The sequence below is a fragment of the Crassostrea angulata genome, chromosome 8 (genome assembly GCF_025612915.1).
Source record: "Crassostrea angulata isolate pt1a10 chromosome 8, ASM2561291v2, whole genome shotgun sequence".
NCBI lineage: Eukaryota > Metazoa > Mollusca > Bivalvia > Ostreida > Ostreidae > Magallana > Magallana angulata.
In genome coordinates, this window is record NC_069118.1 from 3143975 (window position 1) to 3274698 (window position 130724).

Below are 130724 nucleotides of genomic sequence, written 5' to 3' on the forward strand. Positions count from 1 at the left end.
TGTAATTATTAGGTCACATACCACTATTTTAACCCCGTGCTCATTGACCATGCAAGTAGTTCCATTCTAAAAATGTATGTATTATTTCAAAAATTCCTAGGGGTACTAAATGGTCGAATTTGGTTCCTTTAATGGCATGGATGGAAAGAAGAAGGTTTGAAAAAAAATACAGACTGGAACAATTTTAGAAAAATTATCTTTACAGGCGCAATAGAAAGGGTGTAAAGAGGCCAATGTTTACACAAATTCCAAAGTGAAAGTGAATTTTTCATGGTAGGGGTTATTTTAGGGGCCATATCTCAGTCCCCTCTCGATTGATTTTCCTGTAGTTTGGATATGCTGTTGGACTAGTGTCATTCTATAAGTATGCTGTATTTGAACTCATTGAGCCGGTGGAATTTTTTATATGATTTATTTTTGTATAAAGGAATAAGAGGGGAAAATAATTGTGGTCTGTGTCCTTTTGCGCAGGCCAAGTCTTGCCTACCCATTTTACCGGATGCTGAACCCGAAGCTATTAAACTGATTGAAACACGCCTTTCCTTTATTATTATTTTCGTAATAACTCAGATTTGAAACAGAATTAGCACTAAATTTTTGCAATTTCAATTTTCCTTCCCATAAGGATGATTTATGCTAAACTACGTTGAATTGGAATCAGTAGTCCTTGAGAAGAAGATTTTTAAAAATGCACCCCCCTTTTTCTACAGTTTCAAGGTTTTCTCTGCTTTGAATACAGATCGGACTTTTATTTCTGCAATTTATATTCGACTTCCCAAAAGGATGCTTTATGCCAAATTTAATTGAAATTGGATAAGCAGTTTTAGAGAAGAAGTTCAAAATGTAAAAAGTTTACAGACAGACAGACAGACGGACGGACAGACAAACGGACGACGGACAAAATGTGATCATGCAGAATAGCTCACTTGAGCTTTCAGCTTAGGTGAGCTAAAAACCGCTTACTTAGTTTTCAAAATTCTCTCTCTCTCTCTCTCTCTCTCTCTCTCTCTCTCTCTCTCTCTCTCTCTCTCTCTCTGTGGAATACTTACCTTTCGGGGGCGTATTTAGTATGATAAATTGAGTGTCGTCTCTCTATATATACTCCTGTTATCCGCACCGCGCAGGGGCGTAGCTTCCATTGTGGCAATGAGGCAACTGCCTCACTAGAATTTATTTGACCATCAATGGGATATTCCCTCCCACATAGTAGAGATTCTTTCTTTTGTAAATTTAAGAATTAAACAAATCCCAATTTGGATGTCATATTCCGCATTTTACTCACCATGCCAGTTGGTTCAGTCCCTTGCGAGAGATCTTTCTCCGCAATGAGACGCTTGAAACATTGGGGAAGGTCAAGAATGACCGAGGACCGTTGGTTGGCCTTGCCTTACTTTTTGTTCACAGGAGTTGACAATATTCTCACAAAATTTGCAAACTCCAAAAAACGCCGAATCGGCCATTAAAATTTTGAAGTAAAACAACGATTAAATTTTTTTTTAATGAAAATGTTCATTCATCTTAGATATGTTAGAAGTTTTATTTTATTAAATACTGTCGTATTCACATTTTTGAATTATAAATAATTAAAAATTGAGTATACGACAATTGTGTTCTCAATTTTTGAATTGCTTATTATTCAAAAATTTGTATACGACAATACTGTGAATAGATGCTGGTCTGAAATGTAAAATAACAAAACTTCGTTGCGGACAATGTTTTTTTTTAAACATTTTAAAACTCCTAAATTCATTTTTCGTAGGGGGCTTTGCCCCCTGAACCTCCAACCAGAGGGGAGCCCTGGGGGGACCAGCTGGGGGCCTCAGGCGGCCCCCAGACCCCCTGCCGCAATAAATTTGCCTCACTAGAATATTGACTCAAACTACGCCCCTGCCGCGGTGCAGATTATATAGTATAGATATTTTTACAAGACTATAACAGTGGCATTATTTCTTATTTTTTCATAGTTGTTTTTAATAATACATCTATTATAATAATGTCTAAAATTTGTTGATGTAAATATATCCGAAAATTAATATCTCACAAAGTGTTTAGATCCGTCCCAGGAATTCATTTTATTTTCCCATGATGCCTTTAAAAGAATAAAAGCAACAGGAAGTCGATAAAAAGAGGCAAATACCTCAGATATACTTTATTCAAATTCTTTATCGGTGGTTGACATTGCGTCAAATAACGTCAAAAATATCTACACCGCAGTGCCGATAACGGTAAGAGTTATGTATCATTAGGATCTGAAGAAAAAAATTGAAATTGTTTTGAAATTGTCGTGGCATGCATATAACAAGTAGGCCTATAACAAACCGAAAGTACATTGATACTTCAAGTTTTAAATAGTCAGCACAATTTTTAAAAAAAACCCACATAATTAGTTATTAAGGATAGAAGCTGGAAGCAAATTTCAATTTGTATATCATAATGTATCTTTCAGGTGAAGAGGGAGTCCCCTTTACTGAATGTGAATTTTTTTTTAGATCAAGTTACTTATATCATGAGTCCAGTCTATTCGTTCATCGTGTGATTGAGAACCTCTAAACATTAGCTTCTCCCTCATATTTTAGCAGTAAGTTTTTCAATTACTAGATCTACTTCCATACAATTCATAGAAATGCGCTAAATTATAAAGGAAAGATACAATAAATCTGAACAATGGTTTGCTTTTTTTTTTAGTATAATACAGATCTTAAATCATGGGTGACAAAGCTGGGCCGTCTGATACTCCATATTTTAACCTCGATAAGTCATCGGAAAATTACATTCGTCTTTGCCGTTTAATTACAACGATTTGTAGTTCGTTACTGAGGCACATACTAAGTAGTCACATTAAACCGGTCAACCTAAGAAATGAGCTCGATATAAACAGAACATCACTTGAACAAAAAATGAATACTCAACAAAAAAACCAAATATATCTGAAAGCTGGATGCAAATCAATAGAAGCACAAGACTTGGATATATCCGTTCTTTACATTCTCTTACGGAACATTTGCACCAAACTTCCTCCTCCTAAGACTGGTTGGGGAAAACCTCTACAAAAAGGCGATAACAGCGAATCAGCTTTTATTGAGAGAGTACGACAAATAAGGAATAGCATATCAGCCCACAATACACACGGTAAAGTGAGTGACACGGATTTTCAACAGTATTGGGAGGAACTTGAGCATTCTATTATTGAAATGGAGAAGCAGTTGACTGGTGATGTTGTATATCGAGGTGCCATAAGTGCGATAAAAGATATGAAATTCACTAAGGATGACGCTGAGAGGTACAAACTTGAAATTCAACAATCGGAAGGTGAGAGCATTGTAAATATATGAATGGCAATATAAATTATTATACTTACATAGTATATTCATGCATCGCTTTTTATAATCATATTATCTGTTTTTGTTTTGGGACCCCAAAGCATTGTAGCTTGTATTACAAGGTTTAATAATAATGCAGTAAAATTATATTTCTACTTTCGTATTCCAAGTATTGTGTGGTTCAAAAGATATATTGAACACTTACAAATCGATAATCAAAGCTAGTTATTTATCAAGGAATTTTGACCAATTCATATCAGATATTACAAAACTTCACTTATTTGTACAATTTACATATGCTTTTAATTAGCAAAACTATACAACAAATAGATTGTAAACTCGTTCATTAAACGAACCCTTTTAATATTTCGATTTAAGGTTCGATAGATCGATAATTAATCTTTTTTGAAATATTTTTTATTCTCAAAACAGAGACAAATATCGGCTTTGAATTATTTTATTTGAAGTTTTGTAAAAAGGAAAAATTATTTTGACTGCAAAAAAGGTATTTTAGAGCTTAAGATTTGATAGATTGATCGTTCATGTAATAATTCCTAACGATGGAGTAAGCTTTTCATAATATTCTAGGTGCTGCACTTGCATGCTCAGTAGTTAGTAGTAGGGGGAAATTATGAACGTCAATGCGAGTATAATTCATGAACAATATATAGTCTACTCTTTATCGCCAATAAACTAAATTTCGTTTTATAGTGATTGTATCTCAAAAACATTAAAATGTGTTTTAACTCGTAATAATGAAGTACATATAACTCGTTGTGATGAGAACTATAAAGCGCGGTAAAATATGTCAGTGTCTTGTTATAACGAACTGATTTTTATTTTCTTAAATATACCCTGTTCTTTAAGTTAATTTAACTATTATTTATAATTTCTATTACTTTCTGTTTACTGAAATTAAAATAGCAATATCATATATACCATTTCACATTACACGTATAATAAGAAATCATTATGATAACGGAAAACTTTCGCATTTTACCTCTGATTCTCATGTACCTAACATATGGGGCCTATATATTGCATATTATGTTCAACAAAAGACATCCCTCTAACTAATGATAATCATTAAAATAATTTCATGAATTTTAGCAGCACTCATAAGCAATTAAGTACAGCAATTAGGGTACTTTATGCAAAACTGTCCCTTGCTACCTTATAATCTAAGGATCGATAATTCCGCTTATATGCATTACGCTTATAAAATGTAGGAAAACTAGACAACAAAAGGTTAACTGTTGTCATTAAATAATAATAGAGGAAATAATTTACAAATATTACTTAGCCGACGAATTTCTACCGACTCTGAAAGTCACTTTCTCACACTGAAGAACTCACTACGGGTTTACAATAATTACGCGGCAAATTCAAATTTTATGAAAGTCGCATTTAACTGTGCATTAAAGTTTAATAACAAAAACAACAATTTTAAACGAAATCAAAATCATGTAAGTATTATGGCATAATAAACAATGACGCAAAATATTCAATATAGAAAATTAAAACCTAAATTCTGGATTATAAATGTTAAATTCATAGTTCCGCATAATAAAAAGAGAAATATATAGTTAATCAATGCTCTTAAGTATTTTTTAACAATACAAACTAAAATTTATGAACATTAGCAAACGAAATAAGATAATAGGTAATGTAATGACACTTTAAATACTTAAAGTATATAAAATCTTGTTCAAGCTTACCTAATGGAAAAGAGAAACACTTCTGTGAAATTAAAACAAGTCCTTCATTCTTTAAGCATCGGATGAAAAGTGAATTCAGTAAATTTACCAACCATCTGCCATCATTCGGAATCATCAGGATGCGTGATTTGAATGCTCGAGCTAATTTCACAGAATTTCTTCTACGGTCTGACACTTTTTTACTAAAGGCCGAAAAAAGTGATAAGGTAAATTAGATGCATTTTGATGTACATATGTTAACAAAGAGAATATTAAGTAAAGCCAAAACGAGTAAATAAGTTTTCTGACGTTATAAAAATAGAATAATCTTCGCGAGTCGAGAATGAGCCAATCTGATAGCACAAAGAAATTATCCTCAAAGGTTTGCCCGAACGGGGAATTTGTCAGTTTATTTAACAAATAAACTTAAAGTCCGACAATCTATCGATACTAAAAAATTTCCAGAAACGTGTCAAATTGTTTAGATGCCATGGTTATTCAATTAAAACGTAAAAGGCTACATATAAATTTTCTCTGTTAAGAAATAAAGTATCACTTTTAACAGTGCAAAAAAAAAAAATCAATTGAAATAAGGAAAATTTATTATTTTGATTATAAATTTATTAAATTTATGATTTTGAAATAAAAAAAATATGAAATGGTAAAAATAGAAAAATTGACACATGCTGAATTCACATTCAGAAGTTATAACCTGTTACATTTAAGTTTTAAATTTCAGAGAATTTTAAACTATTTATTTACATTTTCAACTGTCTTTGTCTGTGATAACATTACGAATCAATTTTGAACCCTAAAACCCAGTAACTTCATAAAACATGAGTGACACAAAATGGGCGTGCCCTATAACATAATCGAAAAACGGTATTGGCTGCGCCGCGTAGTAATACAAAGCATTTGCAACATAAAAAATAGTGGTTTAAAATAATGTTGTTTTGGAGCGTACAAAATGAAAATAAGATAGAAACTTCTGATCGTGCGCCAATTGTGAAAGGGGCTTAAGTCGTTTAAATATCATAGTCGCGGGGGATTCGACGGGCATTTTACGCTCCTTTTCTTAAAGAAAATTTTTAAAGCATGCGTTTTACTTAACCTATTAACATGCAATGGGTGATACACAATCGAGTAAAGAAAACATAATCGTCTTTGGTGACTCAAATAACACATTAGACATCTTTGAAAATGTAATTGCTGAATATTCAAGTATGTTTATTATATACATTCACAATATACACAAAATAAAACGGGGCGAATAGTGCCTCTATACAGCGTACGAATACAAGCCGCAATTGACCTTGATTTTGGCTGTTGCTTTTGTCATCGTCTTGGGCGGTATCTTCTTTTGCGTTCAACTATGTCTACTAAAGAGCATCGAAAACGGGCGGTATATCAACCCTCTGATTCGTACGATGAAACACATGATTGGACTAGCGCCAGTCGTTTTATGGCATTGGCGCACGTTCAATCGTCCGATCATCTGGTCCATTGCATTATCTTAAAACACTTGCTTTATTGTACAAAAGTCGGATATAGACGCAAGATATATCGCCAGATTTAATGCGTTTACATCGTAAAACAGTCGGTTTGAGTAATTTTTCACGTGCAATTATTTTGGCAGCAGTTTATTAACCATAACTAATTTTTTCGGTCGCTCGAATATCTTGTCGCTTCTGACCGTGCGCAAATTGTGAAAGGGGCATCAAGATTGATCTTAGAATACTTTCATGATCATGGCCAAGAACTGTATTGAAAACCTACTAGCTGCGTTTTTTGAGAACGCGTCTAGTGTTTTGAATATTACTGGTCTATTACACATATGCAAACAAATCATCATATGTCGAGTTATTTGAGGGTTTTATGTATATTATCTACATAGTTTTCATTGTTTTATTGATATATTTATTATTTGTCGTTTTGAATTCAAAATCAGCACTCTTTTTCAAGGATAAGAATGTTTGATGGGGAAGCTATAAACAAACTGTATTTGCGTACTGTTACTAATGATATGTATCTACTATACGCAAAATAAAAAGTTTTTTTTCTACCTCATTCACGGTGTTCCGGCGGGACACTATAAATCACGAAACAGTATTTTAAATTTCACACTAAATGCAACCACTTTCCTCTAATCCTCGTTAACACTGGAAAACATCACCTGTGTTTGACAAGTGACCTGTCGATACAGTCGAGTGTGAAGGTATGAACGGCTATTAATACATGTATAGGATAATTATTTTGCTATCAATCCGTATCAAGCTTAAGATACCCCTTTTATCTAGCTTTGTTTTAAAAGGGGTACTTAATTATTACTGTTAAATGTTAGTTTGATCGAAAGAATTCAGCCAACTTGAGAAATATACAATGTACATGAAGCTGACCCAACTCTCCGTACGTAATATATACGATGAATAAACAGTACTACCGTTAACGATAACTCTAATTTTTTCCGAAGGGACTAATACATGTAGTATCTAATGTTTAGTCTTAAATAAATGATAAGAATGTTTTAGTTTTAAAAATTTACAACTTTAAGGAATGAGTATTGATTTTTTTAAACAATACAGTAAATCAGACCTTATCATTAATTGCGCGTTGTATGAAGAACTTTGGTCAAATGTATTTGCAAAATTGTATTACGAAAAACTATCGCAATATATTAGTTGAGTTAATGAAATTGATAAGCTAGATTTAAATTGATTTTTTTTTAGGTTCTCATGGTACAAAACAAAATGTTTTACCTAGGTTTTTTTTCCAGATGAAAAAGAAAGTGAACCTCAGGATCTACCAAAAGATAAAGCATGTGTTGGAAGCAACGCGAAAAAACCCCGATGTTCTCCAAATTCCAAGCTGGTAGCAGCTATTGACTTTGGAACGGCTTACTCGGGGCACGCTTTTTCATCCCGAGTAGATTTCGAAAATGACCCACTCCAAATCAAAGCTCACAAATGGAGTAAAAGTCTGTTAGCACACAAAACTCCAACAAGTGCTTTGTTTGATGAAAATAAAACACTTATTGCGTTTGGATATGAAGCAGAAAAAAAATTCAGAGAGCTATCAGACGATGGCAAACATCACGATCATTATTTTTTTGAGAGATTCAAAATGCAACTTTATAATAAAAGTGGTGATACGAAACAAACGGTACTGAACAATTTAAAAGAAAAACTTTCTAATAAATGTTATGATAAGTAGAGTCCAGGCATACAATTTTCTCTTTTTACATGTACGTATTTTCTTTCAGATGTTGACAAATAAATCCATGATACGTGACATCAGTAGAAAAGAGTTGCCCGCCATGTATGTGTTTTCTAAAGCAATAGAGTACATGCATAACCATCTTTTGAATGGACTCAAAGAACAAGACGATGATAAAATAGCCGAGGAAAATATAAATTGGGTATTGACAGTTCCAGCAATTTGGAATGACAGCGCAAAACAGTTCATGAGAGATGCTGCAAAACAGGTACACATGGATATTGTTAATAAGCACACTCACGTTATAAGTATTTGAATTGCCAAAAGGTATTTCATAGTTATGGGTTATTGATTTCATTAATATCGTATTGATTAGTTTCAACATTCAATATACATGTATTTAGACATGCTAAGTACGTTGCATTTCATTAACTAGTTATTGATTAGTTTCAACATTCAATATATTTAGAAATGCTTAGTACTTACTTCTTAAGAAAAAATATATCAGGGAATAATGCTTGAATGTGAAAAAACGTAGCTTGACATAAGTAGCAATGAATAAAAGATGGTGAACCATTATGCAAATAATATTTATGTTAATTAAATTTCATGGAATATTCGCTGCCATGGAAAGTAACCTATCAAATAAAATTCCTTTTTGAACTTATTTAAAATGATTAATTAATGATTAAGTTAGAATATCACACCTTGTTGTGTTTTGAATACATATTTTTGTTGATCATGCATGTTTAACTAATTTGGCTAATGATGGTGCCTTTATGCTTCATCTAATACAGGCAGGAATAAACAATGATAATTTGACCATAGCATTGGAACCGGAAGCAGCATCCATGTATTGCAAGAAAATACAATTGGTAAAACTTAAGGAACCGAAAGCTGAATTTCAAATCTTCAGTCCTGGTAATCAATACCTGATTTTGGATGCAGGAGGTATGGATTTCATAGAAACCAAATAAAACGTTAATTTCCTTTTTTAACTCACCTGAGCTGAAAGCTCAGTGACTTGTTCTGATAACATTTTGTCTGTCGTCCGTCTGTCTGTCTGTCTGTCCATCTGTAAACTTTTCACATTTTCAACATCTTCTCAAGAACCCTTAAGATGATTTCAAGCAAACTTGGCACAAGGCCTCCTTAGGCTAAACAAATTCAAAGTTGTGAAAATTAGAGACCAGGCCCTTTTACAAGGGGATATAATTAAGAATTATTAAAAATTTTCAAAATTTTTTCAGAAGTCTTCTTCTCAAAAACCATTAGAACAGAAAAGCTGAAACTTGCTTGACAGCATCCTCAAGTAGTGTAGATTTAAAGTTGTGAAAATCGTGACCCCCGGGAGTAGCGTAGGGCCACAATGGGGGTTGAATTTTTACATAGGAATATAGGAATACACATGTATATAAAGAAAATCGTTAAAAATCTTATCAGAAACCATCAGGACAGGAAAGCTGTCATTTGCGTGGAAGCATCCTCATGTAGTGTAGATTTAAAATTGTGAAAATCATGACCTTCAGGGATAGGGTAGGGTCACAATTGGAGATCGAAGTTTTACATAGGAATATAAAAGTAAATTTTTAAAAATCTTTTCAGAAACCATTTGGACAGGAAAGCTGAAACTTGTGTAGAAGCATCCTCATGTAGTGTAGATTCAAAGTTGTGAAAATCATGACCCTCAGGGGCCCTAATGGGTGATCTTAGTTTTACAAAGGAATATATAGAGAAAATCTTTAAAAATCTTCTTCTCAAGAACCATTTAGCCAGGAAAGCTGTAACTTATGTGGAAACATTCTCAGGTAGTGAAAACTTAAGTTTATTCAAATTATGATTGATTCCCGGGGATAAGATGGGGTCACAAATGGGGGGGGGGGGGCAAATTTTAAGATAGGAATATAGAGAGAAATATCTTTAAAAATTTTCCTGAAAAACATTTGTTAGAAAAGCTGTGACTTTAGTGAAAACAACTTCAGATAGTGTAGATTCAAATTTGTTCAAATCAAAATCTTTAGGAGTAGAGTGGGGCCACATTTGGGATCCAGTTGTACAAAGGCAAACATTTATTCACAAATGCTAAAATGTTATTATGCTTTTAGTTTAATGCAAGCATTTTTAAATATTGCTGATTCTTTAAAATTGTTTAAACTTTTGCCCCTGGAAGATTATTAAGCCTCACAAGGGGTTCAGAGTTTGATGTAGGTTTATATCCTGTATATAAACAATTGTTAATGGTCTTTTTGAGAACTGGAATGCTGAATGTGATATGACGATACAATCATCTTGTTAGAAAAGGGTTTGATTATAAATATAAGAATATCCAGGGGACACAGATTTTTTTAGCACAGGATCTACAAGTATTATACCACATTGTCCAGATATTTTGTATTATACTTTATGAAGCTGATTTTATCATATCTTTTGTGGCTTGTGGGCCTTTTGATTTTTTTTTATCAAATCAATTTTTTACTATATATAAATATTCATTTATAAAATACTTTAGTATACAAAAGGAACTGTGAATTGATTAAGATAGAGGAAGATTTAATATAGTGAAAAGATAAACAATATTGACAACATATCATATTAAGATAGGAAATTATCTCGAAATAACGATAAAATTAACTTGTTTTAACAAGATATTGATTTGGGTTAACTACTTCGTTATATCGAGAAAATAAACCTGCAATAACGAGACTATTAACTCATTTAAACAAGAGAACTACATGTATCCCGTATAACAAGATACTAACTTGTTATGAAGCGACCTTTATTGGATAACAAGAAACTATCTCGTTATAAAGAGAAAACAAGCTCGTTTTGATGGGATAATTAACTCACCATAAGGAGATAATCATATGGTTAGTACGAGATACCAATTAATTATTTCTTAATTTCTTATAGCAAGGTATTAAATCATTATAATGCGTTTCTACATTGTTAAAACAATTTAGATATTTTTTTAACATTTTTAAAAATGAGCCTATTGGGATTTCGTATTTAAGCATATACGCCAATTGCTAACTTACTCGATATAATGAGGTAACTAACTGATCATAGGGAGATAATTATATTGTTATTACGAGATAATTACTCCTTATAACGAGGGATTAACTCATTGTAACGCGGTACTGCATTTTAGCCAATCGCTAAAAGAGACATTTAAGTATTTGATTTTTATTTCTTTAAAGGTGGAACAGTCGATATTACTATTCATGAAGTGTTACCCGATGATCGTATTAAAGAATTACACAAAGCCACTGGAGGAGCTTGGGGTGGAACGTATCTTGATGATGAGTTCTTCAAAATCTTTGAAGAATGTTTTGGGAAAGATGAGTTTGAAGAATTCAAGAGGGAAGATCTTGCTGGTTACATTGAGTTGGTTAAAGATTTAGAAATGCAAAAACGTGACATAAGGACTACAACTCCCAAAATGGCCTTAACAATACCCCCTTATTTAAAAAATAAATGCGACATATCAAGGTCAAAATTTGCTGAAAGGTTAGTATGTAAGGGAGGAAAATTAGAGTTTAATGGGTGGTTGATTAACACGTGGTATTCTGAAGTGTGTGACAAAATTAAAGAGCATGTGAGAAATCTAGTAGAAGAACACAAAATTGATATCATCTTAATGGTTGGGGGTTTTTCTGAATCTCTGTTTCTGCAAGAAACAATGACAAAAGCTTTTCCGAATAAACACATTGTTGTTCCGAATGATGCATCTTTGGCTGTTTTGAAAGGTGCAGTTTTGTTTGGTCACAACCCTTCATCAATTGTTTCCCGAGTCGCACAATTTACCTATGGTGTAAACACATCCTTACCAGTAGAGGGTGAAGAAAATGTGTTAGATGAAAAACGTATTAAAATCATAGGTGGGGTAAAGTATAAGACGGATGTTTTCAGGATACATGTTAAAAAGGGTGAATCCCTAGAATTTGGTAAAGCACAACATGAAATGGTCTACCATCCTCTGCTTAAAAATCAAAAAACTATTCGATTCCGTCTGTATACATCTTCCATCGAAAACCCCAAGTATGTAGATGACCCGGAATGCAGGCCTTTAGGATATATAAATGTGGATATTCCAGACACAAGTGAAGGGCTTGATCGTAAGGTGCGTGTCCGTTTCATTTTTGGAGGAACTGAAATCAAAGTTGAGGGTGTTAACGAAAGAACGGGTGATGTTACTAGTGTCGAGTTCGATTATTATGATTGCATAGAAGAGGGGGAACGCTATTTATGTAAGCCAGGTGTGTAAGCAGAAATTTTATATAACCAATTATTTGCCAGATAGTTTACTTTATCTGTAGGCCGATTCCCAAAATATCATGTATATACAAAAAATAAGATATATAAAAAAAATAAAAATAAAAATCATAGTTTAAGTTTTTCTATGTTGCGTAAAATTAATCTTGTCTTGTTAGCAGATGAACTTTAAATTATTTGATTCTTGACTTTTTAATCTTTGTATTTACATTTAAATAAAATTGTTTGTAATGTTCTGTCAAACTAATATGTGCTTTCCTTAAAGATTCTTTAATCTTATAGACATACATGTAGATTTATCTCATTAGCAATCTTTCAAAAGTACGTTTTATTTTGTTTATGTATTTGAGCAGTTGTCTAGAGTATTCTCATGTTATTCGACATGTACTTACATAACTATATATCTTATCTTACAATGTAAACATTTCAATATGCTGGGCTTATTCTTCCTTATGTGTACTTATATCGGCTTTGTCAAATACATTCTGATTTATTCTCACAAAAAGAGGACCAAGTTTTAATACATTAAGTATATTTAGGGGAGACTGTGAATTATATGACTTTCGTTGATCACATGCAAATTTAAATAGTTTTTTAAAGGGGCATGGTCACGATTTTGGACATAAATTATTCTTCCAATTTTAATATTTACAATGCTTCAGTAAGGCATTCTTGATAAGAAACCAAAATTTGAGCATAGTTCGTTGAATTATAAGCAAGTTACAAAGCTTGAAATTCTTTGCTATGTAAACAAAGCGTTTGCTTACATTTTTAATGTTAAAGTTAAAATTCTAATATTACACCTAAAATAAATGTGTTAAACGTTAGGAACTGTTTAATTATGCTTAAAATAAGTAAAAGGATAGACAAATCAGGTTTTAAAAGATTTTTACTGGTATATTAAACCTATGTAAACAAAAAACAGGAAACGAGCCTTGTTTACATGACCAAGAATTGTCAGCCCAACTCCACGAATGACTCACAAATTTCATTTGATCATCAGAAATGCAATTTTAAATCATTGTAAGTAATAAAAATAGAAAAACAGAATTTGACTAAAATCGTGACCATGCCCCTTTAAGAATAGATAGCCAAAGAAAACATGTATATCAAAATATTTCATTGATATCGTGGATACCTATGTAGCAAATAAAACATGTTTATGTTTATTTGCACCCCTCCCTGTCCACACACACACACACACACACACACACACACACACACACACACACACACACACACACACCAATAAAAACAATCTTTTTTGAAGTTTTTAATAAGCTGTCATATTTTTATCAATTGTTTGAAATTATATTTTTTTATTTAGATTTATACGTTGCAAATTTTTAACACTTTAAGTTAAGTCATGTACATGTAGATACACGATATCAATGTTAATACTTTAAAAATTATAGATATTATTTAAGAATGCTTAAAAAAACCCAGCTACTGTACATGTAACTTATTAATATGCACATACTAACGTTGATGTATAAATAATACAGAAATTATACCGAGTGATATCTCAGTGCTGTCACAATATCTCGAAAACTTGGAGAGTTGTCTTTATCATTTTTTTTCCACAAGATTATTATGCCATTGTTATATTCATATTGATGAGTTGAACATATTTTATTGACTAATAATGCCAAAAGGATCGGACACAAGTTCTAAAAACTTAGATAGTCCTCTCCTTGTTGTACATAATATATTACAATGCCAGTTAACATTTATAACATTTACAGCAATAGTACATTTAATGAATTATAAATAAATTACTAGTTTTAAATCCTGTAACACTGTGTAAATCAAGAATTACAATTAGGCTGAAAAGAAAAATTATGCAGATACATTAAGATAATTTAGTTAAATCTTCTACACGTCTTTAAATATTTTTTTTACATTTTCATCTTAAGACAAAGTTTGTCACCCCAAAGTATCAAATGTACATCAGTTATATTCAAAAGGTTATTATTGATCTATCAATCTACATGTATAATAATCATTATTCTTTCAATTTTTAAATAAAATTTGTAAATAAATGAAGTCTTCTTTTTTAGCTCATCAAGTTATTTATCGCAAAACTATGGATGCAGAATGAGGTGATTTTAATGATGACAGGTGTAATGGGCCGTTTTGGTTGAACTGATTATACGGTGTATAATTATTAATAAGCTTAATGTTAAACTCATGACCCTGAAAATAGAATGAGTCCATAATGGGGGGGGGGGTTTAAAGTAATATGGAGAGTAAATCTTTGAAAAATATTTTTTCTCAGAAACTAAGTAGCAAGAAAATTTGAAACTTATGTAAAAACATCCTCAGCTAGTGTAGAACTAAAGTTGTGAAAATCGTGACCCCTGGGAGTAGGGTGGGGCCACAATGGGGGTCGAATTTTTACATAGGAATATATAGAGTGAATCTGTAAACCTACGTAACCAGGAAAAATGAAACTTGTGTGGAAGCATCCTCAGTTAAGGACTGTGTAGATTCAAGTTTGTTCAAATCATGATCCCGGGGGTAGGATGAGGTCACAACGGGAGGGGAAAGGGGGCAAATTTTTACATACAAATATGTGGAGAAAAATCATTAAAAATCTTCTACAAAACCGTTTGCCTAGAATTCTGTAACTTTAGTTAAAGCAACCTTAGGTAGTTTAGATACAAATTCGATAAAAGAAAAATCTTGAATAGGATGGGGCTACATTCGGGATCCAACTTTACAATGGAAAAAAAAATTCATTCACAAAAACTTAGATGTTATAATATATAGTTAAACATTTTGCCAATTTGTGATTCTTTAAAATTGTTAATTTTTTTAGCCCCTGAACGACTCTTGGGTCTCACAAGGGGTTCAGAGTTTGATGTAGCTTTATATCCCTCTATCTATAAACAATTGCCTAGCCTAAGTATCTTGATGAGAACAGCGATGCTTGACATGTGGCATGAATATAAAATCATCCTGTTAGAAAAGGGACTTGATTATAAACTTAAGAATATCTACATGAATTATGCTACATTGTCCAGATATTTTGTATTATGCCTCCATTATAAACAGATGGCCATAGAGAGGAGGATCCAGCAATTTGGAAAAGGGTGGGGATGTCCAATTGATGAAAATCAATAAGTGCAAAATTCATTATTTGTCAATAAACAAGGCCTTGTATGTAAACTATATAATCATTTATCTCATCGATATCTTTTTCATATGTATTTTAATATCAGAGTGCACTGCATTATTGACCGTTTTTTTTTTTAGATATTAAGGAATATTTGCATTATTTCTGGTCTTAAAAATATCCAAGTCTCAAGCAATGAGAACGTGCGTCAATGCTCAACAGTAAGAAACGCTAAGAAACAAAAAATAATTCAGACTAATTACGACAAGCTATTATGAATTTTTGGGTAGTTTTTTTATGTCTTTGATGTTCAAATTCAGAACTATCTGTCGATTTTGATTTATATCGATTGCTTTCTTAAATAAAGGTCTAAATGATAGGATATGACAAAAATAGGGATAGTTTATCTGCTGAATAGATGGAACATATGTAATGCAATTGTAAAAGCAATATAGTAGTCTCTAGGAACTTAATGTGACCCATAAAGGGCGCGCCACATCATCCAGCACTAGTACAGATCAATGCAATCATATTCAGGAAAGTTTTGAAAAGTTGTGCATTTTCATAATGGTTTACATATTAACCCCTTACACAGTATTTTTGTAACATAATTTCCGACTCTTGGAAACAAAACAAAAAAAAGGCTTTCTTTTGTGTTTCATGTATGTATGAAGATAGATAGCATTCCAGAAAATAGCACAACCTGCATAAGCGGGTCATATAATTTTCTTTGAATATTTCGTATGAAACGAAGTAAAACTTTTCTAATATAATTACTTAAGTTAATTAACTAAACAATACATTTGAAAGTAGCTTTTAAAAGTAAATCGAATGCGTGTACTCGTACTTGATCGTCGTTTTACTCGATGGCTGTTCATGATTCACCGTCTTTTCGTCGTTTCCTTTATTTATTTTTACATCCCAGTGGACACGCAACGTTGAATCAACGTTGAGGTATGGTTTAGGTTTCAAAGTAAAGGAATGGTTGAATTCAAGTTGCAATGTTGATCAACTATAATTCAACGTTGACTCGAAGTTGAGGTTTCAACATTAAAACCTTAACCATACCTCAACGTTGATTCTACGTTAAAGACCTTTGTAGGAGTAAAAAAATCAACGCTTACTGTGTATTCGGATATACAAGGGGCAAGAATTACAGTCAGTAGGATGGTCAGATAAATGACGAATCTTTTTCACATTTTAGTGCGAACAGTTGACCTCAAAAAAAATTTCCAAGTAAACCCAAAGTTAACCCCGAGTGGACCCAAATTCTCAAAAGGTTAACCCAGAGTAAACCCCAAGTAAACCCCAAAAGAAAACCTGGGGTTAAGTTGGGGTTTACTCTGGTGTTAAGTGGGGTCTGATCGGTACTGTATATAATGGTAAAACTTTCAATATTTGAAACTACGCCATTTTTCATGGTTTGTGGGTTGAGGAGCACCATGTTCCTTTTCAATAAATACACATAGCAAAACTTTTAAGTTTTATCCCAGTTTAATGTCTTTTTATTTGTCTTGCCGTAAAAGTAAATGATTTCGACTTGATTTTCAAATTATTAAGAACATGCATTGACATTGACCTCAGGTTGCTATCCGATATGTTGACCATCGCTAGATGTCACGAAGACTTCCAGTTTGGTTGAATTTTGCTCAGAGCTTTTGGATTGTTTAAAGTTGCCGATGAAAATGATATTGCGCTTACAAAATAGAAAAATTGTATTAAAATTACGTTTCCTTCGGATTGTTTAAAGGGGCATGGTCACGATTTTGGTCAAATTCTATTTTCATGTTCTGATTATTTACAGTGCTTTAGAAATGCATTTCTAATGATCAAATAAAATTTGAGAGTCATTCGTAAAGTTATAAGCAAGATACCGGACTCGCAATTCCTTGTCATGTAAACAAGGCTCGTGCCCTGTTTTTGTTTACATAGGTTTAATATACCGGTAAAAAAATCTTTTTTCAGCCTATTTGTCTATCTTTTCATTTATTTTAAGCATAGATACACAGTTCCTAGCATTTAACACATTCGTTTTAGGTTTAAAACGGGAATTTTTACTTCAACGTTCAAAATGTAAACAAACGCTTTGTTTACATAGTAAGAAATTTCAAGCTCTGTTACTTGCTTATAACTCAACAAATGACACTCAAATTTCGGTTGCCTATTAACAATGCCTTTTTGAAGCATTGTAAATATTAAAAACGGAAAAATAGTTTTTGACCAAAATCGTGACCATGCCCCTTTAATACTTAAAACGATGTCGAGGTCAAAACAAACAGCAAACTAAAGTGAATACAATATGTTGTGGAAACGATGCAGACACCAATATTCCAACGCATCTGGCTGTGTATGCAGGGATCATTTTGGCCATGTTAAGTGGAGTTGTTTAATTCTATCTGTGCTATCGATGATAAGACATATGAGTTACGAAATATTGAAAATTTCACATCATTTTATTTCGAAATTTCAAAATTATTCTATTTATTAGGCTGATCACTTAGATGCTTTGTTGTGTTTATATGTATAATTTAGAAATGTGATTGGAATTATTTTTATTTCTGGGAATCGTAAACAAAAAAAATTTGCAAAGAAAAGTTTTTCAGAGGTATTTCAATCTAAATATATTCAAATTGGCTCCACTCTTTTTTCTGAAACTTGGATATATTGCTGAATTGTTGTTATATTTTTTGAAAATACCATGTTTTCCAGTACTCTGTATGTTAAAAAAGTATATATATGATATGGATTAACATTTCTCATATTTCATTGTGGGCCAATGGACAATAGAGATTGGATTGTAAGGACATTGTGAAACATTAACCCTATTTTTTTTTCAATGTTACATATGATATTTGTTCAGATGATACATAGTTTATAAAATATGGTATCTTGTTTATTTTCAATGTTCTTATTGAATGGTTTTTAGAGCAGTTGTAGAGAAACTTATTCAGAGGAAATGCGGGCTGAATGTTTTCAGACGGGCTCCATTCTTTTTTCTGAAATTTAGACGCATTGGTGAATTGTTGATATAGCTTATAAAAATAACATGCTTTTTTAAAATTTCCATTACTCTGTATGTTGAAAAATATGTGATAATGATGCACATTTCTTATATTTCGTTGTAAGTCAACGGACGATGTACATGTAAATGGCATTGTGAGGACATTATGAAACACTAAATATGTTGACTTTTTATGTTACAAGTCTCATTTGTTCATGTAAAACATCGTTAATGAAATGTGGTATCTTGTTCATTTTCCATTTTTAAAAAAAATGTAATTGAATACTTTAGAGCAGTTATAGAGAATGATGAACATTTTGTATAGAAAAGCTGTTTAGAAAAAAATTAGGGCAGAATATTTACAAAATTGCTCCACTCTTTTTTCTGAATTTGGACACATTTACATGTGTTGCTTTTTGGAAGTTGATTTTAATCAACTCTCCTATGCAGTTACTATGGCAAACCGAAACTGAAACAGTGTTTAGACTTAATCACAAATCATCACCGCTGACAAGAGTTAGTTCTTGAGAATAATCGATAAATTCGATGTAATGTACGCCGAAGCATTTTTTTAAAAGGAAACTTAATTATAATTACATAAGAAATAGTCAGATTTTAAATAGTGCGAACAATATAGAAGTTTTTTGCAGTGGTATGTATTCCTACGCCAGAGTTCAATATAGTCTCGGTCAACCATTGGCTGTCTCCGACAAGCAGAGAGTCAGTCTATATTTAGAAGTCGCATCATCAAGCCATCACGTGACCTGGTAATTCTTACTTTTCGGGGATTAAGGTGGCTTTATACACCACTTTTTGATGACGCAGTACGCAAAAAAGTAAATCTGGAAGCATGCATTTCCGGTACTGGCTGATTTAAACTGAGGCGAATTGTATGGGGCCGCTCTATTAAAAAAATCGTTAAATGAATAGTCTTAGATTTAATTTGTTAATTGGAAAAATCATTACTTATAAGTAATGTGACACCTTCACGTTGTGTCGTATTATTTATCATAAAAACAATAAAATCAGGCATACTTTTTTTAAATAGTTTCTTTCCGATTTTCGATATCTTACAGCGTAGCTCAGTGGGTTAGTGGGTTCACTATAAACCTGTAGGTCATGAGTTCGAATCCCGTTGAGGACAATACAATTTTTAACTTTCCCAAATTTTCTAAAACGTATTTTTTGGTTGAATATTGTGAAAGAAAATTCTAAACCGGTGAAAGTATATTAATTACATGTATTATATACTTTAATCCACATTAATTATTGACAGATGTTCCTAACCATCATACGGGGATGGGAGGGTGGCTTTGAATTCCTCTCAGGTTGGGATACATAAATCCTATTAGTTAATTTTCCCCTTTATTTATTTGACTTAGTTTTGCATTAAAGCGAATAGATTCACTTATATAGGCCTATAGTGAAATATGTATTTATTTATCATTCCATCGTGATATTTAGGAAATTTTCTTTAACTCAGATATGAAAAGTCCCCGAGATGTTTGAACCCTGGGACTTAGGAACGATAACTCTTACCTGAGAAACTTTCATACAAAATAAAATTTAAAATATCTTTTGTGTTTATTTGCAATGATTTTTATTCAAATTTTTTATGTCACGGTTATTAAAATACATTTTTTATAACATCAAGCAGCTTTTTCAGTTGATTTGTCAACAGAGTAAGAAAATATGAAAAATTATGTTGTAGGGAAATACTAAAAAAAAATTGCAATGATAAAATGTTTGATTGTTAAGAAGTATTATATTTATTTTTAGGTGTCCGAAGGAAATATCCATCATATGACAAAAAAATTTCTCTCAATTTCTCAATAGTTGACTTTTTAAAAATTATTTCACAAAAAAAACGAAAAAACATTTGAAAATTCTTTAAAAATACCTATAGTATCCCTATCATCATTTTAATATTTGATAAGTATATGTTTTGTGGTCTTCTATTGAAAATTGGAATAAACTGTGGGTGTATAGAGCCACCTTAAGGGAGACAGACGAGCATCTGGTTTAACGAGACTAGAGTTCATTATTGGTTGGATCCATACACTTTTTGAAATATTTCGAATACCGATACATAGTTGGGTAAAATAAATGTTAGTTTTAAATATAACACAACTTGATTCATAAGAAGTTTTCTCGAAATTCTTGTCGAAAAGTCCGATGATCCATATGATAAAAATGTGCGTAATTCAAATAGATATTATAAACTACTTGCCAAGCAAAATAACATATCGTTGATTTTAAAATAAATAATAATCGATAAAATCAACTCCCGTCAGTACTTCAGTACTTTGATTTCAGTTTCCATGACTCTGTTTGTGCTTTACAAATTGATTAATATTTACAATGTACGGTCAATGTACAGATGTAAATTTGCAATTATAAAAAAATCGTTCTTTATCAATTTTATTTAATGTTTGAAATACAATGTTTTTAAAATCAGAGTAAGGAAAAGAATAAATACCCGATGAAGTAAGAACAACAGACTGTCAACGAACTCTGCATATCAATAGTAGGTGAGTACATTGCAATAATAGTTCACACTTTAAGATATTAATATTTACACAATACATGTCAATATTCATACGATCATATCCTACAAACTAATGATAATCATAACCCAAATTAAAACGCTTTCATGTGAAATTGATTTTTTAAGATTTCCTCATAAATCAAATAAGGCTATTGTAACATTGTCATGAACCACTAAATAATTCAAACTTTATAGAAAAAGTTTGTCGACAAAGAATAAAAAAACATGAATAAACTTGATATATATCAAAAGAAATAAAAGTACACTCAACGAATGAAAAAGCAAATTACCTAAAATATTTACAGAGATCTTCTGTGAGCAAACTTTTATTGTAAGTATATTTCATATAGGCCTATTCCGTTTGTTAGAAAGCTAATAAATGTATGTTAGTAGCTGATAACTGTTTCTTTAAATTACATGAATATCCTATACGTTGTAAGATAAAACTTGTTGTCTGCTCGAAAACGTTGGCGGCGACATCTGATGGCCATGGATACCGTTATCATGCAACTGAAATTATATGGCACTGAACAATGTAGATAAAGAAAACCAAAGTAAATATCAAAGCAAGACAAGCACATATTAGCGTCAGACCATTATTTCAACTTTCATATTTAACAAACACAATGACTTACTTGTACTGATAATGGCATTTGCTGCATGCACCGTAGAATCTCCACTTTTGCAGCATTTGGAACACAGACAAATAAGAATGATCAGCGCTACGATACCCCCAATCACCCCGCCAGCTATCGCCCCACCCGAAGGCGAACTAAATATAAATATGTATACAAATTATTAAACAGATAGTACATTAAACAGTCTCTGACAAAGAAATCGAATAATACTAGAGACAAGCCTGTTGCAAGGCAACGATTATTTCTTCGGTCGCAACTACGTCATACTCGTGACGTAAAACAAAATTGATAATTTGGACATGATACAATGTTAGATATATAGACCCTTAAAATGCTTTCACAATGCATAGGGGGTTGTTTTATGAAGATTTAGTTCTGATTTACAAGTGACCCAAGTTGTGATATTTACACATTAAATTGTGTTTTTTTAATTATTTCTAATAGTTTATAAAGGCTAATACGAGAGTTGTCTGGAAATTACTGAGACATTAAATACCCTTACTCTCTTAAATAAATATAAAAATCATTAAAATTTCACCAGAAAGTAACCAAGGCTACCCTTTATAAACGTGAGATCATTTGTTTATTCCTGGTAAGCTAACAAATTTGCTTACATCGATTGACCCGGAGCAACCACAAACTTTTCGAAACGTCATTTTAAATTTTATCTTTCTTTGTATGTTTTAATATAAGCAGCTTACATACGAACGGAAAACATGACTTATTCTTTATTTTTTTTATATCTTAGTGTTATTTCAAAGTTGCAACAGTTACAAATTTTTTCTATTCTTTTTTTTTTATGAAAAAATCGAGTTAAATCTTCCTGTTAAACGTCTATACATTCATTCTTTATATATAAATTATATTAGACCTGTTGAAATCGGTTTCGGTGTAAAATAACACCTGATATTTAGCTCCTTTGTTTTAATATTAGTTAAGCAATCAGTTAATAAATCTTGATTAACTGAAGCTTTTGACCCCTTTCCACCGAATATATTTTGTTTAAGCAAGTTTTTGGCCCAAAAATTTCTTTTTCCGAGATTCCAACCAATCTGATGTATATTCATTGCGCCGCAATGACGACAAAATTCAACAAAATGTCGCAGTCGGATTTCTATTACTCGGTACATATTTTTTCATTATCTCCCTATTTCAAATTCAACACAAGTGAAACTTGCACAAATGTCACCATAAAAAGCAAAATGAACATTATATAAATAATGCCTGTTTGGAAGGGTAACAGTTGAAATTGACACCCTGAGGAAACCATTGTCAACCGACGCGAAGCGGAGGTTGACAATGGTTTTCGAGGGATGTCAATTTCAACTGTTGTCCTCCCAAACAGGCACTATTTATTTTATTATACTAAATGTCTTAATTTTAGATGCGCGTAAATTATGCGCGTACGGTTCGCCATTAGAAATGACGTGAATTCTACGGCGAACCGTACGCGCATAATTTACACGCATGAAACTCCAAGATTGGGCCTGCGCCGAGTACTCCGACACAAACTTTTTTTTGTGTGCCGTCGTAAACAAATTATTAATTGTTTTGTAATATTACTTTGTTCGGTGATTTGTTCAAGAGTCTTGAATGTTTATGCACATTTTCACGAAGATTCGTCGCTTATAATGGGAAGTATATGTGTTATCTCAATAATTTCAGAACAATCCTCGTACATGTATTTTTAGTCTTAGATTGGAAGAAAATAAATTCTTTGACCTGGCGCTCTTATCGCTTAGGGATTAGTTTGTATATATATATATATATATATATATATATATATATATATATATATATATATATATATATATATATATACACACACACACACACACACACACACACACACACACACACACACACACAGGTTTGTAAACACCGTCAATTGACTACACCTGAAAATTTACATGCAACTGACTACACTGCTTTCTCGTATACTTACAGCGAAGAAAATTCAGAATTCTATTTAAAATAGTATCCTAATGATCGCTATATACTGCGATTTTTATTTTCATTTAAAATAAGAATCTGTAAAATGCCGTGCATCTCACTACATTTTTACACTTTATGAAAACACACATGCAACTCAATACTGACAGAATGGCATGCATTTCACTACACTATTGACAACACACATGAAAATCACTACATTTTGATGTATATACTATATATCGCATTATAATCTCATAAATAATCTTATCTGCGTTTTAATTCTAAGCGATTTTCTTATACTTGCGCATCTGAATGTGGGTTTGAATTTTCTATTCATTGCAGTGCTTTACAAGCAAAATCAAAATACGGTTACATAAAAAAATCATAGCTGGTCAGCAAGAAAACATAATCACCACAAGTGATCGTTTGTACATCAACTGAAAAAAATACATATTAAGCTATTTTTTATAAAACATTATTGACTAAACTGTTGAATTTTACACTGTGAATCATGATAGTTAACGCAGCTATATATACTTGACAATTGCAACGTATTCTAAACACTGAAAACAAACAAATACAGTTTACAAGGTTGGTCAAGATATTTTTGATGAGAACAAAATCCCCCAGTCATTCTCCCACTTTGAAAAACTTTACGCTTCTAATATATTAAACAAAAAACGATTATTATTTTACATAGAAAAAAATTCCCATTTTGCCCGTAAAAAATGTGTTATTACATAAACTCAGCAGAATTTTTCTACGTTAAGAAAACTGAACGCAGAAGGAACGCAAAGAGAGCGCAATAATCGCAACTACAGCGACCTCTAAGAGCGCGCGAAAATAAAAATAACACGTTCAAACGCTGTGTATGCGCACTGAGAGCGCGACAGAGACGCAGTGACATCCCAAATTTTTTGGACTCCGAGAGGTCTTTGTGCATGCGCAATCAACTTATCGTTACTGCAAATATGTGCGTTGCTTGAGCGCGCCGACGGAGATCTATAGTAGTGGTGCTGTTGCAGACCTTAAGGCGCTGTCATGATGACAACACATTTCATTATTTACTGTGTGCTTATCAGAATGCAGAAACACGGTGCGTACTTTGTGTATGCTCAAATTGGGCGCCGTCTCATGCCGTTCTAGGCGATCCCACCGCGACAAATGAAGATGTTGCTGCATTGTTGCGGCGCTGTGTGAGCTGTATGAGCTTTTACTGCTTGCAGTTTGATGCTTTACATTTTTAAAAGAACGCAGCAGGACTGCATTGAGAACGCGCCCGGTGTAACTTGAGTTCTTAAATTCCATGTCGCACGGTCACCATTTTGTTTAATTTTTTTTTACTACCTTTGAATCATTCACGCTTTAACTTTTGACAAGCAAGTCACTCATTAATGGCAAACAATGAACTGTTTATGTATTTTTCCATTTTGGAATTAAACAACAAGTGCGATCGGTCATCAGGGAATCAGTTGTACTTGATCCACCATCTGATGTTCTATATGTCAGCGTTAGCTCTTTATATACCCGGTATTTTGCTGGATTTTTTATCATGATTAGTGTACATTTTTGCCATATTTCATACATCTTTGTCTCACAGATAATATGGGCATACATGTACAAGTACAATGTACAAAATTAAAACTTACGTGTGCTGATATAGACAGAACACCCTGGAAATTGGTAAATAATATCAGATTGAACATGGGTAATATTAGATTCTGAAAAATCCATAAGTCTTTAGTTAGTAAATAAATTAAAGTGAACATATAAAATGGAGAAAGCCTACTCCATATTCCAACGGCTGTGTTTTTGCAGGAATGACATGCATATTGTATTGATTTGATTTGTTAGTCGTTTTTGTTTTTGTTTGTTTTGTTTTGTTTTTTGGTGCTTTTTTTTTATTTTTTGGTGCCGATTTAGACAACGCCTCTTGGAGACAAAATTCCACATTCATATTAAACATTTTGCTTACTACAACATTAGAAGAACACACCACAGGGGTCCCACTGGACCAAAAATCCTTTTCGCCACTTTAGCGCGGCACGAACGACCTATGTTTTATGTCTTATGTCACACCATAAGTCCACACAATACCTAATATTGTACAGGAGTTTAATGTCTTGCATATATAAAGTTTTAAACCAATTAAAAAAGAGTCGTCAGCTAAACAAGAAATATTAAAACGGGTGTAGGTTATTTTTACAGATTTTGATCATAAACATATAATGAGCTATATAAACTATGAAAATTATAAAAAAAAAAAAATGACTGCGCTTTTGCTCAGATCACGGCCTACTAAAAGGTTTAAACTCGCATTCACTACATTATCAATGCGCCGACAAAGCAAGGTATTACACAAAATTAGAAACAGAGGTTACAATATTGTCAATATACCGGTATCTGTAATGCATGTTTTCATGTATAAAGTTTCAAACTCCATGTTTTTGAGAGAGAGAGAGAGAGAGTCCATTATATCATGTCATTATCACACACACACAACACATCAAGTCACTTCACTTTTAATACATACATCACAGTTACTATACAGCTGTCAAAAATTTTGCAATACTTTACACTGTTTTTACAAAATCATTTTTTATAAGCACTATATTCCCACTGTATAACATCTAGGTAATTAAAGCCATTATTATCAAAGACACAACAGAACAAGTCACTACATTGTGATACACACAGAAAAGTCACTACACTATAAAACGCAAAAATTACCATAAAGATAAGAAACAGAGGTAAAAATATTTTACCATGTATTTATATGCAATCAATGCGCATGTAAAATTTCTTATAATCCAACTTCTTTGAAAGAAAACAAAGAGGAGATAGAGAGAAAGAGAGCAAGCGAGCGAGAGTACGGATCGATTCCCCTAGCACGCGTAGAATGAGAGAGAGAGAGAAAGAGAGAGAGAGAGAGAGAAAGAGAGAGAGAGTGGGGAAGGTGAGATACATATCATATATACTAATGAAATAACTTTATAAAATAAACCGTGCTGTACGAGAGAGAGAGAGAAAGAAAGAGAGAGATATATGCTACTAGTATATACAGTCCATGAAACGTTCTACATTATCTTGGTTTTAATTATTTTTTACGTTTGTTGATTTTTCATTCATTGTAATCTGTCTTTTCATGTACTTTTCCTACATGAAGGAAGAGCAAACGGTTACCGAACGCCAAGTGAACGGTGATTGTACGGCGCGCATTGATGAATGGTGAATGCACGTAGAACGCAAATAGAGCGCAAACGCGAGTGCATAACGAATATGTTTATTTTATGTATTTATTTATTTCTTATTTTCTACAAAAATGAACTTTATCATTGTATTTATATTAATTATGTGATTTAATACTGAAAATACATTTTTGGGGAGACACTGCTGTACGTGTGATTTTAGTTGGACGTCGGGCTGATTTTTCGTTGATCGGCGCTGAGAGAGAGAGCGAGAGAGAGAGAGAGAGAGAGAGAGAGAGAGAGAGAGAGAGAGAGAGAGAGAGAGAGAGAGAGAAAGCTCTAGGCATAGTTTCATATATGTTGATTGTATATCAAATAATAAGTTTTAGGAGTGGAATAGATAATTCAATGTTATTTAAAATTGACAACAATGGAATGCAAACTTAATCAAACCTAGCAGTTTATAATACTGAATATACAACAATTAAAATTAATCTTTTAGATCAGAAACGAGATGTACCACGTGCTGCTCAGCTTAACTGTGATTTTGCTTTTAAAATAAACTTATTAGGAATAATTGTTACTCTAGGTATGTTTGTTCAAGCCTTCGCCACAAATGGTCGTACGTGCATCTACGGGTGGTCTAGGGGCGGATTTTAATGAAATTCTTGCGAGACATGCAAGTGCATCTTACAAATTTGGAAAGACGTACGCTTTCCGTAAGCATGCACAGTGGCTATTGGACATGCACAACAACACCACGGTTTCCCTGCGAGATCTAAATACGTACGCTGCACTTGCGCTTCACTCAAGGAACTCGTAAGATGACCGTACGATTTGAATTGCACGACTGACGTAATGATATCTCATTCGTCCCTTGCGTTATACGTACGTTGACTGCAAGTCGCATGTGCTCACCATCAATATATAAATTAAACGCATCTAGTAAACGTACGTCACACTTACGTCATGCGTACACCAATTGCTCGTGGTACGTGCGAATATAAGAGATAAGAGAATTAACGGTTTAACCATTTATCAAAATCAAATTAAAGATTCTAGTATTAAACCCTCTTCTTAAAACCAAAATCAAACAAACAAATACGTTCTTTTGGACAAAAAGATGGAAGGCAAAGAAGTAAAACGGGACATGACATGAAAGAACTGAATATTGAAGTAGATATTTAAGTCGTAAAAGTAGAAAAAAGGCATAGGATTTCCTAATCACTTTGATCTGCAAGCGTGCTAAGATAGAATCATATGTACATTTTCGGAGTAAGGAGAGGAAAAATGATCTTTACACGCAGACGATATTTCTAACTAAGTAAAAACCAACTACAAAAAAACCCCCAAAACTCCAACACACTCTACTGGAAGAAGTTCTTGTTTTCATGAGTATGTAATTTTTGTTTGTAAACAAATTACTTTCTCCATTTTGAAAATATTGATTATCATCTCATTTGATCATTCAAACTTTATAAAATGTTTTCATAATTGTATCATAATCAGAATATCAGAAAAGAATAGGTAGACTTTGATTTTTTAAAATGTATGAAGTGTAAATGGTGTTTTAATAAAAAAAAAACATATGTAAAAACAATGTAATTCAATGTGGCTTTCTTTACTTAAATTGAAAGATTTGTCAAGGCATTTTTCGAAGATATTGTAAAGTTCAACAAAGAGTAAACAAAATTGTAAACTCATTTAAGATGGAATAACATACCTGGAAAAAGTCACTCAAATTAACAGTAAATTATTTGATTATGAAAGATATAATGATAAATAAACTGTACATATGTCAAATAAGCGAAAAATTTGCAGTTTGGGGATAAAAAATGATAATCTAAAAATTTCAATTCAGTAAGTAACAACAAAAGCCCTTGTGGGATTCGAACTCGGAATGTACGGATCACAAGAAAAAAAATGACATTCTGTAAGCACTCACAATAAGTTACAACACCATACGAAAAACAAAAACAAAACAAACAATCTTAAAAATTGAATGGCTGATTTTTTATGTACGTCATTCAGTTAAAAACTTAATTAAGCTTAAGTAAAGTGAAATATTTAACCCTGTTTAAGTCATTAAAAATGATGAAAGATGTGTTTAATTAGAATATACTTTCTGAATAACATTGACTTTAACAAAATATCATGTGTTTACATTGTTTACACACCCATCATATCACTACATCGTGCTATACAAACTTCCTGGATAATCTTATGTTTGTTTTTTGTTTTAAATTAATGATTAAAAAAGTATAAAGAATAAAGTTAACTTTTATTAGATACCATACTTTTCAAATATTTATAAAACATGATATTATTTGAAGTTACAAATATGACACTTTGTTTACACTCACAACAAGTCACTACACCATACAAAAAAAACAAACTGGTTCCTATTATTAAAAGAATTTAATTCAAGATTGTTTTCTGTACGTTAACAAGTTTAAAACTAAATTAGGTTTAATTGTAACGAAAATTTTTACATTGTTTAAGTCATGAAATTTAATGAAAGATGTGTTTATTTAGGATTCACTATCGGAATTATAATCATTGACTATAACTGAAAAGCACGTGTTCACGTTTAATTTCATTTAATATTTCTATTCCATCAGATTAAATTGATGGAGTTGCAACTAAAGCTTACCTTGATGTTGCGAATGTATCACAGAAATAATCCAGAGTGAATTTGTTATCTGCATCACTTCATAGACGCCATTTTTACATCGATTGCGCATGCGCAGATTCTGTCAACATGGCAAAGTGTGTAACGAATAAAAATGACCATGGAATTGGAGTGTGAAAAAACGTGTGTAAACCGTCAAAAGACACCAAGCGTAATTTTGATTTTTTGGGGTATAATAAGGCAAAATATAGCTATTCCAAAAGAATTGCAACTCACTACAGTGATTTGTGTAGTGAGTTTCCGAAATGAATTGAGTTGGTTGATGTGTAAACAAGGTACTGTAGTGGGTTGAAGGTGTTTACAAACACACACACACACACACACACACACACACACACACACACACACACACACACATTAGAAGAATGAGTGAGTGAAAGCAGAACCAATGGTTTCAATACCTACAAATAGTATGGGGCTATGGTTTGTAAGATTTTAGAAATCAATGGATTTAAATAAAAGTCGCAAAATTTCCTATTTTAAAATTTTTAGTATAACATTTTAAAATGAAAGTTGTTTCAAATCCGAAATGCGTAAGCTATAATGGCGTAAATGCGCACCCTACTTACAAAAGCGATGGAAATTGGGTCAAGTAACTTATTTTGGAATTTAAAATATCCGTCTAAATATCAAACTTACTGCATCAATTTCAAGAAAATTAACAGTTTTGGTCTTAAATATCACAAAAATTATTATTAATGAATTTACGAAGCAATGCTTATCTATAAGGACCCCGAATTGAAAATCAGCATGCACGTGTTTTGTGAGGGGTTGTCTGAATTTACGGGAAATAAAGTTGTTTGCAATTTTGTAACTGGAAAACGAGTTACCTGACAAACCCTTCCAGATGTTTGCTCAAAGACAGGATATGTCGCAGCACACGTCTGGCAAGATAGAGGTCAGGGGGAAAAATGCACTAGATTGTTCATACATGGAAGAGTCGGGCTGTGTGTTTTAATTACCAGAACAAAATATTTTTCAAGCTAATATGTCTATCTTATTTAGTTTAAGCATATTTATTTTAAGCATACATAAACAGTTCCAAACATTTAAAATATAAACCTGGATTTTTACTATAACATTCAAAATGCAGCATTAAATTCATGCAACTTGTATTCGTCTTTATTGAAAGTGCTTTATGGTTTGCGTATTTGAATTCACATTTGTAACAGAGATAGAAGAAAGAATTTACACGAATAAGAAGAGAATGTTGCAACATAAAATTAAGCAAACAATGAAGGATCAGAGAGAATCAAAGTGAAATTGGATAAACATGAATATGAAAACAATAAAGTGACATGCAAGTGTAAATGTAATGAAGAATAAAGAAGTAAACATGATAAGAATAAAAGCAAGATACATAGAAATTTGGCGGTAATTCCCTTTCATAGAGAGGACGCTTAATTTTCTATTTCGTGAATCAAATAATGTGTTTTGTTTATTTTTGAAGGTTAAAATTTTCAAGTTTTTATATTGACAAGGTTGCATTTTGTTTGCTGACAATAAAACAGACACAACTTTACATTTTGTTGACAGTGTTATCTTGGAAATTCCCGTTCTATAAATAGTGTTAGACCAGAACAGTTGAGAAAAGTAGATCCGGCAAAAATTTAATTGCTGCACGTATCAAAGAAATTTTTCAACCAATCAGAAGCGCCGATATCTCATCAAACGTTAAATGATATGCAATGTACGCATTTAATGCATTGTGACGTCTCACGATTTAGCCTCCGGCTCAGGTCGGGTGTACGGAAATTTGCACTTGGCTCACTCGTGTTCCAAGCTACATAGGAAATAAACTTCCTTACCGGCAAATCTATAAGACTCTGCTAGTCATCAATAAAGCTAAACACATCTTATAAAATGTTCGTTAAAGAGACAGTAAGGGGTATCTTATCAAAAAACCAACTTGAAAAAATTTCGGGTTCGGTATTTTTGTACTACTTATGAATGTATAAACTTTCAGAAAATTACAAAGTTCTCCATGCAATAAATCTAATTATTTATTTAAAATTAATAATTACCTATAACCTATCACATAAATACATAGCAACGTGTTCGGGGTTTAGCCTTCTATACTATTACGCATGCGTATTTACTGTAAACAAAACACATGCAGGGCCCGCGAAGAATCTCCTGGACAGGTTTGTTGATAAAATTATGTCTTTTCTACTTCTCATAGGTAATAACTGTTCAAAGTTTTTAAGATAACCACAATTATTATTTTGTAAGCTCGTATTTTCGTGTTTATCATAGAAGTTGTTACAACCTAAATTTATTTTTATAAATGAGGCCCCTTGAGGGGTTATTTGACATATATATATATATATATATATATATATATATATATATATATATATATATATATATATATATATATATATATATATATATATATATATATGTGTGTGTCTATTCATTTTAAAATGAACCTGAATTGGTAAAACATTTATAAATTATCGAGCAAGAAAGGATGTGTTTCATTTAGAGAATCGCTTTAACCTCGTTTTCCATGATGACCGTAGTGGGACGAAGATCTTGTAGTTTTCAGCACGTGTCAATTACTGTCAATCAAAGTCCACGTGGTACAAATAAACAATATAAGATTATTACGGTTTGTACGACCCTTGAATTTCCGGAAGCTCATAATTACGTTAATTAAGTATGTGAAAGGGATTTTCATGTATTTCAACTATTACAATAAACGTTATTTCTTATTTCCTAACGATACAATAGATAAATCTGAAGTTATTCACACATGTGTGTTCAGCTGTACTGTCTCTAAAAGTTTCTCTAAAAGATAAATTTGACTATACGATACAAATGTATTATTTACCTATCTGAGGAGGAGGAGTCGTCGTCGTCGTAATAGTAGTAGTAGTAGTAGTAGTAGTAGTAGTAGTAGTAACAGTACTGTCGTCTTGTATAGTAGTAGGAATTGTAGTAATAATAACAATACGATGCACACTGCACGGGGACTGACACTGAAAACAATGTAATTATGCTGTAATTAAAACCGTCTTTTTAAAGTCTTCGTATTAAATATTCAGTAACATTACACAAAAATATAGTGAATATCAACATAATCTATATTTTGATATTGCACTGTGTTGTTCTCATATTGGATACTTGGATATGAATGCATAATTAACGAAATTAATTATGAAGATCTTTCACATTTAAGATGATACCCGACAAGGATACGTTCTTTTCAAAGAACCAAATTTTGATCCAAATATAGTCTGAATTTAACTATCAATTATCATTATTAAGATTTTTTTATTTGGAATAGATTAAATAAAATTTAAATACTAAACTGATATCCTCATTAACAATACTTACAAAAAGCCAGAAACAGTTTTAAAACAGAATCAAAACGCCTGAGTTGTGACATCCTTTTAAGAACAGTAGAGACTAACAAACACTACCTTCACGCAACAAGTCCCTCGTATAATGCACACTTGAGTATTTTTTACCGATTTTTAAATGAAGTTGAATTTGAAAGTTCTTCAAATTCAAGCAAATATGCAGTTAACTATTGTCTTGCTTATATCTTAAATATTAGATAATACGTTATTTGAAAACTGAACATGCTTTATAGAGGTCTTGACGATGACGTAACTATTGGGACCACATAGAATGTAATAGGGGACCCCATAGAGGTGCTGACTACAAAGGGATCTGTATAGAGGACTTTTATCATCGATATTTATAGTATAGATTTATCTTATCATAACTATTTATAGTATTAGGGTCTTTATATAGGTGATTATATGGGCTTTAAAACAATTATTACCAGTAGTTTTAAACAATCGCCAAATTTTTGGAAATTATGTTTCTCTGTTTAATTAATATTAAAATGTAACCTTGTACCTTATATTTTGATGAATTAAAAAATTAAATATTTTTTTTTAAATTAAAAAAAAAATGTTACGGAAAAAAGTGTTTTCATAAAAAGTTTTTATAATTGTTGCCAAAAAATGATAAATAAGAAGTTGGTTTTCTTTATGTGTGTGTGGTTGGGTGGAAGCATTACAATAATGTGAGTGTGGCAAGAGCTTGTGTATTTTTTGTAAAAATTTGAATTATACATAATAAAAATTAAAATGATTGAAATAAGTCTCAACACCATTGAATGTTTTTTTGTATGAACAAAATATTGATAAATGTACTCAACATATATTAATTAAAATTTTTTTGAGATAAACTATATCTATTCTGGTCTGCTTTTTGGATGTCTTTTACTTAAAGGTGCTGAAAATAAAGTTATTTTTTTACAAATAAAGAAATAGTTTTGTTTGTATGAAAAGTCATCTTTTTTAAAATGTATAAAAGGTTTCATGAAAATATTTTGCTTTTAATATCATTAATTTTATTAGTACATATGTTTTTCAAAGGATGTTTACGGAATCATATATAAACGATAGTTTTTCGTCACACTAGTTATTGTTTTTCTACAATGGTCTTTAATAATAAAAAAAGGAAAACTAAAAGTAGGTTTTTTCTTCAAACATTGGGGTTTTTCCTATACATTTGATAGTCGTTATAGAACATGAAAAAAGATCAACATTTTTACAACTTTATAATCTTTAATGTACATGCTACGTTAAAACTTGAGCCAATTTATAACTGTTTTAGTCATTGTTTTTTGTCTTTTTAAGTTGATAGTTAGCTGGCACTCCATTCGTTGTTTAACCACATATCCACTGCCGCTATGTTCTTCGAAGCGTTTCATCATTTCGTATTGTGGGTGAAATACGTTGGAGTTTAAATGTCCTTCAATGCTTCAAAAAAATTTCGATATCCGGTTGGAGTTCCCTTTGAATAAAGAATCATGTTTCAACAAATCTCTATGTTGTCCTTCACTGATGTTGCCTTTGTAAATTAATTTTAACAACATGTCACCGCCATATTTAGACAAAAATTTAAGCAACGTTTTTGCCTTATTTTTAAATTTGATTAGAATGACGTGCGTCAAGATGTGTGTGTGTGTGTGTGTCAGTTTTTTGTAGTTTTCTTTCAAAATTCCCATGGGTATTAATTGTGCCCCATTGTTAGCAGACCTATTTTTGTATCTTTCTGAAGCAGATTTTATTTTAAAATACTTTGTACGTGAAACAAAAATCACCCACTGTGGCCTTAAACTCAACATTCAGGTATATTGACGACGTATATATTATCAATTAGCAATTGTTATTTCCATACTTACGTCGACTCAATATATCCCAGTGAACTTGAAATAAAAGATACCACTGAGTCTCTTTCAAGTTTGGATATTTTTACGGAAAATGTACATTGATGGTAACCTAACAACAACACTTTATAACTGACTTTATGATGACTTCAATTTTTCTAAGGTCAACTTTCCTTACTTATGTAGCAATATACCCTAATCGCCTGCGTATGTTGTTTTTGTCTCCCAGTTAATTCGATACACAAGGACATGCTCTTTGTATGAACAGTTTGTAAGGCGAGACAAGCTACTGGAAAACATGTTGATAAAACAGGACTATTAACGGTCTTGTTTGAAATCATCTTTTTGTAAGTTCTATGGTCGATACAACGACCTTGTCAGCAAATATAATCTTCCATTGGGTCGTATGCTTACAGAAGTTTTTCATACTAATTGTTAGACCATAATTTATCCCCTAATTGTCTAAGGACTTTTCCGTTTTTTCCCGATTACGACAAAGAGAACACGGCTGGTATGGCCGGTCAGCAGAGGATGCTCACTCCTCCTAGGCACCTTATCCTACCTCCAATGTTATGGAGGTCCGTGTTTGCTCAAGGTTTGTATTTTGACCATCACAAACAAACCAAATCTTCGGCGTTTCGTTATTTTCTTATTATGACATTTTCCCGATTTTGACATTTACCTCAATAATGACATACCAAATTTTGACCGGTCAGCAGAGGATGCTCACTCCCCCAAGGCACCTGATCCTACCTCTATCTTTTTACAGGTCCTTGTTGCTGTACTTTAAATTTGTATTTCGTTTTATGGATGTTTAATATTGTTGAAAGTTTGTTATTGTCAAGAACTAGCTCTTCAGCTAATATATAAAAAGGTGGAAGGTAGGTTTGATCAGAAGGAATCTGATGCTCTGATGCTTTAACAAAAACTTTTTACATTGAGACTTTTCCACTGTTCTGATCACAGGAGTTGCGGCGTTTTATGTACTGTTTAGAGACCAGAATGATCCCCTTGTAAACATTAAACACCACCTCGCAAAAAGTCTGCATTTGAGATGGTGTCATTGTTGACAACAGTGCTTGTCGCTGTTCCGTGCTATCTGTGTTAGTAAATTTGCGTCTTTACTGTTCGGTTCATTAGGATATAATGGTGGAAAAAAAACAATGATTTTATTCTGCTTAGATAGACAATGGTATCTTCGTAAGGTAAGCTGTGCGTGCGTAATCTATATCTATACCTGTCCTCAGTACTAAGACTCATGTCCACAACTAGATATCCAAAAACTATAGATGTGGCCTTGTCGTACGCCTCCTCGAAATATTACAACTTTAAAGGAAATACTTTAGATCCAAAAGTAAGCACCTGTCTATAATCTCGTGCATTACGAAAGAGAATGACATGATTTTAAAAAGTAGTTCTAGCCAACTCTCCGGGCATGTATACAATCTGGGCTAATATAAACAATCTTACTCGACGATGGTGTGCCGTCACGCAAAATAAATTAAGAGATGTCTTGCTTTTGCCAACTTGCATCATCATGTCGTCCAGGGCCCGGTTTTTCGAAAGATGGTTAAATTTAACACTGTGTTAAGGATAACGACGTGTTAAATCCTAATCAAGTGATTAGCTAACACAGTGGTTAAATTCTGTTGATCAAAAGCAATTTAACACATTGGTTAGCTAACACTGTGTTAACTAAGTTAACCACTTGGTAATCACTTGGTTACCCATAATTCATTTATACTTCCTATATATGAAGAAAAAAGAGTTTGCTTACGAATTTCAATAAGTTTGAATTTATTGAAATATTATTAATATAATTATATGTTGAACATCTATATCATTTCCAGGGTTCCATCCTATATAGTATCCAATTTTCCAAATCTTTTCTTTTGTTGTTGTCTATATATAACACTGTTAAAGTACAATGTAATAGCTTCAAAATACCATTATAAATTCCTTTCAATGTGTAAATTAATTAGGCACATGTATCATAAAATACAGTTCAAATTTTCTAACTAATTTATAGGGTTTAACTTACACTTACATTCTATGAAAAGACATTTTGTCGTGGAATAAGAAAGCTTATGCAATTTTGAGAAAAAGTATACCGCATATTGCCAATTTCATTGAGGTTTGAGAAATATATGGTCATTTAAGTGAACCCACCATTTCCACTTTACTCTATTTAACATAGATTCATATGGTTCTTCTTCAGCAAAACATCTTTACTTAATCTTTAAGAGGTCAATTGATGTTCAACCTCTTTTAATAGGAAACCTTATTCAATACTGCATGTATCAACATGATATTATCATTATTAAAGCACCGCATCACTTAGAAATACCCTTGCATGCATACCCTCATCCTATGTATTGATTTTGATTAAAAGCAGTAGTTTGAAATCTAATACCTAATATTATGAAACTTGTGGCAATTTCCTAGTGTCAATTCTCACACATATTTGAAAACATGTATCACCAACACTTAAAATTGACCTATTTTGAAAATTGGATGAATTGTAGTATTTTAGAGACAAAAATACATGGCGTCCTGCATGTGATTTCATTTCAAAAGTAGTTATTATAGCAGATGTTATTTTAATTCATGTAAAATGTACATTTTCATATCCTACATGTAATTTAAATTGAGACAATTGGAAGGAATGGGTGATTTTTTACCTATGTAAATATATGTGTAAAATTTCACATTTGGACAGGAAGGAGCTAAAAACTTGTATTTTTTTCCACATTTTGTATTCAATAATAACTTCATTTGTCTCCATGTAAACTTAAAGAAATATGTCCCTTAAATAAAAGGGTAATTTTATCAGAGGCTTACTAGTATTAATGCATATTTTTATACAAGGACATTAATAGACAAAAACATACAAAACTAGAACTATTTTTGTCTTCAACAAAAAGTAAGGGCTTTTCGACATCCCCTTTCCCTTTTTTGATTGTAAATGTCAGGTAAAATCGTATCTATTTTTTATTTAAAAATTCTTAACCGCCTAGGTTTAATCAATTGCCTATTAGAAATATAACCTTATAAATAATGCAATATCAAAAAAAGATAACTTCAACACTTTAAAAGTAAATATACTTTTAATTTCTAAAAGAATATTTCCAAAAAACCATAAAAAAGTAAGCATTCCTTTCTCAAATAGAAACGTGGTATGACTAGAGTATTAATGTTCTACGTTCATTGAGCAAAGCGAGATAACTCTTTCTAAATCACTTTTTCAACTTTTAGAAAGTTGCAATATTCACACCCTTAATACTCCTATAAGAAGTCAAAAAATGGCCCTACGGACCATACTTTTTAAATTGTACTCTTTACTCAAAACTTAAAACCGAAAAGATTTTAAAAATCGGATGAAAAATAAAAAAGATACAGCTAAAGCGTTGTTTTTAGCTTTGACCCCTCTAGATCCCTTATCTTTCAAAAATTTTATCTCAAAATATTTTCAAGTCTGCAAATTAGGTCCCTCAATATGAATATTAAATGTGGAAATATTTACTTGAAAACTGTTTGAGATAAAGTGGCACGCATGAATTCAGTTTAACATTAAAACACCCATAGACGATTTTTTATCAACTTGTAAAACCGGAAGTTCTCAATGGTTTCAAAAGAAACTTTAAATGTATGATTATTATGACAGTTTTAACATTTTCCATTCCTCATTTAAAACATTTGGTGGTTATTTCAATTTTCAGTTTTTTCATCCCCCCTTTTTTCATAGTTTGAAGTCTAATATCTCAAAAACAGCAAGAGATAGAAAAAAGTTGTTGCTTACGATTTTGTATATCATACTAGGAAGTATCTAAATCCAAAATTTCTTAGTTAATTATCAAAAAATAAAAAAGATACAAAGGTCCTTTTAGTATTTTGTTTTTTGCATGTGTAAACCGGAAGTATATAGACCGGAAGTCCAAAAAAGGACATACGGGAGAACTTAACAATTGCTAAAAGAAGCTTACATTAAATTTTGATTTTTCTATTCCGTTTTCAAAAAATCCATGACGAAACTTTGTCGAGAAGAATAATAATAACTAGACCTATTTTTGTCTCCAACAAAAAGGAAGGGCTTTTCGACAGCCCTTAAAACCCCTTATTTAAATTTATCATATTTTTCTCAGAATCTGTATATTATAAATAGGAAAATATCATGAGCATCTACCCACACGTTAACATTTAAGAAATTAAATGCCAAAAGAAAGACAACTTCAGAATTTTTTATTCATATATAAAAAAGTACTCATTTCAGATTCAAGAGATTTGTTTGGTATGCCAAAAGCTCTAATGCTAATCATTCATTGAGCAAAGCGAGATAAGTCTTGAATTTTTTTTTTTAAATGTGATAAAGTTGTTATTTTCAGGCCCTTAAAACCCCTATAAGGAGTCAAAAAGTGGTTCTTGGACCATGATTTTTGAGTTGTACTCTTTATTTTAAACTAATAATTGAAAAGAGTTTGAAAATTGGAGGAGTAATATAAAAGTTATAGCTAAAGGATTGTTTTTAATACTGACCCCTTCAGGTCCCTTATTTTTCGGAATTTCTTTCCTCAGACCTTTTCCGGTCTGCGCATTAGGTCCTTCATTACAAGTACAAAATATAAAAATATTTGCTTAAAAATTATTTGAGAAAACGTTACATGCGTGAATTCAATTTAACATAGAAACTCCCATAGACAATTTTCATCGGCTCATAAAACCGGAAGTACTCGATACTATTCAATGAAACTTTGAATATATCTTAATTACGTCTATATAAACAATATTTATCCTCATCATTTATTGAGCAAAGCGAGATAACTCTTGAAATTGAATTGCGATAAAGTAATCATTTTCAGACCCTTAAAACCCTATAAGGAGTCAAAAAGTGCCCCCTCGGACCATTTTTTTTATATTGTACTCATTATTCTGAACTATAAACCGAAAAGATTTTGAAAATCGGATAAACAATAAAAAAGTTACAGCTAAAGAGCCGTTTTAAATTTTGACCCCTTCAGGTCCCTTATTTTTCGGAATTTTTTTCCTAAGACCTTTTCCGGTCTGCGCATTAGGTCCCTAATTGCAAATACAAAATATGAAAATATTTGCTTGAAAACTGTTTGAGAAAACGTTACATGCGTGAATTCAATTTAACATAGAAACTCCCATAGACAATTTTCATCGGCTCATAAAACCGGAAGTACTCAATACTTTTTAATGAAACTTGGAATATATCTTAATTACATCTATTTAAACAATATATATCCATCTTAGAACATTCCTAAGCTTTTCTGAGTTTTTTATTTTTTCATCCCCCCTTTTCTCAAGTTTGAGGCCTAAAATCTCAAAACTGATAAGAGATAGAAACTCGCCGCCGCTTTACTTTTTAAACAACTCGACATGGTTGATCTAACTCTAAAATTACAACGAATTTCCTTTAAAAATAAAAACAATATATTGATTCATTTAATTTCTACTATTTTGCTGGTGTAAACCGGAAGTACCGGAACCGGAAATCCAAAACCTTACATACTGGTGACATTTAAAAATGCTATAAGACTATTGTAAAGTTATTTCTGAAATCCTTTCCGTTTTCAAAAAATCGCTGACGGAAAATCTGTCGAGAAAAAGAAAAATAATAATAATAAAACAGAACAAAAACAATAGGTCTTTTCGACCGAAAGTCGAAAAGCCCTAACTAGACCTATTTTTGTCTCCAACAAAAAGGAAGGGCTTTTCGACAGCCCTTAAAACCCCTTAATTAAATTTATCGTATTTTCTCTCATAGAATCTGTATATTAAAAATTAGGAAAATATCATGAGCATATACCCACACGTTAACATTTAAGAAATTAAATGCCCAAAGAAAGACAACTTCAGAATTTTTTATCCAACTATATCGTTTGTTTCCTGAAATAAAAGTTCTAAAAATTCATATATAAGAAAGTACTCATTTAAGATTCAAGAGTTTTGGTATGCCAAAAGCTCTAATGCTAATCATTCATTGAGCAAAGCGAGATAACTCTTGAATTTTAATTTTTTAAAATGTGATAAAGAGTTCATTTTCAGGCTCTTTAAAACCCTATAAGGAGTCAAAGAGTGGCCCCTTGGACCATGATTTTTAAATTGTTCTCTTTATTCTCAACTAATAACTGAAAAGAGTTTGAAAATTGGGTGAGTAATAAAAAAGTTTTAGCTAAAGGGCTGTTTTTAATATTGACCCCTTCAAGTCCCTTATTTTTCCGAATTTTTTTCCTCAGACCTTTTCCGGTCTGCGCATTTAGTCCCTCATTACAAGTACAAAATATAAAAATATTTGCTTAAAAACTGTTTGAGAAAACGTTACATGCGTGATTTTAATTTAACATAGAAACTCCCATAGACAATTTTCATCGGCTCATAAAACCGGAAGTACTAGACACTATTCAACGAAACTTGGAATATATCTTAATTACGTCTATTTAAACAATATCTATCCTAATCATTTATTGAGCAAAGCGAGATAACTCTTGAAATTGAATTGCGATAAAGTTATCATTTTCAGACCCTTAAAACCCCTATAAGGAGTCAAAAAGTGCCCCCTCGGACCATAATTTTTAGATTGTACTCTTTATTCTAAACTATAAACCGAAAAGATTTTGAAAATCGGATAAACAATAAAAAAGTTACAGCTAAAGAGCCGTTTTTAATATTGACCCCTTTAGGTCCCTTATTTTTCGGAATTTTTTTCCAAAGACCTTTTCCGGTCTGCGCATTAGGTCCCTAATTGCAAATACAAAATATAAAAATATTTGCTTGAAAACTGTTTGAGAAAACGTTACATGCGTGAATTTAATTTAACATAGAAACTCTCATAGACAATTTTCATCGGCTCATAAAACCGGAAGTACTCAATACTATTCAATGAAACTTGGAATATATCTTAATTACATCTATCTAAACAATATATATCCGTCTAAGAACATTCCTAATCTTTACTGAGTTTTTTTTTTTTCATCCCCCCTTTTCTCAAGTTTGAGGCCTAAAATCTCAAAAGTGATAAGAGATAGACACTCGCCGCCACTTTACTTTTTAAACAACACGACATGGTTGATCTAACTCTAAAATTGCGACGAATTTCCTTTAAAAATAAAAACAATATATTGATTCATTTAATTTCTACTATTTTGCTTGTGTAAACCGGAAGTACCGGAACCGGAAGTCCAAAACCTTACATACTGGTGACATTTAAAAATGCTATAAGACTGTTGTATAGTTATTTCTAAAATCCGTTCCGTTTGAAAAAAATCGCTGACGGAAAATCTGTCGAGAAAAAGAATAATAATAATAACTAGACCTATTTTTGTCTCCAACAAAAAGGAAGGGCTTTTCGACAGCCCTTAAAACCCCTTAATTAAATTTATCATATTTTCTCTCAGAATCTGTATATTCAAAATGAGGAAAATATCATGAGCATATACCCACACGTTAACATTAAAGAAATTAAATGCCCAAAGAAAGACAACTTCAGAATTTTTTATCCAACTATATCGTTTGTTTCCTGAAATAAAAGTTCTAAAAATTCTTATATAAGAAAGTACGCATTTAAGATTCAAGAGTTTTGGTATGCCAAAAGCTCTAATGCTAATCATTCATTGAGCAAAGCGAGATAACTCTTGAATTTTATTTTTTTTGAAATGTGATAAAGTTGTCATTTTCAGGCCCTTAAAACCCCTTTAAGGAGTCATAAAGTGCCCCCTCGGACCATATTTTTTAAATTGTACTCTTTATTCTGAACTATAAACCGAAAAGATTTTGAAAATCAGATAAACAATAAAAAAGTTACAGCAAAAGGACCGTTTTTAATATTGACCCCTTCAGATCCCTTATTTTTTCGAATTTTTTTCCCAGAACCTTTTCCGGTCTGCGCATTAGGTCCTTTATTGCAAATACAAAATATAAAAATATTTGCTTAAAATCTGTTTGAGAAAACGTTACATGCGTGAATTCAATTTAACATAGAAACTCCCATAGACAATTTTCATCGGCTCATAAAACCGGATGTACTCAATACTATTCAATGAAACTTGGAATATATCTTAATTACATCTATCTAAACAATATATATCCGTCTTAGAACATACCTAAGCTTTTCTGAGTTTTTTATTTTTTCATCCCCCCTTTTCTCAAGTTTGAGGCCTAAAATCTCAAAACTGATAAGAGATAGAAACTCGCCGCTGCTTTACTTTTTAAACAACTCGACATGGTTGATCTAACTCTAAAATTACAACGAATTTCCTTTAAAAATAAAAACAATATATTAATTCATTTAATTTCTAGTATTTTGCTTGTGTAAACCGGAAGTACCGGAACCGGAAATCCAAAACCTTACATACTGGTGACATTAAAAAATGCTATAAGACTATTGCATAGTTATTTCTGAAATCCTTTCCGTTTTCAAAAAATCGCTGACGGAAAATCTGTCGAGAAAAAGAAAAATAATAATAATAAAACAGAACAAAAACAATAGGTCTTTTCGACCGAAAGTCGAAAAGCCCTAATAATAAAACATCAGAATAACAATAGGTCTTTTCGACCGAAAGTCGAAAAGCCCTAATAAAACAGAACGAAAACAATAGGTCTTTTCGACCGAAAGTCGAAAAGCCCTAATAAATGCATTAAATATTTATTCTAACATGGGTAATTAAAGACAACAATTTGTAATTAAAAAACACAATATAACATTTATACATCTAAAAGCTGTGAAAAACTGAATCATCTATATGTAAATTCTGTGTATACTTAATGTTTATTTATTCGGTATTTCATATTTGGATGAAAATCTCTATTATATCATAAAAGTACAAATATAAAGTAATCAACATACTGTTTTACATGAGAGAGAGAGAGAGAGGAGAGAGAGAGAGAGAGAGAGAGAGAGAGAGAGAGCAAGAGAGAGAGAGAGAGAGAGAATGCAAATTAAGGTTTACATTCGCATTGTTTTACATACTTTAATAATTATCATTTCCAGTTTATGGTACTTTAAACAATTTCATAATAAAAACATGTTAGACATGTTTTAATAGCAGAGAGAGAGAGAGAAAGAGAGAGAGAGAGAGAGAGATTCATTTTTTGTTGGCTATTGTGTATTATAAATTAGGATGTAGACATTAGATTAAATGTCACAATAATTGTTCTCCTTCTCTTGGTGCATGGTGTTTGAGGCTTAGAGGTTGGTTGTTGTCAAATACTCATCTTTCTCGGTCTCTCCAAGTTCTCTTCAAATAAACAATGCAGGCAGGCAGTTAATTCCTGTATCATGCAAATCTGTGAATTAAAAAGGATAAAATGTATACAAAAAGACAACAATTGTGAAATAAAGACAAATATAGTCGTACTTTGGGACTAAACTTCATATTCACCTTAAATTTTTAAAAGTTTACTTCTGATTAAAAAATTTGTTTAAAATGGACACTACAGAAAACATGTACTGATTTATGTATACATGTATATACCCTGTTGTATGCATATGAGTCTAATATGATTTACATGCATATACATGTAAAGATGATGATTTTGGTTTAAGCAGTTCACATCAAGGTGACATTAAACTCTTGATAATTCAGTAATTGAGACTAATCAGGTTTGTCGATTGAGAGTACAGTAAATGTAATAATACTTCCCATGAAGTTTTCAGTTAATGTTAATATATTTAGTCTTAAAGCGTATAGATGCTCTGCTATAAATTGTTTGTGAAATACCATGATAATTAAAAAATTGTCACTTCAACTGGAAATACCCAACCTTCATTGAAAAAAAAAGAAATAGAATCACACCTTATGCAAATAAAAGAACCTCTCAATTTCACTTCTGATCTTGGTATGCATGTTTGATTAAATTTTTCCTTGGCTGCAGTTTGTTGGCCTCATGAGATATGGCTTTGGGAGAATTAGGTACCAAGCACAGCAAGTGTTACCCAGTAGAACATTCCATGTTCTCCTTCTTCCAAATCTTTAAATAAATAATTTTTAAAATGTATTTAAAATACAAAACAACAGATTTTTATAAATTAAATCATAAAGATATATACTTACAACATGTCAGAAATGCATTTCTTAATAATGTAAAATACATTTGAAATAGATACACTTCAAAAAATATTTGCATCATGATTGGGATCTGCCCAGTGAAAAGAAATAAATAAGGTCAAATTTAGATATCACTAATTTAATTAAATCAATATACATGTACATGTAACTATATGGAGTTTTAAAAATTAAATGCTTCAAAAATTTAAAATGCAGTTATTCTTTAAAAAAATAATTTAAAAAAGGAAGATATAATATAAAATACATGTACATAAAAATCATACCAATATTGCTCCAATCAGATATAATTTTAGTATCTTTTCATTGCTTGACTGTGCATAACATTTATTTAGACTATAGACGTTTTAGAAATAATTTTGATCCACCACTTGCATTTTGTCAAAAGGGAGATAAATCTTAATATGCAGTAACAACATTGAAAAAAATTATGCTAACATGTTCACTCAATTTTTATTTATCAATTAAGGAGCTGATAATTCCTTTCTCTTTAATGTTTTCAAAATTCAAGGAAAAATTGTACAATGTTTATTACTTATAGTACCCATTTCACTAATAATTTTGGAAATTTTTGTTAAATGTCTTAAGTGACAACAAAAATATAATCAATGTGAAGGTCATAAAAAGAAAAAAGTACCTTTTACTGCTGTCAACAATGCAGCCTCCTCAAAAGAAGGGATCCTTCAACATAGGGGGTATGAACCATGTGTAAAATCCTTCTTCCATAAATATATCACACAGATTGCTGCAACTTTTCATGTCAAGCCGGTTGCTTTTCCGTATCTTATATCATCTGTAAGATTTTTCAAACTTTAAAATTTCTGGAAAATGCTTCTTATACCAATTTTTTGAGTTGAAGTGGCAAAATCATTACACTGGCGGCCATATTTAATCACTGTGTTAAATCTTAACCAAGGTACTGGGGGTGGATTAAAGTTAACACAGAGTTAACACATGGTTAAACCCTAACACACTTTCGAAAAACACTTAACCATTTCGTTAACTTTAACACCGAGTTTAACACAAAGTTAACACGGTGTTAGAGTTAACCACCTTTCGAAAAACCGGGCCCAGCACCATAACAATGCACTGTTTAGCCTCGCTCCAATCTTTGACCTGTTCTTTAGAGGGAAGCTCTTGAGTAAAACCAATCTATCGATGTTTTCTTCCAATACTTTAAACAAAGGTTGCTAATTATCAAAGCTATTACAATTCGCTCGGGTGGCGTTTGAAACATAACATCGGCATTTCCTTTCACCGTTTTAGGCAAATATTTTATTTTCAATTTTGTTATGCAATATCAGTACTTTGAATAAAACATTAAAAAATCTAATCTGATATCGGTAACAAAATACTTCATGTCCGTTGAAATGTCTTCCTAAAATGAGCTTTATCGCTGGCATAATTCACCCATACATCTTTCTATCCATGGAACTAACAGTTTAAACAAAATTGTCGACGTGAACTTTTTTCATTGATATCTTTGTCTGTTTTGCAATCATCTTGTTTCATACCAGGCGCTAATTGGTACCTAACTCTACGTTTTAATTAAAATTCCTTTATTCCAAAGCTGTCAGCGAATCACAGCCGTTTCGAGTCAATTCTTTAAAATCTTTAATGCAAGCCTTCTTATTGTAAAACCAACGACTCTCATTATTAAATGTCCACGATTTAAGGGGTTTTCTCTTATGTTCTTTATGCACGCCATGCTTATATTTTCTGTAGTTTTTTTTTTTTTGTTATGAATGTTATTTTTTTCTGCGCCTGCTCACTATTTTGACAGCACTTCTTTTAGGATCCAATTTCTATAAATAACGATGATAAGAGACACCTATCCTATACCAGAGGCATGTTGACCAGAAATAGCACTCGCCAAAATTTGTGTTGCGGGTATAGGAAATTTTGGCAAGCGCTCGCTCTAGATCTGTTGAACACGCCTCTTTACGCTATTTTGTACAGTTGAAACCTTTATAAGGATCTCGTTCTGTGCATGTTCACTTTTTGGTTAAATCAGCACCTCTAGGAGAACAGTGATATTATAAATATCAATGATAACATTCCTCTGTACTTGAAATAATAACGATGATAAAAGTTCTCCGATATATATATCCTTATTTAATAGTCGGCAGCTCTATGGGGCCCCTAGTACGCGTCTATACGGTCCCAATAGTTACGTCATCATCAAAACAAGGGTCCCCTTTAAGTATCTATGCAGCATAAGGTTTTTAAAATAAACCAAACTAGATGCTGTCATTAGACAGTAATACCCGCACCATGTGTTTGCCCCTAAATAACACTGTTTTGTACCAGTTTAATTAAAAATGAAGGCTATATGCAAGCTCCGGTAATACAATTAAAATTTATAATTTTCATATGATAATACACATCGTGACATGAGCAGCACTTTATGTGCAATATGGGGTAGAACTGTTTGCATTGAATTTTCAGTTAATCAATAATCTTAACATTTTATGTCATAGAAAGTATAATGGTCTATATAATTATTACAAACAAAATTGAAAATTAAAATATGCCCCCTCCCCGTGGCGGTTGCCGGTTTTAGATTTGCTTCTGTGTGCCTACATGAACATCATCGTGTGCACAGATTTAGAGAAGGGGTGGGAGTGAGGGGTCCAGACCCCCCCCCCTCCCCACGAAAATTCATTTATATCAATTGTAAAAGTACCAAAAATACACCTTGGACCCCAATGCTCTTACAGACATGTAAACGCTCAAACCTTTTGCGCTTCAATGTTAGGTAACATTATTTGGGGGGTAAATATTTAATCAATATTTGATTTACTTTATTGTTTATCTCAATAGAAATTATACATGTACATCACAATATGCAGGTGTCCTGCACCACCTTAAAGCTGTTATTTACCTAATAAAATAGTGCAAGTGGATTTGAAGAATAGGTCATAAAATTACATGCATGTTACAAATGAATGATCTTTGTCTGAAGTTACGTACACAACACAGGTCTGCATGTCTCATTAGCGGGTACTAGTTTTACCCAGCTCTTCGATTAGATGGGTTCACGTGTATACATACATGGGTGTTGCTAAAACGCGGAACGGAAAACGGAACGGAAAGCGGAACGGAAGTGAAAACGGAAAATCTTATCTAATGTAATTTACCTCATAGATTTGTTAATCATGCTAAAACGATATACTTTATGTACCTTTTTATTATTTTTTTTGAAAGATTAGCAATATTAGATTATTTATTCAAGAATATTTATTACCTCAAAATTAACAGTACATGCATTGACCACTATATTCTGTCCCAAAATATCCTCGATTCACTTTTTGCTGTATATTTATATATACCTCAGGGTTTAAGCGATTCTCTTTTAGAAGCATTACACATTCTCATTATTCTTTCTTTAAAACGTCCTCTCTAGCTTATCAGCTGGTATAAATACACGGCTAAAAACAAAGAAGTCTATGGGGTTTTGCATTTCAACAGACCCGGATTATAGTGTTGAAAAATTGTGCAAGGTCTTCTGAGTGACTTCCAAATGGAGAAAAGATGTCAACATTTTCCATTATAAATCGTCCAAATGTGCTGCATGAATATGTTGGGATCGACAGACTATAGTCCCAATATATAATCGGAAAATCAAACCAGGCAACGTCTAGAGCTCTCTATTCGGATCATATGTTTATTGTTGCTGGAATAAACAACTGCATGCTTTGTAATGCAAACGTAAACAAAATTGCATTGCTAAAAATACTAGTTTCACAAATTACTAGTTTCACAAATTACCGGGTATATTTTAATGTTTTCTGTATTTTAATTTTTAATGTCGTCAGTCCTACGGTTTTTTTTTTCTTCCATCTCAATGATACTGTATCGTCTGTATGATAAAAGATCGTCTAGAACACCGACAATTCAATTTTGATGTAAGTATATACATGTACATCATCATATTTGAAATATAAAAATACTCAAAACACGCATAAAACGCTTTCACTAACTGCGTACGTTACGCTAATATGCCAGCAATACCATATAAGAAAAATAAGTAAAAAGTTATAGCTAATTTACTCGTTTAATCATGTAAATGTTTCACAATTCGTATACATTTGATTTTTCCGTTTCGTACTCAACTAAAGCCGAATGAATACAATGCTATAATTGATAGACATTCATATGAATATTAATAAGATAACAAAATGTTGATTATCATTCATTAGATATAAATAAAAGATACAAAGTAAATCGTTTCTGGCCAGTCTATACCCTTTTTAAGCGATAAACGTGATGCTATTTTCCATTCCGTTCCGCTTTTCGTTCCGGGTTTTAGCAACACCCATACATACATGTCTGTGTTTTCCGTATGCAGAAAAGGATTAGGCCCCTAGTTAAGATCAGCTAAAGGAATTCATTATTGTGTTTTAATTAGATTATCATTATGATGTTGACCAATTTAGGTAAGCATAATACATGTAGTAGCAGTAGCGCAATATAATGAGATGCCAGCATGCATATATAAGTTCTACTTTCACTTTCTAAATGTGATCTCCCTTTGACAGCATACTGTATCATCATCTTTTAATATTTGAATAAGCTTATCATCGTTACCTATCCTATCGCATTTGTAAAGTTTCTGTCATTTTAGTTGCAAAAGTTATTTTTTTCATTTGTCAGACTGCATGATCATGCACTATTGAGTTGACCCCATATTGACCCTGTATAAACAATTTCTTATTAAAATTGTGTATTACATGTAAGTAGGTGTAGACACTTATCATTTTTATATGAGTTATAATAGGAAGGAAGGAGTATTTCTTTCCTAATGTATTATAATGCATCAAATACAATGTAGGTCATGACCTAATGGGACTGTTCTGACCCCACGAAACAGGAAAAGGTGTGAAAAAAAGGACATCAATCAGCCAAACTCGTCCATGAAATTTACTAGGACCCGACACTCTAAACCAAAATTCACGACATTTTTTTCTTTGTTTTCCTTTGATACATAATTGTATATATACATAGTAATATAGTAAAGAGTGTTTCGGCGGTTTTTTTAGGAACGGGTATTTGCCCGAAGGCCCGCCTCTTCAGGGGTCCACCTAAGCAATGTACTCTTGTGGTAAACGTGACCTAATGATCATATCGCCTATGCTTTTGTCCTTGCTATAGGCTATAATTGGTTCCGATGTAAAGATTTCTTTGCATCTCGTGTCTGTTTTCATTTCGTTCCAATATTTTAAGATGCGCGTTTTTAATCCTTTGATTCTCGGATTATATTTGGTGACCATAACTAATTTATTTTGGAGTTTCGATTTGTTGTTACTTTTATTCAGGATCTCATTTCTGTCTGCTCCAGTAATGCTTGTAATAACAGGGTCTATTTCTGTATCAGAGTAGCCTCTCTTTGATAGGTGTTTCTTAAAGTCTTGTAGAATTTCATTGAGAGCTGAAATATCATTGGTATTTCTCACATGTCTTATACATTCACCCTTAATAAAACCTTTGAATACCGCTTGGTTGTGAGAGCTTTCTCTGTGTAGATACTGAAAATTGTTTGTTGGTTTTATGTATGATTTGATATCTAGTTTGTTGAGTTCTTGGAATTGTTTTCCTTTATACACTGTTGTGTCTAAAAAGTTCACTGAATCAAGTGTTGCTTTTGTCAGCTTTTTTAATAACGATATGACGGTTGTTTTTCAATGATGTCAATGCTGCTCTTTGGTGTGACCCGAAGGGTCCTAGTAAATTTCATGGACGAGTTTGGCTGATTGATGTCCTTTTTTTCACACCCTACAAAATATCTTCTAATGTAATTATGCATGCATGATGCATCAAATGGTGTAAAGTACATTAATGACCACCAGGTGTTGTCTTTAACCCCCCCCCCAACCCCCATAATAATGTATTTTATCTTATTCATATGTTATACAGTAGTGTTTGATCCATGTGCCGGGTAATTCCTAGCCTAATGATATGTCACTGCTTTGTTTAGGAAACTTTACAATTGCCCCAAATAGGCGATTAATACACATGGAAGTGATGCATATAACATTTTGTTAATCCAAAATGTTAATCACAAGAGAAAAAGCAATCAAGAAATGATTTAAAATGTGCTTCTGTACACATGTAAGAATGTATTAAGAAGACTGAATCTTTTTAACCAGATTAGATTGGGGGGGGGGGGGGGGGGGTGAATGTGGATATAAACATTTATAATTTGAATAATTTATTGTTATTAATTTTAACTTGTCAATGAATACTACTTATTGATCCCAAGGTAGAAATATGATCTCTGATCATATCTCAATAGATCATTTGTCAATTATGCAAGGTGTAATATAATTTTTTATTTTTTACCAGTTTATGTAAGTTTTTAGACACCCAAATTATATTTTGATTTTGATAGATCATTCGACAAGGGAGGGGGGGGAGGGGGGGGAGAGAACAGTTTATATTTGAGTTTGTTTGGGAGTGGGGGTTCCAAGTCATATATTTGACAATTTTTTAATGTAATTTAAAATAAGACTAAGCCATACTACAGTCATGAACATGAATAGTATAGTACAAAACAAAAACTAATACATAAACATGTCTATATACATAGGAAGTATTACAAAACAGATGATTGATCTATATCTGTGTTCTTAAATTGATCGATCATATATCATGTACATATTATATTATTGTTTCTTTGTTCAAGGCATTTAAGATGGTATGTAGGTCATGATCCCAAATGCTCTTCCTGAAATTATTAAATATCATAAAAACCATCCCCACCTTAATCCAAAGATATTATTCCTCCTTAGGTCATGCAGGCGCATCAGATCATTATGGCATGTAAGTCATGACCCTAAGGGATCATCCTGACCCCCTTAGAATCAGAAATTGTCAATTATCTTTAAATTATTGATGTTTGATGATCCTATCTCTATTTAATCTTTATTATTAAGTCTCCCGAATGAAATTTGAAGACTTAATGTTTTTGTACGGTTCTTAATACTTCATCTTCTTTTTCTTCTTTCCTGCTCTGAACTTGTTTCTTAGAGATAGCTGAACAGAATTGTACAAAACTCTAGGATTTGATAGGCCTGCATATCTAGTTGTGCACCCTGGTTTGATTTTTCTCATTTTGGGTTAGACAACCACTTTTCGGGGGAGGGGGGTGTCAAAAGGGTGTGGGGTCTAACATTGAACCTTGTAGGAAGAATCGTAGACTGTATTGTAAATGGTAATTTGAAAACGGACAAAGATAATAATATAGGGTTTTCATAATCATATATTGGCTGTTACTGGCAATATATAGGGTTTATTAGATCTGACCCCTGGGGTCATCCCCACCCCCCAGGAATTTGAAATTACTATATATCTCAGAAACTGTTATAATCATGACCCCTAAACCATATATATTCATGTTTCTGATGTCAAGGGGCATCAAATGTTATGTAGGTCATGGGCCCTGTGGGTGGTCCTGACCCCCTCAAACAGCAAGTCCCTTAATATCTTCAAAACAGTTGAGATCCCCACCCTTAAACCATATATATTCTTGTTCCTTGTGTCAAGGGGCATCAAACGGTATGTAGGTCATGGGCCCTGGGGGTGGTCATGACCCCCCTTGAACAGGAAGTGCAGGAATATTTCGAAAACGGTTGAGATCCCCACCCCTAAACCATATATATTCTTGATCCTTAAAGAGCATCAAAAGGTATGTACCGGTAGGTAATGGGCCTCAGGGTTAAACCGTAATGCACATCTATGGAACAGTTCCTATCATATCCCAAGATATGATGTGTCTATCCATTAAATCATAAAAGGATTTCTAGGATCTAATTTTTTTAAAGTGATAAACGTCAATTTTCTGCTACTTTTTGACTCCCTGGATGAAATTAAAATTTTTAAAACCTTACTGCACATCTATATAACAGTCCCTATCATATCCCAAGATATGATTGTCTATCCATTAAATCATAAGAGGAGCTCTTGGATCAATGTTTTGTTTTTTTGGTAATAAACGTCAATTTTCTGCTACTATTTGACTCCCTGGATGAAATTTAAATTTTTAAAACCTTATTGCACATCTATAGGACAGCCCCAATTATATCCCAAGAGATGACGTAGCTACTCCAAAAGTTGTAAGAGGAGTTCTGGGAACCATATTTTTTTGGCCAAAAAACGTAATTTTTTGTTGCCCACTGATCCCCTTAATAAAAAAAAAAATTCTGGAACCTGATCACGCCTCAATATGACACCCCCAATCATATTCTAGAAGATCATTTGGCTACTGCCAAAAAAAAGTGACGTTTTTGAAACCAGTTTTTTTGTAAAAAAAAAAACACGTCATTTTTCAGCCATTAAATGACCCCCAGGACAAAATTGAAAGTTCCAAAACCTTATTGCGCATCTATAGGATACCCTTAAACATATTCCAAAAGATGATTTGTCTACTGTTGAAAATGTAGGAGGAGTTCGAGGAAGAAGGTTTTTTGTGAAAAAACGTCATTTTTTACCAATTATTTGACCCCCAGGACTAACAGAGAATTTTTGAAACCTTTTTACAAAACAACATGATACCCCAAATCAAACTCCAAGAGTTCAGTTTGCTGGTTTATAAGATGTAAGAGCAGTTTGAGAAAGTAAAACGTGACAGACGGACGGACGGACAGACAGACGGACGGACGGACGGACGGACGGACGGAACAGAGTAACAACAATATACCCGAACTTTCTTTAGAAAGTGCGAGTATAATAAATGTATCTTTGAATTTATTAATACTACATTAGACGAAACAATCGTTTTGAACCAAGATTATACCGGCAAAGTGTAATATACACGCAATATTAACATATACGATATATTTGTGTTTTCTGTAAGCTCAAACGGTTTTGTGTATACACAATTAAAATGCTATTATGAAAATTTTTAATCTGTTCAGAAAAGACGATTATGCAAACATTAATAATTGGCCCTAAAAATGCGAGTATATATATATATATACATTTATACATTTTAATATATATATATATATATATAACAGAATGCGACAGACCAAATTAAATAAATTGTTTTATTTGGACTGTCGCATTCTGTTTAATTTATTTAAGTATTTTTTTCTGTACCAAGGCCTTATCCTTATATATATATATATATATATATATATATATATATATATATATATATATATATATATATATATATATATATATATATATATATACCCAGCGGGCATTTCAACGTCAGGCATCAACGTTAAATCAACGTTGAAAAAAGGTTTCATATGAAGTTGAGGCAACGTTGAAAAAGTAACGTTGCTTCAACGTCAAAATTCAACATTGATTCAACGTAGAAAAAGTGTTTAAATCTGGTTGAAAATTTGTGGATATAACGTAAAAGAAAAAGTTAAAATTAAGTGACTTTTTTGCTAAATTTTTCTTATAAACATATTTTTTAATTATGTTGTGCTGTTTAATGTGATTTGACACTTTTTTAAAAAGAAAATGTGTTCCAAATGTAAAAAGTCGCTTTTCATTTACATCCTAGTAATATATAAGTACATCCTTCGCTAAACAGCTTTTGAATATAAGGTCCTTGTTATATGTCGAACTTTTCATTTCATCAGGTTTTCCATAAGGCTGTGGGAAAATGAACACAAAGAAACCACGCGTACATTCCGGTAAATGGTAGCCATGCTTGTTTTGCCATGATATGGAACAAAGGATTCAACACAAAAAACGTAGAATCCACAATACTCAGTCCATCATTTGCACTCTGCAGACTGTTCTAAAACTTTCTCCCAAAATATTCCAATTTAAAATATAAAATAGTCACAATAGTCCAAAAGCTAAAATCCCGACATTTTGCTCACAGGGGCCAAGCCCGTTTTAACATTAATTTCAATGTAATCATAAATAAAGAAAGAGGTCGAACTCGACCCAGATAAGAAAACTACCAGCTCGGTTCATAAGCCTAATAAATCAATTTTTTTTACAACACTTGCAATATGCAGGTATTTTTCAAAAAAGTAATGTCTAAGATACACTCATGCCGAATTTCAAGTTGATGGGTCTTAAAATAGCGGAGATATACTCGTATGGCATTATTCTCTCGAAATTGCCAGTTTATTTTTACTCGGACATTTACCGTCCAGGGCTCACAATGGAATTTTGACTATGACAACAGCAGTATTGCAACAAGTCGAGAAGCATCTAATCTTTTAAAATCTCATATCAAACACACGCTACATACATCCTTAAATTCCGATAGAATTCCTTAAACACTCTCCAAACAAAACTTTTATTCTGCAGCCCCATTGAGATTCTGTCAGGGCCAGCCATTTTGACGTCTTCGAGAAAGACTGATTCTGATTGGACCATCAGGAATATTAACTAATAAAATTGAGTTTAACATTGGCCGGTCTAGTCAGAAGTTGCATTGAAATTAATGATAAAACGGGCTTGGTCCCTGTGATTTTGCTGTACATAAAATCCGTGTATGACTGCACGAGGTATACCTAAGAACTGAATTTCTTTGTTCACTTTACCTTATATTTAGTATTTAGATATCTTCTAAGGAAAAGACAAAAACTTAATGTTTAACCTAATGACGTTATTTTTTCCATCGTCAACGTTCCTTATGTAGAAATATACCTTCATAACCTGCATATGGATATTTGTCTCTTAGTTGAATCGATACGCAAAGACATGCTCTAAAAGTAATTTGTTTACCTACAGTACAATTTCCATTCTCAGGATATAGATAAGACAATGGACTAGGAGATCTTTGGTAACAACACCCCAAACTTTATTTTGGCACGGTTGTTGTTTCTTGTCTGCCTGTTTGTACACAAGACAATTAAAGCAACGTCTTACTATTACATAAATAGCAGTAAAAGTCGTTTTGTTTTAGTTTAGAAATGGACACCTTTACTTGACCATGTCTTTATTAGACTATCACGTGTTTTTCAGTGTCACCTGGACGTCTTTTAAACAAAAAAATCAATACCAATTTGAGAGACAAGGACAAGGCAAACAAAGTTTTGAGTACTATATTTACATTCCTTATATTTTTTACTTAATTGTGAAATGTGTTAAAAGCTACGACAGTTACAACACTGTAATGCACACAGGGTACTCAAAGGTTATAATGACGAGTTTTATTATGATGTCACAAACGTTGAATGCTGTAAACTGCAACTTAACAAGCGAAAATCAAAGTTCACGGTTGTGGCTGTAACAGTGGCTCTTTGGTCAATATGAACTTACCCTGAGAGCATTATAAGATTTCTAAGTTTTCAAATTCTTACAAAATACATAGACTTGATTCAACCTAAAACCATTCCTTACTTTTGAAGAGAATTAATCTGTCTGTAAAACGTATCTTGTGTTTAATTTGGTCAAAATTGCTAACGATAAATACAGTACTACCGGTATTATATTTTATTACCTTGTTGTTATCTGAATTTTTTTTTCTGGTTCATAATTTTGTTTATTTTTGCATTCTAATTACATACGTTGTACCCGTGTCCCGGTCCCTGTTTGTAGGTGTGTAATTTCCCATGTTTCAATGTAATGGTTTGGCCATATGCAATATCTATATAGATTTTTTAACTGTTCACGTTGTCTCTTTATTTTTTTATAAACTTAAAAATGACCTTTTTTTAAACGCGCGTTATTCAATTTGTCTGCTCACCTGGCGGCAGTTATTGGCATAACGACGTCAAAAATAAATCATTTAATGCTTATATTTACATTCCCATACTGATGAAATCAATTATTTACTTAAATAAATCAATACAAATTGCAGATCACGGAGGAAGGTAATTAGTAACAGCAAGAACAGCTGTTTTTAAAAACCGGTTTGAACTGGTTATCACATAGTCTGTTGATTTGAAATCGATGGGCATGAAAATAAAATCCATGAAAATAAGTATTGAAATTTTGCTTATAACAATAAAACTAACTTTTTGGTTGAATAATTGTAAAACATGGTGATCAGTTGTTGCATTTACAGGCATTTACAGATCACATAATTTCATGGAAAAACACAGTAGAATGTAAATATATTCGTTTGTTTACGTATCGCAACTCCACGATGGAATGGAAACTAGTAAAAATGTCTTGGGTCTCAACAAAGATTGTGCGGTACCAAGAACGTTTATTCAAACCTCAAGGCACCGTAAATTGCGAGTTAAATGTAAGCCATTTTTAGCATAGCACTACGGGAGAAAATTTACGAGAGAACTGTAGGACGTAGAAAAAAATCTCTTGATTAATCTGTAAGTTTATCTCGTTCTTTTTCCCCGGCGCACATTGGTTCTTAGAGCTCGCTTCGCTCGCTATAAATCACATTTGCAGACGATGGAAGATGTTCTAAAACGTAAATATAAGCATTAAGTTATGATGATTTAAAAGATACAGTCTCATAACTGCAGCGATATGTGCATACAAATTTTCATAATGCGCTAACACGCGTTACTTAATTTGTATGCATACACAGTTGCAGTTATGAGATTGTACCTTTCAAAAAGTCACGATTCAATGCTATAATACCGTCTCGTTCAAAATTAGTTATTTATCATAGAAATTAATGTAACGTTCGTTTATTTTTTCAAATGTCTGGAAAAACTGCTCACTTGGTTCAAAAGTAGCACATTTTTGTACATTTTCATTAAAATCAGATTAGACTTTCATATCTCAACAAGTGAGCATAAGTTTTTATTAAGTAAACGTTAGAAGGAAGAAAGTCATATGAAGTAAAATAGTATCTATAACCGCTTTATCGTTGTCTTTTTGAAGATTATTTATCAATCATGAAGGTCTCTCAAATTGAGAGACATTTCAAACGTACAATGATCCTTAAAGAGGAAATAACTGTTTAAAGGTTTTTAAAACTTCTAAAATATAAAGGAAGTGTGCTGCATATATTAAATGTTCTGCTTCGTTTTGAGTATGGGTAATAGGAATTTAAGAAGCAGTAGTATTCGTACATATCTTTGTTGTATTGATGTAACACAGCTAAATGTGTCTATAAATACATGTATGATAGTTCCAAGATTCATCTAATATACAATAATATTTTATAAAAAATATTTTATTTTGTCATATTTATGTAGATCCTATTGCAGAGCATCGTTATGGCAAAATCATCTCCTTGAGAATACAACAATACAACTAAAATAATTAATAACTAATTTCAATACAAATATATTTCCAATAGAACTATAGAAGTGCCAAACGTTTTAGTAAGTTAAACATAGATATCAAGTTAAAAAAAACATATCTGACGTATAAATTCCTTTTAATTTTGAGAAAAAACTAAATACATTCAAATGATTACAAACAGACAGTATAGTCATCAGTTTACATGTTGTCTATAAGTTTCAAATTTGATAATAATTGCTAACAACAGAATTATAAAATTGATAAAAAGGCATAAACAGTTTGGACAACTCTGTTGGAAATTTCAGTTCTTCATTTTATAAGGTATATAAATCAAGTATATAGAGCAATTACTTTTTTCATTTATATAAAATTTATTTATCTAGGTTCTATGCTATAAAATATGTATTCGGAAAATTTTATATATATCTTTAATCTGATTTTATAAACACACGTTGAAACAGAATTAATTTGCTCGTATTACAATATGCTGAAATGTCAAAATATTACTCATTTTGGAAAAAAAACCCACAAAATTTATAGGTTATTATTATCAGAATTTAGCTTACACACCACTTTGATATATTTTGTATTCACTTAGTTCACACATTGTGTTTCAAATCTACCATTCGTAGGTAAGAAGTTATTCGGTATTTGAAACAATTTGCGTGCTGGGGTAAGCTGGCGCCGGATAAGCTAGATGTGGCAAATATCCTTACTGATCTGAAATTACAATTATCATGAAATGGTAAATTAATTCATTATTCTGTTGCAATCAAATTTCTTTCTATTTTGAGCTGAATTGTCCAATTCCTAATTTATCTGATTGCTTGTTTTTTTATTTACTTTGAAAAAAAAAAACTAAAAAAAATATAGAAAAAATATTTACTTGAATTGATGTACGACACAGGCATTTGTGACGGTTATACTGCTATTTGACGATGGTTAGCTTTGTTGCAAACTTTCTGGACGCAAATGCATACAATGCTGATAATTAACCCAACAAATGACCCAATCACCGCTCAAGCAACTGTTAAAGCATTGTGACTGAAAAAATGATAATATACATTACAGTCAAAGCAGATCCAGTATTTAAACATGCAACTCTAGTGTTATGTTAATTTCATTTTAATTGTGTATTTTCCTATCTTGATCCATTCATTGCGGTCCAATTTGTAGCCGTGCATGTTTAAAGCACAGCAATGGGAGCTGGGCTGCGTTCAAGATCGTAGCTGTTACGTAGTTGAACGGTATGCTATCCTAGCCGCTACGTAGATATTCGTAGCCCAAATATTTTATGCTAGGCGTTAAATTCAAGATGGCCACCTTAGTAACCATTTTGTAACAAGCACTAAATCTATTTAGTTACATTTTGTGCATCCTTTAAGTTATGATGAAATTTAACAGGTATGTTTCAGCTTGAAATAAACAAATTATGTCGATGTAATAAGTTTGTAGTCGAAAATTGTCATACTCAAATCTGAGACCTAGCGGCTAACCTAGCAGTCCGTTCAATAGACTTAGATATCTACGACCTAGCGGCTAGGCTAGCTGCTACGATCTTGAACGCAGCCCTGATGATATGATAACAATTTGGCAATAAAATGACATCATGACGTCAATGCTCGGTCTGGAGTGATCTATGTTTTGTTGGTAATCATAAGAGTATGATTATTCATTTGGTGATTTTAAGAGAATGATAATTCATTTAATTTTACGAAAATTTAACCATTTTTTTTAATAAAATAATAATATAGTTATCAACTGTTCTTTCAATGATCAAATGATATATGGGGTTAAGATTCATCATTCAGATTCAAGAGGAACCGCTGCTAAAATCCAAATTAATCATACGTTTTTATTGCTTCGATCAATAAATAATGTTATGGAAGTTTGTCAGTTATTCATGAAAATTAAATCAAATTCTATTGTTAACAATGCTTCATGAGGGCGTATTTAAGAGGCAACCAACATTTGTGTATCATTTGTTGAGTTTTAAGTGAGTTACAGAGGTTTTTGTTTACATTCTGAATGTAGGGAAAATTCCAGTTTTGGACCTAAAATGAATGTGTTAAAGGTTTGCAACTGTTATGTATTTTTGAAATGAATAGGAAGATCGACAAATCAGCTTGGAAAAAGATATTACTGTTATATTCAACCTATGTGAACAAAAACAGGGCACGAGCCTTAAGCTTGTTTACAGGACAAAAATTTGTGAACCTCGTATCTTGCTTATAAATCTACGACTGGCTCTCAAATTTTATTTAATCATTATAATACATTCTTAAAGCATTGCAAATAACAAAAAATAGTAAAAAGTGCTTGACCAAAATCGTGACCATACCTCTTTAAAGGCTAAAAGTTCCAAGATTTTGGCTGTAAAATATCGAAACATTTCAATACAAACCAATTTTTTATTAAAGTTATGTAAACCGTTCACCAGTACAATCAGTCTCCATTCAAAGATAGAAATATATGAAGCAAACAAACCATTTTTGTGTGGTATTGAAAAAATGTATTGTGCATTATGACTTTTTAAACGAAAGGGAGCAATGTGGCCCCCCTCCGATTGCTTGGGTTCATTCAGTTTGCATATCATGCATCGATTGTAATGACATACAAACTTAAGAAAGTTCCAAGAAAACATAAGTACACACTGTCCAGCTTACGTATGGTTTGTCAAACTTTTTAAAGCTTTCACAAAACGCAAAAGTCGTATTACAATCATACCCGATTCGACAATGGGGCAGATCTTTATTCATAAGGGGTACACAGACTTAATTCATTATTTTTTCTTTGATATACTAGTGTTAATAACATGATTGCATTTTTTACCATATATATACTATAATCAAAACAATCGTTTATAACATACATATATTTTGGTATCGAACAAAGTAGCTTTAATTTTACAGAGCAAATTATGATTATTCTGGGTATTTAGTAAATCACTCATTTGATACTGTTTATTTTGATCCTTTAATTCACGTATATTGTTAACGTTGTATCATTTTTACATGACTATTTCAGCTTCTATTTTTTGCGATGGTTTTGTCCCAAAATCAACACACTATCTCAAACTGCAAAATTTTTCAAAGTGCTTTGTTACAAAAGTTGTTATTTTCATCATATTTCCCATCAAAATTGATGCCAAATTCTAATAGATCAGAGTGTCAGAATATAAATAGCTAAATTAGAAAAATCATTATTCTCCTCGATTTATAATATGTTAACTGATTCCTTCGTTGTAATTAAGTAGTATTGTGTATTTAATTACATGGATGAGGAGTACATCATTCAGCATCTACAAAGTCTAACTATCAAATATACACCCAGTGAACAGTGTAAAGACCGAGCAGCATTTATTATCAAATGAATACCAGATACAAAACCTGAACCAAGTAAGAATACTAAGAGCCATCTTGTTAATGCGAACACCAAATAATGTTGGACGTTTTTGATTGTTTATAAAATATGCTTTTGCTTTCTAATTCATTATCTATCGATTAAGATACATGTAAAATAAAATGTTCATACAAACAGTCTTATGTTTGTGGATCAACCGGTGTACATGTCAAATATTGCAGACCCGCGTAATTTTTTTTTTCTAAAAAATCCAAATTTTAAGGCAATTTCTTAAAGACTCGATCTCCTTCACGGGCCTTTTTTCCCGACAAAGGTCGAAAATGTTTTCCCGAGCTCTGTAAGAAAGGCCAGAGAAGTTGCGATTGTAAAAGAATATATATTGTTTCAGAGAAAAAAATCATAGAGTTCCATTTACTAAAATATTTGCTTTGCATTTAATCTTCCATGACATTTACAATGAATAAGGGAGCAAAGATATGCATTTCTAATTGACTTAAAATTACTCTTAGTCAATGTATAAGTGTGAGTGTGTACGTGAGTGTGTACGTTCTGTAATAAATTTGTGAAACAGATCTTGGTTTTTAAACTTATAGAACAGAACAGATAAATTAAAATCAAATAGTAAATCAATTTTATCCAAAGCTAAAAAAAAAACTAAAATTATTAAACAATCCAGTAAGGATTTTCATATCAAAGTTAAAATACTAACTATCATTTATTAAACAAAAAATGAATTCATAATTAAAAAAAAAATTAATTCCTACTAGTGTGTACCGTTAGTTACGTTTGTATTCAGTGAAATGTCAGAGGCTCATGGTGTGGAAAAGCCGATCCGACGTGCCTGTAGCTAGAATAGCACTTGCTATAATAATAGTAGTAATAATAGAAGTATTAACAAGGCTGTCGTCTTGTATAGTAGTAATGATAACAATAAAACGCACACTGCACGGGGATTGACACTGTAATATATATTGGATAAAATAAGTTAGGGATCATACATATTTTAAAAAAAATATATATGGTTTAATAGTATGAATTTTTGTGACAAAAATGCTTCAGTAGTTAAAAAAATGTCAGTTAAACAATTCCATAATGTTTGAATAGTGTTGCGGTAAATTGCCAAAGAAAGACAAAGCGTTAAAAGTGAGTGGAACAAAAGGATTAAAGAAGATTCAAATAATGTTTACTTTAGTGATCTAAAGACAGATGAGTTAGAAACTTGTTAATCGGAACTGGTGATTTGACGCAATGAGGAGGCATATAAGCATTCACGAACGCTCTAGGGCAGTAGGGACCCTGAAAGCTGGCAAAACACAACTCCACGTTGAAGAAAAGTTTCATGTTTCCCAAAGCGTAATTAGAATCGGAATGAAACTGTTTTTTACAGACAGGAAATTGTCAAAGAAGACCAAAATCGGGACGTCAAAGATGTACGACAGTCCGTGATTATCGTTATTTGGCTAATATTGGAAAGAGGCAGCGTTCCCAAAGTGATGTTAAGCTTAATGCTCAATTTCAGAGAACGATCTCTACTAAAACTGTTAGAAACAGACTCCACAAGGCAGATCTTAAACCTTGTCGACCAGCCGTACGCCCCGTAATAAAATTGCAGCATCGAAGAAATCGCCTGCAATGGGCAACAGTACACAGAAATTGCCAACGTCATTGGCGCTCTGTTCTTTTCTCAGACACGTCAAAATTTTGTTTTGACTTTCATGATGGCAGAAGACTTGTTTGAAGATCGAAGGGGGAAAGATATGCCGATTGTTGCATTTCTGAGCATGACAGATTTGGAGGAGGCTCGGTGATGGTTTTGGCGGGCATTAGTGTTGACTATAAAACTGATTTGCACGTGATTGAAGGATCCCTGACAGGTTTAAAATACCAAGCTGATATTCTTCATCCAAATTTTAGCCCAATTGCAGGTGTTGTTGGGAAGGAATTAATCTTCATGGACGATAATTCTCGACCTATTAGAGCCCGTAAACGAGTACTCGGAAAATTAAACAATACAGCGCATGGACTGGGCAAGTCTTTTTCCAGACCTTAACCCAATTAAGCATTTTTGGAACATTCTTCAGCAACGCATTTCAGCTCGTCCAACACTTCCCCAAAATCGACAAGAGCTCCCGACTGCATTTCAGGAAGAATGGCAAGTCTTTGTGCGGCTCATTGGCAGTATGGGACGGCGTTGTAGGGCTGTTATTGCGTCGTATTTGTCATTGTCATGTCATTTTATTGACATCCATTGATCCGTCTCAAAATTTATCATTTTCAAGTCTGTATCAATCACACGTTTTTTTTAGAGTGAACGTAAGAAACGATCAGTAGCATATGTTTGTACCAACACATCACATTTGATTTGATTTTCAAACTTTAAATATAAAGGCTGATGTTATAAAAAATGTGTATTTTGTTTTCTGTTATAGGTTACATGACAAATGTATTTTCTTTGGTGATCCAGTGTAATATACACATTCAGTATACTAAGTCAGATGCAATTCAATAATAATTTCAGAATTATTTTCATATCAAAAAATTACAAGAAATGTAAAATTGATCGTCTCTTTATTATTGTTTTTGTCTTTAAAATATGTGTACTTACAAACAGCCAAGAAAATGTTTACAGCCGAGATAAAGCTTTTAGGATCCGACATCTTACATTATCTTCAGTCAAAGAAACGAGCACAGGCAACCGGTGGGCGTGTTCATGAAGCTATTTTAGGACTAAGATATATCTCAGATTTATCTTAGGACAAAACTTAGTCATAAGTCAGTTTTTCGAAGCTGTCCTAATTTACTATACCTCTTAAAAATCATCTTAACTTTAAGACATTCATACAGCTGTATTTTCCTTAATAAACTCAACAGTAAACACGTAGGTTAATCATCACCTCTTAAAGGGGGAAAAACCTATATCTACAGAATGTCATAATACTTTCAGATATGAATAAGCACACAGCTTAACATTCATAGCTATACATATTTGTTTTGGTTATATTTGATTTTTTAAAATAATACAAAAATATATATGTGAATTATTTACGTGTGCTTACCTAGCTGCGCTGAACAGAGGGTGGTGGTGGTGGGAGGGGGGGGGGGGTTACGGGCGTTACTATAAATTTACTTTCCAAAAGGGGAGTGTCCTAGGTCTATTTTCAGTAATTGTACTATGTGAAGTTAGTAAGTTTGAATTTCAAACACCCTGACCTCCCACCTTCTAGATCTGCGTATGGATTATATATCATTGAGTAGAACATTTTCAAAAGAATTTAGGTCTCAATTTTTATTAACTATTTCTAGATCTAAATGAGCCTTTTGTGGTTTGTATTTATCCAGTAAAAAAATCAGTAAATAATATGTGGCGAATTATATCTGATCGGAATGTAATGGCAAATTGATAATAAAAATATTATTGATTATCATGCAAGAAAATGTATTTATATTTGAATCTACATTTATTTTCAAAAAAGGGGACTAGTAATTAATGAGATAAAATTTAAAATCAATGAACACATGATGAATATTATGACTTGTGTACATACACACCATTGTCAACATTTAGCTGGGCAAAACCTGCTTGAAACCTGCGTAGAGACAGTTTCTATTCCTTTGCTTTAAAAATTCCCATTCTTTCCAAAACCCCGCCCTGGAGTTACACGAGCTCGACATACTTGTAGGAGTATTTAAAACTCTTATCTCAGAGAATTCCGATCTAATTAAGGTGACGATGGTTCACTGATAATTAAAATGGGTGATGAAACTTGGAGAAATAAAATGTTATTTTTTTACGGCATATTACTGAACGTTTATACAGTTAATAGATGAAACAAAATCTGTGCTAATGAAATGAATAATCGTTTATTTTCATTTACCCATCAATTCAAGTTAAAATTGATCAATCTTCAATTTTTAATGTAACAGATAGATTTTGTTTGCCAAAATGTTTGGATCGTTTTTCTTTTATTGTCGAACCATGTCTCCCTGTTTTCTCATCCATTTTTTTTTTTTTAAAGTATAATATTGATGTTTTGATTTTGTAAGAATATCGTAGTTTTTCTTGTTACGGTTCCTTTAAAAAAAAATTTCAAGGCAATGAAATAGCGACAATAATTTTTGGAACTTTTTTGTTCAACAATGGTTTGGCCTCCTCAGTTGTTAGGTTTATAGATTCTATTTTGCATATTTTTTCGCTGGTACACTACTTTCCTTGCATACAGATATTTGTTCACCTAAATTATCAAATATTTAATTAGTGTCACTGTTTTCTTCGACACAAGAATATAGCGCATTCGGACTATTTATTAGCTCGCGACTCATTTGAAGTTGAAACTGCTCTTTCCATCTGACTGAAGAAATACTATGGGCAGTTGACGTCCTCAGATCATTTGTAATAATTGCAGAACAATTATCACAAAGTGTGCTCTGGATAGAAAAATCGACTGTGAGTGGTCTGATAAATCCATCTAGTCGTTGACTTTAAGGTGTAATATAAGAGACAGTGAATTTGTAAGAACAAGACCGACGACAGATCGACCATTTGAACCAAAATGAGTATAACTTAGATTGGGGTTGTCTTATGACGACCGTTGACAATACGCAAATGCGATAATTTGCATATATTTATAAGTTTTTTACCAAATAAAATTATTTTTCTGTCGATAGTAAATCTTGATCCTGGATCGGTATCGGGTAGGTAGCTCATAATTTCTGGGATATTGTTATCATTTCGGAGAAATATTTTCTTGCGTCGAAGTCGCCTGTGATGAAGATGTTTCCAGGTTCAGAATAATTTATGATGCTGTCGTTGAGCGTCGTAAATAGGTATCAGTCGTAAATATCATAAAATTGGGAGTCGGCCGGATGATATATACACTGCCGCAATGTATAGATGGTTTGTTAGAATTAATTTCTTTGCTGATTTGGATCAATATAATTTTGCCATATAGTACGTATTTATTGGGGCGTTGAAAATTTTAATCAGTATATATTGTTTCAACATCATTCTTAAAATAAAATTTGTTGAACAGCATAAAGGACAACAAAATGACATTGGAATTTATAGAACATGTACACGTCTGTAAATATTGTGTTCTTATTTATTGTTTAAAATGGCGTGTTCCAGCTTTGCAAACATTTGATAATTGGGTATAGAACAATACGTGTGATTTGTGTTCTGATAGCAATTATGGTCTGTTGGATTTTTACCTGTGTTTTATAAGCGCCTTAACGATGAAACGAGCAGAATAAAAATATTTTGTTGTGTTTTATGATTAATAACTAATAACTACCATCATTAAAAATGTTTACAGCCGAGATAAAGCTTTTAGGATCCGACATCTTACATTATCTTCAGTCAAAGAAACGAGCACAGGCAACCGGTGGGCGTGTTCATGAAGCTATTTTAGGACTAAGATATATCTCAGATTTATCTTAGGACATATCTTAGTCATAAGTCAGTTTTTCGAAGCTGTCCTAATTTACTATACCTCTTAAAAATCATCTTAACTTTAAGACATGAATACAGCTGTATTTTCCTTAATAAACTCATCAGTAAACACGTAGGTTGTAACCATCACCTCTTAAAGGGGAAAAAAACCTATATCTACAGAATGTCATAATACTCTCAGATATGAATAAGCACACAGCTTAACATTCATAGCTATACATATTTGTTTTGGTTATATTTGATTTTTTAAAATAATACAAAAATATATATGTGAATTATTTACGTGTGCTTACCTGCGCTGAACAGAGGGTGGTGGGGGGGGGGGGGGGTTACGGGGGTTACTATAAATTTACTTTCCAAAAGGGGAGTGTCCTAGGTCTATTTTCAGTAATTGTACTATGTGAAGTTAGTAAGTTTGAATTTCAAACACCCTGACCTCCCACCTTCTAGATCTGCGCATGGATTATGTATCATTGAGTAGAACATTTTCAAAAGAATTTAGGTCTCAATTTTTATTAACTATTTCTAGATCTAAATGAGCCTTTTGTGGTTTGTATTTATCCAGTAAAAAAATCAGTAAATAATATGTGGCGAATTATATCTGATCGGAATGTAATGGCAAATTGATAATAAAAATATTATTGATTATCATGCAAGAAAATGTATTTATATTTGAATCTACATTTATTTTCAAAAAAGGGGGGACTAGTAGTTAATGAGATACAATTTAAAATCAATGAACACATGATGAATATTATGACTTGTGTACATACACACCATTGTCTACATTTAGCTGGGCAAAACCTGCTTGAAACCTGCGTAGAGACAGTTTCTATTCCTTTGCTTTAAAAATTCCCATTCTTTCCAAAACCCCGCCCTGGAGTTACACGAGCTCGACATACTTGTAGGAGTATTTAAAACTCTTATCTCAGAGAATTCCGATCTAATTAAGGTGACGATGGTTCACTGATAATTAAAATGGGTGATGAAACTTGGAGAAATAAAATGTTATTTTTTTACGGCATATTACTGAACGTTTATACAGTTAATAGATGAAACAAAATCTGTGCTAATGAAATGAATAATCGTTTATTTTCATTTACCCATCAATTCAAGTTAAAATTGATCAATCTTCAATTTTTAATGTAACAGATAGATTTTATTTGCCAAAATGTTTGGGTCGTTTTTCTTTTATTGTCGAACCATGTCTCCCTGTTTTCTCATCTATTGTTTTTTTTAAAAGTATAATATTGATGTTTTGATTTTGTAAGAATATCGTAGTTTTTCTTGTTACGGTTCCTTTAAAAAAAAATTTCAAGGCAATGAAATAGCGACAATAATTTTTGGAACTTTTTTGTTCAACAATGGTTTGGCCTCCTCAGTTGTTAGGTTTATAGATTCTATTTTGCATATTTTTTCGCTGGTACACTACTTTCCTTGCATACAGATATTTGTTCACCTAAATTATCAAATATTTAATTAGTGTCACTGTTTTCTTCGACACAAGAATATAGCGCATTCGGACTATTTATAAGCTCGCGACTCATTTGAAGTTGAAACTGCTCTTTCCATCTACCTGAAGAAATACTATGGGCAGTTGACGTCCTCAGATCATTTGTAATAATTGCAGAACAATTATCACTAAGTGTGTTCTGGATAGAAAAATCGACTGTGAGTGGTCTGATAAATCCATCTAGTCGTTGACTTTGAGGTGTAATATAAGAGACAGTGAATTTGTAAGAACAAGACCGACGACAGATCGACCATTTGAACCAAAATGAGTATAACTTAGATTGGGGTTGTCTTATGACGACCGTTGACAATACGCAAATGCGATAATTTGCATAGTTTTATAAGTTTTTTACCAAATAAAATTATTTTTCTGTCGATAGTAAATCTTGATCCTGGATCGGTATCGGGTAGGTAGCTCATTACTTCTGGGATATTGTTATCATTTCGGAGAAATATTTTCTTGCGTCGAAGTCGCCTGTGATGAAGATGTTTCCAGGTTCAGAATAATTTATGATGCTGTCGTTGAGCGTCGTAAATAGGTATCAGTCGTAAATATCATAAAATTGGGAGTCGGCCGGATGATATATAAACTGCTGCAATGTATAGATGGTTTGTTAGAATTAATTTCTTTGCTGATTTGGATCAATATAATTTTGCCATATAGTACGTATTTATTGGGGCGTTGAAAATTTTAATCAGTATATATTGTTTCAACATCATTCTTAAAATAAAATTTGTTGAACAGCATAAAGGACAACAAAATGACATTGGAATTTATAGAACATGTACACGTCTGTAAATGTTGTGTTCTTATTTATTGTTTAAAACGGCGTGTTCCAGCTTTGCAAACATTTGATAATTGGGTATAGAACAATACGTGTGATTTGTGTTCTGATAGCAATTATAGTCTGTTGGATTTTTACCTGTGTTTTATAAGCGCCTTAACGATGAAACGAGCAGAATAAAAATATTTTGTTGTGTTTTATGATTAATAACTAATAACTACCATCATTAAAAAAAACAATTGCTAGTCCCAAGCCAATTGGAACCTGATTTAATGGATAATTATACGATATCAAGGAAAACTACATATACAGTCATATTGGGTAATCTCTGTCTCTTTTTACAACTTAGTTGCAAAATATCTAAAACTCATGTTAATAATTTGTTGTTTGGTATGATCAGAAAGAATATTATAAAAAGGTGTATTCCCGTTTTGCACACATTTGATAATTGGGGATAGAACAATAGGTGTGATCTGTGAGTTAAAAAAAGGCACTACATATACAACATTTTGCAATAATCTTTCTTGTTTAAAGAACCTAATTAAATTGTTCATAACCAAATCGTGATATCAATTGCGTCGTGACAATAAAGTAGATAAAACAAATCTACTCGCAATTGATATTAATTTTACATTAATTTTATGTTACAATATAACTTACATAAAATCACATTTACATAGATCTAAGAATTGATATCAATGTTCTTGAATTTAATTTCAAAAATCGATTTGGTCATTAACAATTTCATTAGTTTTTCAATTGCCATCACAGGAACTGTGATTTAGATTATAGCAATTAAGCAATTATCTCACCTGGTCGAATTCCCGTTTTGCACACATTTTTTCGATACCTTATTTTCAAATGTGTGCAAAACGTTAACAAACCGTTTTAAACTTGAGTCCATAGACAAGTTTGTGTATGAATGATATCGATATATACAGATGTTTTGTTTAACACCTTATGTCGCTTCAATTGATTAATCCCTTTTTTTACATTCTATTTTAATTTGCAAAATTTACATGCATCACTAAAAATAGAAATCATACACGCTAAGCATATTTGGTTGCATTAAAATTAAGTTTATCTGCTATATTAATTTCGCAATTGATTTGATTTACATGTGCTAAGCAATTTTGTCATTCGTAATGGAATCTGATTAGGCCTATGTAAAATTAAAATAACAAATGAAGAAATGGGACCACAGAGGCGGATCCAGCAATTTGGAAAAGGGGGGGGGGTCCATTTGATGAAAACCAAAATATGCAAAATTCATCATTTGTCAATAAACAAGGACTTTTTGAACGTTTTCCGTGCGTATATAACTGTATTTCATAAACATTTATCTCATCACTATCTATTTCAACAGCAGAGTGCACTGCATTATTGAGCGTTTTGCCGTTTTGGTTTATAATAGGTAGGGAAGATTTGCATACTATCTAGCCACAAGAAACCCAAGTCCCCAGCAATGAGAAAGCGCGTCTATGCTTGACTGAAAAGAAACACTAAGAAGCAAAAAATAACTCAGACTATTTTAAAAATGGATATTTTGGTAATTTTTTTATGTCTTTGATGTTTTCAAATTATGAATTATTTATCGATTTTGAGTTCTATCGATTGCCTTCTTAAATAAAGGTCTAAATGATAGGATATGACACAAAAAATGGGGATAATTTATGTGCTGAATAGATGGTACGTGTGTAATACAATGGTAAAAGCAATCGTCGTCCCAGGGAACTTGATGTGACCTCTGTAATGACCGAGTGCGCTACATCATTCGGCACTAGAATTTAGAAAAGTTGGGCATTTTCATAATGGTTTACATATAAACCCTTTATACGGTATTTTTGTAACAGAATTTCCGACTTTGGAAACAAAACAAAAAAGGCTTTCTTTTATGTTTCATGTGGGTATGAAGGTAGCTAGCATTCCAGAAAAATAGCATAACCCGCGTAAGCGGGTCATGTAATTTTCTTTGTATTTTTCCTTTGAAACGAAGTAAAGCTCATCTATTATAATTACTTAAGTTAATTAACTAAACAATAAATTTGAAAGCGGCTTTTTAATGTAAAACGAATGCGTGTACTCATACTTGAACGTCGTTTTACTCGATGGCTTGTCAGTTCAAAACTGTATGAACTATAATAATTTTTTTTTAAAGAAATAGAGTAGAAAATACTGTGTAGATGTTATAATAAATCTGTGTTTTAGCGATACTGCTTAATATTATGTATTTTTTCTTTAATTTTCCACATGTTTACTCAGTGTAGTAAACACCGGATGCTAAAGGGGAGTACAATGTACTTTATTTCGATAAAAAATCGATAGGGTTTTTCACATAAGAACGAAATTATGGGACGCAGTACGAAATTCTTTAAATAAGCAATTTTAAAAACATTTATTTGAGATAATTACAGTATTTCTATTATAAATGGGAAACTTGTCTTTAAATAGGCACTAAACGTTTTCAGAAAAATTCATATGTCCCAGAGAAAGGGGGGGTTCCGACCCCCCGGAACCCCCCCCCCCCCCCCTCTGGATCCGCCAGTGGACCAGGGTTAAAGGAACTTTGTGATATGAAATCAAAATCCCTAAGGTACCGCTTAGGTTTAAAAATCTTGCGCATGCGCTCAGAAAATGGGTTTTCCAAGTTTTACCACACTCTTTATATATTGACAAAGTACAAGGCCCTAATGCTTGTAGACTGAAACATTATAAGTTGGTTAGGTTCTTTGTATTTTATGTATAGGGTAGGTAACTGTATCATTTAGATATGAAAACATTATGAACAAACAATTTTTTTTTAAATTTAGTTTTTTTTTCCAAAATTGTTTCATACACATATACATCTATATGTAGATGTACATGTACTTCTTTAGGAAATTGAAAATAGAAATCGGGAGTAAAGAGGGTTAGTAAGAATATGCATTTATAACGTTATAACAGTATGTATATCTGGTAAAAATTATGTGACATAAACTTAACTATCAGGAAAAGAGCAAAGTATTGACATGATATTTAATGGCATATAAATAACAAACCGAAAGTACTTTATAGCTTAAGAAAATATGCAAGTAAAAAACTTCTTGAATTTAAAACGCAGTATATTAAGCAGTGTTAAGGTTTTTGTTAAGGTTATTACGCTCGAAGCAGCAATTTCTTATTGTACAAAATGTATATGTTTTAATTGATGGGGGAATCCCCAATACTTTGAGTATATGATAGGAGTCTAGTTCATTCGTTCATAGTGGATTTGAGCACCACTCTGTTAGGAATCATCTATTTTCGGTTTTCTTAACTCCTCCATGATTTAAAATGAGCTTTCTGTTATTCAGAAAATAGAGCAATCTTGTGAATATACAGACCCTGAAACGTGCTACTACACCTCTAAAACGAACCGTACCGTTCCGTGCAAGAAACGAACCGTACCGTTCACAAAACGAAACGTACCGTTCACAAAGCGTACCGTACCGTTCACAAAACGAACCGTACCGTTCACAAAGCGAACCGTACCGTTCACAAAGCGAACCGTACCGTGCAAAAAGAGTGCAAGATAATTTATGCAAAACCCGCCTCCAGACGGACAAAAAAGCGTACCGTACCGTGCATTAAGCGTGCAACCTCCATATATGGCTTATTGACCTAATGTCTTCCGATGAATACGGACGGAGAAAATCGCTGACCAGATAAGTTCAATATTTTGCTATATTTTTATACAGGATTAGATAACACATACTAAGATTTTAAACTGTTATTCTTATTAAAACAGTAACAAAAATATTTCCTATCTTAGACCGTAACCATTTCTTTGTCTTTCGACAAAACTTGCATCGCCGATTTCTTAAACATTGTAAACTATTAACGTTCACACAATCCGTGGTTTTACTATTTTGATTATTTTTATGAAATGTTTGAAACATTGGGTACATACTGGACATTACATAGCTTTAAGTGATTCTCGGTCGATCGATCGATCGATCGATCGATCGATCGATCGAGAGAGAGAGAGAGAGAGAGAGAGAGAGAGAGAGATATATCGTTACCCGAAACGTTAGAAAAGTAGCGTTTGTTTAGAAATATATATATACACTATGGCTAAGCAAGGTTGAAATATATCTATATATGATTTTTTTTATCCTTTTTAAATTAAAAAAAAAATGTCGACTTTAGTTACGCAGACCCAGAAAATATAAATGACAATCACATATTACCGGTGACTCGAGTGATTTGTTCTTGAGCTATTTCTGTACCAATAAATAAACAAAAAATCACTCATACATGTATGATGAATTGTAAATAAATACATGTACAAAATCTTAATGCATTAAATGCAAGCATTGAACGGGAAAAAAGTACACGCATTCCATAAAATAACTTTCAAATTTATTTCCCGCATAGCTGGTAATGGCGTCGTGATTTCACATGAACAAAAATCACTCGTGCGAAACACGTGTACAGAAGCTGATCTTTGGTTCTATACACAACAGGTGTTATTGTCTTTCTTTGGTTTTTAGCAGTTATTGTACTTTACAACTAACTCTGTATATTTGGACGCTTAAATAGGTGTACACAAGATGCTGGTATTCACACCTTTCCACGGGCACATGTTAGGTTACTCATCACAATCTGTCGTGTGTATAGTCTGAATATATCTTACTTCTACTTTGTTAGTTTCATGGCTTTTCTTAATCTCTAAAATACAAAAGAACCGTCTGTAGAAATGGACACAAACAACTACACGAAAGACTATCGGCGCGTGGATGCGTGGAACAATTCAGCGACTCTATACATGCGGGATTTTCACATATTAGCTTGCGATAAAAATATCATTTACCGGGTACATTAATGTACCAAAAAAAATGATTGATTAAATCATAAATAGTTGAATGAGATAACAAGTACACGTAAGCACAAACACAGCTCTTTTAAAATTCATTTTCAATCTTATATGTGTGATGTGAAATAGCGTCGAAATTTTAACCGTCGAGATCAATCTATATGTACATTGTCCGCTGTACAAACTTTTAGTCATTGTGTTGAAATCGTTGTGAAAACCATGAGTCTAAAATAAATGAATTCAATTCATACAAATAAAAATCTAATAATTCCAAATGGTTTGCACACAATCACATACACCCTCAGAGAGAGAGAGAGAGAGAGAGAGAGAGAGAGAGAGAGAGAGAGAGAGAGAGAGAGAGAGAGAGAGAGAGAGAGAGAGAGAACTTGTGTGTTGATTATAATACTTAAATTAAAATTTTATCACTGAACTTTATTATTTAAAAGTTCGCTTTAGGTTTCTATAGTTGGTCATTTGAGCGGGATTTTACCTCAGGACTCCACGTGCTTCGCTTGTCAATCAGTTTAAGTATTACAGTACAGATCACGCCACGCGCCGCGTGCTACTTGGCTCCTCCTATATGGCTAGAAGAAAATTATCGAATGAAACGTTTTTGTTTTATGTTTTCTTATATCCCTATTGAAAAGAGTGTTCCTATTTTAAATTATTCAACAATAATTTCTCTCCGATTTTATGATTATTATTCATGTACTGGCGATCAGAGTAGTTTTCCCTCGCTGTCGTATCATTTTTGTTACTAGATAAATTCTTATATATCTATAACTTTTAACATTCATTTGTTGATTACCGGGTATATTTTCGTGTCCTGTTTACAACAAGTATGTGTGTAAAAAAGGTAAATAAAATATAAGCAGGTTAGTCAGCATTTGTAAAACGTCAGCTAAATCGCATGCATACAGTGAAGAGCGGACACTTGTTCAACAGAATGATAAATATCGCCATTGTATAAATAAAAGTTATTGACTTGTTGTGTATATCCAGTTGTGTACATATCGTATGAAATATGTTACATGAACATGACTGTATAGTTTGACGGAAAAACAAAAACTAATAGTCATATTTTGACTATACACGCGATCTTAGTTCAGATAAGAGAGGCGATGACGGGTTAGATGTAGGTATGATCTATGTATACAAACAAGTGCAGAAAATCATAGAATTAATATTTAAATGAATAAAAATTCGTGTCCAAAAACTATATAACAGTTGATTTCAAGATTTCTTATCTATCCATTAATTTTACATCGTCTATTTACTAAGGCAATCGGCGATCGGCAATAGTACTACAGTAGTACGCAATAAAGAATGATCATACGAATTATGAATAATAAAAACTAGCCGAGAATCAAGACAACGATAAAGGAAACTAAACTAAAAAAATATCGGAATAAAGTCGGGGCAATTTGTTATAGCAATTTTAAATGGATTAGAAGTATTTAATGACTTCAACTCAAGTACATGTACAGAAATAAAAACTCAAGATGCTTTGTAAAATTATCGACAGCTCGCTGAATCAACAAAAATATATCGGATTAAAGTCAAACAGTTCTTTTAATCTATCTGAATGATTACATTAATCTAAATTAAATACTAATAATAACAGACTGATCAAAATTAAAATTACCCCCGCTTCCCAGTTGTCACTGAGTACACGGTTCACGCAACGTATCAAAAACGGGGGAACGGATGGACGTTCTGATTTCAAATAGATCGATTGAAATTCTTTTGTAATATATCATATAAAAAAAGAAAAATTCTTGTCATAATTACCACCTTGCTAAGGTAGATCGGGCAAAAACTAAACAAAATTATATGGAGAAAACTCAAAGCGTTCAGGCCACGCCTACCTCATTAATAAAGCGCGCAAACCGTTCACAAAGCGTGCAGCTATTTTTAGCAAAGCGTACCGTGCAAGAAGCGAACCGTTCCGTTCACAAAGCGTACCGTACCGTTCACAAAGCGAACCGTACCGTTCACAAAACGAACCGTACCGTTCACAAAGCGAACCGTACCGTTCATAAAGCGTAACGAACCGAACCGTGCAACTGGTGTAGTAGCACGTTTCAGGGTCTGTACATAGTATAAAATACATAAAGATAAGACATAACTAAAACCTAAAATGGCTTTGTTTTCCAGCATTATTCAGGACTTTAATCATGGGAGATAAACCTGGACCGTCATCTAGATCTATCTATTTTAATCCGAGTAAATCACAAGTAAATTACTTTCGACTTTGTGGTCTGATAACGACGATTTGTAGTGAATTACTTAAGGTTGTTGTCGGTCACTACATTAAACCTGCTGAACTTAGAGTGAAGCTCGATGCAAACAGGCTAAAGCTGGAACCGTTGATGAATACTGAGCAAAAAAAAAATATCTATTACACTGCTGGAAAAACATCACTGTCTGTTGAAGACTTTGATATTTCTTTACTTTACATAATTTTACGAAATATTTGTAATATTTCTCCTGAACATAAAAATGGTTGGGGAAAATCTCCTCAAAAAGGGGATTACTGCATTTCGGCCTGCATAGAAAGAATACGACTACTAAGGAATTCGATATTAGCTCACTCTGGTGGTAAGGTAGAAGACCCAGAGTTCCAAAAACATTGGGACGAACTGAAGGATGCTATTATAGCTATTGAAAAGACGTTTATTGGTGGAAAATTGTTTCAACATAGTGTGGATAATATGTTAACCAGCAATCTTAGTCCAAATGAGGCAGAAAAGTACGACAATGACTTAAGGAGATTAAATGGTAGGTTTGTATATTACACTAACAAGATCAACTATATTTAGGGCTTTTCTACTTTTGGTCGAAAAGACCTATTGTTATTCTGATGTTTTATTAGGGCTTTTCGACTTTAAGTCGAAAAGACTTATTGTTTTCTTCTATTTTATTAGGGCTTTTCGACTTTCGGTCGAAAAGATCTATTGTTTTCGTCTTTTTTTATTATTATTCTCGACAGAATTTATGTCATCTATTTTTAGAAAACAGAAACACATATTGAAACAATTATACAATAGTCTTTGAGCAATTCTTGATGGCACGCATATGTAAGGTTTTAGACTTCCGGTTTTCACACGGAAAATACTTAAAAACAAATGAAACGCAATATATTGCTTTTTTTTTTAGTTAGAGCATTCAAATTTTAGAATAAGACGTATTTTTGTCTATCTGTACAAAATTGTTTGTGCAAGCATTTTCCCATATCTAATCGTTTTTTAGATAACGTTCCTTAAGCTTGAGAAAAAGGGGATTAAAAAAAAACTCAAATGACCTTTAAACATTTATATGACGCCTATACATTATTAAGATAGACGTCATTAGACAATTGCAGATAAAATGATTTCTATGAGAGATGGTAAACCTGGCTTTTTCTTCCTAATAGACTTGACTGAACAATTATAGCAGACTCTGACTGTATAGAGATGATATAAAACTATAAATCAATTTCTAACTCATGTTCAACAACCAGATCTTTCTCTCTCTCTCTCTCTCTCTCTCTCTCTCTCTCTCTCTCTCTCTCTCTCTCTCTCTCTCTCTCTCTCTCTCTCCCTCTCTCTCTCTCTCTCTCTCTCTCTCTCTCAAGGAAAAATTTAGTTTTGAAGTAAATTTTCTCAAAGCTGTTATAATCACTTTATCGTATACAAATGTATTTGATTGTTCAACTTCAAATAAAAAAAAGAAAATGAAAAGATAGACGTCGTTAACATACAGTCCGAGTTTCAATAAAATATATTGATAACTTCCGGTTTTATAGGTCGGTGAAAATCGTCTATGGGAGTTTCAATGTTAAACAAAAATCACGCGTTGTTCGTTTTCTCAAAAAGTTTTAAGGTAAATGTTACTATTCTTCATTTGTATAATGAAACACACAGTCCGCAGACCGGAAAAGGTTTTGGGTAGAAAATTCGAAAAAAATAAGTGGTTTGCTGGGGCCAACGTTCAAAAAATCCCTTTAGCTTTAACTTTTTAATTTTTCATCTGATTTGTAGAATCTTTTCGGTTTACAGTACAAAGTAGAGAGTACAACTTAAAAAGTATAGTCCGAGGGGCCACATTTTGACTCCTTCTAGGGGTTTGAAAGTCCTAAAGATCACAACTTTTGAAAAATTTTAAAAAAAATTATTTGATAAGAGTTATTCCGCAATGCTCTTGGAACGTATATAGATCAATACTTTAAATATGCCAATTCTTGTGTTAGAGAAATAAGTGCTTAATTTTTTTTTTTTTTTTTTTTTTAATAGATTTTTTTGATAATATTCTTAACGAACTTAAAAGTATATCTATTTATTCAGTTTTGGAGTTATCTTTCTTTTGACGTGGCATTACTTATAAGTTTTTATTTAGGAAATGGTTAGAGCGTTCAAGAACTTTAAATTTAGACGCAGAAAAAAATAGAAAGAGCAAATAGAAAATCTGCGTTTTCAATGCTGCTACTTTGACGTCGTTTTCTGAGCATTGTGACGTCAAAAGATAAGGGCCCTTTTCTCATGACGGCAGTCATATATATATATATATATATATATATATATATATATATATATATATATATATATATATATATATATATATATATATATGTGTGTGTGTGTGTGTGTGTGTTTCCTGACATTTTAAATAAAATCAAAGTACTGAAGTATTAAAAGCCGGGCTCTTTTGGTGTGTCTTTATGCATATTGTGTAGTAAAGACTGAAAATCTCTCTCTCTCTCTCTCTCTCTCTCTCTCTCTCTCTCTCTCTCTCTCTCTCTCTCTCTCTTGCTTTTAATGTCGACAAAGCATCAGAGAGCGACAAAATTTTGTAAGCGGCTATAAACAAAAAATATGTCTGTCTAGTAGAAGTTAAAAAGTTCAACAGTTGCTGCTCGTTTGCAACAAGCATTATTTACTTCATCGCGCAGTAAAGTAGTTCATGGAAATTCATGCGCATTGTATGTGTCCAAAATGCATAGTAATGTTTTAAAAACACGTTTTTAATAAGAAAACTAAAAAAAAGATCGACAATTCATTCGAAATTTGGTATAGCGGAAGCTTTACCTTGACGCTGTTTGGTTTTTTGTTTACTTGTGCTATTTATAGTAACATTGGCGATTTGCCTGCCTATAGCCAGGACTCCGCTTTCAGCAGAGCCCGGCTAAAAATAGATGGAACAGGAGATGTCAAAAAGTCCTTATTTCTTGTTAAAGACAAACAAATCTAGTTATTATTATTCTTCTCGACAAAGTTTCGTCCGCGATTTTTTGAAAACGGTAGGAAAAAAAATGAATTTAATGTTAAATTATTGTAGCTATCTACTTAGTTCTACCGGATGTCCCTTTTTGACTTCCGATTTATATACTTCCGGTTTACACATGCAAAATACAAAAAATTAAAATAGACCCTTGCATGTATTTTTATTTTTGATTATAAACTTAGAAATTTTGAATTAGATACTTCATGCTATGATATACAACTTTTTTTTATCTCTTACAGATTTCGAGATATTATTGTTCAAACTTTGAAAAAAGGGGAGATGAAAAAAGTAGAAAATAAAATAGACGACAAATTTAAAAAATGAGGCATGGGAAATATTAATATTGTCCTAGTCATCATATATTTTAAGTTTCCTTTAAAACTATTGGGAAGTTCCGGTTTTATAAGTTGATAAAAAATTGTCTAAAGGAGTTTTAATGTTAAACTACATGTAAATTAACGCGTGCCACGTCTTCTCAAACAGTTTTTAAGCTTACATTTTTATACTTCATATTCATATTATGAGACCTTATGTGCAATTTGGAAAATTTTAAAAATCTTTTCAGTTTATTGTTTAGAATAAAGAGTACAATCTTAAAATTATGGTCCGACGGGCCACTTTTTGACTCATTATAGGGCTTTGAAAGGCCTAAAGATCACAACTTGTTTAAATCTCAAAATTATTTTAAGAAAGAGTTATCTCACTTTGCTTTAAGAATGTAGAGCATAAATACTGTAGCATACCAAGTTTTTCTATCCTAGGAATGAATACTTACTTTAAAATGATTTTTTGAAAATAGTCCTCCGGAAATTAGAAGTGTACCAACTTGTAAAGTTCTGGAGTTATCTTTCTTTTGACATTGCACTACTCATTAGTTCCTTTTTAAGCAACCGGATATACCAAGGCGAAAAAAAATGATGAAACAATTATACAATAGTCTAATAGCATTTATAAATGACACTCGTGTGTAGGTTTTGGACTTCCGGTTCTGGTACTTACGGTTTTCACAAGGAAAATACTGAAAATTTATTGAAGCGCAATATCATTTCTACTTTTTGAGAGAATATTCAAATTTAAGAATGTCTAGGTATACAAAATCCTAAGCGTAAGCATTTTATTATCTCTAACCTTTTTTTAGATAAAAGGGTTCAAGCTTGAAAAAGGGGGGGGGATGAAAAAAAAACCCCCAGAAAACCTCAGGAATTTCATAAGACATTGTTTAAATAGAAGTATGTAATATATAGTCTAAGTTTCATTTCAAATTATTGAGTACTTCCGGTTTTATGAGTCGATGAAATTCCTCTACGGGAGTTTCAATGTTAAATTGAATTCACGCGTCGTTCGTTTTCATGTAAATGTTACAATATTTCATTTTTATAATGACACACACATTGCGCAGACTGAAAAAAAGTTTTGGGTAGACAATTCGAAAAAATAAGGGGTGTGCAGGGAACAACGTTCAAAACAGCCGTTTAGCTGTAACTTTTTAAATTTTCTTCCGATTTTCAAAATCTATTCGGTTCATCGTAGGAGATCAATCTAAAAAAAATATAGTCCGATTGCAGTGCTTGTAAGTTCTTAGGCAATTGGTAATACCAGAGACTTTGGAAAAAGTAAAGTTGATATTTTTTTTTTACATTTAAATCAAAATGGGAAAAGGGGGCAATCGAAAAGCCCTTACTTTTTGTTGAGGACAAAAAAAAGTTCTAGTAAAATTTTTTACTATCAATTAAAAGATATTCCTGTATATTTTATTTTAATATAAGGCCAAAGTTTTTATTTATTTATTAATTTTTTTATTTATCTGTTTGTTTATATTTTTTTTGGGGGGGGTTAGAATCCTTTGACTTAAAGATATGCATTGGGTGGTCGAAAAAAAATAAAATAAAAGATAATTTGAACCTTGACTGTGTTTAAATTAAATGCAAAAAGCATTTAAATTGACTGATTTAAAGTAGAATGCGTTTTCAACATTATTAATATGCAGTTTACAAATAATTAAGTTGGGAAATGCTATAGATTTATCACAAGTCTTGTACAACCTGCAGTCAACCTTAAGGTGCGGTCAGACGATGCAATTTTACATCAGATTTTCAATCGACTTGCTCAGGTAAGTCGATTTTAGTCGATTATTAAAGTGGTCACACGATGCGGTTTAATAACCCATTTTCGATTAATAAAACCTATTCAATATTTTTGTTGTATGGGAAAAAGTCATTGTGACGTCACGATTCTCACCAGAGAGTTAATTGAAAATCAGACGCACTTTCAGATTTTCAATCAACTTCAGACTTTGCTTCCGACTTAGGTGGTCACACGGTACGGTTTTAGTCCGAAGCAAATTGGATGAAAAAATCAGATGGAAAATCGTATCGTCTGACCGCACCTTTAGAGTCCTCTAAAAAAATAGCTGGTGGAAACTTGGTGGTGATGCTTGCAAACAGAACCTCATAAAAGTTAAAAACTATTAAAAGAAATTATTCTATAAAGTATTAAATAATGAACTTTTAAGATCTAGTCTTAAAAATGAATTGTTTTGATATCTAAATCCAAAATCAGTAAGTAACCTGCATATTAAATCAGGAATAGACATTAACCTTTCAATAAACTTGCCCTTTCGGCATGTGAACCCCAATTCTGACTTGCCCATTGGCAAATGTAAAATCGGTAGCCCAAAAATATGTAAAAGACAAATTCATATTATTTTTTTTTTATTTGAGAAGCTCAAAAAAGATGACGATTAATGCAATATTAATACTTGGTAAGCTGTGTTGCCAATTTAAAAAATCGCCGGACCAGCATTTTTGGCATACAGTCCATACCATACCAGTTCCGTGTTAATTACAGTAAACTTAGATTGCCAATAATTATTTAAACCTCGTTTACTTTTAACAACATTTTTTGTTCAACTTTATTGGACGATTACTCCCTACGAAATTACTAACAGAGAAGTATGGAACGCCATAGCTGCCTTATGTGGATATTTCATATGAAGATGGTGCTTTATTATATTATGCTGTGGTTATTTCATGTGAAGATAGTGCTTTATTATATGAAGATGTTGCTTTTTTATATGAAGATGGTGCTTTATTATATGAAGATTGTCCTTTTTTATATGAAGATGGTGCTTTGTTTATATGAAGATGGTGCTTTATTATATGAAGATGGTGCTTTTTTATATGAAGATGGTGTTTAATTGTGTGAAGGTGGTGCTTTATTATATGAAGGTGGTGCTTTTTTATATGAAGATGGTGCTTTTTTATATGAAGATGGTGCTTTATTATATGAAGGTGATGTTTTATTATATGAAGGTGGTGCTTTATTATATGAATATGGTTCTTTTTTATGTGATGGTGCTTTTTTATGTAAAGGTGATTTTTTATGTGAAGAAGTTGCTTTATTATATGAAGATGGTGCTTTTTTATATGAAGATGGTGCTTTATTATATGAAGATGGTGCTTTATTTTATGAAGGCGTTGCTTTATTATATGATGATGGTGCTTTGTTATATGAAGATGGTGCTTTGTTATATGAAGATGGTGCTTTTTTATATGATGGTGCTTTTTTACTGTGAAGGTGGTCACTCAGAACTTCTCTTATTTTTGCATACTGAGTTAACCATTTATTGTATAGAAATTTTGAAAGTTAAACAAAAAAAAAATGATGCAATCACAATCCATTTGATACACTATTGCTATTTCCTCTTTTTCCTAGCACAATTAGTACCGTATATCCGGGGTTTTTTTTCGCGTGTCACAAAATTTGCGAAATGGTTTTAATTTGCGTTTGTCATTTTTTGAGATTTAAAAAGTTCTTTATCGAAAATGATACAAGATTTAATTTCTGCGTATTCAATATATTGCTATGCAAAAGAGGTTGCAAAGAAAGCGAAGATTAGATCACCGCGAAAATTACCGGATATACCGGATATACAGTATATAGGCTATCGATATTATCTAGCTCTGCACGACTTAACCTCAACCGAACTTGCATCTATTCAGTGACAACTATATAATGACGGAATATTACAAGAATTAAAGCCTAGAACTTTGAAGAGCAGATTATTAATTATTAATTATTTGTGTATAAGCGATGGTTATTCAATGAGGCGTAAAATGCCCTAGCAATGTGATTAAAATCAGATCTTCTCTTAATTTTGTTATTGTCACCGCCAAGCCGGTCTTCGTCATTGATGACCGTTCCTCTTTAACCTATGTGGCGAGTCGGAGGAAGACTTCACATTCTTAGTGGTTTCAAAACAAAACATTAAAAAAAAAATAAAGGAGCGGATTGAGGATCTGATTTTAAAACAGATTGATGCCCTGGGTGATAGGATTTGACTTGAAGATAAAGTAAGGGAAAGTCACAGGGAAATGTCAACTACACTATAATAAAGCTCAAGAAGGCTTTTGTATAAGTGGTAAAAGCAAAAGTAAAATGTCAAGAAATACTGACAAAATATTGTATTATTCTGTTGAGATTAAGTCGTACAGTTCATCTCGTAACTTAAATACTTATTGTGCTAAAAAAGAGAAACTAGCAATTCTGTATGAAATGGAGTTTAATTGTATCAATTTTGTTCTAGTTTCAAAATTCCGAGATGATAAATGTTTACCTCAGTCTTAAAAAATAACGTTCACATTAAAAAGCACCATTATATAATAAAGCACTATCTTCATATAAGAAAGCACCATCTTCATATAATAAAGCACCATCTTCATATATTAAAGCACCCTCTTCATATAATAAAGCACCATCTTCATATAATAAAGCACCATCTTCACATGAAATAGCCACATAAGGCAGCTATGGCGTTCCTTTGAACGCCATAGCTGCCTTATGTGGCTATTTCATGTGAAGATGGTGCTTTATTATATGAAGATGGTATAGAACGCCATAGCTGCCTTATGTGGCTATTTAATGTGAAGATGGTGCTTTATTATATGAAGATGGTCCTTTATTATATGTAGGTGGTACTTTATTTTATGACGATGGTGCTATATTATATGAAGGTGGTGCTTTATTATATGAAGATGGTGCTTTATTATATGAAGATGGTGCTTTTTAATGTGAAGATGGTGCTTTATATGAAGATGGTGCTTTTTAATGCGAAGATGGTGCTTTATTATATGAAGGTGGTGCTTTATTATAGGAAGGTGGTGCTTTTTCATGTGAAGGTGCTTTTTTATGTGAAGATGGTGCTTTATTATATGATAGTGTTTTTATATGATGGTGCTTTTTAATGTGAAGGTGGTCACTCAGAACTCCTCTTATTTTTCCATACTGAGTTAACAGTTTATTATCTCGAAATATTTGAAAGTAAAAAAAAAATTGATGCGATCAAAATCCATTTGATACACTATTGCTAGTTTCTCTTTTTTCTAAAACAATTATTATATAAGCTATCGAGAAGATCTAGCTGTGTACGACTTTACCCCAACCGAACTTACATCTATTAAGTGACAACTATATAATGACGGAATATTACAAGAATTAAAGCCTAATAACGTTATCATGAACTTTGAAGAGCAGAAAATTGAAATTACTAATTATTTATGTTTAAGCGAAGGTTAAATATGCCCGAGCAATCTGATTAAAATAAGATCTTTGATCCGCTCTTAATTTTGTTATTGTCACCGCCCAGCCGGTCTTTGTCATTGATGACCGTTCCTCTTTAACCTAAGTGGTGAGTTGGAGGAAGAGTTCACATTCTGAGTGGTTTCAAAACAAAACATTATTTAAAAACATAAATAAAGGAACGGATTGAGGATCTGATTTTAAATATATTGATGCCCTAGGTTTGACTTGAGGAGAAAGTAATGGAAAGACACAGGGGAAGGTATACTATACTATAATATAGCTCAAAGAAGGCCCTTTTATAAGTAGTAAATGCAAAAGTAAACTGTCAAGAAATACTGACAAAATATTGTATTATTCTATTTATCATATTTGTCAGTTCAGTTGAGATTAAGTCGTACAGTTCATCTCGTAACTACAATACTTATTATGCTAGAAAAGAGAAACTAGCAATTTTGTATTAAATGGATTTAATTGTATCAATTTTGTTGTAGTTTCAAAATTTCGAGATAATAAATGTTTAACTCGGTCTAAAAATATAAAGTTCCAAGTGACCAACTTCACATTAAAAAGCATCATCACATAAAAAAGCACCATCTTCATATAAAAAAGCACCATCTTCGTATAAAAAAGCACCATCTTCGTATAAAAAAGCACCACCTTCACATAAAAAGCACCATCTTCATATAATAAAGCACCACCTTCAAATGATAAAGCACCACGTGCACCTTCATATGATAAAGCACCATCTTCATATAATAAAGCACCACCTTCATATATAATAAAGGATCATCTTCATAAAATAATACACCATCTTCACATAAAATAACCACAGCATATTATAATAAAGCGCCATCTTCACATGAAATAGCCACATAAGGCAGTTATGGCGTTCCATAGATATGACTATTAATATCAGTATTTAGGTATATTTGATCTATTTTTATTCCTTATGTCAGCATCATGATAAACAGTTTTATTTAAAAAAAGTATAATTTTTTTTTAAATTGAGGGTGTAATTTTTTTTGTACTTGCAAGAGAATTTAATTTGATAATAAAAAAAAAATTGAATAGGGAATGCAAAACTAGTGAAAAAATTATCAGAACATTAACATGTACATGTATTATTTTTGATGTTAAGTTAAATATTTCTGTCAAAATTTTCATTTGCTTGATCGCCAAGTAAATTTGTAGTTTCACTTGCCCAAAATGAGATTTACTTTTGTTCAGCTGTTAATCTGTTAATGTCGATTCATGTCCATCTTGGCTGCATATTCCAAGCCTTCTTTGACTATGACACCCCCTCTCATCTTAAAAAAAAGTAAATACAAATGCAAAAACTCTCTTTTTAGCAATATATAGCAAGTTTATAAGTATTATAAAAAGTTAATCAGAATCTGATTTAACTCTCATCTGCGATCATCATGTTTGAGACACCAATTTTTTTTTGCACGATAAAATTATTCGTCACTTTATCATTTAATTTTGGTTTAATGTTCACACTAAATAATGTGACATTTCAAAGTTCTAACCACTCAGTTTTATGTCAACAAAAAGAATCACACGACATGATGAAAATGCCCATCACATATATGGCTATGTAATTGTTGATCGATTTCCTTCTTCGGAATTAGTAGTCCAAAGTCTCAAAGTGGGAATATTGTACTGGAGCAAATGTTAAAACGCTCTGCCAGTTCTCTGGTCCGCACTACGACTCTGGAAGTCCTTGGAATTCACACTTGTATATTTGAAAATCACGTTGTATTTTCTTTCGGTCATTAAAACGTTTGTGAAAACTTCATATTGTACAACACGCTTTAATAAATAAGTAGTATTATAACTAAGTCTTTTAAAACCTGTTGGTCAGATTAGAAAATTCCTTTATAAGATTAAACCTTTGGTACTGTAACACATTATTTTCTCTCGTAAATATGGGAAATAGGGTCGGCGGAAAAAGAAAAAAATCTTCGGTTTTTAATCGTTATAATAATTTATATTTCAATTTTCGAGAATTCAGTGAGATATGGGTTAGTAGGAAACACCTTACCTGAGAATGCTGAGGTGGCATAATACTTTCTCATTCAGTTCCCAATATGGTAACTTTGTGTTTGACTGGTTTCATGACAACATCTAAAATTTTAGCTAAGAAGTAAATTTCAAAATTTTATTTTGGAATATGTTTTGTTTAAAAAAAACAAACAAAGTTATTTACCTGATAATGATTGTCAAAAATCCACAGCCAGTTCTGCACACGCTAACCGATCATGAGCCATGCGGCAATTTAAACTTTATCTTTGTTTAATATGATAATCCAAGCTTAAATCAGGTTCTCTTCTACACACTTATGAGTAGAAAAACGAATATGTTTAGCATGTCAAAGCACTATTTTAATGTTTTTCGTTCTTCTCATAGACTGAAGCTTGAACAGTATTCATATTCTATCAAATGACGAAATGTCATATGTCTTCACCAGGAAAAAATTTACTCCTTACCAAAATTAGTAAATAGCTTGGTGATTATTAAATTAATAGCAGCCAATTCTGTTGAATAACGCCGACATGAAAACTTGTAAATGCAAATATGAAGTTATGTTGGTTTGTGAGTAAATTGTGAGTTATTTGGACAGTGTAAAATGTACGCTGGCAAATATACTTAAGAGTTGACCCCACAGTTCTTCAATCTAATTTGTCCTATTGCACATTTTGTAGCATAAATTGGAAACAATAAATATTTCATTTTTTGAATAAAAAAACACTTTTTGGCAACCTTAAAAATATTACGGGCTATAATAATGGGTTCCTAGTGTGTGTCAGTGGACCCAATTTCCAGTTAAGACCATCAAACTTGAACAATTGATGCATTTTGGACCAAAAGTGTATCATGACCCTTTTGTCAATGGCATATATTTTTTCAGATTTTTATGTCCATACATATTCTATTAATTGAGTTGTCTTGGGCGAGAGCAGTATTGTCATTTTGTGACATTGAAGCAAAATTCCAACAAGAAGCCAGCATATACACGAAAAAGAAAATGTGTTCACCCAGGTTAATTTATTTAATATATAAAATAAGCACAATCATTTTTCTTGTCGTTAGAGCGACTGGTTTCCACTTTACTTGTTGAGAACGATGCATTAACCTTGACTTCTGGTTGCCTCCGAAGACCTTGACCTTTGGTTAATATCCTGTACACTTCCGGTTTGGTTAAATTTCGCTCTGATATTTTGGAATGTGTTAAACAAAGTTATGTTACCGATGGAAATGACTTTACACTTATGAAAGAGAAAGATTTTAACAGAACAATGTTCCCTACGGATTGCTTAATATTCACAACAACGTCGAGGATATAATAAACAGCAAATAAAAAGTGAATACATTGTGTTGTAGAAACAATGCTGACATCAATAATCAAACAGAAAAATACCAATTTATTGTTTTGACGTTTCGTCAAGGATAACTTATTTCAATCGTTGTTGTCTTATTTTATTTGTGTTATTGATGAAAAAACATATTAGTTACCAAATTTTGAAAAAAAAAATCATTTTTTTTTCGTAGGTTTCAAATTATTCAATTTGTCATGGGAACACTTAGAAGTTTTGTTATGTGTATATTTTAATTTTGCATAAATATATTTTCTGGTTTTGTGTATACAGACAAAATATGCTTTGTGCCTTAGAATGGGGGTAAATACAATGTAGATACGTTTGTGCATATGTTAGCAGGATAACCTTGCGTTTTTCAATGGATTTTACAGTTTATCTTGTCGTTTAGATTCAGAAGAGAGAAGTATTAAAACAAATGATAAAAAGGATGCGAAAAAACCTCGAAGTTCTGCAAACGTGCTGGTAGCAGCTTGTATTGTTTACAAGATTTTGTATGATTGTGTATTTCGCTAAAGTTTAATTATTATCTAAAAACATTTAGAGTTATCTTCCATTGTCTTATTGATATGTATTTTCTGCAGTTATCTTTCTTTTTTGAACCTAGAGTTATCCTTTCATTATATGATTTAGAGTTACTTTTCCTAATTGTTGACTTCCTGTTTGTTGTTTGTGTGACCCACACAAGGACACTTAGTTCACCCAACATGTTTTTCGTATTCCTATGCTGCCACACCCTGTAAGTAGTTTTCTGTTGATTTATATTACATACGCGGCTATTCATTTATATGTTTACTGTTTCGTATTTTTATATAAATGCAGTTTATAAGTAAATTTCTCATTATCTCTAAAAAGTATGGAACGCCATAATTGTCATTGTCAATCTAAGTAAATAACGTACGTTTGTTACAATTTTCTATGGAAACCCATTTGTGTCAAAATTCATTGTTTTGGACCTTATCTTCAATACTGTTATTTTTTCATTTCTATTCTTTCATTACAATTATATTATATGCATTTTGTCTTTACATGTACATTGTTTTTGAGAACGTATGAGTAATTCATACTTTGTTTTTGTTTCAGTTTTTTACCGCATACACAATAAATACGAAGCACTGGATTGTTGTGTTGGTTAACTATCTGTAGGCAAAGGCAGAATAGTAAAAAAAGTGTTCAGCTATGGATTACATGGACAGAAGGATGCGTACATTGACTTCTGGAGGCCAAGCCATGTACCAATCGAATCTGGACTACTACCTACGGAACCTCAAGAAGGATTGGAGAGAATTCGAAACTATTTTGACCGACTTTGATGATTCTTGCACCGACATCAAATATCTACGGAACGTGGAGAGCAGAGTAGAAATGACCAAATATGGATATATGGATAGCTATCAGTCACTCATTTCCTTTCTTAATCGAACACGCACCGATGAAAGTGAACTTGAGCTAGATAATCAGATGATACGTCACCAGAAATGTTTAGGCATTATCAACAACTTTGAGAGGCAACTTGTTGACCTTCTTCTAGATGCGGCTGAAATTCTAACAGAGAGTTTTGAATACCGAACAAGATCAGAAGCATCCATTTCGACTACCAGATCAATGGAATTCAGAAATAAACATATAAGTCCTACACGTAAACCTGAAAAGACGAAATATTCTTTCAAGGAAAAAGAAAATCTTAAAATACAAAAGGAATTAACCGAAGCAAAAATGGAACAATTGGAACTTGAAGATCAAAGATCACATGTGTCATTGTCAAAGCAACACCTTCTCAGTAACTATGAGTCCCCAAGAAGAGTAAGACAACAATACACTGAGAGATACGTTAGTGAACAATCAGTCCTAAGTGAACCGAAAAGCCACTACGTATCATTTGAGGAATTGGACAAGCAGAGCGACCTAGATGATCATTTCCATAGTAACACCAGAAACAGTATACCAAGGAAATCTGCAAGTGTACAAGATAACAACAGACCTTGTGCGACAGCTCCAGAAACTCTTCCAGTTTCATCTCCTGGAGTAGTTGAAAACTTGACGCAGTTTCTCCTGAAGAAAGACCTCCTGATGTCACGATTTAGTCCATTTAACGACAGACCTGACTCGTACCAGACGTGGAAAGCCAGCTTTACAAGCATAGTGAAAGAACTGAACATCTCCGCGTTTGAAGAAATGGATTTGTTGATAAAGTGGTTGGGACCAGAGTCAAAGAGATTTGCAAGCAGCATTAGAGGATCCAACATCAACGACCCAGTGAAAGGACTCTATCGTATATGGGAACGTTTAGAAGAGCGCTATGGAAGACCCGAAATGATTGAATCCGCCCTAAAGAACAAACTCAACAAATTTCCCAAGATAACTATGAAGGACCCAAAGATGCTGTATGATTTGCTTGATATATTGACCGAAATAGAATCAGCGAAGGAGAATGGTCAATATGCTACACTCCTCTCATACTATGACTCATCTTCTGGTGTCATTCCTATTATCAGCAAGCTTCCCCCAAATCTACAAGAAAAATGGGTATCTCAAGCATCAAAGTACAAGAAATATTACGAAGTTCCATTCCCCCCATTTAAATTCCTTGTGAGTTTTATCCGGGATCTCAGCATTGTAAAAAATGACCCAGCTTTTCATACCGATAGTTCATCTACACTAACTACATCGGAGAAAAGAACTTACGAACCAAAGCGATCGTTTCCTGTCAACAGTCGAAAAACTGATCTTGCAGCTGATGACGGAAACATACAAGAAACACAGGAACGAACATCAAGATGTCCAATACACAAAGCAAGTCATTCCTTAAATCAATGCAGAACCTTTCGAGCTAAACCTATACAGGAGAGAAAGGATTTATTGCGGGAATTTCAATTTTGTTATAAATGCTGTGACTCTAAACATCTGTCAAGAAACTGTACAGCTACCATAAAGTGTGACGTGTGTGGAAGTTCTCGTCATGCCACAGCGTTGCATATCGACCAAAAGAAGTTTGAACCCAAAGCATCTTGTGGATGGGAGAGGACAGAATCAGGATCTGGACGTGTTGACGGCGGGGAGAGGTCTGCAAGGAGAACTGACGTTTCAAATAAATGTACTGAACTCTGTGGCAATAACTTTAGTGGTCGATCATGTGCAAAAGTTCTACCTGTCAATGTTTATCCTTACGGCAAAAGGGAATGCGCTATCAAGGTGTACGCAATCATCGACGAACAGAGCAACTGTACCCTTGCTAGATCCGAATTATTTGACTTCTTCAACATCCAAAGTGAATCAGAAGCATACACCCTGTTTTCTTGCAGTGGTCAATCTACATGCAGTGGAAGAAAAGTCAATGGATTAGTTGTTGAATCTATAGATGGAAGTTGTCGATTCAATCTTCCTACAGTTATCGAGTGTGACGAAATTCCTGCTAATCGACAAGAGATAGCAACCCCAGAGGTAGCAGACACTTACCCTCATCTACAAGACATAGCAATTCATATGATGCCACTTGATGAAGACGTCAACATTCTTCTCTTGATCGGACGTGACCTTGGAGATGTACATCATGTTCTCGAGCAAAGAGTTGGACCTCCAAATACGCCACATGCACAGAAACTTAATCTTGGATGGGTGATTGTTGGAGAGGTTTGTCTCGGAAGAACTCACAGACCGGATGTTGTTGTTGCAAACAAAGTCTCAGTTATGTCTGATGGAAGGAATACTTTGGCTACCCCATGTCCAAACAATATCATTGTCAAGGAGACCCTACCTAAACAAATACAGTGTGATGCACTCCTTAAACATCCAAAAGGAAACGAACCAATTGGACAGAACATTTTCCAGACATCTTCTGACGATGACAAGCCAGGACTGTCTGTGGAAGATAAAGAATTCCTAGCCATCATGGACAAGGAGTTCTATCGTGATGAAAGTGGCCAGTGGGTTGCCCCATTGCCATTCCGAGAACCGAGATACAGACTTCCAGATAATAGACAGCAAGCATTGAAAAGAGCAACGATACTAGATAATAGCCTGAGGAAGAACCCAATTAAATGTGAACACGCACTCACCTTTATGCAACGTATACTTGATGCAAAACATGCAGAGCTAGCACCACCATTGACGGAAGATGAAGAGTGTTGGTTCTTACCTATTTTCAGTGTATACCACCCGAAGAAACCTGATCAAGTTAGGATGGTGTTCGACTCATCAGCCCAGTGTAATAGTGTGTCACTGAACAATGTCCTTCTGACAGGCCCGGATTTAACAAACAGTCTTCTTGGTGTTCTACTGCGGTTCAGACTTGATAACATCGGTGCCATGGCTGACATACAACAGATGTTTCACTGTTTTAAAGTCCGAGAAGACCACAGAAACTATCTACGTTTTTTCTGGTACTTAGACAACAATCCACAGAAGCAATTGGTGGAATACAGAATGTGCGTTCATGTTTTCGGCAACAGTCCATCACCCGCAGTTGCAACATATGGACTTAGAAGGACTGCACATATTGCCGAAGATAAATACGGAAGTGACGTTCGAAGTTTCGTTGAACGCAACTTCTATGTTGATGATGGTTTGATCTCGATGTCATCCCCAGAAGAAATCGTCAGTTTGATGGAAAGAACAAAGCAAGCGCTACTGGAAGAAGGAGGGCTTAGGCTTCACAAATTTGTGTCTAACAGCAGTGATGTTATGAGCCACTTTCCCACTGAAGACTTAGCCAAAGACTTGATGTCTTTAGATCTCATTAAAGAGAATCTTCCTATACAGCGAAGTTTAGGGTTAAACTGGAATCTCCGAACAGATTCATTCACCTTCAGACTTTCCTTAGATGAGAAACCATATACACGCCGCGGAGTACTTTCCTGTTTAAACAGTTTCTACGACCCTATAGGATTTGTTGCCCCAGTTCTCGTTAGAGGTAAACTGCTATTAAGAAAGTTCATTGAGGAATCTACTGACTGGGATCAACATTTACCTGAACAGTATCAAGTGGAATGGGACCAGTGGAAACAGCAGCTACCATTTCTTGAAAACCTGGAAATCCCTCGTCCTTATCTCCCGGTATCTCCTGAAAAGCTTTTCAAGAGAGAAGTCCACGTGTTTACAGATGCGTCTGAAGAGGCAGTTGCAGCAGTTGCTTTCCTCAGAGCGGAGGACCAAGATGGCAATCTACATTGCGGCTTCATTATGGGAAAAGGAAAAGTTGCACCTAAGAAAGCAGTCACCATCCCTCGGTTAGAGTTATGCGCTGCAGTGCTTGGAATTGAGATATCCAAGATCATCAAAGAACAGCTGGATATTGATCCCAAAGAAATGCATTTCCATACTGACAGCAAAGTTGTTCTTGGTTATATCTACAACAGAACCAGGAGATTCTATACCTATGTTAGCAACCGAGTTGAAAAGATACATAAAGTTTCTTCACCGGAACAATGGAGCTATGTTCCTTCAGAACACAACCCCGCAGATCAAGCGACCAGACCAGTCTCAGTTGAAAGCATGAAAAACAGTCTGTGGCTTTGTGGTCCAAAACAATGGTTCCATCAATACCAAAACACAGTGAAGACAGCTGACGAAACAGTTCCACTAGAGCACGAACTCGTAGACTCAGAGAGTGACAAAGAGATTCGACCAATACTTACAGTGAAGAAGCTACACATTGGAGAATCATCTCTAGGAACTGGGAAATTCACTAAATATTCAACGTGGAATGGTTTGGTAGCAGGAATCGCACGCCTGAAACACATAGCTAGGGCTTGGAGTGGAACATCACAGTGCAGAGGTTGGCATTTCTGCAATAAGGCAAAGGATGTCAAACTGTATCTTGAGACAGAGAAACACATAATTAGAGAGGTCCAAAATGAAGCATTCCTAGAAGAAATTAGATGCATTAGAGAAAACAAAGATCTCAACAGAGGAAGCTCGCTCTTGAAATTACACCCCTTCTTAGATAGCGATGGTATCGTACGTGTTGGAGGCCGATTGTCCAAGTCAGATTTGAGCAACCATGAAAGGAACCCCATCATTATTCCTGGGAAACATCATATTGCTACACTGTTGGTGCGCCATTACCATCAGCTCACGAAGCATCAAGGACGCCACTTCACTGAAGGCTCGATTAGATCAGCCGGTTATTGGATAACCGGAGCCAAGCGAATCGTATCTTCAGTAATATACAATTGTGTGACATGCAGAAAGATGAGAAGAAAACCTGAGCATCAAATAATGGCGGACTTACCTCAAGATCGGTTATCTCCAGGACCTCCATTCTCAAGCGTGGGAGTGGATACCTTTGGACCCTGGGAAGTTGCTGCACGTCGCACCAGAGGAGGACTGGCTCACGCAAAACGTTGGGCAGTGATGTTTTCTTGTCTTTCCTCAAGAGCTGTCCATATAGAAGTGGTCGAAGAGATGAGTTCCTCGTCTTTCATTAACGCTCTGAGAAGATTCGTCGCTATACGAGGCAGAGTACAGGAATTTAGATCGGATCGTGGCACAAACTTTGTGGGTTCAACCGAAAGTCTAGGAATTCATACCATTAATGTAGAAGATGGACCCGTTGGACAGTTTCTGTTGGATAACAGAGCTGTATGGATATTTAATCCTCCACACTCATCCCACATGGGCGGTGCATGGGAGAGGATGATAGGCCTTACAAGACGAATTCTAGACTCTTTATTGATTACTGGTACAGCAAAGAAGTTGACACACGAGACCCTCGTAACGTTCTTAGCTGAAGCTTGTGCCATTATTAACTCAAGACCATTAGTACCAGTTCCAACCGATCCAGAATACCCATTCATTCTCACTACATATACCCTTCTGACCCAGAAAACAGACAAAGGAGGAGAACCGCCTGGACCATTTGATGAGAAAGATGCCTTCAAAGCTCAGTGGAAAAGAGTTCAACTACTTGCAGACCTCTTCTGGAAACGATGGCGTAGGGAATATTTAGTCACCCTTCAAAGTCGACAAAAGTGGACACAGCACCAAAGAAACCTATCCGTCGGTGATGTCGTTTTATTGAAGGACAGTTCAGCCCATCGCTGTGACTGGAAGATGGCAGTAGTGGATCAAGTGTTTCCAATCGTATCGGACAAGAGAGTCCGTAAAGTACAACTTCGTGTGAACAAGAATGGCGTTAACACATTCTACACGCGCCCGGTTACAGAGACTGTGCTCTTGGTGGCGATTTAAATAATTGTAACAGTGCTTCATGTTAATCAGAACTATTTGGTATTTTCGTTTGTTTGGAATATTTTGGTTATTTTGTATATATGTGATAGTGATATCTAAAGATATCAGACGGGGAGTGTATTGTTTACAAGATTTTGTATGATTGTGTATTTCGCTAAAGTTTAATTATTATCTAAAAACATTTAGAGTTATCTTCCATTGTCTTATTGATATGTATTTTCTGCAGTTATCTTTCTTTTTTGAACCTAGAGTTATCCTTTCATTATATGATTTAGAGTTACTTTTCCTAATTGTTGACTTCCTGTTTGTTGTTTGTGTGACCCACACAAGGACACTTAGTTCACCCAACATGTTTTTCGTATTCCTATGCTGCCACACCCTGTAAGTAGTTTTCTGTTGATTTATATTACATACGCGGCTATTCATTTATATGTTTACTGTTTCGTATTTTTATATAAATGCAGTTTATAAGTAAATTTCTCATTATCTCTAAAAAGTATGGAACGCCATAATTGTCATTGTCAATCTAAGTAAATAACGTACGTTTGTTACAATTTTCTATGGAAACCCATTTGTGTCAAAATTCATTGTTTTGGACCTTATCTTCAATACTGTTATTTTTTCATTTCTATTCTTTCATTACAATTATATTATATGCATTTTGTCTTTACATGTACATTGTTTTTGAGAACGTATGAGTAATTCATACTTTGTTTTTGTTTCAGTTTTTTACCGCATACACAATAAATACGAAGCACTGGATTGTTGTGTTGGTTAACTATCTGTAGGCAAAGGCAGAATACAGCTATTGACTTCGGAACGGCATACTCGGGTCACGCCTTTTCACCCAAGGGTTTCACCAACGATCCTCATAGAATTACAGCACACAAATGGAGCGCAAGTTTATTATCACGCAAAACTCCAACAAATGCTTTGTTTAATAAAGATGAGGCACTGGTTGCGTTTGGATATGAAGCAGAACAGGAATTCACAAAATTATCGGAAGAGGATCAGCACAAGGAATTTTACTTTTTTCAGAAATTTAAAATGCAACTGTATGACCAAGGAGAAAGTGAGGAGAAAAAGGTATAGGTACTTATAATAAGTTGTTGACGAGAAGATATCTAAATACCTGTATGTCCCATAAAAGTTACTGATGGTACATACAAATTTTCTTTCAGAAGCTCACAGAAACATCCCTGATATATGACATTAATGGGAAGGAAATGTCTGCAATGTATGTATTTTCTGCTGCAATTAAGTACATGCATGACCACCTTTTGACTGAAGTTGAAAATCAAGACATTAAAATACACGAAGAGGAAATTCACTGGGTATTGACAGTTCCTACAATTTGGGGTGATAGTGCAAAAAAGTTCATGAGGGATGCAGCAGAAAAGGTATTTAACTACCAGAACATCTGACTTGTTGAAGTCAAGAACTAAATATAGATTTGAGTTTGTTTATTTAATTCATATTTAACAGGCAAAATTTCAATTCTTTATCTCCTGTCAATTTATTAAAGCTGTTTTAATCAGAGGGGTTCAGGGTGAGATAATTGGGTTATAAACATCAGGTTAAAGTGTCAAAGACCTCTACATTCGTAGACTTTCATATCAAACCATCGATGTGTCTTGACATGTGAAGTACCGGTTCTCTGTTTCCTACCTGCAAAATTCTCAGCAATAAGTAAAACATTTCCAAAAAATTGCAATACACTTCTTTTATTATTTTCTACAGTAATTTTTAAAAGAGAAAATATGTGTAAATAACTTAATGCTAGATGAAGTTGTTCTACTGGCGATCTAAATTTGAAAATGGCCACTTAGATTCAAAATACCGGTAGGTCACTATTTTGGAACTGTGTCCAAAAGTCTATGAGCCCTGGAATTGCGATGTGACTCTTGGGCTTTTTGTTCTATTGAAGGCAGGTATAAGAAGAGAGAGTCTGGACATAGCATTAGAACCCGAAGCAGCATCAATGTTTTGCAAGAATATGCCTGTACTACAGCTAACAAACAAAGAATTTGAAGTATTCAGTCAAGGAAATCGGTACCTCATTTTAGATGCAGGAGGTATGTTTTACATAAAATCAAGATAAATTTACTTTCTACTTTTTAGCTCACCTGAGCTGAAGGTTCAAGTGAGCTTTTCTGATCACCTGTTGTTCATCCATCCGTCTGTCTTTCCGTCTTTGTCTGAAAACTTTTAACACTTTTGACTTCTTCCTAAGAACCACTAGGCCAAATTTAACCAAACTTAGTACAAAACATCCTTACGGGAAGGGGATTTTAAATTGTTAAAATAAAGGTCAGAACCATTCTTAAAAGGGAGATAATAACAAAACAGTGAAAATAGTGAAAACAAAATCCTCTTCTCAGGAACCGCTGCACCAGAAATGTCAATATTTACATTTATTTAAAGTTTGTATACATTGTGAAAAAACAGTGAAAATTGTGAAAACAAACATTTTTTAATCCTCTTCTCAGGAACCGCTGCACCTGAAATGTCAATATTCACATTTATGTAAAGTTTTTATATATTGTGAAGATACTAAATTGTTAAAACCGAGACCCTGGGTCAATACTGGGGCAAAAAGAGGGGTTCCATAGAAATGTATAGGAAAAATGTTTGGAAATCTTCATCTCAAGAACTACAATGCTACAATTGCCGATTAGTTAGATTACTTTGCAAGCATCCTCAGATAGTGTAGATTTTAAATTGTTAAAACCGTGACCCCCCCCCCCGACCAATACTGGAGCCCCAAGATGGGTTATATTCAACATAGAAATATATAGGGAAACTGTTTAAAAATCTTCTTCTTAAGAACCACTACTAATATTTACACTAATACTTGTATATATAATGAAGATTCTAAATTGTGAAAACTGTGACCCTCGGACCAATACTGGGGCCCCAGGATGTGTTAAAAGTTCAATTTAGAAATATGTAAGAAAATGTTTAAGATTCTTCTTTTTAAGAACTTCCATGCTACCATTTGTAAGATTACTTTGAAAGCATCCTCATATAGTGTAGATTTCAAATAAAACTTGGGCCCAAGATGGGTTCAAAGTTCAACACAAATGGATAAAAATCTTCCTTTCCAGAAAAAAAACATGCTAAGATTACAACGCTCAACAGAAGTCGCACGTTACATTCTTTATTGTGTGGTAGTGCAAACGTTTGCTAAAAACTACAACAAATAGAACTAACAATTTGCAAAATAGGAAATGTAGAACTGTTATTTTAAACTTTGGAAAAAATGTGTACATTGCTTTTAAGACCATAATGGCGTGTCATACTTTTAAGAATGTTTTATCTGAAGAATAAAATTTTCATCTGTAATTATACTTTAAAAAAACACAAAATAAAGCAATTTTCAATATAAAAGAGTCTTACATAGTTGTTTGAGGCACTCATCAAATGTGACCGCACTAATCACTAAGGCCGACGGGAAGTGGGTGCTTGATGAGAACAATAAAGTTAACATGAACCAAAGATGTTTATATTAAACTAAAAAATAATTAGATTGTACCGAAAAAAATTCTCATGATTTTTTAAAATTGAACCAAAGACAACACAGCCAAATTTTCATAAACCTACTTCTTTACTCCAACACATGTTGGAAAAACATAAATGCAAAATTATCACGTCCATTAATCCCTCTACCAAAATTGTGAAATTCATGGCCTCTGGGTAAGGGGTTCAGGCCCTAGGGCAGGACTAATATGAATATATAGTGAAAAAGTATTAAATGGGTAGGGCCAATATGGCCATTTAGTAAAAATGTACTAAATCTTAGAATACCCACAACGGAAGGAGATAAACTGAATGAATGAATCTAATGTTTATAAAGCCCCCCACTAAATATGTGAAATACATGACTCCTGTGTCGAGGATTCGGATCCTATGACGGGTTTAGTACGACCATATCTTCTTCCCTCTATCCACAGCAGATGAAAATAAACTGAATGCATGAATCTGATGTTCATGAAGCTCTCTAACAAAATTGTAAAAGTCATGGCCGCTTTGTGAGGGGCTCATGCCCTAGGTTGGGGCTACTATGACCATATGATGAAAACATATTCAATTTTAAACAATCGTCTTATCTTCATCCACAGCAGGGGAAATAAACTGAAATAAACAGATTAATGAAGAACTATGGTGTCCATGAAACTTCTACTTAAATTATGAAATTCATAACTCGCAATGATTACCCCTGAGTCAGGGATTCAGGACCTTTTGATAGGGACAATATGGCCACATAGTAGGACAGACAGAATTTTATGATTTTTATTTTCTTCTGTACTTTCACAGTTGTGGTAAAAAAACTAAATGCATTGTTCATAGTGTACTGCTGTACTGTTCATAAATTGTGAAATTCACTGCACATGGGGCAGGGGTTGAGGTCTTTTATATGGGGCCGAGGATGTGGCCATAAAGCGAACATTTATTTGTTTTAGGTAATTTGAGTCTCTCTTGTAGCCTATTCTATGTACTTTCATAATATAGGAAAACTTTAATGTCATGTGCATTATATGTCATTATGCTTGAACAAATAAACTGTATGCATGTTGTGTGCATTATAATTGAAACTGAATATTATAAAAGAATGACAATGAAAGCCCTGCTGAACTCATTTTACCAAAAAGTTTACGTGCAATTTTTATGCACCTGGATCGATCTAGGATAAAAAAAAATCCGAGATTCTTCCTACTTTTTATTCAGTCACCCCCACCCCCCTTAATAGATTTTTTTTCAAGTTCGGATTCGATTAAGAGTCTAAAATGAAGCTTAAAATGTAAAAATAAAACCATCTGACATGTCCGTCTATGAGCTATGGGAAACAGGTCCTCGTCACTGCCTTTAGGCCTGTTGCCTTTTCTATAAAATGACATCTTTCTCTTAATATGTCTGTATAATGAAATATTTGTAACTGTATATTCTTATTTTTACTACTGGCAGTTTAGTCACAAAGAGCTATCGAAAGAATTAAATAAAATAACAGTAATATTTGAGTGCATTTTATAGGTTTTGATGATTTTTATCCTAATACGCAAAATGGTGTTCCCAATAAAATCAAAATCGGTTGAAAGGGTTATCAATTTCTTTTTTCAAGGTGGAACAGTTGATGTTGCAATTCATGAAGTATTGGATGGCGGTTGTATCAAAGAAATACACAAAGCCACTGGAGGAGCCTGGGGAGGGACGTATGTAAATGATAAATTCATTGAAATCCTAGAAGATGTTCTGGGGAAAAATGAGTTTGAAAAATTCAAGAGAGAGGATCTTGCTAGTTATATTGAGCTGTGTAAGAGTTTAGAGTTAAGTAAGCGTGGTATCAGTACAACAAGCAGCAATGTTGCCCTATCAATTCCTCCTCAGTTAGCAAATGCGTTGAAGATATCCAAATCAAAATATGCAGCAGACATGGAATGTAAAGGAGACAAATTGAAGCTTAAAGAGTCATTAATTAAGATGTGGTTTTCTGATGTATGTAATTCCATTGTAAAACACGTGAGAAATTTAGTAGATACATACAATATTGAAATAATCTTAATGGTTGGAGGTTTTTCTGAATCTCTTTTTCTCCAAGAAACTATGAAAGAAGCTTTTCCAAATAAGTGTATTGTAGTTCCAAATGAGGCATCTTTGGCTGTTTTGAAAGGCGCGGTTTTGTTTGGTCATAACCCTTCAACAATTGTTTCCCGGGTAGCCAAATATACCTACGGTGTTAACACATTAATACCAGTTGGGGATGTGCAAAGTATTTCAGATAAAACACGCATACAAACAATATGCGGAGTTAGTTATGAGACGAATGTTTTCCATAAACATGTTACAAAGGGTGATACCCTGAAAATAGGTGAAGCACAACATGAAAAAGCCTATTCTCCAGTATATAAAGAACAAGACTCGATTCGATTCTTTATTTATTCTTCACCTCGTGAAGACCCTAAGTATGTAGATGAAGCAGGCTGTAACTATTTGGGATATATTACTGTGGATATTCCAAAAATAACAGAATGCCTTGATCGTAGGGTTCTTGTTCGATTTATCTTTGGAGGAACAGAAATCAAAGTTGAAGGTGAAAATGAAAAAACCAAGAAAGTGACTACTTATACGATTACATCTTCTGGTAACCCAGAAGAAGATAAAAAAAATTTTGGTATGCCAATCCCATGCTAAATTGAAGTGCCTATTTCAGCAGTAGATAGGCAGTTCTTTAGCCATTTTCAAATTTTCAACGGTTTTAAAGGAGTTCCATAATAGCGAGCGCAGCTCGCCGGCGCGCAGCGCCGGCGCGAAGCGAGCTCTACCGGCAAGGCGTGTGTGAATAGAAAATTCGGACTATTTGCACATTCATTCAACGGATTTTTTTGGCGTCAGTAAATCGGACCAGTAATGCCTTGTTTTAATCGTCCCAGTAGTTCCCTGTAATTATGGTTTCCCATTTCACACTCTCACGAGAACAAGATAAAACACTATGTACATGCATTGTAAATAACACAACGCCAATTTCCATTACTTTTAAGACTAACGGAGTTATCGTCCTTTCGAGTGACGTCACAATGGATTTCTTGCACATTGATCCGACAGAATTTTTCGGAGTCAGTAAATTTCGACCCACGATGCAATTTCTCAATGTCGGCCGATCTCACTAGACTGGATACCATCTCGCGAGAATCAAAGTAAAACTTTTGAGAAACAGATAAATTGTGTAATTTCCAGAACATTATGCTTTTTAAGTAAACAATCAATATTTTTCGCGTAGTTTTTTCTAGTGTGTTTTCAAAGAGACAGATTGACCGACGTGAACTTTGGCGTCACAATAAGGGGAAACAACTCTAAGTAGTTATTGTAAATCTGCTGAAATATAAATACCAAAATCTTCTCAAAATCTTGCAGAGCTAACGAATCGAGACATTTCTTCAGAGATAGGAAACAGCTGTAACTTGCTCTCATTTGGATGAATGCTCACATTTATTTTATTCACTGTATTTACGGTAATTTCCAGGAACGTTTTTTTAAATGGGGCGTGGCAACATCATTCAAAAAATCTTCACAAGCAAAAAGAAAAATAAAATTCGCAAAATCAGGAAAATTCTAATCGGGGTGAGAATGAGGAGTGCGTGGTATGCCTTTAGCTCTTTAGCTGCTCAAAAGTGTCTTAATTTTCACTACTATTTACGGTATTACATGCTACCGGGGGATCCATTTTCCTTATGTGATCAACAAATTTTTTATACGTAAATTTGATTTCTTTTTAAACGGGGGAGGGGGGATTCTGTGATAAGTCAATTTTTATTTGTTTAAGAAAAATGTCTGCTGCAAGAAAAGAGGAAATATTATGTTAAAACATAATGTTAAAATCTTTATTATTCAACAACATCTTATCTGAGATAAATTCTATACTGGCGAGCGACCAGTACATAAACAATCTGATCAAAATCAGATTTTTGATCCGCTCCGACAAATTCTGATGTCGCTACACTTTGTTCAGCGACTATCAGAATTTCGGAGCGTTATTGAGATCTGATTTTAATCAGATTGGTATATAAATAAATAAAAAATCTTATGAATTATGAATAATAAAAATTTACTGGAAAATTGGTATATCTATTTTATTTTGCATTCTTCATTTACGTGTATTTTACGTCACTACTTTTATTTTTATTGATTTATCATAATTCATTTTTGATCACCTGCTGCGCTCGCCCCAACGGTCGCACTGTAAAACATATTAAAGGAATTCATAATACATGGAATTTCCGTGAATTGTTTAAAGTTGATCTGTCCTATTATATCATTGTGTCTGTTTAAATCCTCCGTAATTTTAAAATAAAAGTATTTTAGTAATATACGTGTATGTTTATGTATATGAAAATACTTGTTAAATTCAGCAATATCAAATAATGCTTTATACTTTTCACCTCAATTATTTTCTCATTAATATTTATAACTATTCTTAATTGTCATTAACTGTATGAAATATTTATAAAATTCTGCCTTATTAACTCGATCCCAACTCCCATACATTTAATACATCATATTGCACTATTCTATATAATATTATATATCATACTGAATTATTAATATCATTTTAATTTTTGCTATATTTTCTGGGTTTTTTATTTGTTCAGTTTTGAATGATGTTTTGATTTTTTTAAGGAATTGCATTGTAAAATAATATAATCAAATGTAAATGTAAATGTAAATCTTGAAAAACGTTGCTTCGTTTGCGCTAGTTCCAAACGCAACGGTTATACTATGATCAAAGTTATGTTTTGTATGTGAATTAATAAATCCTCATTTTGATATAAATAATATCAATAAAGGATATATACCATTGTCGATCGGGAACGTTTTGCATTGTGTTGTTTTTGTCAGTGACACTGACTGTGTAAGACTGTCCACCAGTCAGTAAAAATTTAATCTTAACTCAATACACCGCGCACAGCCCAATATGTAAAATTCATTGTTCATTGAATTATGTTTGTAAATATTTTCTCAACACTGGACTCGTGGCAATAAAGAAATTGTCAATGCTGTCGTCCAGTTCACACGGGTCCAGTTACGTTTATCCAATTGTGACTTAGTTTTTGTCGAATACTAATTTTGGTCATTAGACTCTGCACTGCATGTAAAAATGTGTTCATTCTGACCATCTCCTTGACTGCCTGCCAGTCTGTCTGTTGACAAAGTATTACTGTGCTTTAATTCATTCTGACTTATTTAGAATTGTAAATAATATAATCAATAATGTTTAGCCTACTTTGATATAATCGTAATGAATGTTTATTTAATTGTTGATTTGAATTAATTAACCAATAAATATAAAGATCTGTCCTTCTGTGTTTTGCTTGTACTTTACATTCTTTTAAATTCAGGAAATATTGCACTTTTTACTTAGACAATTGCACATTTTTTTTTATTTATTGAGGAAAAACAGACACGTATGACAAAATAATTATATCAACACAGATAAAAGACAAAATTTCTCATAGATTTACTCCTACAGTAGGCTTTTATCATACAGCCTCTAAGGTTTGAGTTACCAAAAGCTAGCTATTACTGAGATTGAAATGCAATTAAAAAAGCATACAGCGCCTACAATTCAATTTCTTAATTGCAAAAGACATACGTCTTATAGCACTTATAAGGTTAACATTACAAAAATATAGGCAAAAATGGACGGTCAGTTCTTATAAATCTTGCAGTTTGCGTACACTCATATGTTTACAGAATAATTTGTATTTGGAGAATGACATTAAAGATACCGTAAAATATACACACAAAAATAACACATATATTATATACATGTATATATTGATAGTATTAATAATTGAAATCAGCAAATGACACAATATAGTTCAAACCATTCTGAGTGTGAGGGCTTTGTAAATGAATTTTCCTAAATTACACAATTCTTTGATATTGTTAACACTTAGTAACTGTATTAATTTGTACATCACAAATTTAATATCACCAGACTGTAGATCAAATTCATCAACATCTCAGAGGAAGGAGTCAAATTGCTGCAAACATTCACAAAGCCACTGGTGCAGATGGCATATCTGCCAGGCTTTTGAGGTTTCCAGATGAATGTTGCATCGGTCCTCCCAGTCTTTTCAGGCAACTATCAACCAAGGAATTGTCCCAAAAGAGTGCCTTTCAAAAGACATGTCTGTCTTGTTAACATCAATTTCATGTAAAATGCTTTAATATCATCACCAGTCTTATTATAAAACGCCATGGAAATATAACTGCCGTACAACACGGGGCTTCTGGAAGCACATACCCTGATAGACACAACATTAAGTATTACCATAAACGATGTTGCCAAGTTTGTCGACGACAAAAGTCAATGAGATTTTGTACAATACGCTTGTTTAGCTTATCAGCATAAAAGTGATCATTTACTTAAGGGTCTCCGATTCTCAGCATCAAAGTATAAGTTTTTGTCATTATAAAAATGTTATATTTTTATCCTTCAAACTTTATAAATATCAAAGTACTGAGAGTACTGAAAGACGGGGTCTTGAAAGTGTCCTGGATTTCCTCGATTATGCTTCCAAAATTAATGTGTTTGAATTAGTTGTTACAATTTAAGCTAATTCGGCTTTTTTGCAATTGTCTGATACTTTGTCTAAATTTTACTCAATCCCGGCCTTCATAATTGTAGAAAATTGACACAACGGTATATTATGTAAAAAAAAAAGACCCCAAGGAAAAATGTTAAAAATTAATACTAACCGGGAAAATCAAACAACTATATCAAAGTAAGTAATTTTAATCATAATATTTATTCAATTTTGTGAACCAAGGGAAAATCCACAAAACTATTTGTTTATTTTCTAAATAGAATTTTGTTTAATAAACACGCATCAAATCTTTTTAAGTCCTCTATGTATAATATATATAATATACATAGAGGACTTTAAAAGATTGTGTTTTTATAATACATATTTACTGACCCCGTCTAAAAATGAAATGTAAAGAAATTTACTGATGGTATCCATGCATTTCACGAAGTTATTGCAATTTTGGCCACGATGGATATAATTGGATAAATGTACAAGTTGAGGTCAAATTAGAAAAAATCCGGTTATAACGGTGTAACGGAGGCTCGAACTCATTTACCTTTATGTATTTGGTCCCATGGAGCCACAGCCAAGGGAGAGTTATCGAACATTGCTGAGGATCGGAGTTCGTTAAGTATTGAATGCTTATATTTGGATGTCGTCGGTCCTATAACACACACAGGCTGTGCAGACAAATTGAAAACTGGTATGATCGGTCACTATACATCCCTTAAAAGGATGTACAGTGACAGTAACACTGACAAGCATTTTTATGTTATTTAATGAGCCAGAGAGGTCCATAGGGAGAAAATATAATTATGGGTTGACAGGGATATTTTAAAAATAGGTCTGATTTATCCCTGACCTTTGATCTAGACACTTAATTCAAGGTCATTGTACACACAAGTTGATAAAGCAGGACAATCAACAGTCTCGTTTGAAATAATCTTTTCTTAAGTTTTATGGTCAATACAACGACGTTCATATTTGTTCTTTATATTAATTGGTTAAATGGGTTATAATAACATAGGAATCTTCGATTTTAAATCAGCAGACATATTTAAACGCAACTACCCAGTAACCTATACAATTTTCCAATAGGCTAACACTAATAAATTCTCTTAAGCCGCTGTCAAGAAGAAAGTTTTACAGCAAATATTTTTCAAAGTTCCTTCCTATAATTCGTAACTGTACATAGTATATATGTATATTTTGGAACCGTTAGTGGTTTGAGGCTGTATCTACATTTCCATGCATACTCATTCCCGTACAATGCTATTATTACAGTACATTTCACTATTTACATCCACCTTGAAAACCGGTATTTCCCCGTAGTTTATTTTGTTGTAACAATGTGCTATAGTGATAATTATTGTACATGTAACAACTAACATGCAAATATAAATATTGAAGACGAACGGGATTGAAAATTCATTTATTTTCTAGGAATAAAAATTAATGCATAATCGAATATATAGCAACCTAAAACTGCATGCACATATTTTTTTTTTGTTCCTGAAGTGGTAAATTACAATTTAACAGAAAAATCCATGTAAAAATCTAAGTTCTTGTTGCGGCATTAAGTAGATGATCATGTGCATAGGGGTAGGTGTTATAGGTGCAGTCCCTCACTGTAAATTTTTTAGTGTTAAAAATTCCTGTAATAAAATTTTTATATTTAGTGCTTTAGTTTTGTCGAATACCCCCTTAACATACCTAGGGAAACGGGTCTGATTTTCAAGTTAGATTTGTATATATAAATCGCGTTTTCAACAATTATGCTAAAGGTAATTTTTCAATGGGAGAAAAATGACCCCAGGTATAAATTCAACGACTTTTGATCTCAATTGTCAACGTTGAGGAAGCATCCCGGATCAACATATTATTCAACGTTGAAATATGACCGCTGGGTCAATTTTCAACCTGGGTCAATATCCTTCGATCGTTATAACGGCACGCTGTTTAGCACGGGCATCATCATTTCTTTTTAATTTCAATACTCAACATATTTTAAATATGCACTCATCTGTTTAATTAAAAGACTGTACTGTATAATCGAACAATAGAAATAACGCCTTGATTATTTCATCATGTGCACTTTCTCACACAACCACAAATATATTTGATGCCGAATAACATTGGAATGAATTGTCTAACATTTTCAATTTGTCACGTGATATTCAAAATGTCTGCGCCCCTTGTAAACAAAATGGAACGTAAACAACTACAGTTTGTGGCATTCAATAGTTTTTTAGACTCGGGATTTTGGCATAAGCTCTCCGAAAATAAACTTGATGTTTATGGTTTAGATGAAAGCCAAAAGGAGATCAAAGGATTTTACTTCAATGGTAACACATTGATTATAGTCTACTGTACAAGTACAAACGCCCTCTTATTCGGGACTGCCTAATATTCTCCAGAAGTTTAATTGCGTATCGTCAGAGATTTAAACACATGTGAGAGGAATGGGATACCTCAATTTTATGAGACATTTTCCTTTAAGATATGTAATACGATCAACCCATATTTATTTTGTTATGTCCCAGCTGACCCACAACCTGTTTAACAACCGCAGCTACAGTGGTTAAAATCTACATATATCTACATGTACATACACCTATCGACTGGTTAAGACTTTCTGTCTCAATAGAGCACTATTAAATAATCAACTTGTAAAAATACATTTGTGCTTTAGAGGATTCTAATTATTGTTACCTACTAGTAGTATAGAGTCTTCTCTTTTTATATACATGCATTTAAGAAATGCATAATAATTATAATTAAATCACTATTATACCATTAAGTTTGCACTGATTGTGTAATAATATTAATACTTCACATCTGGTATAAAATATTGTTTGAGTAAGGCATTCTCATTTATAAACATTTTATGATGTACATACATATTATTCTCAAGCATTGTGAAAATGTAAGGGATGAGGAAAAATGAGGCTGCACTTTAGAAAGAATTAATTCAGGTTGCTTAGGGCTCCTGTGGCTGGCCTTTTGCAGTTCTGTGGTTCTTTGTAGATAAGAATCATTGACTTCTCTTGGGTGTGATACCATACAGTACATTGCAGATTAACTCGAAGCATACATTGGTACCCATTGTCAGCTGGGTTAAATGAAACAAAGCAATAGGTCGCTTAGTCCAAATTCAACAAGTTAGATTTAAACTAATTGCATGCATCTTTCAGTATTGGCAAATACTTTTAACCAGTGAGCCATGTGTTCCACTAAGAGTCTATGTGCCTGCTTTATCAGGACTTAAAATTGTATCCATTGCTTTCCTAATCATAAAGTATAGCTAGATTGCTCTCCATCTTCACTATGTTTGCTTTAAAATTGGTATTAAATAGAAAGTTGGAACCTGACAGTTTGTTCAAACTTCTGTGGCATTAAAATATTGCAATAAGGGGTTTTGAACATGACTACATTTTTAACTTTGTTTTGACTTCTTTCAGGTGACCCTGTTGGAATGCCTTGCAGAATTAATGTTGAGTTTTCTGCATTTGACCAGTAAGTATGTGACTTTGAATTGAACATTTTTGTGGAATTTTCAGCCTAATTTATCAATTGTGATGTAACTAAAATTGATGGAATTTTTACTATTCACTGTAATATCAATATTTTACTTTTTTAAAGAGATGCCAAAACACCACAGCGATACTTGCCCATGCTGGGAGAGTTACATAACACCAATACAGTGGACAAATTCAAGGAGTGTGATAAGAAAGAGATGATCAGTGAAGCCGGGAAAAAGGTAAACAGTATAGCCTGCCACTTCACAAAGTCTAACAGCGAAACAAAACACACAGTTACTGTAAATGTACCGATAAATACAATTTAAATGCAGTTTACAGGAATCTAATGTAGTTTGGTATTCTACGCCTAATGGTAGGTGATTTATCTTCATTCATTCCTTACAGATATGGGACTCCATTGTCACTGGTAAAGCACTGGATACCCCTGAACTTCTGGCTACTTTCCTTCTTTTGACCTTTGCAGTAAGCTCAATAGTTGTCATTATTCATACGTTTACAGAAATATATCCCCCTACCATAGTTTTGATCTTTTTTAAAAAATGTGTATTACATTACTTTTAAAGAAGTACCATTATACAGTCAAACTTCGTTATCTCGAACTGTATGGGACTATTTTAAAACTTCGAGATATCCAAGTATTCGAAATATTGAGGGTAAAATACGTTAAAAAATAAGTGGTTGGGACTTACAAATCACTTCAACATATACAATGTATTCGAGATATCAGTGTTCGAAATATCGAAGTTCAACTGTAATTATTACCAGTTGTATTCTGCCTGTCTCTATTTCAGGACTTAAAGAAATACCATTACTATTACTGGTTCTGTTTTCCCTGTCTCTGTCCATCAACTGACATCACCTTTGACCAAGAACCAAAGAAACTCAAGGACAAGTTAACTCCAGAGGAGGTGATTCAACTTCAATACTTGTTATATGAAGAAATCAAATTCTACACATGTTTAATATGTCAATGTGAATATTATCTTTATATTGAATTCACTTAATATGATGTAATTCTATCTGTAAAATTTAGTACCAAAGAAAAAATAAAGAAGCAAGAAACTGAGATAGAGAGAAATAAAACTCAAACTCATATGATAAAATTGTTTAGAAGTAGCAATCAATTAGAAACAACATGCATTCTGATTTTTTTTACCATCATCACATCCCCCCCCCCCTCCAAAAAAAAATCTGAGAACATAGATTGTCAAGGTTAGGGTAATGAGGGTAATAAAACAAGTTGTGTAGATTCAAAATGATTCTAAGTTGTTTGACCAGACTATTGCTTACAAAGTTCATTTGACAATTTATAAACAATATATTACATATCTCTGGTTTTCTTTCCCTCTAGATGGAACAGTTTCTACAAGCTTATGACACATTCCAAGATGCTTATCCAACATATCAGGGTTTCTTTGTTGCTGTCCTTTCTAAAGGGAACATTGTAATCGAGGATGTAAAACATATGAACAAGTTTGAAAATACTCAGGAGGTACATGCATGTATATTACACAATACAGGGGATGTGATTTATGTTATTGTAGTATTATTTGTCACGAAACTAATTATCACATTATTGCCCTGTGGAAAAAATATTTCCATAATTATTATTCATGATTTGGAGAAGTCTTTACTCATAGGGTGTAATATTTTAAGGTTTTTTTTTTTAAAAAAAACCTTCATATTAACTGTATGTAGGAGTTATAAAATTTGCTTGAAATGTTCTAAAATCTTTCTTGTGATACAGTTTTGTTCAACTGTATTACAAATCATATATAATTACTTGTAGTAGAATTTGAGTCAAGATTTCAATCAGCAAAAGTTTAAGATCAATCAGTTATACCTATCATATATTATGGTTTGTTTTTTCATTTATGTCTTTCAACAGGTGTACTTTGGATTTTGTGATCCCAGTAATATTGAGGACTATCCAGGCTGGCCTCTTAGGAATTTCCTGATGTTGATATCCTATCATTGGTGGGTGAAAGTTATATCTAGGAAATAAGTGTTTAATCGAATGACACAAGGACAACTGGGCCTTACAAAGTAATAATTGAAAGCTGTTTTATACAAGACTTTACATTTTGTTTAATTTATTCTGTAGGAAGGGAGACCTGCGAGGTGTAAATGTACTGTGTTTGCGAGATAGGAGTCGAGACGGGACACGAGATATATCACACAGTCTTCTGCTGTCCCTTAATGTCCCGGATATTAAGAATGTGCCAGGTAAGATATCATTGGCTACTTTCACCTGCTGTACAAATGACAAAGTGGTAAAAATATTGCTTTGAATACTGATTGAAAACTATCAGCATCAACTTTACACAAAATATTTCCAATGATTTTTGTATACAGAGCTTTTTTTGGAGACTTTTTGTTTATATTTTATTTGTAGAATGTCCAAAGTGTGTAGGTTGGGAGAAAAATGAAAAACATAAGCTGGCTCCAAGATTTGTTAATCTCAGTGCTAGCATGGACCCCACAAGGTATTCCAGTTAAAATCAGCCATAACATACCAGGAAAAATATAAACCTTTAATAGAAGTGTTTAATTCTAGATCATATTGTAGGCATGGTTTTGATAACAGAGTTTGGTGAATGCTTAGAATGTTAAGTATACATGTAAGATGAATGCACAAGTTGCTAATAAATGCAATATTTTTTTTATAAACATGTGACACTTACAAAGCCTTATTTTCTTGGTATAATTGAATTTTAGTAAATACAAGTTTTGTGGAAGGATATATAAGTTATTTAGAGATATAAATTGAATATTATGTTACTGTAGATTCCTAATTGAACACGAGGAATTAATATCCACGTATAATCGCCAGAAGAACATCTTGCATTTTTGAAAATCTCACAGATTTGAAAATCTCTCTTTTATTTTTCGGACAGATGTAAACTAAATGCTACTATGATAGTAATTTGGCATTTGTGATTTTATGTTCTTGCCATTAAATTGCAGAATTAATTACTCACGTAAAAAAGGAATATACAGTATTCATTGAGCAGCACTAGCAGGCTAAGCCCCACAACTTAAGTATGTGGCAAAAACTTTTTAATGGTATAGTGTAATAAGTATCTTATCTACTGGGATTTACTCACCAGACTGGCAGCCTCAGCTGTTGACCTCAATCTAAAGCTGATGAGATGGAGGCTGCTCCCAGAGCTTGACCTTGACCTTATATCAAGGACAAAATGTCTGCTGCTAGGAGCCGGGACTCTTGGATGTAATGTGGCAAGGTGCCTGATGGTGTGTAGCTATCACAATCTCAGATTAAACCTTAGTCATAAATTATTTCCAGATTTTAAAATTTCTATCTAAATATCTTTTTTTTTTTTGGTCAACATATAAATCTTAGTATGAAAGATGAAGTTCAAATACCAGTGCTCTGTGTGTATTACTGTATACTGAGTTATATTGGTATTAACTCTTTCATTTTATCATTGCTCCTTTTCACCATCATTTTCAGGAGGTAAAACATACATATGTAAAATAATAGTTTGTATAGTAAAATCCTGTTGACATATGTAAAATAGGGTTTAAAAAAAGCATAGTTGGTATAGTAAAATCCTGTTGACTTTTTTTAGGGCTGGGGAGTAAGAACCATAACTCTGGTGGACAATGGTCGCGTGTCTTACTCTAACCCGGTACGCCAGTCCTTGTTTCAGTTTGAAGACTGTGTAAAGGGAGGTAAGCCAAAAGCGGAGGCTGCTGCAGAGGCCATGAAGAAGATATTCCCTGGAGTGGTGAGAACAATTATGATCAATGGATTCTTTATGGTAAAAGGAAAATACAGTGTACAGTCATATAAAACACTGTGATGGTCTGACAAGTCTACCCGACAGTGTTAGGTGGTCATAAGGCTATCAAAGCACATGACCAGAGACTTGGGGGGGGGGGGGGGGGGGGTTCAAACCAGTTCTTATCTCATTATTTTTCACATCCTATTACAACACACATTAATATGTGAATACACAAAAAGTATATAAATAAATGTAATTGAAGATATAACCTTAGGCTTATCAAAAGGGAATTGGGAATTTATGTGACTAATGTTTGTAGAGTTTGACAGATGTGTCAGTTATTTTCTTTCAGAATGCAAAAGGTTTGAGTTTATCCATTCCTATGCCTGGCCATGCAGTACCTGGTAAATTACTGAATACTTAGATTGGTCATTGTTATCAATTAAGTTATTAATATTTTTTGTTTTATCTTCATTCTCACAATCTGTTTTATTGAGAAAAAAAGAGTTTTGAGTATAATCATCTGTTATAAATGAAGTTCAACAATTAAGGTTTGATTTTAAAGAGATTTTAATTCTAGATCGTTTGCTTGAGTACTCTTGATTTTTGTTTTTGATCTTGCTGTTATAAAGCATCAATTTTTTCCAGAGAGTGCAATAGATGGTGTGAAGAAAGACGTTGAAACCCTCCAGGATCTGGTGAATTCTCATGATGCAGTGTTTTTATTGTTGGATACACGGGAGAGCCGTTGGCTTCCTACATTGATGGCAGCAGAAAAACAAAAGGTAGGAACAGAAAGAAAATGATAACAGATACCTGTGCATCTTTTTTCCATTATAATCAAATCTTGGTTATACAAAACAATGTGTTCAGTAAAACCTGTAAAATTATTATTGTTTTCATTGATATCTGATGTTGATGAATTTAAAGTAAAATCTGGAGTATTCTGATTTTACAACAAGAAAGGAAGGTCAATTTTGCACTTATAATACTAGTTACACAGAATAATCTATAATTCATCATAAAGTTTCTGTCCAAACAGACCATTAGTTGTCTTTTTCTGCCTAGTTTGATCATTCTTGCTGTATTACAGATAGTGATATGCTCTGCCCTGGGCTTTGACACATATCTAGTGATGCGCCACGGCGTGAGGTCAGACACAGAGGGAGCCGACCCCGCCCCCCTGTCCTCTTACAGCTCAATCCCCGGGGATCAGCTAGGCTGCTACTTCTGCAATGATGTAGTGGCACCAGGGAATGTGAGTTTGTTTTTTTTTTATATTTTTCCTTAGCTGGTTTTCATTTGGTTTTAATGGAACTGTTCTGTTTAACATGATTTCAGCAATTTCAGCATACGCTGAGGTGCAAATTAACCTGCAACTTGATATATATAAAAAATTGAAGAATGATATATTAAAATCAATAATTTAGATTTATTCAGGAAGAGTTGTCTTTCTCATCAAAGTGTCACCAACAATTTATAGTCAATGTATTCATAATTTTTTATGTTGAATAAAATAGCTAAAAGTACAAAAATTATGAAAATTTCCTAAATATTTGCACGAGAATATTGCTGTTGACAGCTTTTGTATTTTCTACCAGTCTTTGAAGGACCGTACTCTGGACCAGCAGTGTACAGTATCAAGGCCCGGCATCTCCTACATGGCGTCCGCGCTCGCCGTAGAACTCCTTGTGTCCGTGCTCCAGCATCCAGAACTGTATGTATACTCAAATCCTCTCCTAGTGTTAACAATTCAGGAAACTACATTTGTTAGTGTATAATCAAATTTACACAAAGATTTAGGAAGATAAGACAGTTAAAACTGCATGTTAATCTAAATTTATTTTACAAGCTCAGCAGCAGTTTCCAGATATGACACCAAAAAAATGATAACTATACGTTTGTATTTTTAAGATAAATCATTTTCCAAATTTTTGGGAATACTTTTCTTTTTAGTACTTATTATGCCCCCCATTTGAAGAAGGGAGGGCATATTGCTTTGCTGCTGTCTGTCGGTCGGTCGGTTCACCAACAGTTTCCATTCATTTTCTTCACAGAGGATACACTTATTGAAATGAAATTTGGTATACAGGTTTATCATAATAGTATGTAGGTCAAGTTTAATTTTTGGTACGATCGAGTAATTTTCGACAGAGTTATGCCCCTTGGACGTAGAAAAATTCCAATTATTAGCAGTTTCTGTTTATTTTCTTCGCAGAGGATACACATATACTTAAATGAAATTTGGTATACAGGTTTATCATAATAGAATCTAGGTCAAGTTTGATTTTGGGTACAACGAGCAATTTTTGACAGAGTTATGCCCCTTGGACGAAGAAAAATTCCAATTATTTGCAGTTTCCGTTTATTTATTTTGCAGAGGATGCACATACTGAAATTGGAATTTGGTATACAGGTTTATCATAATAATATCTAGGTCAAGTTTGATTTTGGGTACGATCGAGCAATTTTTGACAGAGTTATGCCTCTTGGACGTAGAAAAATTCCAATTATTTGCAGTTTCAGTTCATTTTCTTTACAGATGTTTCCAAGGGAGGGGGCATAAGTGTTTTAGAAACATTTTTTTTTTTTTTTTTAATTTGTGAAATAATGTTATCTTCTATGTATATACTCAGTAAAGTTGTTCTTGTATTACGACAGAGGGAAAGCCCCGGCGGATACAAGCGCTAGTGATGAGCACTTGAGTAAAGACTTTGTCTGCCCCCTAAGGCTGGTCCCTCACCAGGTGAGGCCATTGTACTGCTGTCTCTAATAGATTCATACTGATTCCTCTGTTTAACTTACTGATTAAAGTAACGGAAGTTCTATGAAGCATGTGATTTTTGTTTTATGGATTGATTTTAAATTAGTATTTGAAATCGTATATTTTACCATTCCTTTTTACATGGAATATTAACAGTATCAATTAATGACAAATAAGCATTTTCATTCCTTAAAAATTCAAAAAATATATATATATATATTTTACATGTACATGACTGTGTATTTGCTGGGTTTTAGACCAATTTATAAAAAAAAGAAAACTGATAAAAGATCTTTCTTTTTAACTCTTACAAAATATTAATCCAACTTATGTTATATGTATGAAAAAAAAACAATCGAGTCAAATTTTGTTTCCTCAGATCCAATCATCCTAGTTTATATATTACAGATTCGATGCTTTGTGTCCCGTTTCCAGCAAGTGTTACCGGCCTGTAAGGCATTTGATAAATGTACAGCTTGTTCAAAGACTGTAAGTATTACAACAATGTAATATATTTACATTTGCAAATATGCTTCCTTATATGAACCTATAGGATAGCAAAAATGTTCAATTTTTTGTGAACTATTTCATGACGTCCCAAAGATAATCCCACACGCTTATCGTTGGATGGTTGCATTATTGTAAACATAAAACATTGTTATATTGATGATTTTGAACAATTTGTTATTCTCAAATGTAAATGCAAGTTATAAACAGCAATATCAAAAAGTTCATTGGAATATGAACTTTGTTGGTAGGTGATCAAGTCTTCTGAGAAGCCCTTCGGGCTTCAGGGGATTTGATCATGTGTCCAACCAAGTTCATATCCTGGTGAACTTTTTAACATTGCCGTTTATTATGCCCCCTTCAAAGAAGGGAGGGCTTATGCTTTGCTGCTGTCTGTTGTTCTGTCGGTCGGTCCACCAACAGTTTCTGTTCATTTCCTTTCCAGAGGATGAACATATTGAAATGAAATTTGGTATACAGGTTTATCATGATTTTGGGTATGATAGAGCAATTTTCGACAGAGTTATGCCCCTTGGACTTATAAAAAAATCGAAATATTTGCAGTTTTCGTTCATTTTCTTTGTGAATGTTTCCAAGGGAGGGGGGTATAAGTGTTTAACAAACATCTCTTGTTTCTTAAGTAATCTAACATAATGATATAAATGTACACCTTGTTCAGAGACTGTAACTATTCCAACAGTGTAGAGTAATTTATGAGATAACTGTAAATCTTGTTCAAAGACTGTAAGTATTACAACATAGTAATGTAATATATGAGATAGATGTACGGCTTGTTCAAAGTGGTAAGTTTTACAGCAATTTAGTGTAATCTGAGAAATAAATGTATGGTTTGCTCAAAGACTGTAAGTATTACAACAATGTAGTTTAATCTATGTACGGCTTGTTTAAAGACTGTATTACAACAGTGTAGTGTAATATATGAGATAACTGTACGGCCTGATGTAAGATTGTAAGTATTACAATGTACGACAGCAAAATGTAATCAATGGGCTTGCTGTGTGAATGCAGCCAAATGAAAAAAAACTACTTGTTGGTTCAAACGCTGTAGATACACAGTGGGAGCGTGACAGGGACGCTAAGGCGCCACAAAGGACTCCGACAGGTCTCTGTGCAAGTGCAATCGACATTGCGATTAGCTGTGTTCTCTGAGCGCGTCAACGGAACACTCGTGGCGCTGTTGGAGACTTTACGGCGCTGTCACGGCTACCTCACTCCGTTTTTACTGCGTGTTTATCAGAACGCAGAGCCATGGTGCGTACTTTGTGCATGTTCAAAATGTGCGCCAGCGCATGGAGTTCTATAATGTTCAAAGCGATCCCACCGCGACAAATGTCGTTTCGTTGTTACGGCGCTGTAACTTGCGTGCACCTTGGCGTTCTACGTTGTTTAAGGACGCAGCGGGATCGCCCTGAGGTCGCAGCTCAACTGTGACAGGGATTTAAGTTCTGCCGCAATCTATATCTCTATTCTCTTCCTTGTTTAACTTCATTGTTCCTTTGGAGACACATCAGTCTAGACAATAAGCTGCTAATACTTGACAATGTGTACTTTCTGTAGGTGATAGAACAGTTCCGGCAGGACGGCTTTGACTTCCTGAGGCGGGCGTTCAATGACCCGTCCTACCTGGAGGATCTTACAGGGCTCACACAGATGCATCAGGAAACCCTCGACGCTGAGGTAATGCGTAAATAATGCTAGTTAGTGTTTGTCAGGGACCAAGGGGGAGGGGAATCAATTAAATTCCAGGGGGCCATTATTTGTTGAGTGTCAGTTTTTTAAATGTGTATTTGGGTGTTATTTTGTTGACTAGCTTAAGTAAACAATGACTGAAGACCGATGGGGATGTTTGTTCTGTTCATGAATGAGGGGTACCCATCAGATCCAAAAAGTTGAGCTCTAATGAATATCATTAATTCCTCGGTAGTTTCTTTTAATACTAGTAGATGTGTTTGTCTGTTCAAAGGAGTAGAATCACATTTACATTAAAAATATTGTACTGTTTTTGTATAAATTGTTTTTCTGTATTGTTTGCTATTTAACATGGTAGTAATAAGTTTGCTCTGCTTTTAAGGTGTGGGGGTTCAGTGATGACGAGGAATGTAGCAGCATGGAAGTCTCCAGCTCTTGACCCAGTTTTGAATTGTGACCCAACTGAAGGCTTTCATTTTTATTTTATTTATTTACCAATCAGACATTTATCCGTGTTATAATCATTTCATGGTATTACATGTAATAAGTACATTGTAGCGTGAATTTGTGATATTCCGATTCAGGTTATTAATCATTATATTATACATTGAGTAATATGACATTAAAAATGCTTTAACTCTGTTTTTCGAATCCTTAATATTATTCAATGACGTGGATGTTTATTAATAGAAAGCAGAACTACATGATTTGTTTTTCGATGTTTTAAATACTAGTATTTTGTTAATATTTAAAGGATGTACGTTTATATATACGTATTTACATCTACCATGTATGATTCCCTTTAATTCTCTCGGAAATTAATCGTAATTCATAGCTTAGTAGAAACTGATAGGACTGAAATCTAAACGCCCCGTTTCCCATAGAAGATGATTTGGCTGTTTCTTTTATATAATGTACTGATGCACATTAAATTACATCAATTTAGTTGATTTTTTCCTGACAAATTTATCAATCTGTTAATACATGTAGAGATTTGTAAATATAAACAATAAGATACATTCTTTGATGATTCATGGAGGTTGCGAGCACTGCAGAAAAAAGTTACAAAACCCGCTAATGCGGGTTATTTATTTATTTATTTTCTGCAATGTCGCCAGCTTCATATTCTGCACGAGTCAACAAAGAAAGCATTTTATTGTTTAAAATATACATATAAATCATTTTTTTTAAATATTTGATATACGTCATAGACTTAATTAGAATGACAATCGCTTGTCAATGCTTTTGTGTGTTTTACAAACATTTTATTGAATCATGTGAATGTCATATTTACTTGATCAGACTGGAAATTTCAAGCAAGTGAAAAAAAATATTAAGATTCAAATTCGCACTAATGCCTTTTCTGTATTTAAAGCGTATGCATTTGTTCACAACTATTAGCTGTTTACATTCAGACACTAAATCAATATACAGACACGCCCATCTTTTACACAACTGATTGATTTGTGCGGAAAGCTCTGTTTATTTACCAGTTTTAGAAATGCAATGGTTTACCAACACTCATGTGTGAAATGTAGGTGACTGCAGGCGCAAATGCACTTGACATCTTAAAAAAAAATTCTTCTAAGATCTGAATAGTATTCCGCACTGTAGTAATTTCATAGTTCAGGTAAAAAAGCTATTATAACAGGAAGGATTTAGACGGATTGGCGATCGTTAATGGGAAAATGGCGGCCCCCCTCCCTCTTTAAATTAACGATAACATCACGGAGCTTTAAATAATATATAAATTCAGAAATAAAAACTTGATAAATATCACCATCTGAATTACATTTCTATTTCTGTTTGTTTAATCAGGCTTTTTTTTCTTATCCCCATTGTAGAATTGTTATTTTAGTTATGACACATTCTTAGTTCGTTTAATGTCACAAAGAAAACCGACAAAGTACTAAGAGGAATTTAATTTAAAAGTTAAAAAAGATTATATTACTTAACTTTTTCAGGATCAATTGCAAAGTGAACATTTAACAGTATTAAGAAAGGGTTAAATCTTATCTATTTATTTCCATTAGATGTTTAGCGATGACTATGGAGTAATTTAAAAATAGATCAAAAACAATAATTTTGAATAAATCTCTTTAATTTGTAATTTTCCCCAACGAACGTCAATTTAATCTCTCAATTTATACATCACGAGAGCATTATATTTTTGTAAGTCAAAATTCTTTTTCTGTGTGTCATTTACGAAAATAAAGATTCCATTTTTGCATATCGGTACACCCGTACTTCCTACGTTTTTCTTGGCATGCATCATGCAGACTGTTGGATATGTATCAAGGGAACACCGCCTTTAGCAAGAATGAAACACGATGGATGTGTAAATTGTACGAAAGTCATGAAAAGTTTTGGACAGAGGCCTACAATGTGTTAAAGCATGTATATCCCGAGCAATATTTCGAGCAATATAAAGATTTTTTTTTCAAATGTTGCTAATTAAAACTATTTATTTTGGCATTTATACTTTGTTAAACACTATTTATTTCACGATGCATTTCAAAATCATACTATCTTTCTGTAAACAAAGGAGATATAAGTTTATAAAATAAGGCACTGACTTTTCAATCTTGACCATTTCTTGAGCTAACTTGTAATTTTTTGCATGAATGGGTCTAGCTTTAGACTCTACCCAAAAATAATTTTATTGAAAGGATAAGTTTTCAATCTTTTTAATTATCATATAATTTATTAAAGTGGAGTCTAGACACAGTTTAATTAGGTCAAAATTCGTGGTTTTCACAAAAAATCACAACTTTATATATAATTGTCGAACTATAAAAGTTTCTCACGGTAAAGTTCTTGTTTTGTTTGTCAAGATAGTCCATTGTGATAGGAGGAGGAATGTCGACATTCCCTCTCCGCTGGGAGGGTGTTCAAATCGTAGTGGGCGTTTTCTTTTTCATTTTTCGCGCTTTTACTTCCTTTTAAGTTAAACATTTGTTTTCATTTTTTTTCATGGAATTATTTTGGAAAATAATGAAAACCTTTTCGATAACGACAAAAAGTACATGATAATGTTCTTGCTCAGTACAAATAATGTCAAATAACAACAGCGCTTGTACAGTCAGAGATTGTTTGAGAACATGTTGTAATGTTAAGAAAATAAACATAAAAATAATATTAAGGAGAAAAGTTTAAAGTCTAGTAGATATATGTTTGTTAATGGCCAGATGATTTAGTTTTATATTATACATGCAGTGATGCACGCCTTGAAATGTAGGATTTCTTTATATGAGATGTGCATAAGCCGTTTAAATATCATCGGAGCGGGGGATTTGACAGGCTTTGTAAGCTCTTCTCATTGTATTTATCGTCAAACCCTTTTCTCCCACTGAATCTACCATTGAGGGATTCTTTTTAACTAAACAAATAGAAGATACAGATTTTCCCATGGACATTCTTTACAAAAATGACCTTGGTCTCTAACTGTACCGAAGGTCTCATTTCACAATTATTTAAGATTTCAATAAAATATGGAACCCTTTAGTACAATAAAGAATGACAAATTTTACGATCTTTTTTGTATACTTTTATTAAAACACCCTCGTGTTCCTTTGTAAACAATTACTACATATAGTACGATATCATATTTATTCTTTGAAATAAAAATGAAGGGGATTTCGTTTGATCTATATAAAAAATGGTTTTGATTGTCTATGCCTTATAATCGTATAAACGGCCTTTATGGTTAAGCTATGGCTTGCATGTCGTTCCTAATTAAATAGTGGATATATTTAATTATGAGCATTTTTATCAAAATGAAACTTTATATTAAAGGTTGATTTAATATTAAAGTACTATTGTTAGCGATTACTTTAAGTCCGAAACATCTGATGTTTTCCTGGGTTTTTTTAACGGTTTTGATATTTTACATGGAACAGGCGCCTTTACGAAAACTGGCATACTCGACCCGGAACCAAATCGTCAAAAAAGCCAGGGAAACGTCAGATATTTCGATATTTCACGTGTAAAACTCTCTCTCTCTCTCTCTCTCTCTCTCTCTCTCTCTCTCTCTCTCTCTCTCTCTCTGCAGCAAATTGTCCTGGTCATTGACCCACTACCACCTCTCCAATCCAATCCTCTTTTTAAAAATATAAGAGCCCAACTGTTGTTTTAAAGTAATGATGTTGAAAACGGAAAAAAAAATATGAAAAATCTCAAACCACCCATCCCTTTGTCTAAAACAAAATAAATGTACTATAGTATATTTACATGTAAATGTTCATGTACCAGTTTGCTCCCGATATCTTTTATCGGGAGCAAACTATAACACCTGTATTGCAACATGTTACCTGATAAGGTCGGTTATCTTGTTATCACTGACCGTGTACCAACACAAAGAGCTGGTGACAGCAGGCTCTGACGGGTACCCACGGGACGGGATGAGGAATGCTCAATGCTAGAATGGAAGTCTTCTTATTCTTATTGTTCTACATAGGAAGTAAGTGAACGTCGGTGTTGTGTGGTTTTTTGTATTTAACGAATAGATTATAAATGTACATGTAGTTTCATATTGTGTTTTAAAAATAACAGGAGTATAATTTCAACTTGTGTATTTGTTTATTTTGATAAGATATGGTACGTAAATTTTGTGCAGTGTACACCTTTAATGTCCCTTACGCCTCATCATATTTATGTAACTTAATTAGCTCACAGGTGTAAATGTACAATGTACTGACATTCTTTTTTTAAGTCTTCGAATTTTGTTTTTAATTCACATTTGATTTCATTGACTTATATTTAAAGTTCCGAATTTCCTTTGAAATGTGACTAGCTATTTTTCAAAATTAAGATGTTGTCGGGGATCTGTGTTTCAATGAGGCTACAGGCAACACCTTCTTCTGCCAGGCTCGGTGCTGTGATGACCACTGTTGTGTGACGTATGACGACTATACTCATTGGTGAGTTGACTCAATGTTGTATGACGTATAATTAATTAATTTATTAGTGAGTTAACTTAATGTTGTGTGACATATGATGGCTACACTCATTGGTGAGTAGACTCAATGTTGTGTGACGTGAAATTTATTAGTGAGTTCCTTTAATGTTGTGTGACTCATTGGTGAGTTAGCTCAATGTTGTGTTGGGTATTATGACTATATAAATCATGAGTTAACTCAATGCTTTGAGGCGTATGACGTCTACACTCATTGGTGAGTTGATTCGATGTTATATATCGCATATAATGATTTTTTTTTATCAGTGAGTTAACTCAATGTTGTGTGATGTATGACAACTACATTAATTGGTGAGTTGACTCAATGTTGTATCGCATGCACTGAATATATTAATAATGAGTTAACTCAATGATATTTAACATATGACGACTTTACTCATTGATGAGTTGACTTGATGCTGTGTGTTTGGGGTTTTGTAGGACTGTTTTTTTTTTTAATTTTCATTTCTGAAATTTATCAGGTTCGTTGAATTCTTTTTTGATATAATATATATTAAACTTAACAGCTGATAATATCTTCACTTAGACATTTTTTTAACAGTATATACAAATATTTGTTTTTTATTTGAATAATCTTATTCCAAATGCTTTTTAATACCAGGTATTAATTATTTGATTGTTTGACCTGTTTCAGGGACAGTGACCAGATTGCGGGGGCGGTCATTGGAACCCTTCTGGGTGGCACTATTCTAGTCTTAGTAATTATCTATGTTGTAAGGAATTATTGCCACAAATCGCGGCCAGTTTACTCATCAAGATCTGGAAGAACAATTGCTATCATCAGTGACGGTACGCTATTGTTTTGTTTATTACCTAGAACCACCCGATTCCTAGGTTTATTACAGAAATAAGTTCTACAAAAATATGTAGGCATATAATTATAACAATTTTAATTTTTAATTCAGTCTCCAGGTTAACAATGTTTTATAGGGGCAATGATAAAACGGAAATGATAACTGTAATTATAGTAAAGTGAAGGGTAATGAGAGGATATTCGAAAAAACACTTAAAGAAAAAATTTGATATTCTCTATCTTAATTTTGATTAAATTGACCATTTAAACTTAATAATGAAACGTTGTGATAAAGAACATAAGTTATAGATAAGAGAGTTTGGGACTTACATTCGTTCTTCATTTAACGCTATACTAACCGGAAAAAAATTAATGAAAGAACTACGTAATTTTTGGTCATATTTGCCCTGATTTTTAAAAATATCACAAAAATTGAAATGGAAAGGTTATTTACTCAAAAACACTCATAAATTAAGAACCAATAGATAGTTACCTGATTAGAATTTCACCTGTTTAATTGTGACGTCATAAACATTGTATTTTCCCGTAATCTTTATAAAACTAAGCAGAAGACATCAGGCTCAACCGTCACCAAAATTTCAAATCCCCCAACTCAGTCCTCAACTCAATTCCTTAAAGGAACAGTGCATGGATTTGAGATCAAAACTCAGACTTAAGACCGAGTATTGACTTGAGGAAAGATGGTTACGGTGGAGCCTGTTCCTTAGTGGTTTCTGCAGCCGTCGCTCACGATGAAACTTTTGAATTTTAGGGCAAATATTGAAAGAAACTCTACCTTCTTCTTTCTGCCAATTGAAATACTTTGAACTCAAAAACCCCCAAATATGCAGAGTTATTGTTTTGGGGCATGTGTAAGTATGCTTTTTTTCACTTTGAAGCATTTATGTCTACGTTCATTTAACAGATAGGATGACAAACATATCGGTGAGTTCGTCTGCCACAGAGATGTCAAGATATCCCCCATCTTACGAGGAATCAATGGCGTCTGCATCAGGAAAGGTCAAATACTCACAGTTCGAAAACGAGGCATAATAAAAAAAATGACAATATGATATATATTTTATGAAAATAATGAATTATAAAATTGTATACTATTCACATCTGTGTAAGTTGATTAATTATGTTTTGTTGTAAGTGATGGCATGATGAACCGTATATATGTTATGACTTGCAATTAACTGATACAAATTGTGAAATGAAAATACACAGCCTTAACCTTTAATTTTTTTTTTTAATTAAACAATGATGGTAGTATAAGCCTTTTTTGTTGTTCAATCTTGTAATTCCTACGGGAAAAAACTGTGCAAGAAAAGCAAAAGAGTTGTCATTACCTTACAGATTACACATTGAAGCCCTCGGTCCTATCACTGTGTCAACATTGCACAGAACAGAGATTGATGAGAGCTTGTAATTGTGATGTCAAATAATTGGAGTTAAAAAAAAGAAAACATTGTCATAGTTTAAGAAATGTATGCAAAGAAATTGAGATTTACTCAAAATTCTTTAATAAAATGGGTCTCTGTATTAATCTTAAATATACACTGTACTTTGACATTTATCTTAATTTGATAAGCTGTCTTATAATACTCAGCAATAAATGTGACTCTACAAGCATGGCTCCGCTTCTTTGAAATTAAATACTAGTATTCCATAAATTAGTTTTCAATGAATATATTTTATTTAACCAATATTTTTCGCTTGTCCTCTCTCCTTAATGGAAGTAGTCAACTGTTTGCCAAGAGGCTGTCAAATTTTGTTGTAATGTAAATATTGAATATGTAATTTGCAGGCAAAACACGGCAATTTTCATCTTGAAATCATTTCTATCTAGTACATGTAATACAGTTGTAATGAATTCATGTCATTGATGATTTTGAAAACCAACAAACAAGAATGTTTTTAGAAAGTACATTTTTAGTGGCTCTCCCTTTTTAAGTTTTCACGAGTGCAGACTATTTGGAATTGCTTTTGTACCTTGATGTTCTCTATTATACATGTATGGACAAAAGTGCACATTGATCGGTTTATTTGTATATGTAATATTTGTAGCTTTTTTCAAGCTAATGTACAAATATGTCTTGTGTAATCCATTATATCATTTAGATACTATCAACTGTGATTTTATTTCATATTTAGATATCATTGCAAGTAATATAATAATACAATAGCAGGTTAGATATATCATTATCATGATTATATAGCAGGTTAGATACGTGTATAGCATCAGACTGATTATATAACAAGGTCTTATTATACCTCAGTAAACGTTTTCTAGGTAAAATTACAACGAATGAACATACTATCCTATCTAACCGTGAACTATTTCCTGTGCTATCTGCCCAATGTAATTAGTCATCAAAACTGTTTACTTCCACCTTTCGATTTCTCTATTTTTTGTTGTTATTCGAGTCGCTAGGTTAAATTCAAAGTTAGAGAACTTTAATTTGCTTATCATTCGGAAAACTGCGGATCGCCGATTAGTAATTTCCTCTTGTCTAAGAAAATGTCTTTTTTAATGACTATTTGGACGGTAGTAAGTTTATAACTCCCTTCATCATCAACTTATACTCTCGGATGTGTCTTTGGGAACAATATACTTGCTATCGTCCGTATATCTACTAAATAGGTATATATGATACATGTATATAGCATTAGCTTTATATCATAGCAGGTTTAATAGGATATTAAACGTGATGTTAGAGTCTTACATAGCTTGGTATTTTAGCAATCTAAGGGTTAGTTATGTTTTAGAAAGCTTAATAAAAATACATTGGGTGATGTAGCTGTTAAAGCTATCAATTTGTAAAAGTTTCAAGAGAAATAACATAAATGCTGAACATTTTAAATAATCAGAAACAACAATCTGCTGGATAAAAATAAAAACCCAGAAAAGAAAACCCAGGTATAAACTCTGTTTATATTCATACTAATATACTTAAAAAGTTAAGTGTCTTTCTTACAGAAATAATAATAAATTGTAATGACGTATATTGAGTGATATATCCCGGGGAATTTTGCAAATCATTGTTATTAAAGGGACTTAAACACGATTTGAGATGAAAACTTAATTTTGTTATTATTATGTATATAACAGATTACCTGTGTATTCAAGGATTTACCAAAACTGGAATGTAAGAAATCAAGTTGCAAGTGAGATACAGAGGAAAGAAGTCGTTGTTATGTAAACAGAACTCGAGTCATGCTTATGTTTACAAATATTGTAAAGTAAAGAAATTAACATTTCTTTGACAAAATAACCTGTGACAAACAAGATAAACTGATTTTATATGTTTATAAATGATTTTATCATCAACAAAAAAGCAACATTTGATTGAACTTTATACCAATACAACACAAAAGTAAAGTAACAGGACGAGCATTGTTAACAAAACAAAGACTTGTAACCTCTGTAGACTGTAGCCCTATTATAACTCAATATACGACTTGCAAATTTTATTCCAAATCTCCCATATTGACCATCGTAGACATTAAAAATGAAAGAAAAAAATTGAAAAATTTGATTCAATTCATGTTCAGGTGCCTTTAAAATTTGCATACAAAATTATTATGAATTCGATTTATTTTTTACATAAAATTATAAATACCTTTCAATGTAATAAATGCCATTTTTTTCTTTTAATATCACGTGTAGTGTATTGAGATATGCACATAATTATCAATCATGATCATGGTGTGTTTTATATACATAATTATATTTGCAATTGCAATATAACGCTCATGGCATGAAGATCTTTTTAACGATTGCTACGATTTTTTCAAATAATGCTACAAAAATGACATTTTGATCAAAAAAGGATTCGTCTTACATGATTTGATCAGCAAACTTGTATGAATAGTTTACAATTTTACACTTGATTCTCTCACATGTTTTCTCACTCAAAATAAGAATTAGCAGGTGCAAGTACAAAACATCATCAAAATTTGCGTTATTCATAGTATGAAGCTTAGTTTATTATAATAAATCAAATAACCATAGGCATGGCTCATCATTGACAAACATATTTTGCAGGAGAACCCCCCCCCCCCCCCCCGATTTCATATAATTAAAAAGTAATCGATCCACTATGTTGAATCGCATTTAAACCTTTCGCAACATTATTGAGAGCTGGTTCAATTATCATAAATTGACCGAGAAGTATATGAACTCGATCAATCTTATTATTGACATGATTGATTTTTTTTAACAATACTTGTACTCAATCTTTCTTCATTTTCTTCTGTGTGGGAATGTAGGCCAATTTTATTTTTACCACAAACTCATAACTCGAATTCAAGGCCGTTTGAATCATTTTACAAATATCGAGAAATTTCTTTCTTCAACTTTTGTTTGCTCAAAAGTTTTCATCAAGAAGCGTTATCGCTGAGGTTACCACCTCTTCCTTTTATAAAGACAACTTTAGGCTCTTTAATCACGTTTTTTGAATTGTGAAATGTAATTTAAATATCGAAAACCAATGTTGCAAAGAGAAAATTTCATTTTTTTAAAAAAACTTTAGTCTATATCCAAATAAATGGATCCCAACAGAGAATCCAACTTTGTCAAAAAGAATCGTATATTTTATTATCAATGATATACAGTTGCTCAGAATAATATAGTCAAAGAAAATAAGAGCCTTTATGGATTAATATTTCCACAAGATTTTATTATTTTTCAGTTGAGATTACGTAAGGGTTTGTTAAATGCCGCCTTTTTTTCTATTTTTTCTATTCCCTTTAAGCAAACTGAGCAAACATTAGTTTTGTATAAGTATAGAATGTGTATTCTGCAATGATCAGAACTTCAATATTACCCGTCCCTTTACTCTGGAAGTGATGGATATCACAAGTAAGGAATCTTTTGTTTATTAATATTTGCTTGCTATTTAAAAAGATTTTCTATATTTATGAAATGTTGTTTTGAAATCATATATTTTACAATTTGTTGTAGATCACTCGTCTTTTAATTTCTGAAAAATGTTTGAAGTGCAAGAAACATAAAAATTAGCTAAAAGTTCTGATGCATTGGGTAACAGATAAGATGTGCATGTAAACATTTAACGTGGGAATGAAATTTAAAGCACTTAATTAAATTAATAAGGAAAGAAATTAATGATAATTTTTAGTCAAGCAACCATCGTTTTTTGAACTTTTGGGTGAATACATACCCCTTTCCTTTTTTTAAACAAATGAAAAATGAATGTTTAGTGTATCTTCCCCCTTTTCTCTCATCAAAGATAAATTGTTAGTACAGTATCATATTACGATTTCTAACTTAATATGTATTTGCATCATCACCAAATATATGGATATTTATGCAGGGGAATTGGTATTTGATAACGTATATTAAAATCCTTTATATCAGTTTATTCAGATTTGGCTCCGATTTTACAAAAAAAAAAACAAAAAACAAAAAAAACTTAAGTTAAAATTCAGACTTAAGTCTGAGTTTTTTCTCAAATATTTGATTTTTTTTTTCAAATTTGAGGAAACTCAAATCTCTGCATTTCACAAAAAAATCTCAGTCGTGTTTTTTACTTTATTTGAGCAAAAACTTCCATAGCAGACAAAAGTCAAATCTTATATATGAATATGCCATAAACATCATTAATACAGTATTATATTGTCTGTAATGTTCATTTCTTAGATCTGCCCCACTCAATAATCGACGCATATGCAATATTTCATTCAGGTTTGATAAATATTTTTTTCATTAAAAAATAATAATTTTGGCGGAGTTATCTCCCTTGACAAAAATGTTAACAATGGGAACTTTTTCACTTGTTTGTGTTAAATGGAATAACTGTGCAGTGATTCTACTTTCTAATGATTTTAAGGTAACCATAATTTATTTATTCGGTCTTTTGTTTGCTATATAATATAAAATATCATGTAGATGTGTCATCTTTACTTAGCATAACAAAGTGAACATTTCATGTCTGATTTACATTTAATGACTTTTGTTAATTTATTCCGATTTTCCTCTGTTGAAAACATAAGCAGACGATTGTTTTTATTGAGAATAAATTAAAAAAAAAAACAGGAGAAGTTATAAGGGGCCACTTGTGACAATGAAAATTCTTGACTCAGATAAGTAAAAAATTCAATTCAGCTGAGATATGACTAAGTTTGATTTGTGAAATGCAATTTGAGAAAAATCTTAGCTGAGTAAATTCTCAAGATTTGATATTAAACTTAAGTAAAAACTAAAGTTTTTTTGTGAAATCGGAGCCTGGTTTCAGAACGTTAGATTATAAATCTAAGTCTTGTTACTAAAATTAAAAAAAAAACACCAACTATTTGAATAATTAATGAGGCTTAGTAGAAAAAAAGGATAAAAAGTAAGCATTTATTATGTTGAAAAGAAAAACTTTACAACAGAAATCAAGTTTGAATAAAGCATCCATGATGTAAAGCTGGATGTTATTTCGCTTAAACTCAAAAAAATTCTCACCGCAGAACACACGAAATTTTAAGATGTTTGAAAAGACCATATGTCAGTTGTGCTACTTAAACAATGTTTGAACAATATAGAAATACACATTCTCACAACGATGGTAAACTCGTCCATTGTGTCTTTTTTAAAACTAATTTCATGCCTCGTGTTTGTTGGATTCCAATACAATAAAGTCCAACTAGTTCTCCTAATTCTGACGTACAAAGCCATTCGATAAATCAATACTTTTCTGTTAAATAATGGTTTTTAGGCATTAAACTTTTCCAATTATAACTTTAAATTATAGCTTTAATCTTTGTAGGACATCTATACACCTGTCAATTTGACCGCCCTTGACTCTTTTTATCTACCTTTTATCTACCTTTTTGAATTTCTGCTGGAACATATTTGCCTCCAGCATTCAAGATCCTGTTTTACCTATAAGCCATAATGTATAAAGAGAGATATAATACATTCAAAGGCAATATCTGCCCTGTATTTACTGTGAAAATACTTCACTTAAAACTTTTCACCTTAGTATATACAATTGAGGTATTAATTTAATTCAACGAAAGTACAGATGAACTTATCTCTGTCAGAAACATCTACTGATAATATAATTATCTGGTCTCCTTTTTAATATTTTGGGATAAAAAACATTTCTTCCACATAATTTCATTCTATGTTATTAGATAAAGTTTTTTCACGACTCTTTTGAATATTGATCAACATGGATATATTTTAAGTCATTATT

General features: G+C 32.8%; 2 protein-coding genes across 5 annotated transcripts; both read left to right on the top strand.

Annotated features, from left to right (window-relative positions):
* Positions 1 to 2087: 2087 nt before the first annotated feature.
* Positions 2088 to 118390, top strand: LOC128158838 (ubiquitin-like modifier-activating enzyme ATG7). 4 transcript variants are annotated; one of them, XM_052821805.1, is made up of 24 exons: positions 2088 to 2225; positions 2490 to 2578; positions 2686 to 3309; positions 7791 to 8176; positions 8277 to 8498; positions 9028 to 9181; positions 108938 to 108992; positions 109119 to 109236; positions 109403 to 109480; positions 109810 to 109926; positions 110370 to 110510; positions 110907 to 110995; positions 111123 to 111244; positions 111414 to 111504; positions 112129 to 112273; positions 112612 to 112770; positions 113120 to 113171; positions 113416 to 113552; positions 113861 to 114025; positions 114369 to 114484; positions 115429 to 115513; positions 115940 to 116020; positions 117617 to 117736; positions 118131 to 118390. In XM_052821805.1, the coding sequence occupies exons 3-24, from the start codon at positions 2706 to 2708 to the stop codon at positions 118185 to 118187; spliced, it is 3294 nt and encodes a 1097-aa protein (XP_052677765.1). In that variant the 5' UTR covers positions 2088 to 2225; positions 2490 to 2578; positions 2686 to 2705; the 3' UTR covers positions 118188 to 118390. The 4 variants fall into 4 exon arrangements, with proteins under 4 accessions (XP_052677765.1, XP_052677764.1, XP_052677763.1 ...); XM_052821803.1 differs by having other exon boundaries at positions 2097 to 2225; positions 2447 to 2578; XM_052821804.1 differs by lacking the exon at positions 2490 to 2578.
* A 3660-nt stretch (positions 118391 to 122050) lies between these two features.
* Positions 122051 to 124766, top strand: LOC128157823 (uncharacterized). Its single transcript, XM_052820464.1, has 4 exons — positions 122051 to 122207; positions 122559 to 122667; positions 123358 to 123512; positions 124442 to 124766. Exons 1-4 carry the CDS (start codon positions 122156 to 122158, stop codon positions 124567 to 124569), a joined length of 444 nt encoding a protein of 147 aa, XP_052676424.1. The 5' UTR covers positions 122051 to 122155; the 3' UTR covers positions 124570 to 124766.
* Positions 124767 to 130724: the final 5958 nt, after the last annotated feature.

Bases quoted from the DNA above. Each gene is read 5' to 3' on its own strand.
- LOC128158838 (XM_052821805.1), top strand. From the start codon at position 2,706: ATGGGTGACAAAGCTGGGCCGTCTGATACTCCATATTTTAACCTCGAT. The intron at 112,771-113,119 runs GTGAGAACAATT...ATTTTCTTTCAG, and splicing joins AGAAGATATTCCCTGGAGTG to AATGCAAAAGGTTTGAGTTT. The intron at 115,514-115,939 runs GTGAGGCCATTG...TATATATTACAG, and splicing joins TAAGGCTGGTCCCTCACCAG to ATTCGATGCTTTGTGTCCCG.
- LOC128157823 (XM_052820464.1), top strand. From the start codon at position 122,156: ATGCTCAATGCTAGAATGGAAGTCTTCTTATTCTTATTGTTCTACATA. The intron at 122,668-123,357 runs GTGAGTTGACTC...GACCTGTTTCAG, and splicing joins TATGACGACTATACTCATTG to GGACAGTGACCAGATTGCGG. The intron at 123,513-124,441 runs GTACGCTATTGT...TTCATTTAACAG, and splicing joins AATTGCTATCATCAGTGACG to ATAGGATGACAAACATATCG.